The sequence below is a fragment of the Arvicola amphibius genome, chromosome 10, assembly GCF_903992535.2.
Source record: "Arvicola amphibius chromosome 10, mArvAmp1.2, whole genome shotgun sequence".
NCBI lineage: Eukaryota > Metazoa > Chordata > Mammalia > Rodentia > Cricetidae > Arvicola > Arvicola amphibius.
Genome location: NC_052056.1, coordinates 70,142,039 through 70,286,217, shown reverse-complemented (window position 1 = coordinate 70,286,217; position 144,179 = coordinate 70,142,039). Strand labels below are relative to the sequence as shown.

The 144,179-nt window shown below is 45.5% G+C and overlaps 1 protein-coding gene and 1 long non-coding RNA gene across 5 annotated transcripts; one reads left to right on the top strand and one right to left on the bottom strand.

Moving 5' to 3' along the window:
- Window positions 1-46,635: 46,635 nt before the first annotated feature.
- On the top strand, window positions 46,636-95,976 carry St6gal1 (ST6 beta-galactoside alpha-2,6-sialyltransferase 1). Of its 4 annotated transcripts, none has more exons than XM_038344623.2 (7): window positions 46,636-46,789; window positions 52,707-52,842; window positions 56,470-57,100; window positions 62,566-62,663; window positions 89,376-89,474; window positions 90,751-90,925; window positions 93,085-95,976. In XM_038344623.2, the coding sequence occupies exons 3-7, from the start codon at window positions 56,518-56,520 to the stop codon at window positions 93,324-93,326; spliced, it is 1,197 nt and encodes a 398-aa protein (XP_038200551.1). In that variant the 5' UTR covers window positions 46,636-46,789; window positions 52,707-52,842; window positions 56,470-56,517; the 3' UTR covers window positions 93,327-95,976. The 4 variants fall into 4 exon arrangements, with proteins under 4 accessions (XP_038200551.1, XP_038200552.1, XP_038200549.1 ...); XM_038344621.2 differs by having other exon boundaries at window positions 46,642-46,793; XM_038344624.2 differs by lacking the exon at window positions 56,470-57,100 and having other exon boundaries at window positions 46,637-46,789.
- On the bottom strand, window positions 59,830-70,565 carry LOC119824484. The gene is made up of 3 exons (XR_005287100.1): window positions 70,449-70,565; window positions 62,536-63,001; window positions 59,830-61,505 (listed from the first exon to the last, which is right to left on the bottom strand). It is a non-coding gene; the product is annotated as an uncharacterized LOC119824484 (long non-coding RNA).
- Window positions 95,977-144,179: the final 48,203 nt, after the last annotated feature.

The following is a 144,179-nucleotide window of genomic DNA, read 5'->3' as shown; positions in this document are numbered from 1 at the left end:
TCCAAACAATAGACAAGAATATTTTTATTTTGCATATGATCGGGACTGTGCTTCCAGCATGAAGATCTCGTTAATTAATTAATTCAACTATTTATTGAGAGCCTGCTGAAGACCACAGTTAGGCTAGGTGCAAAAAGGGAATAAAGAGATAAACAGATGCTGGTGGCTGTTTTTCTGCAGCTTGCTGACTTCTTGCTAAAGACAAGTTTAACCTTGACCTGGCTCTCTTGCTAAAGACAAGTTTAACCCTGACCCGGCTCTCTTGCTAAAGACAAGTTTAACCCTGACCTGGCTCTCTTGCTAAAGACAAGTTTAACCATGACCTGGCTCTCTTGCTAAAGACAAGTTTAACCATGACCTGGCTCTCTGGCACTCTGGTGTGGGGCTGGTGTTTGCCTTCTGCTACATGATTCTAGCAAGTAGAGACCTTGCTTTTGCAACCCCATGTCGTGTACTTGTTCAGTCCCTGAAGACAGTGGTAACTGGGAGGGCGCTGATGATCCGTGACAAAGTTTTGGCCTGCTAAGCACTAATGTCTTACAGCTGAGCTGCTTTAGGAGGCTTCCAAAGTCCAGATCACAGATTAGATCCAACTAATAGCAAGACCCCTCCCCCAGGAGCTACAGCCAGGTGTTTTGTACCCCGTTCACCTCCCTACAGTCGTGTGCACGCACCCCCACCCCCCCAACTGATGCTAGACGCGATTGACAGTTGGGGTCTGCTTTGTATCTGAAGCAGAGAAGTCCATCATGGGGTGCCTGCTGTTTCTGTTCATCACTTCAGGGCGATGTATGATGTTCTACATCACATTTATAAAAGAACTTTTAAACCTGTGTGGCGCCATCCCATTTTCCTGATGAGGAGACTGAGGCCGAGAACAAGCGAAGGGCTGGTTTCAGTGTGTGTCACTACTGCTGTGGACGCAAAGCTACGGTTTTCTTCCCGTGCACCGCATCCTACTTCAGTTATTGGTACTCGCTGAGTGCCTTAACCATCTTGGGTGCAGAGACCTTATGGATAAAGGGCATGCAAGTCCTGTTGTCTGTTACCCTGGGATGGCTTTCTTTTGGTCCACCAACCGACTCCCAAATCATGACACAGAGACTTCTTATTAGTCATGAGTGCTCAGCCTTAGCTCAGGCTCATTTCTGTCTAGTTCTTATAACTTCACCTCTATTTCTTCATGGATATTTTGCCTGAGGCTTTTCCCTTTCTTTTCCTTTATTTCTTTTGTTCTACTTTCCCGCTTCTCATCTGGCTAGCAGCTGACTGGTTTCTGGCCCAGGGCATCCCCCTTTCTTTCTCCCCCTTTCTCTGCTCATCCCTCCCTGTCCTATTTATCTCTCTGCCCACCAGTCCCGCTTATCCCTCTCCTGCCTAGCTATTGGCCAGTCAGCTTTTAATTAGACCAATCAGGTGCCTTAGGCCTACAAAGTGAAACAACACACTCTTACATAATTAAACAAAGGCGGCATAAACAAATGTAACACACCTTTACACAGTTATGTTCTGCAACATAAACAAATGTAGCACGTGTTCACACAGTTAGGAAGGTTCCACAACACTCCCCCATGTCTCCTGTCTCAGGCAATTGTGCTGCTGTAGTTTGCTATTGCTAAGAGGAAATCCATGGTTCTGTTTACCACTGGGGCCCTAAGTCACAGGGCTGTATCCTCTTGCTTCTGGTTTTTTTTTCCCCACTTGCTAATAGTATAGTTTAATTTTTTTTCACATTTTTTTTGATGTTTATTGAGCTCTACATTTTTCTCTGCTCCCCTCCCCGCCTCTCCCCTTCCCTTCAACCCTCCCCAAGGTCACCATGCTCCCAATTTACTCAGGAGATCTAGTCTTTTTCTACTTCCCATGTAGATTAGATCTATGTACGTCTCTCTTAGAGTCCGCATTGTTGTCTAGGTTCTCTGGGGTTGTGATTTGTAGTTGCTTCTGGCTTCTATAGCATTCCCTGGAAAGCTCTCCTAATGGGCCCCTCCCTCTGAGCCCTAGCCATTTCCTTTAGCCTCACCCAGATAACTAAGTTCCTCCTGATAAAGGTGAGTTCCTCCGGCCACCCCGCCCTGAGTCCCAGGGAGAATTTGGACGCAGTGTTTCCACTTGTCATTTCAGACGGTTTGCCAGAGTTTGCGGAAAAAGGCCTGTATTATTAATGCCCTCACTGGGAACAGCTGCGCCTGCCAGACTGTCATGTGAGACCCAGAACTCTCCTGAACCCACCAGGTCAGGGGGAAACTTGATCCTGCCAAGGTGGAGAGCAGCAGGGGAGGCAGAAAGCATTTGGAAGCATTCTTCTGTCTCCCATAGAGACCGAGCAGGGCTGCACCTCTGGGCAACTGACTCCACCTGCTCCCTGTGGGGCCCTTTGAAGCCTCAGCAAGATAAAAACAAAGATATTAGTAATTAGTTAGGCAACCGAGAGGCACTGCGGCTTACAGCACTCTGAAAGAAATTAGCTTTAGTGCTCAGAACTAGGCTATGGGGGCCCAGCAAGCGCATGCGTGTATGTGTGTATGTGTGTTCCTTTCAAAAATGAGAAGACAGGTTTTGGTGGTTTTTTTGTTTTGTTTTTTGAGACAGGGTTTCTCTGCGTAACAGCCCTGGCTGTCCTGGAACTCAATTTGTAGACCACGCTGGCCTCAAACTCACAGAGATCCGCCTGCCTCTGCCTCCCAAGTGCTGGGATTAGAGGTGTGCGCCACCACTGCTCAGCAAGAAGACAGTTTCTTATTCAAGCTTGTGCAGGTAGTAAAGAGCAGCCTAGGGATGAAAGCCAGGTGTGGGTTGTTCAGGTTCCTTTCAGGACTTCATGCCTGGAGACATAACAGTGTTTCTCAGGCTGTCCCTGCTCTTGGTCCTGTTACTGAGGCGAGCTCCTGAGCCCCAACAGCCTGGAAAAAGAGACAAAGGTCCAGCGGCTTCTTCTCCCCCAGTCCATCTTTGGGATCGAGGATGCCGCTAAGGCTTAAAACAGTTGTCAAGCAGTGTGTGTACTAAGCAATCCTGGGCAAGATGTGAGTTCCACCTGCTGTTTCCTTAGCCCCAAATGTTCTTTTAAAATGTCCTCCTTCCTCTCAGGGCAGGTACAGTGTCCTTTGTAGCTTACCTCTGTCCCCACGACTAAACCTGGCGTTCACATGCGGACCCGACTGAGTTCCACACCAGCTGGTCAGTGTGATTGAGGTGCTGGTGGGAGTCGATGGGCCACACCTCGCCTGCTCTCTGTTGGAATGCTCTGTCTTTGGCTCTTAACATTCCACCAAAGCTCATCCCAGTTAAGAGCAGTGGTTCTCAACCTTCCTAATGCTGCGGTCCTTTAATACAGTTCCTCGTGTTGTGGTACCCCCCCACGATAAAATGATTTTCGTTGCTACTTCATAACTGTAATTTTGTTACCATTATGAATTGTAATGTGGTGTGTGTGTGTGTGTGTGTGTGTGTATGTGTATAATTGGAAATAGAGGGTTGCTGAAGGGGTCTTGACCCACAAGTTGAGAACCGCTGATTTCAAGGAAAGACATATCATGATGTCCCAGGCTTGGAGTGGAGCCAGCCCTTCAGTCCTTACTGATGCCTCCCGGTACTGATCATGGAGCTTCCTATTCTCCCGCCTTCCCCAGCCCTGAGCACAACAGGCCCATTTCATGACCCAGTTTGGCCTTGCTGCCCTCAGCTGGGCTTTGCCTTGCTCTTTCTGGTAAACACTTATTCATCCTTCAAGACGGGATGAGCCGTTCCTTTTCTGACTTCCTCTCGCAAGGCTGACAGCACCCCACCCCAGCCTTCAGTTCCTAATGCTTCATACGGTTTCTCAACCGTCAGGTCTTTTCCTTTCCCGAAGGCCTAAGCGGCAGAAGGTGGAGGCTATTTGTTCCTGAATCACCTGGACGGGGACTTATCTATGTGCGAAACGAAGTGCAGTGTGGGACTCCCAGCCTCGGGCCAGTCTTGTCTTCCAGGAGAGGGGCCTCATGAGGCAGGGCTGAGTACAGCTTTGGAGGAAGAGTGGGAGTTCTGACTATTCCCCAAGGGAGTTGGGGGGAAGCCATGCAGGGTGGGGATAAAAGCAGGGGCTGGAGGAAGCCTAAGGCCAGCCTCCCTTCCTCCCTGCGGTGATTAGGGGCACCTTGCTGGCTGCTGCCACTCCCTAAAGGCAGCTCCCGAGGAAGCAACATGAATGGTGTCCAAGTCTCCACTCGGAGCCAAGACTGCTCATATGGGCCGTTCTAGCTGACTGGCGCTTTGCCCATCTACATCCGCCTACTTCTGAGGCCGATGGGAAGTTCCTGGTGTCAGGGCTTCGTCTTCTGCACATGGTCAGATCCGAGTTTGAGGCCTGGTCTTAGACACTCTAATGGCTCATTGTGCTGCTTTGAGAAGGGTAGAGGAACCTTGTTTGCTAAGGCCCCGGGCTGCTGCTGGTTCTAAGGAGAGTTTTTCTGAGCTGGCTATTGTGCAGGGTGTTGCACATGACCGTTGCCTTCTTGATGCCTCTAGATCCCCCAAAAGTCACTGCTGGTGACATTGCGACATCGTAGACGCACACTTACACTTCAGCACAGTTAAGCTGCCCAAAGTAATATGAGCAAATGATGGTTGCTATGCCGTGGACCAGGTGTGCGGCTCCTTAACTACCATGCCCTTGCTTGTCAAGGCTAAGTGACCCTAAGACTCCCTGGGTCTTCTGTTAAAAATGAGCCCATCTGGGAAAGACGGCACCCCGGTAATCACAGGATCCCAAGTTTTAGAAACATGGTATGGTAACTTTTTGCCTGTTAAGGTATGGCTTGTGGTGGGCTCTCTTGTCAGCTAGTGTGTTATGATTGAAAAGAAACTTGACTGTGAACAGGTATTTATCTTTAAAAAAATTCATTAGTCCTAGGACTTGATCTTAAAGAAGATATAGATTCTGGCTTAGTGAGTAGCCACTCTGAAAGTCTAAACCCATCACCGTTTGTGAGTAGAACGAGCTGCCTTCCATTAACTCTTTCACTTGCCATTGGGCTACCTGGATCTGGGGGTGATGATCGGGAGGCTAATGTGCAGCCCATATTCTGCGTATGTAAAGTAGGCCTTTTCCCCATGGATGCTCCGTATGCAACTGCACTCCAGAGTGGTGGAGCAGTGTGCTAAGTACGGGCGAATTGGCATCTCTACGAGAGAAAGAGTGTCAGACATTCAAAACAAAATGAACGTGATAGCCACTGGGCAGCACTAGAGCCAGAGAAGGCCGGTGGGGTTTCATGGACTGCTCAGGAGTGAGACAACCAAGCAAATCTGAAAGGTCGGGGCAGAGGACCCTTTGTGAAGGCCAGCAGGAGGCGTGCGATTGGTGATATCTCTGTTTGCAGTCCAGCGTTGGCACTGAGCTGGCTTTTGGTTTGCTTACACAAGAGCTCCAGTTACAGAAATAATAGCAGGTTTCTGGCCTCTTGGCGTTGACAGAAGTATGGCAGAGGCTGCAGTGAGTGGGTCACATCCTGCCGTCGCCCATTGCTTCAGGTCCTCGGAGCCTGCCCTGATGGGTATAGGTTCTGAACCTCTTGGAGTTGAAGCCAGGCCGCTGGCAAGCACTGTGTTCTCCTCAGTGATTCGGATGGATGGTGCCTCTCTAATCCACCATTGTTTTAGTTCTCAAGGCCCACCTTGTGTGTTATTAAGTACAGAAGATAGTCAGGGGAGTTTCCCCATCAGAGTCCCGCGAGAGGTTCCATCTCTTATCCGAGACCACTTTATGTTTCCAACAGCAGACAAGACAGCTCAGCAAAGGCTTTCTATAGGATAGGAGCGCCAGGAAAGGTGCTGTTATAGAGGAAAGGACCCTGGGGAAAGAACATCCTCAGATATTTCCCAAAGAGCCAGGGTTACCTGGGAGTTGGGGTCCATTAGGACTACTGCTTTGATGGTGGCCTGGGCTCTTTCTCATTTTTTCCTTATACTAACTCTCTAATCCTGATTGTAGGATTACTGTTTTACAAACAAGGAAGCAGAGACCCACAGACTGACCTTGGTTGCCCTAGGTGACAGTGTCACCAATGGCGCTGGACTTTACACTGAGGCCACTGTGGCTCACAGGCGAGACTGTCATCCGCCCATGTCATTTACTGGAATACGTCATGTCTCGTTCCCTTGAGTAAGGAGGAAACTGGGGATTAGTTGCTCTGATTCATATGTGAGAGTGAAGATCTGAACAGACTGCATATGTTTGCACTGGAAGTCATTCCCGCGTTTGAAACGTGGATGCGATGGTTGCGGCAGAGATGGAATGCTGGCATCTGGTTCCCAGGGAGCCTCCATTAACGTTAATAATGATGCCTTTGGTGGTTTGAGTAAGAACAGCCCCCATAGGTCCATATGTTTGAATTCGTGGGCCATAGTTAGTAGAACTGTTTGGGAAGACTTGGGAGGTGTCGCCTTGGAGGAGGTTTGTCACTGGGGCGCGTGGTCTTTGAGCTTTCAAAAACCCACTCCAGGCCAAGTCTTGCATTCTCTCTCTCTTCCTCTGCCTGCTGCCTGTGGATCAGATATGAGCTCTCAACATGCCTACTGGGGGTGAGGGGGTGGGAGGGGTGGGCTGCCATGCCTACTAGGCAGCTGCCATGCCTACTGAGCTACTGCCATGCCTGCATGCTCCTCACCCGGATGACTGTGGACTCACCCTCTGAAACTGTAAGAACCTCCCAGTTAAATGCTTCCTTCTCAAAGATGCCTTGGCCACGGTGTCTCCTCACGGCAAGGGAGCAGTCTAAGACAGTGTCCAGCTATCGAGGAACGTGTGCCTGCCACTGGGCTCTATAGTAAAGATAAAGAGGGCTAAGGTGTGGACTGCCCTTCAGGAGTGATGGCAGCTGAGAGGAGGAAGGAGAAGGGACCAGTTTGTCTTGGAACCAAAGTCACGGTTCTCAGGAGCTCATCTGAGTGCCCATCTCTGTTTACGCAAGCTCAAGGCATCCAGTGTGTAGATCCTGCCGCAGCTGTGAAAGGAGTCCGCTTGTGAGTATACTCCATGAGTCCGAGACAGGCTCACTAAACCTCGCAGCGCAGAGAATCCTCGAGTTGCTGAGTAACTCCCTCCTCGCTTTCTGAGTACCTGGGATTACAATCATATGCACGTGGCCCTTCTAGGTTCTCATTCTAGTTAAAGTGATGTTCATATGATTAGGATAGTTGAGTTTGGGCTTGGTGGCACACCCTTGAAATCCCAGTTCCGGAGGCTAGTTCAAGAAGATAATGAGTTCAAGGCCAGCCTGGGTTTCACAGTTAGACCCTGTGTGTGTGTGTGTGTGTGTGTGTGTGTGTGTGTGTGTGTGTGTGTATGTGAGATTTAAGCAATATGTCAGTAATGAGAAAAGAAAGACATGGTAGGCAAATTTCCAAAATATGTTTAGATCAGAAATAATACTTTCTGATCCATTGCTATGGACTCCATACCTTTTCTGGGTTTCCTGTAAAACCATTAAGTATTGAAATGGCCATGGTAAGCTAGGAGCACTCCAGGTCAGGATGATTGGGAGCACTCTGGGTCAGGATGACCGGGAGCACTCTGGGTCAGGATGACTGGGAGCACTCTGGGTCAGGATGACCGGGAGCACTCTGGGTCAGGATGGCCGGGAGCACTCGGGGTCAGGATGATCAGGAGCACTCTGGGTAAGGATGATCGGGAACACTCTGAGTCAGGATGATCAGGAGCACTGTGGGTAAGGATGACTTGAATACAAGGTCAGAAAGAAGAGTTTAGATCCCATGTTTGGGAAAATACAGTGAGAAGTGAGAAAAGTGAGGATGGTTGATCATGTGCTCATTCCAGTGTGCAGGGTGGCAAATGCAAAGGGCTTCGGTCTTTTCACGATTGCCCTAGGAGGTGGGTGCACTTACATTCTCAGGAGTTGTTGAGCACCCCCAAGACCACATAACTATTAAGTAGTAATCTCTGTTTGAACTCAGGAAATCAGAGAAAACACTTGTGTAGCCTGTGGAGAAAACCATAACCACCTGGTCAAGAATGCCCCAAGGGCCTTTATATCACTAACACACACATCCCACCTAATGTTCCTCCTGACCTGAAGACTTCCAGGACTTCAGTCTGCCTGCTCTATTTGACAGACTGACCTGGGCCTGGAAATTTCCCAAGTTGAACTTGCAGTGGATGACCCAGAGCTGCTTTTCTCTGGCCCCTCATTTTCCACTGAAAGCGGGACCACCCTTATCGTCGGGGAGTGCCGATCTTGAAGTCATTCTGACTGTCTAGTTTGCGACCGCATGCTTTCAAAGCACATCTAATATACATCCACTCCTTACCCGCTGCACTGCAGACAGCCTAGTCTAAGCGACAAGTGCTGCTGTGCATCTTCCTGTCCCTGCCCCACACAGTGACTTACTTGAGTGGTTCTGGTGGCTTTAGGTCAGAGAGGGCTCTGCCTGTGCTTACTGCCGTGCTGTGACCACAGGATGCCCTCGGAGGATGCACTTGATATTCTGCTCCTTGTCCTCACCATTGAGCAGGCCTCTCCCGACTCCTCTGGCTTTGTGGTCTCCATCACCTTCCATCCCTTCTACCAGACACACTCTCAGGGCTTTACACACACCCTTCCTCTCTGTTTCAGGTGCTCTGCTTCAGACGATCTGTGTCTTTCTGTGCGTCAGCTATCCCTTTCCCACCGAGGCACTTCTGACTTGTTTTGTGTTTCCCACTGCTGAATTACAGCGTTGTCAGGGCAGTGGCTGCCATATTATGTATTCTGTGTTCTAGTCTAAGCACTAAGAATTGTGCCTGGCACATAGTAAATAGTTAATATGTATAAAGTGTGTGCGTGTCTGTGTGGTGTGTACATATGTGTGTGTATGTGTATGTAGTATATATGCATGGTATTGTCTCTGTGTGTGGTATGTATGTATGTGTGGCATGTGGTGTGTATGTGTGTGTGCGCACTTGTGTGTTTTGTGTATGTGTGTAATGTGGGTGTGGTGTGTGTATGCAAGTGTGTATGTATGTGTGTTTAAAAATGAGTAAATAAAAAACATAACATTCCTGTATGGGTTTCCAGTTTGGACATTTTTAGAGGACTCTGTGGGCAATGCCAGGGCTCTGAATACAGGAATCTTCATGAAAGAGGTAGTGTGAAGTAAACATTTCTGGGTCAACAGGTTGCTGGTCAGCATGCATGCAGTGATGGTAAGGAGCTGGTCAGCGTGGATGCAGTAGCAGCAGGGAGCTGGTCAGCGTGGATGCAGTAGCAGCAGGGAGCTGGTCAGCATGGATGCAGTGGTGGGTGGGAGCTGGTCAGCATGGATGCAGTGGTGGGTGGGAGCTGGCCAGCGTGGATGCAGTGGTGGTAGGGAGCTGGTCAGCGTGGATGCAGTGGCAGCAGGGAGCTGGTCAGCGTGGATGCAGTGGCAGCAGGGAGCTGGTCAGCGTGGATGCAGTGGTAGACGGGAGCTGGTCAGCATGGATGCAGTGGCTGCAGGGAGCTGGTCAGCGTGGATGCAGTGGTGGGTGGGAGCTGGTCAGCGTGGACGCAGTGGTAGACGGGAGCTGGTCAGCGTGCATGCAGTGGTGGTAGGGAGCTGGTCAGCGTGGATGCAGTGGCGGTAGGGAGCTGGTCAGCGTGGACGCAGTGGTAGACGGGAGCTGGTCAGTGTGGATGCAGTGGTGGTAGGGAGCTGGTCAGTGTGGATGCAGTGGTGGGTGGGAGCTGGTCAGCGTGGATGCAGTGGTGGTAGGGAGCTGGTCAGCATGCATGCAGTGGTGGTAGGGAGCTGGTCAGTGTGGATGCAGTGGTGGGTGGGAGCTGGTCAGCGTGGATGCAGTGATAGACAGGGAGCTGGTCTGAGTAGGGACAGTGGCAGGGAAGGGAAATGTGGAGGATGCCCCAAAGAATTGGAGGGATTCGGAAGGTGGCCCTTCAAGGCTTGACTGAAATAAGACATGGAAGGGGGCGGTCTCTAGATTTTGCTATTAGGGAAGTAATCTCAGTGGAACCATATGAGTTAACTTCAATTATTTGTGGGAAATGGGGAAGTGTGAACAATTTAGAACACCCTGCCACAGAAAAGGCATCTTTTCTTTAGCTTTGAGGAAGTCAATGGGGAAGAGCATTCCGTAAACAGATGACATGTTGACTGACTTCTGCAATATCAGCCAATTGTGCCTGGAAATTTGCTCTACGTCGAATGGTTGCTGCTCCGGTCAAGGCTGCATCACCGTGCTTGTCATAAAGTAAGTCTGTGAGGAAAGGTGTTGAGTCCATTAAACACTGTAGAAGTAGACGCAGGCCACTGTATCAGCACCAACAAAACGTGTCTAATGGCTCTAGGTGTTTTAGCATCATACCTCTTGGTGCCTTGAGCATCCATATGTGACTTTGTTAGCTTCCTTTGTACTGCACAGTGGTTATGATTTTGACAGATAAATCTCCAGGCAGCTCACTTGCATGACTAGAATAATGCTTTATCCTTCATGAATGCAAGAGAATGTGACAGTCAATGTGGAGAAGCCAAGGGGATGAGAGTTTCCCAAACGTGGCAGGGTGACCTTGGGACTCAGGTCGGAGGCTGGCATCAAACCAGCTCCATCTTGCAAGAAGTTGAGCCACTCCTCTGAAAGGTAGACTTGATTGATCTCAGGTAATTTGTTTGCGGTTTGATGAAAAGAATAGTGGGAGGAAAGGAATGGGGGCGGGAATTGAGAGGAACCATGACTTGCAAAACACATGAGACTCTCAGCCCCCTCCCCCTTTAAGGAAGCACCGTGCTGAGGATGCAGGATCTAGTTCCCCAGTGGGAGCAGATGATGCAGCTTTGGCAGACATCCTGCAGGAAAGCAGAACTGTTCAGCTTCTCTTTGAATCTCATCGTCTCTGAAAAGAGACACATTATCAGACTGCACGAGAAAGAGTGAGAGAAAGGAAAGATCAGAACCAAACCACAGGATGATTATGTATCTTGTGTCTCCAGACCTGGGCTAGGCACATGCGCAGCTTACAGCCATCCTTGTGGGCGAGGGATAGGGTGTCAGTGTTTGCAGCGGCCTCCTCAATGCAGGTGACAAACGGTAGGGAGAGGGAAGGACATGCCACAAGGAGAGACGATGGAGGAGCGAATCTAAGCGACGTAGGTGCTAAAAGCCAGCTGATTCCCCAGCAGCTAGCACAATGCCGCATCCTTAGGAGAATCTTGAGAAATAGTTATTGATTGAAGGGATTATCAGGTCCTGGAGAAGACTGCTGGGCTTTTATTATGTGTTCATTCATTTTTGCTGAGGTATAGTGGAAGTACGCTGGGTCTTGTGGAGAGTGGAAGAATAAGGGGGAGAAGAGAATACATTTTTCAAAAGAAAATTATAAACGAGTAATATCAAGCAGAGAGTTAAGAGGGCCCATGTCTAGTGCACAGCATGTGGCGGTATCCAATACCAGTCAGTATCAGCAATATTGATAACTCTGAGGTTTACATAAATGCATGCCCTCTGACTTTCCTCACACCCAGACGTGATGCTGAGAGGCGAGCGATGGGAAGTGCTACAGCTTTTCTCGGGTTAAAATATCTTTTTATAGGGTCAGGGGTGGTGGCACAAACCTTTAATCCCAGCACTCGGCAGGTAGAGGCAGGTAGATCTCTGTAAGTTCGAGGTCACTCTCATCTACACGGTGAGTTCTAGGGCAGCCAGGGCTGTGTAGAGAGACCCTGTCTCAAAAAGCAAGCAAGCAAACAAACAAAAACAACAACAAAACCCTGAACCTCAGAGAAATTTGCATGAAGTCCCATAACCCATTCTTCACAGATAATGCCAGCTATCCCAAACCACTTTTTTACCCCCACTCCTCCCCCAATGGGGTTTCTCTGAGTAGCCCAAGTTGTCCTAGAACTCACTTTGTAGACCAGGCTGGCCTCAAACTCAGAGATTCGCTTGCCTCTGCCTCAGGAGTGCTGGTATTAAAGGCGTGCACCACCACCACCTCTCATCTCCTGCCAACCCAACCACTTTTTAAACACAGAAACCTAGGGAAACTTTATGTTTTAAGATGGTGCTGACTTGGAATATTTTTCAGTGTTAGGGATTGTAGGTTGGCTTGCTAGGCACCCACTCTACCACTGAGCTAACCTTGAGTTCCTTATGTAGTCCAGACTGGTTTGGTACCCAAGATCTTCCTGCCTCAGCCTCCTGAGTGCTACAATTATAGGTGTGTGACATCATGCTTTGTGCTCAAAAGGTTCTTCTGTGAGACATGATTGTCTCCGTGTAGTAACTCAAGGCACACTTGTTTGTTTTGTTTTGGTTTGGTTTTTTTGAGACAGGGTTTCTTTGTGTAGCAGTCCTGGCTGTCCCGGGACTTGCTTTGTAGACCAGGCTAGCCTCGAACTCACTGAGAACTGCCTGCCTCTGCCTCCTGAGTGCTGGGGTTAAAGGCGTGCGCCACCATTTTTACCTACAAGATGGAAGATGTGGACTGGGAGGTGATTTTATTTGTTTATAAATGTAGCACATGAGTAGCATGTGCCCGTGACCTTAAAGGACGCACGTGGAGATACCGCCTTCGCTCACCTTTAACCAGTGACTTAGATGAATGTATAGGGGGCGTCTTGATCACATTCCGGGAGATGCAAAGCCAGGAGGACTTAGCACATGCTGTGTATGCCGGGGTCCACATTCTCTGTATACATAGGCTGGAAGAAAAGAACTATGGGAAGAAAGGAGACACTGAGGTGGATACGAGGGTCTGCCTGTGGGCTCGGTGAGTCACTTTTCTCTTGCTCTCATCAAACACTGTGACCGAGGGAACTTACACAAGGGAGGGTTTATTTGACTTACAGCTCCAAAGGTGTACAGGTCCGTCATGGCAGCTAGTGACAGGCATGGCAACAGAAACAGGATGTTGAGAGCTCTCGGTTTGAATGGCAAACATGAAGCAGGACGAGCACATTGGAGATGACGTTGGAGCCTTTAAACTCTCAAAACCACCTCTAGAGACACACTTCCTCCAACAAGGCCACACTACCTAAGCCTCTCCAAACATGAGATTAGGAGGGTGGGGAGAGGGAGGGTGGTGTTTCTCATTCAAAGCACCACAGGCTCCAGCCACCAATAGCCAAGAGAGACAAAGGGGGCGATTTGGCTGAAGAGCAGGACTTGGAAGAAAAACCAGTGAGTCTGAGATACTTAAATGAGAGTCTGTCAAGTGAACCCAATAAAAATTAGTCAGAAACTTAACAGTTGGCAGGAAAGGTGCTACCACCCTTTCTGTACTCGGTCACACCTGGGGACTGTGTTTGGGTCCTTAAAGACAGGCGTAGATCAATGGAACAAGGCCAGGGAGATCAAGGAGTTCAGAAACTATGAGGAACACTTGAAAAACTGAGAAAGGAAAGGTTTCTCAGATATTTCACTTGAGAAAGGAAAGGTTCTGGGCACATAGCATTGCCTTAAGAAGCATTCATTTCCATCTGGAGGGCAGAGTTAGAACCAACAGTGGGAGCTGAAGTCTCCTTTATTCCCATAGTTCTTCCAGCCTACGTATACAGAGGATGTGGACCCGGCATACACAGCATGTGATAAGTCCTCCTGGCTTTCCATCACCCGGAATGTGATCAAGACGCTCCTTATACATTCATCTAAGTCACCATGGAGGAGTTCAGACTCGTGCCAGTAAAATGTGTTTCATAAGTGGATGTGGCTCTCTGTGGTTTAGAGGCCGTCATTATTCTAGGCATTAAGTTGGAGTAAGCTGCCCTCTTCCTTCCCTCCCTTCCTCACTTCCTCCCTTTCTCCCTTCCTTCTTTTTTTTCAATTGAGTGGAACTGTGTTTACTTCTTGAAGAGTGGCCAGATTGTCTTCTATAGTCTTTTTTAACCACCATTGTAATAATGCCCTCTGTCAGAGTCCATGGTCTCAGTTGCCACATGCAATCCAGGAAGGGACTGCTGGCAGGCAGGGTGGTGGTGGTGGTGGTGGTGGTGGTGGTGGTTTAGTGGGGAAGAGAGAGGGAGAAGGAGGGAGGAGGAGAGAGGAGTCATGACATAGTGCAGAAGGTGTGAGATGTAGAACTAGTGATCCAAATCTACACGCATTGGCCTTGCTTTCAGCATAGTCTAGCACACCACGCTTTCAGCATAGAGAATTGACTGATTTGAGTATAGCAAAGCGCTCATGAGTTAGTTTTTAGTATTTGAAAACACCAGCTAACTCTTGGGCATTTGCCTTTGAGTGTCTCCTTTTAGGGAACCTCAGGGATGCTCAGCACCTTCTGGGTATCTGTCGGTCAGCACTGTTTTAGCCACGTCCAGGCCCAATCCCCACTATATCACAGGAAACCTTCCTTGTGGGAATGGCCTGTCTTCAGTGTGCTCTAGGTACGGGTTTGGGTCTCAGTTATACATTAATTACATAGTCTCAAGGGATGAAAGAATCTAACCTCTATAAAACCCACAGGCTTTGTTTTTACCCTGTAGGTTCTGTAAGATAGAAAGAGATAGACGTCCTGGAAGAATAGCAAGGACATGTTCACCAATCAGTGGTGGTGATGGTTGACTGACATCAGACCTAACTTCCAGGATATAGCTACCTGCTGGGAATGAGTTCCCTGTGATGAGCATTGCTGGAGATGAGCTGAAGTTTGACAGAAGGGTCTTGTTTTTCAAATCATTACAACCCTTTCCCATGTGATATCTTTCCTGATTTCCTCTTAGAAGAAAATGTGGACAAATCATATTGTTGTTCTTCTGTATCTGGAGGGTTGTCAGCCATGGATTCAGTCAACTCTGGACAGAGAATATTTGGAAAAAAAATTTTGTCTGTATTGGTAGTATGCAGTCGAATGACTATTTATACTGCATATACACCATGTTAGATATTATTAACCATCACTAGCGATAACTTTAGAGTACGTGGAAAGATGTGTATGATGGTATGTAACTACGTTGTTGTGTATAAGGGACTGAGTTATCTGTAAGTTTTGGTGTCGGAGGGTGCTGGGACCTAATTCTCTAAGGATGTCTCCCCAGGGATGACTGTATGAGCCAGATTCTGGCTTTATTCCTAAGCAGCTAGCTTTGATATTTGTTCCAGTGGGTACTCCACCACTAGCTACTGGCCTCGCTTTATAGCCCGGCCTCCACCCTGCAAATAGTGGCCAGTTTCACAGAACAGGCATGAGTCACCTCCTTTGTTATTGTTAGTAACTAAGCTGTTGGAGTAGTCAGGACCTCACATTGAAGCTTTCCATTTCTAACAGGGAAGAAGCAGATGGTGCCTGCCCACTGCCGCTTCCTGTCCTTGCCGTGATTGGGCTCTTCAGCTAGGCCTGGATTTTAGGAAGTGAAGTGTGATTGATTTGCTGGTGGGCAACTTACTTGTTAACATTCATTCCAGGTGTGCAAAAGCCACATCATGGGATGCAGCCTGTGCTGAGAAGTGCGCTAAGTGCCTGAGCCTCAAAGAAGGCTCAGAAGGTTCCTCCTTTCTGAAAATCCACACTTGGTCAAGTAGATGAGCAGAGAGACTGTGGGAGAGGTGTGCATCCTGGCTTAAGCTAGGATGTGTGAGCATACAGGGCAGGGCCTCCTCACCCAGCATGTGTGAGCATACAGGGCCTCCTCACCCAGCATGTGTGAGCATACAGGGCCTCTTCAGCCAGCATGTGTGAGCATACAGGGCAGGGGCTCCTCATACAGGGAATGGCCTCTGAATTTCCCCGTATTCAACAAACTATAGGCAAAGACCCACCGATTCTTTTCACATAACAAGTCAAAAGGCACTTACAGCTCTTGTGTGTGTGTGTGTGTGTGTGTGTGTGTTTGTGTGTGGGGGAGTCTATATAGTCTTTCAGTTTCTTCATCGAAGGGATCATTTCCTTCATCTTTCAGGACTCATGGATAAATATAATCTGTAATTTTTGAAGCATGGACCCCTCAGGTGATGGCTTCATCCCATACTGAGCATGGATGTCAGCTGTTTCAGACATTCTGTGATGGTCCCTAGCCAGTCATCATGCTTTTTTTGCTCCCATAACGCCCGTGCTGTATCTGGATCTATCGGACATGTAGACAGTTGGGAGCACACTTGACTCTGCTTGCCTTCTTTCATAGTTATGTTTATGTTCCTCTGATAAAATATCCTGGCCAAAAAATGCTTAAGGGAGGATGTGTGTATTTTAGCTTAAAGTTCCAGAGGGGATGTGCTCCATCCTGGTGGGAAGGCATAGCAGCAGGGTCATGTGACCTACCTATCAGGTTGTGTTGGCAGTCCTGAAGCAGAAAGGGAGAGAGGGAAAGAGGGATGGAGAGAAGAAGGAGGGAGGGGGACAGGGAATGAGCACATAGACAGTAGGACCTGGCTGGAAAACCTCAAAGCCTATGCCCATTGCCATACTTCTTCCAGCCAGGCTCCAGCCTCTCAAGGTCCCACAACATCCCAAACATCACCATCAGCTGGGGACCAACTGTTCTAGCCCAAAAGCTGATGGGGGACATTTCACGTAGAAACCATAGCAGTATCCTATAACAGCAGCTGGAGTAGGCTTCCTCTCCGGGTCCTTCTCAAAGGTGACAGGACTGCAGTCTTCAGGGATGCCCATGCTTTAGATGATTTGAGAGCCTCTGGGTACCATCCTGGCACTTCCCATCTCATCTCCAGCACTTCCCAACTTACGCGTATGATGTTGTGGGTCCTACTCCCCCATCACCCCACCCCAATGTCAAACTGAATCTTTCAAACTGCCGTGGCACCTGAGACTAGTTTCAGTATTTGACTAAAAGTGTCTTTAAAGGTTCTAAACATAGGACATGACCATAGTTAAAGTAAGCGGTTAGCAATTTTTTTTTGGGGGGGGGGCACTCTTTAGGGGACTACAAATACACAGTGGATATGGCCCCCGTGACACTCAGAAGCTAGTGTCATGGCTCCCATGAATCTGTTTCTGCCCCCCACTGCAGCCTATCTTCTTGGGTCTTCCTGGGGTAACAATGCTGTATCCTCACGGAGAGGATAGCATCCCCGAGTTCTGAGAGCTGGACCTCACTGTCAGCGGGCTCTCTCACTTGAGACGGATGCCCCACTGTCCAGCTGGGGTGGAGGTTGCCTTCACCTCAGGGAAGACTCCCAGGAACAGTTCACAAAGGAATCAGCAGTTCAAATGCCTTGGAGATTCTGTGGTCACTGCTTGACTGGGCTTCGGTTGGAACACATCTTTTGTGGATCTCTCTTGTGAACAGCCAAGCCGATTCAATTACCAAGGGGTCATAATAATTCATAATAATGGGATTGAAATTTAAAGAAATTTTTATTTTTTTACTCTCCCTTCCACTTTTAATCCTAGCTCTGTTACCTGTACTTTTTTCAGTTGAAATGGAGTCTAAAGAAAGCAGGTCAGCAGAACTGAAGGAAGGCCTTCAACACGCTGTAAGAACATCAGCAGCACAGTTTTACAAAATTATAGACCCCATCCCGTGGGTACCACAGACTGGGGATGGTCTGTGCATCTTAGACAGCTCAACGGGGTGTGTGTTATTGTTTTAGAAGATGACATCTGAGCGACCTCAAAGGCCCGCTCTCCACCTTGTAGCACGCCAAGGAGAGGGCTGGGGTTGAGAATGAGAAGGGACTCTTCTGCCATTCTCCTGGGTGGCCTTTGGGAAAATCACTCACTGTCTATGAGCTCCTGTTTCCTCAGAGGTAGAATAATTTGCCTGCAGGCTTCTAATAAAATGCCCAGCAGAGTCCTTCGTGTAAATGCTACCTGCAACAATGGTAATGGCCCCATAATGCTAAGGACAGAATGATAGTGGCTGATTCTCTCCTCCCATGGGTAGTCCGAGCTGTGTCACCAAAGCCCGTCGGCATGCCTCTTCTCTTCTGCATCTTTCTACGTGGTCCTCTGACTGTCCTCGCCACTCACTATTGACTCTAATTCTAGAGGCTGAGGGTAGCTGCCCTGCCCCAACCTCTTCCTATTTTTAGTTTAGTTTTTTTTTTTTTCTTCTATTTTGAAACAGGGTTTTGCTGTGCAGCCCAGGCTGGCTTTTAAATAAACCTGTTTCCCCAGCAGTGAGTAGCTTGAGTGGGGAGGGGGGTTCCAGGTGGCGCCACACCTGGCAGGAACAGGATGTTTTGAGACTGGCACCCCTACACTCACCAGTTTCTCTGTGAAAATAGCTGAGGTTTGCACAGATGTCACAAGTGGCCTTCAAGCTTACCACATACATCCCCGAGTGGGGTGTGGGGTGAACTGGGGGAGGCTGGAGCAGCACAGGCAGAGAAGCCATAACTTCCCATCCACAGAGAGGACCTGCGGCCCGACGCCGCTCACCATACAATTCCCACTGTATCCCACACACTGGGCAAATGCTGTGGATTCTGGGCTTGCTCAGACCTTTGCATCATCTCCTTTGTCCAAGGGTGTGGCCTAGAGTCCTCTGTGTTGTCTGGTTATGGCACTCCTCAGTCCTCTGGGCTGACCACTCCATCACAAGCACTACCTACCAATACTGCCATTTTGCTGTGAGGCTGTTTCTCCTGGAGCTCCTTTAGGCCTGCCTCCTCAGGAACTGTGTCAGGGTTCGAGGGGCTTCTGCTTGCAGCACTGACTGTGTTGTGGGGAGGGCAGGCAGGAAGGAGGCGACATATTCCTGAGGAAATTCGTTTCTGGAGGATGCAAAACATCGAAAGTAGTGTGATCCCGCAAGTGACACTTCTTAATCCTGCCTAGAGTCCTTGGCGGTTTACCATGCACCGCATGTATAGTCCCGCATTCAAGGAATAAGGGCTCTTGACACTTGGTTTTGTTGATGGCAGGGCTGTGCCTCAAAAACGTAGCATTAGGTTGAAAGTTGGTAACAGCGGTAGAGAGCTGGGGCATTGTCTTCTGAGTTTTGCTCTAATTTTCTTTCTGTTTTCCTTCATGGCTCTCTTAGTGGTAGCCTGGTACACACACTCAATCTGACACACACTCAGTAGAGAGGAGGAAGCCTCAGTTGAAGAAACGTCTTCATGAGATGCAGCTGTAAGGCATTCTCTCAACTAGTGACCAACAGCGTTGGGGGGGGGTGGCGGTGGCAGTGGCAGGGTTGGGGGGACAGGCCATGGCGGTGGTGCCATCCTTGGGCTGGTGATCTTGGGTTCTATAAGAAAGCAGGCTGAGCAGCCGGGCGGTGGTGGCGCACGCCTTTAATCCCAGCACTCGGGAGGCAGAGGCAGGCGGATCTCTGTGAGTTCGAGACCAGCCTGGTCTACAAGAGCTAGTTCCAGGACAGGCTCCAAAGCCACAGAGAAACCCTGTCTCGAAAAACCAAAAAAAAAAAAAAAAAAAAAAAAAAAAAAAGCAGGCTGAGCAAGCCAGGGGAGCAAGCCAGTAAGCAGCACCCTTCCATGGCCTCTGCATCAGCTCCTGCCTCCAGGATCCTACCCTGCTTGGGTTCCTGTCCTCCCTGCCTCCAATGATGGACTGTAATTTGGAAGTGTCAGCCAGATAAACCCTTTCCTCCTCAACTTGCTTTTTGGTCATGATGTGTGGTCACAGCAATGGAACCTCGAAGTAGGACACCTGGGTCTGGAAAGGAGAACCCCTCACCCAGCGCTGCTGTGGTAACTAAGGCCTGCACAAGTGCCGAAAATGCCAAGCCGGTCACGTGGCCGACAAGCAGGAGGGAGAAACAGAGAGGGGACTAACACTGAGGCCGTCACTCCCTCCCAACCAGTGCTGTCTGATGGCAACAGTAAGCCACAGATGTCAGCTGTGTCCATGTTTCCAAATTGGAAGAGCTTCATAAAAAGTAAGAAACGGCAGGAAAAAGTAACGTAGGTAATGTTTTACTCAAACATGTTCGGAATGTTACTCTATCAAGCCATCAGTGTAAATATCTACTGGGCATTTTAGATTTTTCTTTCCACATGAAATCCAGGAATTTCGGGTGAGAAAATTTCCCCTGCTAGCATGTCTCTGTTTGAAAGGCCACGTGTGGCCAGGGACTACAGCATTGTAAATTCTCCGCATTTGACATGGATTATTTCATATACCTCAGTACCATGTGCAGAACCGAATTACCTAGTCGCTTAGGGAGTGAAGCCCGGTGAGGCAAGGTCAGCTGCTGTCAGTCACCAAGTGAAGCTGAAAAGGGCCAAAGGCGGCCATTGTTTTCCCTCTCTTCGGACTGCAAATCATGGAGGTTTGGTCTAGCTCCAGAAGAATGGAGAGGGCAGAACAGGGGGAAGCGAGCAGAGGCCACAGTGTCACCATACTGTCTCTGAGGGATAAAGTTGCTGGTGATCCTACAGTGTACAAGAGGGAGGAGGCCCATTGGTGAAGCAGGGGGAGCCAGCCACCCAGCTGCCCTTCATCCTATTGTTGGCGGGTCAGAAGACGCAAGGGGAGCCTTGCCGTCAAGGTCATGTGACAATGGTAAAGGAGACCTTTGACTAGTCACGACTCCTCTCTAAGGGACCTGGGCCCTCATAACAGCTTTCCTTTTAGACGTTAGATGACCTGCAAGGCCGTTACAGCTCAGCCGTGCCAGGCCAGGCTGTTGATGGTGCTGAATTCCCATTGCGGCCTGTGAGTTCTGACTATGGACCCTCCAGAAGAGGCCTGCAGAGTTCTTTCAAGGAAGACCACAACAGGTTTGTTGAGAAACAGATTAGGAGGGCACATGCCAGTTCTGTGGGTGACCCCTGTGGTTCTGCTTCGGTTCCTAAACATTTCAATGCTAAGTTGTAAGGCAAAGGTAGAGTTTGGAATCCTGACACCCCGATACACTGTTGTCGTTATAGTGTTTCCCTGCCCCCAGTGACCACTGGCAGAAGTGTGTCTAATGACGATATATGCCTTTACTCTTGATGAAAAGTTCATTTTTCTTCATTTGTCATAAACATTTCCCAGTCATGTAGTGCTTGTAATAATAGGCTAGCAACTTCATAGGATGACTTTGAATTCTGTATTATAATTTGCTTCTTTCTGTAGATAATATTAAGGGTGCTTCGATATTTGATAGCACATTTGATGGTGTGGTAGGCAACCACCCACTCAACATCCCTTTTGACCTTTAAACCGTATATTGTAATTAACACACAGCCTTTGTATTTAGCACCTAGAGAGTGCTCAGTGTTTGTAGACGTTAGTGGGGTGTATCTTATGCTTTCTACTTCTGTGTGACACTCAGGGGCCCCAGTTTTGCTAGTTTACTAGCCCTAGGTATGAAAATTTACTCTGAGTTGTGTTCAGTTTTGGTGAAGGAAATGTGTTTTGCCTTTGGGGGTCTTTTCCCACAAGTCTTGTACAGAATCACTTGACTAGCTGAAGGCTGGGACAGCTGAGGCCACAACCAGCCGGGGAATGACCTTTTCACCAGAATGTTGATTAGATGCCCTCACTTTGCAGGCTGGCCATAAGGGTCTTCGGGTCGGCAATAGCATGTGTCTAAGAGCTGCCCGGAAGAGGGAGGAGCTTCATTCCTAATGATACATAGCTGTAGGAAAGGGGTGACCTGCCTATTTCCGTAGCCCCGATGCATAAGGCTGTGACACAGGCTCTCAAGGCAGAGATGTATGTCCTTGGATAGGTTATTTACTCTGTTTTTATCTCCTCCCCCTCCCAAATAGAGAAAAGAGCAGGTGTGGTAGTTCATGCCTCTGATGCGAGAACTTGGATGCTGAGGTGTTAAATTTGAGGTCAGTCTGGAATGTATGAGAAGATTGTGTCTCAAAATAAAATAGAGATGACAGCCGTGTCTCTGTATACAGCCTTGCTGGAAGGATTATACTGTTATACGGAAAATCCTAGCACAGTGTTCAGTACACACGGGTACAGGTTTGCCTCTTCTCTGACACTTTGCGGAGGCTGCCCTTAGACCGCCTTCTGCAAGTGAAATTGTGGTACTCGTGTTCTCGGAGGTGTGTGAGTGATGTCACGTACTCAGAGCACCTCATGCCACATCCTGCATGCCCAGGGCATGCAGGTGCAGCACCGAAAGAACACTCATTCTCGGTTTTATGTTGTTCTTTATAAAAAGATGTTCCCACCTTACACAGTGTAAGCGGCGGTCATGTTGATTTTGGTGGTATTTGTTTTTTATGAGTCCACATTGTAGGTGTATTCCACAAATCAAAATGGGTAGCAGATCAAGATTTTTTCTTTTTCATCTTTGAACCAAGTCTCATTGAGGTAACCAATGCAAAATTTCATAGACAGAGCATTTTACTTGCTATGTTCCTTAGTTTAGTGACTTTCTCTATGGGCAGCTTCTAAAGAAATTCTCAGGCTTATGGAAAATGTCATGTGTTTAGCTCAGGAACACTTATCAAAGATGTCTACAGGAGAAGGGAAAAGTCATATTCTCGAAGCAGCACAAAGAAATGACGGAAGAGCTTCTATGCCTTCCCCATCTGCCCGGCAGCCTCTTCTTTATATCTGGGCTGAGCTGAGCATCCCAAAGAACATCTAGGCCCGGCTGTAGCCCCTCCAAATGTAGACCACCTTGCAGTGTTAAGTTTCTCCCTCTTCGCTCCTCTCCCCTGGGAGCTGAACCACTGGGGAATGCTGTAATGTTTGGGGTAGGCACATGGTCATGAGTGTTTTTTGGCTTTGCTGATGAACTTGGAAGTATTTGTTTGAGATGCTGGAAGTGGGGTAATCGTGACAAGTGGCTCTGCAAAGCGAGGCTAGGGCTAGGTAAGTGGCAATATCCGTTCACACTATGGAAAAGCTGTGATTATGCCCAGAAATGCCAAGGACTTTCCCCTTGCCCAGATGGCCTTGTCCTCTGTGAATCATTAGCTAATCATTATTCCAGCTCATTCACAAGCTTACGTAGCTCCTTGCTCTCAGCACCCACCTCAGCCACCTCTCTATATAAGTGTCCCTTGCCAGGGAAAGTTCTGGGTGGGTCTGCCTCTGTTATGTGGCTCAAAGCTGACTTTGGGCATTTCCTAAAAGGTAAGACTGTTTCCTTCTTCAGCCTTCATGCTATGCAGATCCTAGGACAGTTTTCTCTTGTATCCGGCACTAGGTAGCACAGGCATGTGATGGTTAATCTTGATGGTCAGTTGGGTTGGATGAAGAAACACCTAGGGATTTGTGAAGTGCTTGTCTGGGGTTTCTCTGTTCCAGAGCCAGACCAAGAGGGCTCAGTCTGACCAATAAGTTCATCCCTTGATGGGTTCATAAATGACAGCATTGGAGGAAGGTGTTGAAAGATACAGACAGGTAGGGCCTGGTTGGAGGAAGTACTTGACCATGGCTATATCCTTGGAGCTATTTCTTGCCCTGGTCCTTACCCATACTCCCCTTCTGTTTTCTGCTCTTCTTAGACATGAAAAGCAACCTCTGCTATATATCCAGCCACCGTGGCTTTCTGACCACATGGGGCCATGTGATCATGGACTGAAATCTTGAGCCAAAGGAAATCCTCCTTCTTGAGTTGTTTCTGTTAGGGATCTGGTCACAGCAAAGAGAAAAGGGACCAACTGGGGATCCACCTCAAATTTATATTCTGTTTGTAGAGCAGTTGGGGATAATCTGTTTCTGTTTAGCTGTCTAGACTTACCAGAACTATTTTTATTTATTTATTTTTCAGAACTATTTATTAAGAAGTCCTTTTTTCTTTCTCCATGGAACTCCATTGGTTCCTGTAAATGAATATAGGTGTGAGGTTCTCTTTCTAGATCTGTTTTTTTTCTTTTAATTAATTTATTTATTGTTGGCTTTTAAAGACAGGGTTTTTCTGTGTAGCTTTGGAGCCTGTCCTGGAACTCACTCTGCAGACCAGGCTGGCCTCAAACTCACAGACATCCTCCTGCCTCTGCCTTCCAAGTGCTGGCATTAAAGGCGTGCACCACAACCGCCCAACTAGAATCTGTTCTTTTGTGGGTCTGTTAGTGTTCTTTTCTGTTTGGTTATGGTAGGTTTCGTGAGAAGTCCCATAAAACCCTTCCATTGTTCTCTGAAGACTGCCACTTTGGATTTTAAAATGCCTTTGTCTTAGTTTAGAATTGGCTTGTTGATTTCCACCAATGAGGAGCTAGGATTTTGGTGAGAGTGTATTGAAGCTGATTGACTGTTTGAGAGTGTACTGACGCTGATTGATTGATTGATTGTGTACTGACGCTGATTGAGAGTGTACTGGACCTGATGGATTGAAAGGGTGCTGAAGCTGCTGACCAAAGTAGTAAACTGGAAACAGAAACAGCTGTGCTCACCACATGGGTTTATGCTCTTGAGGAGGCAGGAAAGTCTCCAGATCTGCAGCTGCCACGCCAGAGACATAAGAGAGCTCAAGGTGCTGCGATGGCCTATACAGGGTCTGAGAACTGGCAGTGATGATCATGTCTCTCAATCGAAGGCTGGAAGGCAGAAAACCCAGGAAGAGATGATGTTTCAGGCCAGAAAAACCCTCAGTGGCCCAGCCCAAGGCCGGAGGAATTGCATTCTGCTTGTGGGCCGGTCAGCCTTTTCGCTCTGTGTATGCCTTTGACTGACTGAGTGAGGAGGCCCTCCTTCTGGGAAAGGGAAATTCTCTGTGCTCTGACTACTGATATAAATAGTAATCTCATCCAAACCCCGCAGACATATCCATACTAATGTTTGACTGGATATCTGGCCACATGTGGAGTGATTAAGCTGATATAAAACTAACCCTCACAACCAATGGGGGGTGGGGGCAAACTGTTTTAAAACCAAACCTTCAAAACCACGAACATAAATAAATACTCATTTATTTTTGATAGCGACGCCCAGGATGTTCTGTGGTTTTCAGGAAGATGATACCCATCTTTCATTAAACCGCTTCTTCAGTTTGAGACTCCAGAATTGGACATGGCTCTTGCACCACTGAAAGTGCAACGGAAACTGTATTTCCCAAGCATCTGTGAACTGACACGTTTAAGGACTTACATGCAGAGTCTTTAGAAGAATGACTGTCAGGCTGGGCAGTGGTGGCGCACGCCTTTAGTCTCAGCACTTGGGAGGCAGAGGCAGGTGGATCCCTGTGTTTGAGGCCAGCCTGGCCCTTACAGAGCAAGTTCTAGGACAGCCAGGGCTACACAGAGAAACCCTGTCTCAAAAACAAACAAACAAACATACCCAACAACAACAAGAACAAATGAAGGGTAATTGTCAGCCATCTGAGTACTAGTGAAGTAGGTGCAGCCTTGCAGGGTGTAACCATGAGTCATTTTTGGAGTGCTCTTTACACCTGTACCCTAATTTGTCACTGCCAAAACATCTTCTTCCTTTGGTCCTGACAAGGGCTCTTTTAGAGGGACAATTCAGGCAGAAAAATGACACTAAGGGTGTGATCTAGGAGTGACTTAGAAAGGAACAAAATCAGCCGTAGGATCCAGATGTTTCCTGAGAGCGGCCCTCCTCCTGTAGCAAAGTCACTCTCCATGGAGACGACTCTGACTGTTACTGAGCACAAGGGCTTCATCTTGGTGGAGACTCTCCAGCTTGGGCCTTCACAGACAATGCTGGAGGGAGAGAAGGAGGTAGTGGAGAGGGAAAGAACAGTCAAGGGTTATCTATTAAGTCCTAGAAAAGGGAGGGAAGCCAGGGACACTGTTGGCCTACTGGGCAGTGAGTCAGGCAGGGACAAATGCTTTTATGTGGTGAGCAGAGCTGTAAGCAATGTCAAGTGTCGCACGCACCCCAGAGGTTAGCCATTAGGTACCGAAACCTTAGCTATCCAGAAGTTTGTTGAGGTTGAGAAACATGAGCTGGTGCTTGCTTTTGAGAAATTTATTAATAGCACTTTCAAAGTGGTTCGAAGCTAAAAGAGAAGAGCTGATTTTTCTTCTCCTTTACGACTTCTACCACTCTCCTCCCCTTCCCTCCAGTAGTCCGGGTAGTCACGTGGACACAGACATAGGCGAACTGTACGTCCACAAACAATAAGCAACATCGTTGGTTTTTAAAAAGTTTTTTGTTTTGTTTTGTTTTTTGAGACAGGTTCTTTCTGTGTAGCCCTGGCTGTCCTGGAGCTCACTCTGTAGACCAAGCTGGCTTCAAACTCATATAAATTCACCTGCCCCTGCCTCCCAAGTGCTGGGAGAAGGGCATGCTCCACCACACCCAACAAAAGCTTTGTTTTTAAAGACATACACAGTAAAAGTATCTGTGAATGGAATAACTCATGAGATTTGTTTAAAAATAATCTAGATGACTCACATAGACAGGACTGCACACAAGAATGTCCATGAGTTGTTCATTGACTGTGGTCCATGGGCGTTCTCTAAGTATCATCCATGCATTGCCATCTTTTTCATTATCTACAGGAGACAAAGTTTCATGAAACACTGCTTGTCCTTATATTTGGTGGATTCTGATATTTAATCATATAGCTTCTTTTTTAAAAAAATTGAACCGGTTATTATACTATAACTTCGACTCTGAGATCAGGTGTATCAGGATGGTGTGGCCATGTACTCCAGCTTAACTTTGAGACAGTAAAACGGTACCTGTTTTGGAAAATGCTGGTATAGGCATAGAGACAAAAGTTCATGGACCAGGTGATTCCATCCACTGTAAAGTGACCCCGGGCTGTGTACCATGGGCTGTACAGAACCACCCACACTGTAAAGTGACTGTGGACTGTGTACCGAGGGTTATATAGAACCACCCACACTGTAAAGTGACCCTGGGCTTTGTACCGTGGGCTGTACAGAACCACCCACACTGTAAAGTGACCCTGGGCTGTGTACCGTGGGCTGTACAGAACCACCACACTGTAAAGTGACTGTGGACTGTGTACCGTGGGCTGTACAGAACCACCCACACTGTAAAGTGACCATGGACTGTGTACCGTGGGCTGTACAGAACCACCCACACAGTAAAGTGACCCCGGGCTGTGTACCGTGGGCTGTACAGTACCACCCACACTATAAAGTGATCCTGGACTGTGGAAGTATTGGGGCAGGAGGGTCACTTTCTCTGGGAAAGTCTTAGAAGCTCCCTTACGGGAAGGGAGACACATGGAAAGCTGATGAGAAGATAGCCATTTGAGCTCAGTGAAGAGGGAAGCAGGTAGGTTGACCTTAGTTCAGCATGGCTGGAAAGCGAGGGTTAAGAGAATGACCTTAGGGAATGAGGGCACAAATAAAAGGAGCAAAAGTCACATTAAGTCCGATGAGACAACTTAGATTTAGGTTTTTTTTCCCTCTCTGTTTAGGGTTTTAGGGTAAATGGAGAAATGACCCTGCCCCACTGGACTTTAAAGGTCACTGTCAGTTATGTGCATGTAGAGTGCGCTGTCTGTGTGTGGACTTAGAGCAGACAGTTCAGACCAAGGAGGACCATGCCAGACCACAGATCTCTTGATCTGCCTTATATAATTGCCCTCCTCCTCTCTGCCACGGGGACTTTTCAGAAGATCAACCGTGTGGGCTTTTTCAAAACAAAAGTCACTTTCACTTTCAGCAAACTGGCAGAAGTGAGAATGAATGACTCTTTGCATGTTCTTGCCCCTTTCTCTTCACAGGGCTCCCTCTTTCGCAGGGTCAACTGTGGTGACCTCTGAGACCCTGAGGATATATACACGGAGTACTTTTCTAGGTCCTTTCTGAGGATTAGAGAATAACTTATCTAATATTCCCCCTCAGAAACTCTGGGAAGTATTACCACCATCCTTATTTGTATTTTATAGAAACTAAACTTTGTAGAAGTAGTTGCCTTGCCTGAGGTCACAGATCCTCCAGTTAGCAGAGCTGGGATTCAGGCAGCCTGACTCCGCAGTCTCTTCCCCACTATTATGCGTCTTCACTAGATGTCTAGTCAGTAAGTGTACAGGTGGTTAAGAAGGTTGAGGGATCCGATGCTCTCTTCAGGCTGACGGCTGTCAGAGTGAACTGAATTAAGGGACATTTCACTGGCGTCTGTGGTAGAACTGCTCGTGTTGGCTGCAGGGAAATCTGCGCAGCATTTCGATGATGAAAAAGACAAGAAGAAACTGGGAGCTTTGGTTTTCTGCCGTAGCTTATTAAAAATCAGTCACATGAGAAACGCTGGAAAACAACAGACAGGATGGGGTCCTGGAGTCAGAACATGAACTTATGACAACCCCATCTCTAAAAATTACACCATGGAAGGCTGGACTTCAGTGACACCACAACTGTCATTTTAGCTCTGGGGACCTGGAAAAGAAGCCACTGGAAACCAGCAAGTGTTGAGGACCGCCTGAGAAGAGAGACGGTGAAGGAAGCTTGCTAACGTAACCTCTGCATGGAGTCAGAGAGTTCCTGGGCACTGTAGGGATGGGCATGGAGTCAGAGAGGTCCTGGGCACTGTAGGGATGTGCCTTCTTGGAGCAGATCTAAAGGTGGACTGTAGAAGTTTTGATGATACAATTGTGGTATTAACCACTACCAAGTCCTAGACAGCTTCCTGATATGCAAATATGAACAGTGTAGCCAAGGTTTTGAAATCTGAACTGATGTCAGCTGCCACTCGTAAAAGGGGAAGGGGCAGTGTCAACTGCTTAATTGCCTGCCAAAACAAAACAGAACCCATATTACTCAGGGGATTTCAACAGGACCCAGCATCTCATAATACAGTGTTCAAGTGTCCAGGTTATAATTCAGCTTGCGTTTACTCAATATTAAAAAAAAAACAGACAAAGTCCAACTGTATTGAAAGAAAAAGATAATTAAGCAGAACCGATTCTGGGATGACTCAGAGCATGTTGGGGCAGTCCTTGTATCCATTCTCCAGTCTTGAGATATATGGAAAAACCACCCAATTCCACAGCAGAGAAACAAAACCAGTGCAGAACAACTAGATGGGCATTTTAAACGAAAATAATGACCTTGGAAGCAACTCATTCACTGGGTCAGCTTAGCTACAGAATGAAGATGACAGATAAAGGAATGAGTGAGCTGGAAGGTAGATGGATAGAAACCTTATCATATGGAAAGCAGGAAAAATAAAGTTGGAAAAAAACAGTATTTCATAGAAACAATATTGGAGAAACAGAATTTCATAGGATAATATCAAGAGGTTGGAAATTCATGTTGTTGGAGTCCCTTCTAAAAGTTGAATATAAAGATATTGGTGTAGGGAAAGTACTTGAAGAAGGGCTAAAAATGTCCCAAGTGCAGAGAAAGAAATTTACAGACTGTAGACTCTGTCAGTAATTTCAAAGAGGGCGAAGTCAATGAGCTACTTTATAATTAAGGCTGCTCATTGGCTTCTGCTTCTTCCAGGTGGCTGGCCTGGCCTGAGGTTCTTCTTTGCCACTTGGCTCCTACAAAGAGAGTGACTCTTCAGCAGTCTGTACTGTTTACTCTTGGGAGGGAAGAACCTAGGAAATCTGGTCAGTTTCAGGAACTTCCTGAGCCTGTTCTAAGTTGTTTACCTTCTGTCCAAAGGCACTTCTGTGAAGAATGGAATGCTTCAGTCCTCCCATTTTGGAAGAAACTGCTACCCAGCTCCAAGGCCCTGTTGTCAGTCTGCCTGATCCTAATTGAATTCTATAAGTTCTTTAGTACAAAGGGGAGTGCTGGGAAGTTTGAACTCATGGAACAAAAAGAGAAACATAACAATACTATAGCTGATATGTTCCCTAGTAAACACATATAAAAATAAGCAAAATGCCTGTGACCTTACGTACACAATGACCACAGAGAAGTGTCAGTATTTCTGGGTGCATTTTGATTCATTTTTCTCAATGAGTAGACACATCTGTCTGCCTCTTGGGTGTTTGATCCATTCGTTTCTTTCTTCCTGTATTCCTTGTCTGCTTTCTTTCCCTTCCTCTCACTATTTCTTCCCTTTAAAAATCAATCTATTGATCCTATCTCTCTCTCTGTATCTCTCTCATTTATCTATGTGTATGCTTGTCTATCTGTGCAGAACATGTGTACGGTGCCAGCAGACGCCAGAGGGAGCATGGCATCCAGTGGTAGTTATGATATACCTGATATAGGTAGTTATGATATACCTGATATAGGTAGTTATGATATACCTGATATAGGTAGGAGCTGCAACTAGGTCATCTGCAACAGCAATGCTCTCAGCTGAGGACCCATCTTCCTGACCTCTTTCTTCCTTTTTTATTTCCTTTCAAGTAAGATTTCAAGTAAGGGTTTGTGAGTCTATTTCATTAATTTACATTACATTCTGGGCATTTTCTTGTTTTGTAAAACAGCAAACGACAACAAAAAAACAACTAAAAAACAAAGATTTTTAATGCATTCAAACTTTTAAGCTTGAGAATGGCACTTTATTATATGTTTAAAGGAGGCCTTCTGACATTTGTGGGTGTGATGACACTGCCAGGATCAGCTCAGCTTGCCTGGGGTGGGCAGTGCTGAGGGACAAGGGTACCCATGAGCAATTGCCAGTAGGTTGCTGCTTTATACATGTGTACATGTGGCCTTTTCATTAAAGGAAACTTGAACGATTCTTCATAAATGTCGGTTCTAATTGTTTGATTATATTCCACCTGTGGATATCCCACGTCTTCAATGATTCTTCTTTGGTTGGGTCAGGTTTGTTGCAGGTTTTAAATGAACTGAGGTGAAATTCGAGGCTCAGAGACCTTCTCACTTTGTTCCTCCATTGTACAGCAGAATTCTATATGAATTCATAGGGAGTAAGCCTGGTTGCCAGTGAGCAGAATGGAAATGGTAGCTGTATTGTCCTTGCTGCCGGAGCCTCAGGGTCAACAATGCATCTCATACAAGAGCAAGCCACCATAGCTGCCTGAGTACTGGTCCCCTTTTCGCAGGGAAGGCTCCTGCAGGAATCACTAGTGGTATTCGGAGTACTGCCTCTTTGCCACTCTTTCTTCACCACCTGGCTGTCCGAGGTCCTTCATTCCCCCTGGGCATGGAGGTGGGGAAATCCATCTTGGTCTATTAGATGATCTGGTGTAGTGGGGAGCAGCGGGCTGTGTTCTTGCCGCCCAGCTCCCAGCTGCCTGGCTAGCTTATGCCCCAAAATAACAACACACAAATTGTATTCTTTTAAACACTGCCTGGCCCATTAGTTCCAGCCTCTTATTGTCTAATTCTCACATCTTGATTAACCCATTCTAATAATCTGTGTAGCACCACAAAATGGTGGCTTACCAGGAAAGATTCAGCATGTCTGACCTGGTGGCTGGCTCCATCTCGTCTGACCCAGAGAGGAGAGGCATGGCGATTGCCCAGAGAGGAGAGGCATGACAATTGACTAACTTCCCTTCTTCCCAGCATTCTGTTCTGTCTACTCCACCCACCTAAGGGCTGGCCTATCAAATGGGCCAAAGCAGTTTCTTTATTAACCAATGAAATCAACTCAAACAGAAGACCCTCCCACATCAGTCTGGGAACTAATTCTGATCACTGATGGTTCTTACAATTAGTAGGAACACCCTTCACAGCGATTGGTGTGGAGAAGTTCAGTGCAGGATTTCAGGTGAGTTTGTGAGACAGTGCCTTGCCTTATGTACTAGAGCAAAGTTCAGCCCTGGACCATAGTCTTTACAGGACAACTCCGCCAAGCTAAAGGCCCTACTTCAGTTGATGAGCTTCCTCCCGCCTCGCTCTTCTCTGCCCAGACTCAGTGTTTCAGACGTGAACATGCTTTTGTTAAAGGTACACACGAACACCAGAAACAAAATGGGGCTGTAACTCTTAACTTGCCTGCTTGCAAACCAAGAGAGACCTCTTGGTGGGGATGTGGGCATCACTAAGGGTAATAAGTATCATTGAGATTATCTGGACGGAAAATGAGTGGTGGAGCCAACAACCTTACAACCCTGCCCTGAACTCTCCTGGAGTTAGGACTAAGAGGTCTTGGGCTTCTTGGTTTCTCCCTGGGTCAGCTCACTGATGCCTGGTGTCTTTCCTGGACACGTTTCTGGGCAGGAGCTTGAAGGAAGTGGGGATGGTGGAGGTGTGGCTGTCCTGGTTTCTAAGCTAAGAAGAAATCCAGAGTGCGTTGAATGGTTCTGCTCTGAGAAGTTGGGTACACAATTACACAGTATTTTTCTGTTGCAAGTGGGCTATACCCTCTGTTCCATGCCGTGATGTGAGCAAACAAACAGCGTAAAAGAGGTTGCACTCTCTTATGTGAGTGACTCTTATGGTAGAGAAGTGACTCTGCCAGCAGTGTTTGCCCCAGTTCACAATTACCCAGTGTGTTAATTAATGCAAAGAGCCCTCCAGTGCTGTGGAAGGAGCCTCCAGTGCTCTGTCTCCTGGATGGACCAGTTTGAAACTGGATAGAACTTTGTCTATATTTTGTTGTCTGTGGCTTCATGGAAAGGATAAGGTAATAGCACTGACTGCAAAAATTTAAAGTAAGACAACTTTCATATGTCAGTCTGATAAACTCTGATGTCTATTATTTCCTTTGTGTTTCATTCGATTCTGTGAATAGGGAGTATTATTACTATTTTGGTTTTATGCATGCGCGCACACACATGTGAGACAAAGAGTGAGGGGGAGAGGCAGAGAGACAGAGACTCACTACATAAGCCAGGGGTGGCTTTGAACTCATGACTCTCTTACCTAGTTCCTTAGTGCTGGAATTACAGGCCTAAGACATGGGTCTCAGTTTGTGGCAGGCTTGCCTTGAGTTCCTGGGCTTCAGGGACTCAGCTTCCTGAGTACCACTCTTAGCCGTGAGATAAGGGCTTTTTCATCTTTCCAAGTAGACACAGAAGGTGGGTGACTTCTAAGGAGCTTGTGGAGACTGTGATTTGATTCAGGAGCAAACACAGCCTACATATGTGTCCAGTATGGGGGTTTTCTATTGTTCAGTTTTCTTGGCTTCAACATTATCTACTCTGTCTCCGGTTCTCCTAAGAGTTGTGTTCTGTTTCCTCTGTCACGGGGCAGTTTTTGAAACAGAAGAAATGTTAAGGGGGGGGCAAATATTGGTTTTGTTGAGATGAACACTTAGGTCCTGGGTTAAGCCAAAGGCAAATATTGACTCATGGCACTCCCAGAAATGCCATCTCATCTCAGAAAGGAAGACTTCCCACCCCACAGCAGCTGGGCCAGGTTCTGGGCTCCTGTCACTCCTGCCTACTTGCTGGGGCTCCACATGTTTATATCTTACAGCAGAGAAAATAAATCTTGGGGTGTTCTGATGTGGGAGGTGATGTATGTTGTGAATATGTTTTATTGCTATTGGTTAATTGTACTGTCCATACTACTATGTGTATTATGGTACTATGCCGGTAGTGCGGAGCTTGCACTACAGGACCATTCACGAGCTGGGCAAGGGCCTGGAGATTTAAACAAACACAAACACACAGACAGAGACATGGGTCATCCTTGAAACAAGAATGCCCTTTTATTGTGTACCAAAGCTCTTATATAAAGATCCTTAACTGATAGCCACACCCCAGCCAAACACACCAGAAACCACTCCCCTGCCATCAGGAACTCCTGAGGGTCTCATGCTCAAAGTAGCTACAAACACAGGAAAACAAGTTGTTTTTCTCAGAGCAGCTGCAAGCATAACAAGTTGTTTACAGGAAATTCAGGGTCTGGGCCCACAGTCCCCAACAGTTAATAAAGAAGCTGCTTTCAGCCAGTGGCTTAACAGAATATAGCCAGGCTGGAAAAGATATATAGAGAGAGTAGGTGGGGTCAAATACAAGCCATGTAGACCCTCCAGCGACAGACACCAGATGCCTGACAGAACTTTACCCAGTAAGCCACAGCCACATGGTGATACACAGATTAATGGAGATAGGTTAGTTTAGGATATATGAGCTAACTAAAAATACACTTAAGATATTGACCAAATTACAGTATTGCAAATAATATAATTTCTGAGAGATTGTTTTGGGTCTGAAACTAAACAAAAGCCGAAAATGAATGAGCAGCCTCCCCCAACAGAATGGCGCCCAACATGGGGCTGACTACATCCACATAAAAAAGCCTGAGAGAGCTTATAAAGAAATTTTAGATGCACACACACAGAAAACAGAGTTTAGCACAACTTTCTGGTAGCAACAACTTCTCTGATGGGCTCTGTTTCTTAGAAGTAAGCGGAGATGAGATTCTTTCGAGAGAAGGCTTCCTGACTCAGCAGTAGCAGCAAAAACTGTATGGCTCCTTTAAGAAGGCTTCCTGGTTCGTGATAGTTGAATGAACAACTCTGGTTCCTCCAGGAGGCCAAGCACTTAAATGGGGTCTGTGAGCAAGCTGTTAAAATTGCTTAATGGTGACACAGATCCGCTGCAACCCTGGATCTGGGGCAGAAAGAGTGGCTTTCAGAGGCAGCGAACATGCCTCTGCCATGTTGGACTGGGTGGAGTAAGCAGGCAGGACTGCAGAGTTGGTCCTAGCCACGCCCGCTTAACATTAAAAAAAAAAAACAACAACAAACTTCTCAGGTCAGGCTCACCCAATGACCATGATGTCTGCTATGTAGAGCCTTTGGCGAACTGTTCCAGCTGCCTGATAACAAGTCCTGCACACAGCTCTCCAGCACCTTACGTCTTCTTTCTATGCAGTCAGGTCTATCCAAACACCCACACGAGTCTTCTCCCTCACGGAGTCCATAAATGCAGGCTTATAGGAATGTCTCTATCTGTTGAATGAGACTTATCCCAAGTACAAAAATCCTTAGCATACCCTAGCTGTTGGGTTTCCTTGGGAGTCATGGGTTACAAGCAGTTACTTTTCACTTCAGGCTGCACTGAGGTTACGGAGAACTTGAAAAACTGGGTCCTGGTCTGACAGTGTGAACTCCCTATCCGCTGAGCTGGGGCTTTGTACTGGCTCGCTAGTTTTTAATGTCAGCCTAACACAAGCCGAGTCTGCAGTACATTTTCTTGATTAGTGATTGATGTGGGAGGGCCTAGCCCATGGTGGGTGGTGCCACCTGTGGATGGTGGTCCTGGGTTCTATAAGAAAGCAGGCTGAGCAAACCATGAGGAGCAAGCCAGAAAGCAGTGCTCCTCCATTACCTCTGTATCAGTTCTTGCCTCGAGTTCCTGCCCTGACTTCCCTCAGTGATGGGGTGTGACCTGAGAGTTGAAGCTGAAATAAATCCTTTCCTCCCCTAACTGCTTTTGGTCATGGTGTTTCATCACAGAAATAGACATCCTAACTAAGACAGAAACTAGTACCAGGTCTTGAGGAATTGTGACAGACCTGACTGCGTGTTTTGGGAGAACTGTAGTTTCATTTAAACTTTGGGTGGGAAAAGCTATTGGGTCCATTGAGCTTAGTGGACAGTTTTGTGGAAGTCTGAAAGGTAAGCGTGCTGAGAGATATGATGGGACCTGGGTCTCTGTGGAAAGTTTGGGAATCCCTTAAAGACTATCTATCCAGGCCATTGCTACCTTGGATTAAATATCTGATGGCTGTGATTAGTAAGAGACCAGTGAAACTGAAATCTTTGCTTTGTTGGGACAATGAATGCTGGTCAGCTGGGGCTGAGCAATCGGCTACAGTAGAGAATAGACCAGCATCCCTGAGGTGAAACCTGGGAGATGTTTCCTCATTCAGCACACAGAAATTGTGTCCAGAGGTGGCCAAGGTTGTACCTCATGCTGACAGCCAAGCTTGGTAGGGCAAGAGTCACCCAGGTGGTACCAGTTTTGACAGTGGGAAGGGGTCCTAGAGAGCAGCTGAGGCTTGACACTGTGTAGCCAGGCTGGAGTCCCTGGGGAGAGGCCATTGGTGAAGTTGTAATCCTAGCTGTAGTCGAAGCCCCAGGTTTGAAGGTGTCTTGGAGAGATGTTGAGGTTTGGCACCGTGTGGCAGGGTCAGAGTCCTTGAAAAGAGCCCAGGAGAAGCTATTGGAGTATTTTGAAGATGCCCAGACCATTAGATGACTGCCAAGGACAGCCAGCCTGAGCCTACGAGACAAACTGTGTGTGCTGTGGATGGCAGAGCCAGAGATGTCTGGCTTGCTCTGGAACCCAGAAGGTTGTGAGTGACTCTCATACACTGGACACTGAGTTATTTACCCTTACAGTTTGGCTTTGCCTTGTTCAGATTGTAACTGTGCCCTGGCTCTTCCTTCTTGGGGTGAAATTATTTAATTTAGTTTTGATTTTACAGAAGTCCTCAGTTAAGAGACTGGGGGATTTTTTTTTTTTTAGACTGGATATTTTAGAGAAAATTTGCATGGTTGAGACTGAGCTGTTAAAGTGTTTGAAGTAAAACTATTAGGTACCCCCACCACTCAATCAAGAAAGGAGCTAATGAATTAAATAGATAGTTCTCAAAAGAAGAAAAAAGAGTGAACGACCAGTAATAGCTATTATGAAGACAGCAATCAACCGATGCCGACAAATGTGGGAAAGAAGCCCTTCTTCACTGCTGGTGGGGGTGTACATTGGTTCAGACACTACAGAAATGAATATGGCAGTTCCTGAAAAGGTCACAAATAGAACTCCCATATGACTCAGCTGGGCCACACCTGGGTGCAGAGCTAGCAAATGGGAAGTCGGCACGCTGCAGCGGTGCTAGCACGTCTGTGTGTAGTCCTGCATTGTTTGTTGTAACCAAGACATGGAACCGGCCTAAACATCCGTCAGCCAACTAGTGGACAAAGAAAATGAGATACCTCGATGCTGAGGACTTTGATTCAGCTGTAAAGAATTGTGACAGGGCAGCAAAGTGGAACCGACAGTCACTGGTCACTGTGTTGAAAGAAATAAGCCAGGCTCAGACAAACTTCATTTTTCTCTTATATACAGGTTCTAAGTGTGTGTGTGTGTGTGTGTGTGTGTGTGTGTGTGTGTGTGTCAGATGAAAGCAGGAAGGGGCAGGGCAGTGTGGTGCATGCTTTTAATCCCAGCACTAGGGAGGCAGAGGCAGGTGGATCTCTGTGAGTTCTAGGTGAACTTGGTCTACAGATCTAGTTCCAGGAGAGCTAGGGCTTTTACACAGAGAAGCTCTGTCTCAAAAAACTAAAGAAAGAAAGGAAGGAAGGAAGGAAGGAAGGAAGGAAGGAAGGAAGGAAGGAAGGAAAAAAAGGAAGGGAGGAAAAAAGGAAGGAAGGAAAAAAGGAAGGAAGGAAGGAAGGAAGGGAGCCAGGAGAGCAGGAGAGGAAGAGATCTAAATGGGGGTAAAAAAAGAGAAGGCAATGGGATTTATGTATCATGGGAGGTAGGGTGAGGGGGGGGCAAAACCCATTTATTTATATGCTAACTTCCAAGATCATACAAAGAATAAATATAAAATGCTAAATTAAATAAAACAACTTTACAAAAATAGTATTAAATTATTGAAAGAATTTGAAAAAAATTAATGTGACTCAAAATCACATGAAAATGGCAGCTAATAAAATAGTTCAATATGAGCACAAATACACACACAGAGTCTTTGAGTTCAGAAGATCCTGGGTTCACGTGTTGGCTCCGCCCTTTACCAGCAGAAGCCCTTCAAGGACCTTCTGACCCGTGGAACAGGCTGGAAAGAACAACTTTGCAGTTCTGTGGTGAGGACGGAGTGTAGATTTTGAAGCAGCGGCCTCCATTGTGTCTGGATGCCCTGAGTCAATGACACGAAGTCCAGAAAGCTGGACTGTTACGTGGATCTGGCAGGAAAGCGTTTGGAAGAGTCTGTACTCAACCATGTCCCATCTAGGGCTGGGCTGGTATTGCTGTTGCTCGTGCTCCTCTCAGGAAAGGTGTGGCCTCATCCCATCTGCGAAGGGCACACTATTGTAGGCTGTAACACGCTTTACTGCCTATGGGTTCTGATCGGTTCAGTCAGAATCCACGGAGAGTAATGTTGACACCAGTGTTAACACTGCTGCCCAGATACTGTGAGCAGACTTGAGCAAGCCTTTCTTCCTCCAATTTACTTCCCCTTTCTCCATGCACGGTGCTCTGTGTGGGCTTAGCCTGGTCCTAGGGAAGATACTAGTTTACCAAGATGAGAGCTCAAAGCACTTCTTAGGCTGGTAAACATAAGGTGAGGTTAGCTGTATTCAGTGATTGAGGCATCTAGGAAATGTCCACTGGAGGTGTGGTTTCGAGGTTAAAGCCATGGATTCCTCCTCCAGACGACCCTGGGTTCCATTTCCGACATCCACAACTCAAAACTGCCCGTAACACTAGTCCCAAGAGATCCATAGCCTTCTAGATGCCCACTTCTGACCACCGTAGGCACCAGGCATGCCCATGATTCTTAGATATACATGCAGTCAAAACACCCATACACTCGAAACAATTTAACACAAGACCAGGGAATTCTGGCCTTGATTTCCCTTTGCACAGACGGGCAAGGACACAATAGAAGGCAAGAACAGCCCTTGACATGACCCCTGCACGTGGACGTTCTGGGTGAAATGATGCCTAAGACAGCACTCACAGGGTGAACGTTCTCACAAAAGACACAGTTAGACTCAGGTTCCAAGGGAGAAATTTATGACCTCAGGTTTAGGAGAAAACTCTGATTTTGAGACAGGGCCTTGCTCTGTGGTACGCAGGGTGGCATTGACCTCACCGTGCAGCCCTGGCTGGTCTCCCCCTCTCTCCCTCTTACCTCTGCCTCTTTCTGCCTCTGGGATTGCTTTGTATACCGTCAGCCATGTCCAGGATTTAAGAGAAAATTCTTAGTGTTTGACTTCCTTCCTTCTTTCTTTTTTCTTTTTCTTTTTTTTTAAACTTTGCAGATGTAGCATATGGGACTTGTCGGCAGCCCATTCCCCTGCTTGTTATAACTACACTGCTGACTCTCCAGAGCAGAGGCCTCTCAGATCCAAAGGGCATCCTCTCCCCAGTAAAAGGACCCACCCACTGACTCATCCCAAATAGAATCTCTGACCCAGCTCAATCTGACCTATAGGAGGCTTTCTGGCAGTTAAATAATTTCTCAGGAACTAGTGAAGCTGTTTGCCATTTGCCAAAAGGAGTCTGTTCCCTTACTTCTGGCAAGTGATACATGGCTCTCAAAATATCACATAGCTGTGACTCCTATCAATATGTCGAAGTCAATGCTGGCCTCCAAGCCCCCTACTCACAAGTACTTGTTCTACATTTCAAAGCCCATTCTAGGATCCTGGTCCTTTTCATCTCCTCCTTTAGCCTAAACTCTGTCAGGCTCAGGGGCTTCCCTTCCCACAGCTACTCAGCCTTCTTATAACCCGTCTATTCTTTTCTCACTGTTCTTAACCCCCCCTCCCCCCGTTCTCACCGTGCTCTCTCTCTCTGTTCTCTCCCCGCTACTTCTCCCCACTCCTGCAGGTAGCCCTGACCATGTCCTGTCTTCTGCCGCGTTCAGCCTACTTCTTTCTCTCTCTGCTCTGAACTCTCCCAGATGCCTCTGGCTGTTTTCTCCCCCTTATCTACAGTAAAAACCTTCCCCTTAACCAGTCCTGTTGGGCAATGTCTTTACCGCAACCCCCTTTGCATAGATCTGGTGCTGAAACTCTCCCACACAAGGCCTCTTTTTGGTATAGGTGCTCCTTGCAAGGCATTTGCCCGCTGAGTGCTGAGCTGGGGAGGGAGGCTCATGTCTGATCAGGCAGTCGCTAAAATCCTGGTTTTACACTGATGCTCTGATTTCTAAGCACTCACTCTGTTTCTTCTGGATAAACTTAGAATGAATTACCCCTGCCAAGTGAGGGGCAGTTGGGGGTATTTAAGTGCCTGCCTGAGCCAACTAGGGAAACCTGCTCTTTGGGAGGTGGGCTGATGTCCACTGCGGGGCCTGGAAATTATCATTACATAAGGCGAAACTGGGTGCATTCAAGGTGCTGTGGTCCTAGATAAGAGAGTGGTGGTAAAGTTCACGTGACTATGAAAACCACTATTCCTTGAACAAGGTCTCTTGGGAACCAGTATTTCAAGAAACATGGTGGGGCCTGTATTCCACAGTAAATCTGCATAGCAAGGAAGCTGGGTTTCTGTGTGTCGCGCTGAACTTTTATCAGCGATTTGTTAACGATGACCGTCTCCTTGGCAGACCTCTTACGGGAGGAGCGACGTCTGCTTATTTAATAGCATCCAAGAACTGAGATTCCTAGTTAACAACAGCTGTCAAACTCTAGTGATTGTAGCAGGCTAAAACGAGATACAAAAGGTATGTGGCGTGAATTGGTTTAGGAGCCATTGGCTCTGTCTAAATGGAGCTATTGTTAACGTGTGGTTCTAGTGAGATGCTGCATGCGAGGCAGAAGGATGAAGAGTCGATCAGTAGTTGAACAGTCGGATCAGGTTCTTAGGTCAGTAGCAACAAACCTCCAGGCTGTTTCTGCTGGGTGGCTCTCAGGGTAATGCTTGTTGCTACAAGCTAACAAGACAACGAGGTCTGTACAACAGATTTCTAAATCACCCTGACCCAGAAGTGACCAGTTTTGTTTTATATAGCATTTGATGATAACTAGTATAATGACTAAGGAGACAAATCAGGACAAGGCAGTAGCCAGCAGCAGTCATGACTTGGTTGCCCAATGACAGGCACGCATGGGAACACAGCTAGTTTGTGTGTTAGAATAATGTGGTTTACTTCATTTGGGCTAGTATAGAGTTGTATGAGAGACTTTTGGATTTTTTTATTGTTTTTTGGGGTTTTTTTTTTTTTTTTTTTTTTTTTTTTTTTTTGAGGCAGGGTTTCTCTGTGTAGCCCTGACTGTCCTGGAACTTTCTCTGTAGACCAGGCTGCCCTTGAACTCACAGATATCAATCTGCCTTGGCCTCCAGAATGTTGGGATTAAAGGCCTGCGCCACCACCACCTGGTGAGAGAGAGAGAGAGAGAGAGAGAGAGAGAGAGAGCACGCAGAGAGCGTGAGCCTTTTTCTGGAGAGGCATAGTGCACACGAATCTATTCACTTCAGAAAGAGGGCCCACAACAGACCAAAGGGACGCTTGTACCAAAGTCCAACTTTAGAGTTTTTATTAGGATTACTAACTGGAGTTTGGGGGAGGGGCTTCTTACAGGAGCAAGGATGACTCACATGTAGCTGTGTCACTGAAAAGGTCTGCCTGGCAACTCAAGACCTCCCAATGGTCTTTCTGTAGTCCCAGGGAGTGGGACATCTCAGATATGTTTATCTCCTGAGCCTCCCCCTTCCTCCTGGGGTTGGAGTGGGGGGGGAGTTATAATGTTTCAATTTGGAGGAAACTGCTATATAATATAGAAAGACATCTTAAAATGATGGTGTAAACTCTGAACCTCATTTCTTCACTAAAGAAAACCCTGACCTTTTGTCAATACCCTTGCTCCTAGGCTGATAAGATCAATTTTGATAGCATAAAAAGCTAACACACAGTAGGACCTCAGTAAAGAAGTCTATGTGTCTTCTTTGAGCTACAGTCTATGAGCTGCAATGGTAGCTCCTCCTCCCCTTCCCCACCCTCATCTTTAACAATACTACCACCACCACCACCTTCACCACCACAACCACCACCACCACCACCATCATAACCACCACAACCACCACTACCACCATAACCACCACAACCTGCATTACCACCAACACAATCGCCACCACCTCCATTGTCACCACCACCACCGCCACCACCATCGCCACCACCATTGCCACCACCACCTCCATCACCACCACCATCACCACCACCACCTCCATCACCACCACCATTGCCACCACCACCACCATTACCACCTCCATCACCACCTTCTTTGTTTTGTTTTTTGAGAGAGGATCTCACACTGTTTCCCAGGCTGGACTTAAGCTTTCAAGCCCCTGCCTAAGCTTCTACACTGAGAGTTGAGGTTGTAGGAATGAATCACTAGATTCAGCTACTGTTGGAGGAACTTCTTGGGATGCCTTCCTTTTGTACTTTCTCCAGCCTGCTGCCTACTGTAGCAGATTCTCAGTACCATAGCTGGAATGAGCTTTCTCAAACACATTAACCAGGGAAAGCCAAAATTCTTATGTTAGTTTAAAACCCCACAGGATCTGACATCTCTCAGGACCCAGCTCTCTGCTCCAGGCTTTGTATTGTTGTGGAGGTATGACAGGCTTGTTCCTGTCTGCGAATCCTTCCTTCCGTGTAAAACCGTCTTCTCTGAGAAGACTGCATGCCCCCCTCCTTGCACCTCCTGCCAGTCTGTGAAGATGCCCTTTTGTCGGGGGGAGGGAGCTTTTACAAACCCAGTTTATTGTCCACTCAACCAATTTCCGTCTCTTTGCCCACTCTAGTTGCCTGCAGAAAAGTGTTATCTTGTCCCAAAGTTCTACCTGCATATGTATTTGCTTGTTTTTTTTTTTTTTTATTTTTTTTATTTTCCCCTAACTACAGGGAGAATGTTAGGCATGGGAATCTCTGGCTTTTAGGATTTCCCTCCTCTCCATCTTTCTTGGTTGAACGTGCCTACTGTGAGCACTGGGTGTATGTTTCCTCCACACTTTGAGACCACGACAAAGTAGAAGAAGCTTCTATGCTCCTAGATGGTAGGACTTAAATCTTTTAGACGTAAAACCAGAACAACAATGAGAAAAACCACAAGAACTGCTGAACTTAAAATAATTGGGTATCAGTTCAAGGTCTGAAATCTGGCACTCACTTTTGAGGATTTCAGAGCAGGAAGAATGTGAGTAGTGCCAGGGAGAGCCATCTTTAAGAAGTTAATACGTTCTAGATCTCTGTTATAATATGACCTTACATATTATAAACAAAGAATGTTTAGGGCTATTTGGACTCAGTCTCCTCATAGAACCCCAGGCAAGAAAACCTGTAGGGGTTGGGGAACTGATATGAAACCTTAAGGCACTTGAGAAGAAGAAAAATATATCCATACATACATGTATACACACACACACACAGTGGCGGCAGTAAAGATTAGAAGGAAGTGAAACAGTTCCTCTTCCTGGTGTGAAGACAGACCAGAATTTTCGATCTCCCTGCAGCTTAGGGGTGTGGTGTGGTGTAGGGGAGGAGTGGAGGAAAAGAAGTGGATGTGTTAGCAGTATGGTGTTTGCTCAGTTTTCTTTATGGGCTCTTTCTGTGCCGTCCTCCTCTGCTTATCCCTTTGATTATGGAGCGGAATGCAGCTTGGTCTTTGGTGTGGTAAGACTGGGGGAGATGCCCTCTGGGGGGAATGGCATCTACTGCTGGCCCTGGGGAGTGGGTGATATGCCTTCTGTAGCAGGAGGGCTAATGGGGCGCGAAGGGCAGCTTTTCATCAAGAACCTGTGCAACAGACTGGCAAACATTCGCCTGCGGGTACGAGGCTGAAGGCAGCAAATGGCCAGGAGGTGTTTTATCAGTTCAGATTAACTGGCTTTGGTCAGGGACTACAGGTACGGGGTCAGTGCCCTTCTCCCACGAGTTCTGTTTGCTAGGCTGTCAGACAACCTCTGTGGGAATAGACCCCGGTGTTTCTGAAGACTCTGGCATCTTTTCCGTCTTTGTCCGCCAGGCTAGAGAAACATCAGATCTCTGGTAAGAGAATCCTTTAGAAGCCTGTACCTTTTAGAAAGCTCTTTTTTTTTTTTCTCAAAGTTTTGATCTTGGCAGGATTTTCCCACCCCATCCCCATTTAGCCTTATTATGCTTGGCTTTGAGTAAACATTACAAAGGCTGCTGCCCCCCCCCCCCCCCCCCCCGCAAATGGCTCAGAACTAAACTCATTTTTCCAACTGCCCAGCTACCACTCACTTTCCTGCGGCTTATCATGTGCCTTTGCTAGCAAAATAGTGACTTCTCCAAAGTGTTTCGGGGGAAGGTCTTAATCTTGACCCATGCGGGCTTACCACTTCAGAAGTTTTAATCTTGACCCATGTGGGTTTCCAACTTTAGGAGCTTGGGTGTTGGAATCGGACAGCCGAAGTATGTTCCCAGGTGCTGATTGTATTCCTTCAGTCACTCCTGTGGTTGCGGTTCTAACGTGAGCCTCCCCCCCCACATCACAGGTACACAGAGTGCACACAGACAACACTCAAATATCATTATCTGGAGAATATGAGACAGTATGGTAAAAACATGTCATTGAATTGTTACCATACCTGGTGCGGGTGACTTCGAAGTATAACTTGTGTCTTGCAGATGAAGTGCAAGGCTTACCGAACTTGGTTCTCGAAACTGTCAGGTAGAAAAGCCAGCATTTAAGTCTGGAGTTTTGAGACCGTAGCTCCAGCTAATGCTTTCGCCAAAGTCAGGCATCTCTATTTATTTGTGATAAAGTACTATTAGCACCCCCATTTCTCATGTATCAGAGTTTTTTTAAACATAGCTTATAGAGTAAATATACAAAGAAAGGATATTCAGAATATTAGCCCCATTTTTCAAAGTCTTATTGTATAAGTCAGCTACAAAATGGTTTTTGTTAAATTACTGTAAACATTGTTGCTTCTTGTGCTTTTTTCCCTCCTGCGGTTTGAAAGCCTTCCCAGGCTGTTGCTTCTTTCCACACCTCGCTTTGATTAGTGTTGGTTGCCCTAGCATCTTCCCTCTCAGAGCCTGGGCATAATATAGGTCCGTGGCAGGGGCAGGAGGTCCTGGGTTTGAGTCCTAGGACACAAAGCAACAAAAGAGCACCCATGGTGCTTCTTAAACACACGCTTCTCATCCCCAGCACGGACTCTTTAGATCCGAATGATCATGAGAGAAGGTAGGAGCTCCATTTTGACAGGACATTTTGTGAACTTCCTGGAGACTCCTAGTTCTCTGCAGTATTGCGTCCATGGGTAATGGATGAAAAGGTCGAGAGAAGCTGCCACAGTTGGTTCCTGTCCCCCTGTGGCCACCCCGAGCTCTTTTTCTCATATCCCCCTCTACCTCTCTCCACCAGAACTTGCTTTGATGTATTTTAGTGAACATGTTTGGGGCGCCAACTGCCTTTTGGTAGAGGGAGATCAGCCTATGAGATGCTTAGAGCTAATGGAGACTGCGTTCATAACCTAGGGGCATTTCCGAGCGTAGAGATGGGGGAGATGAGGAGGAGCCAGCTACAGACTGCTGGTTGGGCAGCAGAGTGGGGGGACCAATAAGGTAGAGAAAACCCAGGGGTTGAAGGCTGTGTGGCAAGGAGGAGGATGTACAGATGCGCAGAGCATGTTGATTGGCGAGCGAGCGAAAGGAAGACGGAGTGCAGACTGCCTGGCTGGCAACGTGGAGGTCATGGTGCCGCTAACAAGAGCAGGTTCATGAAGTCGGGGGGAGGGGGGGGGAGTGGATGAAGTGAGAACGGGAAGATGGGAATCGGGGAACAGAGAGTTTGACTACAGAGGATCAGAGGGCCAGGGTTAGGAAGTGCAATAGGGTTGAGAGGTGGAGGGAGAGGGGGCATGCACCGAATTTATTTAGAACCGTATAGTGGGCTTTTGTAAAAAGTTGTATCTGACTTTACAGTGAGTTCCTTCAGCAAAAGAGAAACTGTTACCTGTTATAACCTTTCAGGTTTTACTCTTTCCACTCCCAAATCATAGCCATTAGTCAAGAGTTTACAGGCCAGTCTTGTTCCTTATATAACGTAATGCAAGTACATTTGAAAAATATTTTCCCCATGTATGCTTTATCCATGGTTTGGTTTTGTCTGAAACCTTTTAAAGCAAAAAACACTCACCACATATGCGTATACATATACAAGTAATCCCATTTCTCCTCAAATTTTTTTTTGTCCAAATTAAGGTTCAAACACAGTCTAATTGTATATTATCATATATTTAAAGATATTTAGTTTTCATATGTCTATTGATAAAACCAGTTCGGTTGTGATATAGAAATCTTATTTTCTGAATTAGTAGATAAGAAATGTCCTTGAACTTCCCTATTTACTATTTTAAGTCCCCCTCCCACTCCAATTTCCTAATAACTGGAGTTGTATTTGAAGCCCTGACAATGTATAGATTAAACATTTGTGGTCAGGGTGTTCATAGGTGGTGAATGTTCTCTGTGTTGTCTTATACTGGGGGCAAGTATTTGCCCTACTCTTAGTAATGTCAAGACTCCACTGTTTCCTGGGGCTTCCTGAATCATGCATAGAGATGACTTGTGTTTAGTTTAGGATTTTTTTTTTGATAGGAGAATAATAGTGCAATTATCTAAAGATGGAGTCACCTTTGAGAAAGGGACACTTAGTAGTGTGGAAGAAAAGGGGAGGACTTCATGAAACCATTTCCTTAAGTAGGCAGGAATATATAGTATAAGCGTTACAGCTCAAAAGGAAAGGTATCCTGGCAGCTAGGAGCCAAGGAATACCACAAGTCACAACACACAGCAAACCTCACACAAGAGATTCATTGGGAGGGTGGAAAACTAGGGGGTGGCTGCCTCTACTTGGGCTAGAAACAGCAGCAAATTGAACAGAGTACAAGACTTACACAGAGTTTCTTGGGAAGGGCTAGAACTTTCCACCGTGGAGCTTTCCAGGAAGGAGGGGATTTCGTGTCCAGGGATTTGGACTTTTTACTATGTATGGTAGGGGCAGAGTCCAGAAGTTAGGGCAGTTAGAGTGATCTGTGGGTAGTATAGAGGAAAAGGGCCAGCCAAAGAAACATACGCTGATCTTAAGACTAGAGACAATTCACTGACCCTGAAACCAGAGCCAAGAAACTCTGCCCTTGACCAACTCAGCACAAAAACCAGCCAATCCCTGAGCAGAAAAACCAACCAATCCCTAAACCCAAAACCAACCAATGCCTGAGCATGAAATCCAGCCAATCTCTGAGGTTGTCCAAACTCAACTGAAATCTAGCCAATCCCTACCCTGAAAAATCTTCACCCTGGAAAAACTCCACCCCTAAGAAGCCTTTTATAAGCCCTGTGCCTGTTCAATTGTTGGGATGCCCTTTTCAATGCTGGCAGAGACAGCCACCCTCCTGGACTCTTCCCTTCCAATAAATCTCTTGAATGAGGTTTGGGCGCAACCTTTTTTTCTCTGAAGCTGAGCAGAGAAGTAACAATTTTCATCAGAGCCAGGAGCGGAGCAGATCTGTAGGTAACCCTTTTGGTGGGGAAACTTTCCCCTAGCGGAACAGAGTTATTACACTGGGGTTCCCTGGAGCAGGGCTGTAAGCTGCTGTGCTAATAATCCAAGCTGCAATGCTTACAGGTGAAACCTGGTAGTTAAGAGTTTCTCGGGGGAGGGGTCTGGCCACTTATGTGGCTTGAGGGGTTTAAATATAGAATCTAGTGGATAAGTCGTAGTCACTGTAAATGTCAGACTGGGCCAGTTCGTTTGAAATAACAAGAGGAATGTGGGTGAAGTCAGATAATGTGGGCTGTGACTGCAGGGAGCAAGTTCTGTACTGGAACATTCTGCTTTTTTTTAGCAAACAAGCAGCAAGTTCATCAGAATGGAGTGAGACTAGCAAGGGTGATCAAGCAGAACTCTACCAGAGTGGGAGATGAGTATACTGGGAAAAGACTATCATTGCCCTACAGCTTGAGCACAGACTGGCCGTCAGTGAGCAAGAACGTGAAACGAAATCAGTGAATGAATCCCCCCTCCCCCCCCCCCCCCCCGTGTGTGTGTGTGTGTGTATGTCTCTCGTCCGTTCAGCTGCATGACTGCTGGGGTGGACTAGGAGAGTTTGATTTAGCCAGGATTGGAATTTAACAAACCGTGTGTAATGAAAGTCAGTAGGAAAGACATCCTAGGGTTGACCCTATTATTTAAGGTGGCCAGGAGGACATGAGAACTAGAGGGGAGAGGGAGGACATCCAGAGACTATCGTTGGGGTTGGGGTGATAATTAGAGTAAGCTCCAAAGACTGGAGTGGTGATTGGAAGGAGGATGTCTTAAACAGAGGTTATTGGTTAGGTAGATTTCTTTGGAAATAATGAGACCAGAGTTTTGCCCTTGAGTGGGAGTGGCTGAGCTCTAAATCAACTCTAGTAGAGTAGCCTGAAGAACTGTGAGGGCCTGGGGACTAGAACACGTTCAGATAGTGAAGCATATCACTGAGCGTCGAGACAGGCGAAGTGCTGGAGAAAGTGACAGTGAGCCAGTAGAAACAAGTTTTCCCCATTGAAAAGGAGCATCTTTTTCTGGATTAGAGAGGAGATGCCAACAGTAAGCAGGATGCAGAAGTCAACGGCATAGACCATGCAGAGTATTTGCTGCAAGGATGCTATGAAAGGGTTCTTACCACAGCCTTCAGGTCCATGGGCTGAACAGGTGTCAGTGGCTGTCATTCTGAGCCCACATGGCTCAGAGAGCAGAGCTTAAGCCACTAGGTGGATTTTTACTGGGAAGGTGATTTTTTTCTTTCATGTTCAAGTCTTTCTGCTTGCACAGCCATGTGCCACTAGAGGTGGAAATCTTCCTGTCACCTTGAATAACCCACAGACTAAAAGCACATCTGCAAAATGCTTGAAAGGGAATTCTAGCAATCTAGATAATTCTGATCTAAAGAGTCTGAGCTGGGGAAGAGCAGTATGCATTTACAAAGCACTGTGGGTGCTCTTTTGTTGCATTGTGTCCTGAGACTCAAACCCAGGGCCTCTTGCCCCTGCCACCGACCTATATACTACACAAGGACTCAGCTGGTCAGGCTATGCCCAGACTCTGAGAAGGAAGCTGCTAGGGCAACACTAATCAAAGCGAGGTGTGGAAAGAAGCAACAGCCTGGGAAGGGTTGATGGGGCTGTGCTAAAGGCAATTTATTCTTTCATTAAAAATGACTGAACCTTTCTTAGTTACGGGCTAGGTGAAGGGAGGCAGAGATGTCTGAAAGGAAGAAATTGTCTATGTGGCTGGAACAGATCTGCAATCAGGGAGCTGTCCCATAGTTCGAAGAGGACCGGAATAGGCACATTAGAGTCATTGGTCTCTATGGGAATGAGGAGCCGGGTGGTGGTGGTGCACGCCTTTAATTCTAGCACTCAGGAGGTAGAAGCAGGTGGATCTCTATGAATTCAAGGCCAGCCTGGTCTACAGAGCAAGTTCCAGGACAGCCGAGGCTACCCAGAGAAACCCTGACTCAAAAACAAATAAACAAAACCGAGAAGGAAAACTTAAAAGATAGGAGTTGGTGTTAGAAGGTGAAGTAGGCGTGGCCCACATGAAAGACAGTCCAACAGAAGGAAAGTTGAAGGTCAAAGGGGCCTGGAACATTGAGAGTTCTCCTTGAGTTCTCTAGATAAATTGTTATTATTATTATTATTATTATTATTATGTCTGTTCCCCCGTTTGTAACACTGGGATAGTATTGGCTTCTACAGAGTAGGAGCTGGTGACGTCAGTGGGCTGGTGTGCACACACTTATCACTGTGGCTGTTGCCGTCCCTAGGGGGCTCTCATTTTACTTGGTTTTTAAAATAAGCCTGGGATATAGGATCAGTCACCATCCTCACTTTACCGTGTGCTAGCCAAGTCTAGGGGCTTGAGTCAACCAAGATCACTGGACTGGTGAGGGGCAGAGCATGGAGTCTTTCCCCAGATCACACCGATAACAAAGAATGTGCTCTGAACTGTAAAGTCAGGTCAGTGCTCAGCATGTACCCAATGCTAAATGAATCGTCACTGCCCTTATCACAGTGGTTGGTTTGTCGTTCACAGAGTTGGTTTGTCCTGGTCTGGCTTTTGCAGTTGGCTGAAGATCACCAAACTCCAGCCATCTCATTAGTGGCAGTGACTCTTTTGGAAGCCCCTTCTTGACCCATGTTAGATCTGGACAGATGTCCTCAACTGGTTTACTTTTGGGATCAAGTTAGGCTTGGTTTTTAATCATTTTAGGAGGCAAGGCTTTCTGAGGAAATGCAGTTGACATGGCGAAGGAAGAACTGGGGTAGGTGGCTACTTCTGATGTCTGAGGGTGTTACCCAATCAGAAATCATGTCCCAACAGCTTGTGTGTTAAGATTGGCAGGGAACTTTCATCTGCAGGCAAGAGGTTCATCCAAGGGTCAGTGCTCTCTGAGAGGGTTATGAAAGAGCCTCTTCCGTCCACAATGCCTGGAGTACGCAAATCTTTTGGAAGACCTGCTTCATCCAGCAGACACTTGCTGAGCTCCTACTATGTGCTCAACACCCCCCAAGTGTCTGGAGTTACTCATTAACAATAATAGCATTAAAGAGAAGGCCGACAAGGTCTCTTATAGCTGTAGTGGAAAGAGGAAGCCATCAATTAATATGAATGCACATACAGTGGTAAATATTGACACCACAAAGGAACTTATGAATGGAAGGGGAACTGTCAGAGACATTGTCTGATTCTTCCAGGAGACTGCTCCACATCCAGTTATTCTCTCAATTGGTAAAGAAAGCCCTCAACTTTTTTTTTTCTCCCCCTGAGCTGAGGATTGAACCCAGGGCTTTGGACTTACTAAGCAAGCACCCTACCACTGAGCTAAATAAATCCCCAACCCCAGTCCTGAACTCTTTTGTGGTGATATTTTGTTTGTGCTTTAACAAATACCGATTTCTTGAAGATCAGAGTGTGGAGCTAATCATGCTAGTTAGCCATTGAAGTCAGGCACTGGTGGCACACATTTTTAATCCCAGCACTTGGGAGACAGACAGAGGTAGATGGATCTCACAGAGATCCATCTCTGGGCTACAAAAGGTTGAATCAGTCTAAAAGAGAAACAGAATCAAGTGGTGGTGGCTCACACCTTTAATCCCAGATATGGAGGTGGAGACAGGAAGTGATATGGCTGGACAGAGAGAGGAATATAAGGTGGGAGGAGACAGGAGCTCAGGATTCAGTCTGAGGATTTGTAGAGACAGGATACCCTATGCAGTTTGAGGATTTTGTAGAGGTAAGAACTAATGGTGGCAGCTCTGCTCCTCTGATCTTCAGGCAAGCTTTATTTGTTAAAGCACAAATAAAATACCACCACACTCTTTGGTAAAGGACAAAATGGCTTCTTCCACATGTGCTCCTGCCATGCCTAGAGCTTGCCTTCTGTCTTGCTCCTGCTCATGACAGTAACATCTTCTGACGGCCAGAGCCCGTGGTCTTCAACAGAGCATCTTCTCCATTTTGCTGACAACGTTGGTTGTAAGGGTACCGAGGTTAACCCTGTGGGTGTGGCTAGTCCTCTGTGATAGGATCTCTTCTGGGTTCCATTTTACAGGAAAACTAGCTAAGTCTTAGGAGACTCCTTAGTCCAAGGTTATAGTCTACAATGCTAGATCTCCTGAAATAGGCTTCTAGGCCAGCTCAGAATTATGCAGCCAATTGAAGCACAGGATGAAGTGTATTTTCAATATTGTCCCCAAGAGTTACCCAACAGAGTCAGAAGAAGAAAGAATACCAGCTCTTCACCAACTTTCCAGGCCCGACCCTTGAACATGCATGACCTATAACTGAGATCATGTGTGTACGGATAGCATGTTCTGTTTGTTTCCATTAAAATACTTTAAGTGTTTTCTTCTCTATAGTTACAAAACGTGGATATAACTTTAAGGGGTGTTTAGAAGTTAAGTCAATAGGTTTTCACCATTATAAATAGGTTTGAGATTAAAACCCTCTTCTTTTTATACACTTATGGCTTTAGAGCGTTCACATTCTTTCCTTGTTAATCCTCTTTCAAGCCCCACAGGGGAGGAGGTGGGAACTCATTTCACACTTGAGGAGACTGAAAAGCAGATTTCCTCTTTTCTTGTTTTTTTTTGTTTTTTGTTTTTTTTTCAGCCCTAGATTTGTGGCAGTTTGATCAATAGTCACTAGATCTTAAAGCCTGAGTACTTTCTAGAAGGGTTAAGCTACGTACTCCTCTTTCAGTGGCCTGACAACTTTACTGTGGCTTGCCCAGGAGTGCATACGACAGTTTTCAAGACCGCCAAGTGCTGTCAAGTTCATAAACCATTATTTTAATGCTCCTCCTAGGGCTCATTTAAGAACAACTTTAACTATCATGTGCTTCTCAACTGTTGTTTTTAATTTATGATTTATCTCTCCTAGTTGCTCTCCTCTTCCTTTTAAGAGGCTTTTTTTTAAACCATATTAGCCCTTTTTTTTTTCAAATTTTTTTTTTTTTTTTTTTTTTTTTTTTTTTCGAGACAAGGTTTCTCTGTAGCTTTGGAGCCTGTCCTGGAACTAGCTCTTGTAGACCAGGCTGGTCTCGAACTCACAGAGATCCGCCTGCCTCTGCCTCCCGAGTGCTGGGATTAAAATTAAATTCATTTAGAATCCCTGGTGTGTGTGTGTGTGTAGCAATAAATATAGGGTGAGTTCTGTTTTTAGCTTTAAAAATGTTATATATGTTATGCTCACCATATACAACTTGGATTTTATCTTTTGATACAACGGGGATCAAGCCCAGAACTGTAAGTTTACCATACAGATACTCTACCACTTAGCTTTATTCCTTGGCTCATTCTTTTTCTTAAAGAGTAATTCATCTCTATTTTAGATATTCGTGAATGCACACAAAACATCAAAGATGGAAATGTCCCTTATTCCACAATCCTAGGCACCACTCTTTCCTGGTGCTAGATTTTTCTTTTTAAAGTATTATTTCTGAACTTGAATAGTGTTCACAGTTCCATAACCCATGTTACAAATACATGAATTGAACTTCCCCATATCGTTAAATATTCTGTACAAATAAAGAATTTTATAAAAATCTATCCAAAGTATTTTGGCGGGGGGGGGGGTTGAACCTTTTTGCTATTTATTCTTAAGGCGGTATTAATCACAGGCTTCTTTTCAGATGGCTTTGTAGTGCCCATTTTATCTTTCTAAAGCATCCCTATCTGGCACGATTCATTTTCTAGGTTCTCTGCACCGTCCACGGATGTCGAGTGTTGCCTCTGTAATCTGTCTTTACCTTTCCTGCGCGCTCGGCTTCCTGGAATATGCCGTACCCCACAGCTACAGAAGTGCCATCCATCCTGTTAATATTTAACACTACCCTGCTAGAAAAATCACTCTAACCCCCCCTTTTTGTTTGCATTTAAGATGGTTTTTGATCATCCTGAGAAAAATGAGCCCTGGCCTCCAGACCTAATCAAGTAAACCTCTTTCCAATGGAGAATAGTGCTGGCTCCTGAGGACCTGGAGGGCCTGCAGCCCCAGAGGGATTAGCCGGAAGCAGGTAAGATGCTCCCAGCAGCTTGAGAAAGTAGAGGGTGGCTTTCCTGGGTGGAACAACGTGGGCCCTGCTATGCTGGCAAACGACTCGGGTCTTCCTTGTCCCACCAAGCTTCACCGCTTTCCCTCTGTGTCTTCCTAGTCTCCTAAGCACTTGTTCAGTGAGGGCCAAGAAGGTAGCCATAACAGGCTCGCCCAATTCCAGAAGCTGCCGTTATAAAGTCTGTATTGTTCTATAATTGACGGCCTTTTATTGAGAGCGTTTATAGACCAAGCACTGCATATGACATTAAACATGTTTCAAGAAGTAGATGGGGCAGAAGTCTCTGCTTGCAGAGCTTATCTTTAGTGTTTATATTGGTCTCTGTAGGTGCTGATGTGTATGGCTGCAGTATTCTTTTTTCTAGAAGCCTCCTGTGGGTATAAGGGTTCATTGGATTCAGCTTTATCAGCTCACTAATTCCTCATTGAGCATGACTCTATTCTGTTGGCTGGGGTTTCTGTCCTATCCAGTCCCGCAGTCGTTCAGCCCCAAAGAAACACACAGAGGTCTACATTAATTATAAACTGGGTGGCTTAGTAGCTCAGGCTTCTTATAATTCTTTATAACTTTCATTAGCCCATAATTCTTGTCTATGTTAGCCACATGGCTTGGTACCTTTTTTTGGCAAGGCAGTAACATCTTGCTTCTTCTCTGTCTGGGTGACGGCAGCAGACTGACTTATTCCTCTTCCCAGAATTCTCCTGCTCTCATTGGTCACCCCACCTATACTTCCTACCTGACTACTGGCCAATCAGCATTTTATTTAAAAAGTATGAGAAACAAATGCTTACAGGGTAAAACCATTGTCCCACAGCACTGTTCCAGGGTCGGTTCTGGGGCCAATTCTTCAGACCAAATACCAGGAAGCGTTCTCCTCTGAATAAGGGCTAGGCTCAACACCCAAGTTTTGTAAACATGACTTCCTAACAAGTAGGGATTGTGCTGAAAATCAAAGGCAGAGAACTGATTGGCTGCAAAGCCTGGCAGCTTCCAGAATAAGTCTGGTGATAGAAAAAAATCAAGGCATACACTGGTTTTCAAAACTTTTTGGAGAAAAGCTCAGTCACTTCTCTTTTCCCTGAGGTAGGTGTTAGGCGAGGCCTTCTTCTGTGTCTGTCTTGCTCAAAGAGCTAGGCAAGTGAGAATGGACCCTTCAGTTCTGAATGGCCATACTGGAAATCCCAGCTGGCCTCAGGTGAAGACGATATGGAGAGACCACACAAGCACTGATGGAAGGCTCCAGATGAGTGTGGTAAGGCCATGAAAGCCCAGGCCAGCTGAGGGCTCTGAGACGGCCATCTGTGGGAAGTCCTTTTTCCTAAGCATCCCGGGAAAGGCAACGGCAGCCTCCATTGAGACTCCATTCTTAGAATAGTGAAGAGGGGCCCTCTCTGCCTTCACCCCTTGCTTAGGATTGTAAGTCACATTCCAGCTCACCATTCCTACACCATTCACACGAGTTCAGAATTGCTTTCCCAGCCTACACATGGAGCCCATGGGAGCACCACCCTGAATATTATAACACTTAATTCGTATGAAAGAGCTCCAGTAAATGGAGCCCACCAATGGAGCCTGATAGAGGACGCTTTGCTCTGAGAGTTTCATCCTTGGGCACTCTAGCTTCTGGTCAACACTTACTGTTCACTGATCCTGACTGAAGATTTCTGTCCTTCAGTGTAAAGACTGTCAACCAGTGGTTCTCAGTCTTTCAAAAGCTGTGACCCTTTAATGCAGTTCCTCGTGTTGTGGTGATCCCCCAACCATAAAATGATTTTGTTGCTACTTCATAACTGTGAATTTGCTAGTGTTATGAATCCTAATGTAAGTAGCAGATACTCTGCGTATCTGAATGTGACTCCCAAAGGGGTTTCCACCCACAGGTTGAGAACCGCTGCTATTCACCATTAGATACAGACTGGCCTGAACTGGAATCCTGGTTCTAGCAGTGTGGTGAGCTGCTGACACTGGAGAAGACTATTAAAGTCTTACTGTCTTCATTCACTCACAGAGTCGGAAAAATTTACTTTGTAGTGTGTGTTTGGTAAGACATTGCAGATACAGTGCCTGAGTAATAGGGTTTCTTTCTTCCTTCCTTTCTTTTATTATTTATTATTTATTTTATTTCAAGACAGGGTTTCTCTGTGTAGCCCTGGCTGTCTTGGAACTCACTCTGTAGACCAGGCTGGCCTTGAACTCGGTGGTCCACCTGCCTCCACCTCCCTAGTGCTGGGATTAAAGGTGTGCGCCACCACTCACTGCCAAGTTGTAGTAGGGTTTCTTAAATGTGATCTCTCCTCTAGTGACTCTTGAGCTGTCATATGGTCACGTGGTTAGACCTAGTACATGTCTGGAGAAATTTAATTTTTTTTCCAAAGGTGTGACAAGCCTTTGGTCTCTCACGTCCTAAGATTGCATCTGAAGTCTTCTCCCTCTAAGCACATTCTAATGGCTTCTAAAATATGCCCCATTCTACCCTCACTCAGCCCATTGCTGTCCACCTGGCCCTCTTGGCCAATGGCTGCTCTCCCTTCTCTACTCAGTGCCTCTCTAGCCTTTGCTCTTTGTAGTTTCAGCTGGTTAGCACACCCTTTAACACTGCCCACACACCACAGAGGAGATGGGCAGATGTGACTATTCCGTAGATGCTCGGGGCAGAGGTGTTGATGTGGTCAAGGTCCCTAAGAAAGGAATCGAGAGCCCAGGTTTTGTGAATTTCCCGTCTAGTAGTTCTACTGCCTTATCGCAAGCATCCTTAGGAACAAGCTTGGTGGGAAAGGATGTCAGACTCCCAGTACAAGCAAAGCCCCTGGGGCAATGGCTTTGACTCAGCACAGGGCGTAAACTCAGGAGAAGAAAGAATTTAGTGTTTTCCAAAGGGTACAGACCTTGTTTGAGTTCAAAGTGCTCCCATCTTCCATTTAGTTACACAGTGGATTTTGAGAAAACAAAGTAACCCTTTACCCAGATAGAAAGGGAACTCTCTCTTCTATCTTATCAAGATTTCCTATCCTCTGCAATAAAAATGATCTAGCTACTTGGGTACACGGAGTGTTGGCCTGTGAGGCTAACTCTTGTCTAGAAGTCCCAGATCCTAGGTCTTCCGGAAGTGTATTGCAAGTGCATGGGGGATTTCTCTGGCTCTTTTAACTGATGTAGGACTTCCGAGAGGCTGGGTCTTGTGTACAGTCTGCTCTCTTGTTACTGTTGCTTTCAAGCATTTGTGTCTTTGTTTCACAGAGCATGGGCTGTAGGAGTGGAATGATACGAGAGTCTGGTTTAAGCTTTGTGAGTGAGCTAGAGCAGAATACCAGAGGTCCAGAGTCACGGTGCACAGACTAAATGGGGCAGGGGAAGATGCGTAAATGTTCAGGGCTCAGGGAAGCGTTCAGAGGAATGCTGTCTACTGTCTACAATTCAGAGCCTCGCCCACCCCCCAGCTTGTTCAAGGATGCATCATTGGTGGGAGGCCGTCGGAGCTGGACTTCAAGTCCATTTGTGCGAGATCCTTTGCTTGGCTCATCACCCCCCTGCATGCTGCTTTGGATATCCTCTCCATCATCGCTCTCCCCCTTGTTCTACTTTTCTTAGGCTTGGCTCCCGCTCAGAACGGTGGCCTTCCTGGCTCTATCTTCCATTATGATTCACACCAACCTGAAGAAAAAATTCAGCTACATCGTCCTGGTGTTTCTCCTGTTTGCAGTCATCTGTGTGTGGAGGAAAGGGAGCTATGAGGCTTTTAAGTTGCAAGCCAAGGAATTTCAGGTGTCGAAACTGGCCATGGGATCTCGTTTCCAGTCTATGTCTGCAAGCAGCAAACAAGACCCTAAGCAGGACAGTCACATCCTCCGTCATCTCAGGGGCACGGCCAACGTCAAATCATCACCTTCCTACCAGGTGTGGGACAAGGACTCCTCAGCCAAAAACCTGAACCCCAGGCTGCAAAAGATCCTGAAGAATTATCTGAACATGAACAAGTATAAAGTGTCATACAAGGGGCCAGGGCCCGGAGTCAAGCTCAGTGCAGAGGCCCTGCGCTGCCACCTTCGAGACCACGTGAATGTATCCATGGTAGAGGCCACAGATTTTCCCTTCAACACTAGTGAATGGAAGGGTTACCTGCCCAAAGAGAACATTCGGACCAAGGCTGGGCCGTGGCACAGGTGTGCCGTGGTCTCCTCCGCGGGATCGCTGAAGTCCTCCCAGCTGGGCAAAGAGATTGGTATGTCAAGTGTCCTCTGAGTGGCTGATGCTCTGGGACTGGTTAGGGCATTTCAGAGCACTAGAGCAAGAACCTGTGCATAGCTCAGAGGACTGGCAGAGTTGTCCCAGGACAGCGTTTTCAGCCGTCTTTCTTGGAATGAAAAACGTCCCCAAAGATCTATCGGAAAAGAAAGGGACCAAGGCTTAAGTACTGTTTCTTTTAATATAATTTTAAGAATTGCTTCTTTGAGAATTTCCCACACGTACGCAGTCTTTTAACTATATTCAATCCACTCCCTCCTTCTCCCTTTCCCTAGATTCCCCACCACATCCCCTTCCTACCTCCGTCTTCCCTTTCTCCCCCTTGTCTTTTATAACCTGAGTCAGATGAGTGTGCCCATAGGCACATGGGTGTGGTCCTCCGCTATAGCATGAGCAACCTACCAGCTTCCATACCGCTGAAGAAAACCGAGTCCTTCACCCCGAAGCCATCAGCTGTTGATACTTCCCCACCTAGGGGTGGGCTCTCAGGTGTCCCTCCCCCACCCATGCTGACTTGAGGTTACTGAGCTTACGTAGGTCTTGGGTAGGGCAACTGCAGCCGCCATGAGCGGGCAGTGCAATGATTCTGTCATATCTGGAAGCCACTGTTTTGCCCCAGTCCTCCCTGGACTCTGGCACTTACAGTCTCTCTATCCCCTCTTCCCTGACATCACTTGAAGGTCTCCTGTATCTTTCTCCGTTAGAATATTTTTTTTCTCTGTTTCAAAAACTGGTGCTCTATGGAATATTCCATTAAAAAAAAAGTTGTAGCGTTGCCTAAAAGCGAAGATCCTACAGCTGACCCTCAAAAATACTTAAGGCATAGAACTCAACTTTGCTTTCAGTATTTAAGCTCATGTCTGTCTCTTTAAAACCCTGTGGAGAGTGGGCAGCCACGTACCACAGAGGTTAGCCTCAGGCTTTGGCCGTCCCCTTCCACCTTGTTTTAGACAGGGTCTTTTCATGGTTTGCCACTGCTGGGTACCCCAGGCTAGCTGGCCCGTGAGCTACTGGAGATTCTCCTGTCTCTGTGTCTGGCTTCAGGTGGGTCCTGAGAGCTTGGCCTCCTGTCTACACGCTTTCATTTTACCCCCTGAGCTGTCTAAGTCGCGAGTCTGCTATGCGGTAAATTCCTTTAAATCTCACCGGGCTAATTTTCACCTTTTCTCTTAAAAAGAAAAAAAAGGAAAAATATATATTAATTCAGCAGCAATTTGTGTGCACGCGCACGTGCACGCACATATGCACACACGTGTGTGTCTGTACTGGGTGTGGGCATGGAGGTCAGGAGACAACCTCATGGAGTTAGTTCTTTCCTGCCACCTTGATGTGTGTTCTACAGATCAAACTCAGGTTCCCATGCTTGGGCAGTGAGTGCCTTCAGCTGATGAGCCCTTGTAGACCTTCCAGCAGGAACTCCTAAGGTGGGGTGGGGGTCGGGGGTTATAGGCTAACACCAGATGTTTCATGACTTTTGAAAGTTGCAGGCAAAGCTACCCAGGGGTTAGGTGTTTGCAAGTCTGCCTGCCATTTCCTAATTGTGTGCCTGATTCTCAGAGGGCTCTGTGATGGAAAGAGAACCCCAGGTCAAAATACACTGGCTTGCTCCTCATGAACCCCTAGCAGCTAATAAAGAGCCAAAGTCTGTTCATATTGGCAGACCTGCAACTGAGAGCTAACCAATTTGTGCAAGCCATTTATTTATGTTATTCTGAGAGAACTCTAGCTATAGAGAAAGTCTCACCATCAGGCTGGGGTCCTGGAGAAGGTGAGGTCATTTACTTCTTTTAATTTCCTTTTGGTGACTGCCAGGGAGAACGGCCCGAAGCCAGGCATAAACTTGCAAAGAAGGAATGCAGACCCAAACTGGATTCTCTAGAGCAGGAGGTGAAATCACATTTTCTCCCAGTCTGTAGTGGTTCTAATGAGATCCCTAAAATGACCAGCCCCACCCTAACTTTAGCTTTTGCCCTTTTGGTTTCTTTGGACTTCCTTCTAGAAACAAAATGTGATTGATTTCTGTCATGTTGTGACCCCCAGCAGGGTCACATATTAGATAGCCTGCAGATCAGATATTTACATTATAATTCATAATAGCAGAAAAATTATAGTTATGAAGTAGTAATGAAAATAATTTTATGGTCGGAGTCATCACATCATGAGCTTTGGTGGTTCTCTTTTCATCCATGACAAAATTGTTCACTAGAGAGACTCCTCAATGCCTTGGCCTCCAGTACTTTCACAAATTAGACTATGGTGGCTCCATAATCATTGGATCCTTTTGTTATTATTATTATTGTTATTATTATTTATTTTTTATTATTTATTAATAGTGTACTAATGTGTATAAGCTATGTAGGTAAGTTGAGGATTTTATTTCAAATAATAGCATATTTTTTAGCATACTATCACCAGTAGAAATAATACATTGTGTACTTTCTGTGTGCTTGGCATACCTGCTTTTATCGTCTTTTTAAATTTAGTTTTGTGTCCGGGTGTTTTGCCCACATGTATGTCTATGTACTATGTACACGACTAGTACCCATGGAGGCTATCAGATCCCTGGTCCTGGAGTTACACACAGTGGTGGACAGCCATGTGGATGCTGGAAACAGGACCTGGATCCTCTGGAAGGGCATTCAGTGTTCTTCACTGCCGAGTCATCTCTCCAACCCCTCAGTTTCAAAAATATATTTTTGTTCATGCTTTGAGAATTTCGTATATGCACATAGTTTATTTTGAACATAGTCACTCCCCACCCTCCCCTGCTAGATCCATCCCTGTCTGCTCCTAACTTCTAGAGCTCTTCTTGTTTTAATAACTCGCTGCATTCCAGTTTGTATTGCTCACATGCTCATGGGCTTGGGGCCGGCCATCCACTGCAGCTTGGTCTGCCCACTAGGGGCTACACCCTTAAAGGAAACTGATTCGTTCTCCTCTAGAAGCTATGAGCTCTTCACGGGTTTTCGGCTAGGGACACACCCCCCACCCCCATCCCTGCAAGCTGGGCCGTGGACTGGCTATGCCTTGTGCAGTACCTGTTGCACCCCTAGCAGTTCCTAGGAGTTAACTGTGGAGGCCCGAGAGATTTGCACAACTTGCTTGTCAACAGAGTAGGGGTTGAAAGTGGTCACATGACCCAAAGATAACCTTGCTTGGTTCTCTGACGTCTCATAACGATATTGACCTCCAGTGAATTTGGCTGGGTTAATCTCTTCTTGCTTCCCCAGTGGAAAGAAAAACAACAGTCTGAGGCAAAATCAAGAAATGAAAGCTGCAGGGAGAACGATAGGGTGTGCTGGGATTGTGGGGGCCAGTGGGTGGAGAAGGGGGAGGGGTTAGGCCAGAAAGAGCTCCAGGAATCACAGGAATCAGTGGCGAGAAGTGACGACTCAATAAGGACTTTGGAACTTTGGATTTTAGTCTTTTTTTTTTTAAAATATAGACTTTATGCCCCTGTCCTGTGCTCTTCTGTGCTGACCTGTGCATCTTTCTTCTTCTCTTCATTTTCCTGTCCCCAGCCCAGTGGTTCTCAACTTATGAGTTGTCACCCCTTTGTCGGGCGGGGGAGGGAATGAGCCTTTCACAGGGGTCACCTAAGACCATCAGAAAACACAAATATTTATAGTACGATTTGTAGCAGCAGCAAAACTACAGTTATGAAGTAGCCACAAAAATAATACCAGTTGCAATTTTGAACTGTGCCAGTTGCTTGTCTGGAACCAGCGCAGGGGAGCACTGGCTTGTATCTGGGAAAGAGGAAGGTGGGACTCAGCTCAGGGTCACTTAGCGCCCCCACAATGACCTCTGCCTGTTGTTTCCTGGGATCAGAAAGTCTCAGCTCCTGTCAGGTGGGACTTTCCAGCTCTGCTTTTGATTTCATTTCCCTCCAGTCCTGTGAGATCAGGGGAAGAAGCAGAGGAGAGGAGATAATTCCCAAGGTGGCTGGATGTTAGCAGAAGGGTGCTCTTCTCCTGCAGGGTACAACTGGTGACAGTGACCTTCCTCAGCTCCTCCTGCTGTGGTATGCCTTGGGGTAGAAACAGCTGCAGGCAGCCCTGGGTGTTAGTTTGGTTTCCTCAAACTCAGCCTTGTAAACAGCACTTGCCTTCCTCCTGGGAACTGACTGGGAAAGCTGCGTAGTTTCTCACAGGTCTGCTTTTCCTGCGGGTTCTACTGCTGACTTTCGACCCCGTGCCTGGTTCTGAGGAACTTATCTGGACTGTGTTGTGTAAGGTGGACCTGCGCCCTCCCGGCAGAGCACTGCCTGAAAGCTGATAAGATTTGGACTGTGTTCATCCCGTATCATTTCCAGACCATTCCGAAGGCATGTTGTCTAGGAACCGAGTTCTGCTGTTCTCGTGAATAAGGTGTCTGGATTCCTGAGGGTTAGAAAAAAAAGAGGAACTGCAATAAAGATAAGGACTTGCGTTGCTTAATTCTGGAGACATCCTCCTTCCCAGGTCATTTCCGATAGAGCTGAATGCCTTTTGTTCTTCTCAATCTGACCTGTGTAGATATTGAGCAGCCCTAACCAAATCCTCAAACAATGGATGGTCTCCAGTCTGGTGCAGGTTTTACTAGCCAACCCCAAACCTGTTTGAGAAAGTGAGGCTGGGGTGAGCTCCCATAGGATCGCAGAGGCTAGGGATGGGGATGGTACCAAAAAACCATCGCTTGTCACCTCCATCAGATGAGTCAAATGTTAGATTCAGAGACTTGTGCAAACATTGCCAATTGTGCTTAAAGAAGGCAGGGACCAGTGAGTAACTGTGTGTTTTTGAGATGGTCTGTCTGACCCTGACTAGAGTTAATGAAGTATATGATTTCTAGCAAAGCGCTTAATTAAAGAGCAAAGCACAACCCTGCAGTTTGGGAATTTAAGTGGTACTATGACCTGTCCCATTTCCACCACACCAGACTTGTGGGCCTCAGGTTCCTAAATGGAACAGATATTTCAGGGCTGCCTTGGGGGACATAATGAATCCCTTCTAGGTGCTAAGCATTGTACACTTTTCAGAGTGCGAGGATTACATCGCACATACGATACAGAATCAACATAATCTGGCAGGGCTAGAAACACCATCTACTGGTGATGCCCGAGGGTGTGTGTAGTCTGGTCTTTTGGCAATTGAGAAAGGAGTCTGCGATGAGTATAGCACGTTGGCCTTGTTCATTTTTCTGTCGTGTCCCAGCCCACTGGGTGCTAGTGAAAGATCTTCATAATTAGTGGCCGGACGTTGTTGCTCCTGCAGTGACTGGCAGTCAGGTGATCCTCTTGGTGAGCATCGCTGAGTACCGCACTCACCATTCTAACCTCCTCTGTGCACCATGAGATAGACGGTCTATATTTGGATCTCCCCTATGCCTCCCTTCCCCTTCTCTCTCTTCCTACATATTGCCAGCACTCACCCCCCTATTTCCGTTTCCTGTGGTTTACAGATAATCATGATGCAGTCCTGAGGTTTAATGGGGCACCTATAGCCAATTTCCAACAGGATGTGGGCACGAAAACCACCATTCGCCTGATGAATTCTCAGGTAAGAGTTCTTTTCTGCAGATAGTGCACCTCAGGTAAGAGTTCTTTCCTCCATAGTGCGTGAGACGAAAACAGTTACAGTGTGAGCCCCAATGCCGAGGGTATCCACATCAAAGCTGTCAGTTTGATTAAGTTTCTTGACTTCCTGGGTCACAGATATGTCACCAAAGATGGGACCATGATCCCATGACCAGCCTTGTGATGCATCCTGAAGATCGTCTCCACTCTGATAGTGTGCGTTGATGGAGCCGCCTCGGGTCTAGGGAAATGGGGTTCGGGTTTTTCTTGTAACCAGGGAATCATGCCTGTAGTTCTGGACAGGAGACAGCGGAGCACAGGCTGTCCAGGGGAGAAGGAAGGAGAAGGAAGAAGGCTGTGAAAAGTACACAGAGCTGGGCTATAAAACACCGCTCAGCATAGACACAGCACCAGGGCCCCAGGAGTCTTAGGCTGTGGACCAGAATCCACACATTACTTCATAAGTTTCCTAAGTCCTTCCCCAAAGTATTTCTGAATAGTAGACATGCTTCTTTCTCAACGCCAGCAGGAACTTTAGACATGTTCTTGCCAAAAGTTCTGTTACTAAATATAGTGACAAAAGCTGAATTCTACACAGCCCATAGCCAGGCACAGTGCTATGCGCATGTGGTCCCAGCCACCCAGGAGATTTGAGACAGGATTAAGACGCCATCTCTAAATAAATAAATTCTGTGCTGGGACCTCCAGTCTTAGCAGTGAGGTTTGCTCTTCCCTGAGCAAACGCGGGGCCCTTAGCTGTTCCTCTGTATGTGTTTAATCTCTGTTTGCCTCCTAGCACTCCAGGGCCTGGATAGCATCAGAAAAGCCCCTCCGGCACTTTGCTGGCATGGAACCTGCTTTCTTTCCTGCAGCAGGGCCCCAGTGCTGAGTGTGTCCACATCAAAGCTGCCAGCTTGATCAGTTTCTTGATCTCCTGGGTCCCAGATATGTCACTGAAGAAGAGATAGCCCTTGGCCAGCCTTGTGATGTGTCCATAGCAAAGGAAAGAAGCGTACCTCTCTCTCTTTGCTTTCTGACTTACAGGACCATCCAGCTGGCCCTGCACCACTTCCTGTGTAGCGTTCTTTCTATTTGAGGCCCACAGCTGAAAGAAAGGGGGCCAAGGAACAGAACTGCTGTGCATGCAAACTTATTTCTTGGGGTTTTTTTTGTTTTTTGTTTTTCCCTGTAAAATTATTTTGGGGGACAGTATCTTGCTATGCTGTCCAGCCTAACCTTGAACTCTCAATTCTCCTCTCTCTAGTGCAGAGAGTTATCTGCTTGAATTACAATGCCTAGTTTAAACCCTTTGTGTTATTATCTTTTTAATTGAAAAACAGCCATCACTTTCTGTTCTGGCAGCTGTCTCCAGTGTCCTGGTACTTTCAGTGTCTCCGTGTTCTTCCTAGGAGTTTTTCTTTTATTTTTCTGAGACAGATCTTTCACAGGGACCCAGGGATGCAAATTAACTGCACTTGTTGACTCACAAACCCCAGGGTTCTCTCTATGCCTCCCCTGCACTGTCTTTTCTCGTGGGTGCTAGGAATGAAACGTATGTCTTTGTGCACACCCAGCGAGCACTTTACCATCTCCCTAGCCCTACATTTTGGGGTTTTTATATCACTTTATTTAAACAATGAAAGAGATAAATGTTAAAGAAATGGTTTTGTTAACAAGATTCTCTGAACTTAACTCCAAAAGCGGCTGGATTTGAAAAAAAATATCAACAGGGAGGCCTGCCTGAAGGAGGGATTGACAGGGCAGAGATACACAGGAAATGAGAGATTCTTCGAGTTTGGGCTGGCCTGAAGGAAGAGGGTGACGGGTTTCTTATTGCCTGGTAGAGGGGGATGAGCTTGGGCTTCCCAGCTACTCGGATTAACACATCTGGAAATTCTGGTATGGAGTTAAGGTTCCCTTATATTTCTTCTCCTGTCCCGAGCTGGGAGCACCTTATGGAGCACTGATATCTGTCCTCTGCTTCCATGTGAGATGGACTAAAAACTGTGCGTACGTGCATCCGTCCATCTAGCATGTGATACAGACATGCATCCATTCACCCAGCATGTGACACAGGCATGCATCCGTTCACCCAGCACATGATGCAGGTGTGCATCCATTCATCCAGCACATGATGTAGGCGTGCATCCGTTCACCCAGCATGCGATGCAGGCATGCATGCATCCATCCATCCAGCACGTGATGCAGGCATGCATCCATTCACCCAGCAGTGATGCATACATGCATCTGTTCACCCAGCATGCGATGCAGGCATGCATCTGTTCACCCAGCACGCAATGCAGGCGTGCATCCATTCTTTCAGCAAGTGGTTAGAGTATTAGGTATGTGGTAGCAGTCAGTTCTTGGCCTCTGCAGTTAACTTGCCTGAGGGATGAGGGCAGCTCTATATTTCACTAGCAGAATCGCCATGCCTAAGGTCTCTATGAAAAGAATAACAGTATTTTCCTTGTAAAGTCCTTGTGAAATACAGATGAAAAAAGGTGGGAGGTAGTGTTAGGGTTTTGTTAGGTAGGTAGTGTTGCTATGCAACAGATCTCACGTGAGAGAGGGGCATGCATGAAAGGCTGCCTCTGAGCTGGGGAGGGGAGGACGACAAGAGACAGAGACAGAGAGAGGGCCATGATGGCGTGGACTGATGGCGACAGAGTAAATGTGTTGCATTTGGTGGCTGCTGGTGCTGGGTCACTGAAGGCAGGCTGAGGGGGGCCTCACCTGGCTCTGGAGTGTGGGCAGTTCCAAACACTTCTGACTGTATTTGTCATGTAGGTCTCTAATTGTCAGCTGCTTTTACTATTTGTGTCTGCGGACATGGAGCTGGGAGTGAAGGGTGCAGACTTGAGCAGAAGTCTCCCCCCCCTTCTCTGGCAACCTATAAAACCAAGTACTCACACCAAGAAGCCTAAAGTTGCAATAGAGAACTTCAGAACTGTGGGGGAGGGACCGAAGGAGGGAGGAGCATGGAGCTGGGAAAGCCCTGTCAAGGAGGTCCCTGCACTCCAGGGAAGTCTGGAAGGCTTCCTGGGGGAGGTGATACTCAGTTGTGGATTCAGGGGAGGAGTAAATAATGATGAGATGGTTGTGGAAACAGCTTGGGTGAAATCTTGTATGAGAGCCTGCCGAGGACATGGAAGGGCTTGTGAAGAGTCTGGTGGCAGTAGGCTGTGGGAGAGACTACTGAACGGTTCTGCCATGGTCCCATGTGCAAATGTAACTGATGGTCGTTCATTTGGTCCGAGGGACACAGTTAGGAGGGTCCTGCTGCCTGTAAAAGGGTGTGCACTACAGTAGAGAATGCATTCGAGAGCTGCTGGGGGGAGAGCTGGTGGGTTCAGTAGATTCAAGAATTCTTTTAAGTACAACAGTGTGAGATGTGGGATTCCCCTCTGTATGCTGGGAATATGTTTTATTACCATTGGTTAATAAAGAAGCTGCTTCAGCCTATGGCAGTGCAGAATAAACCCAGGTGGGCAATCCGAACAGAGATATAGAGAGAGAGTAAGTGGAGTCAAGCAGACACCCATGTTACTGCCAGAGGAGAAGGACGCCAGAACCTTACTGGTTGGCCACACCCTCATGGTGATACACAGATTAATAGAAATGGGTTAATTTAAGATATAAGAGCTAACTAGGAATATACCTAAGCCATTGGCCAAACAGTGTTGTAGTAATATAGTTTCTGTGTGTTTATTTGGATCTGGACAGCTGGGAAATAAATGAGCAGTCTCTGTTTACACAGTGTTATTTCCTTTCACATAGTTGCTGTTCAGGGTCATCTTGCCTTCCTGGCAGAATTTTGTTTTTCTCAAGAAGAGAACTGCTTCCTTGAGCTGCCTGTTAGAGGCATGGCCTTTGGTATGAGGATAGGCCTAATGGACGGTTGTTCGGTCAGTGCCGTGTCGGGTGGCCAGTCAAGCCCGATAAACAGCATTCACATCTTTGCATCCTAAATTTTGCTCTGACGGGCCTCTTTAGCATCCTGCTTGTACAGGCTGTATCTTGGAGGGGATGCTCCCTTAGCTGAATTCTACTTTGTGTGTGTCTGTTGCTGTGAAGGGACACGATGACCCCAGCAACATTAAAGCTGGCTTACAGTTCAGAGGTCTAGTCCATTATCGTCACGGTGGGAAGCATGGTGGCACACAGGCAGACATGGTGCTGGAGAAAGAGTGGAGAGTTCTACATCTTGATCTTCAGGAAGCGGAAAATGAACTTTGTGTCTCTGAGCCTGGACTTGAGCATCCAAGACCTCAGATCCCAGGCCGTGTCTTGAGTAATTCTTTCTGCAAGTTTTTGTACCTGATTTTTTTTTTCTTTAATTGAATTGCCACTGTCAGATGAAAACAGCACACTTCCCTAACTTCCCGGCATCATTGTTGGTGCATTACCAATAGGAAATTAATAGCAGCCCTGTTAATTAGTATAGCCTTTTGTTCTGTGGGGGTATAGTTTAAACCATTAGCTATTTGACAGGTTGCCCAGCTGTTGTATACATCCTTGTTATTGTAGAGAGCCAGACTGGGGAGACCTATTGCAGAGAGGGCACCTCCATGAATTTCAAGAGATAACGTCGTTTAGATGTTAGCATTATCCTTGTTTGCAATCTGTACTGAAATCCACATTGTAGAAAAGCAGCTAACAGATGCCTGTAAAGCAGCGGGAGTAGACTCGAGCCTAGCAGCAAAAGCTAGGACTTGGGGTTAAAAAGCATGAATATTCTTTTCTCTGTCCAGAGGGCTGGATAGATAGATTGGACACAGATGCTTTTAGCCCAATAAACAGTGCTTCTAAGTCTATACTTAGTCAACAACCAAAGGAAATTTGAAGTCTTGAACTTGTGACTGAAAATAGCATAGCAGGCAGTGCTGTACCAACGTATCAGAACCCCACTGATCAATGTTAAAGCTCCGACTTTTGGGCATCCTAGTATAATAATAGCATAGTGGAAAGGAAAGAAATCTGAAGCTCTTCTCATTTTTTTTACATCCCTTAAATAACTTCCTTAGACCGGCAGAACTTACTACTTAAGCTTCCACATCCTCAGAAATCCTGTTCTTAGACCCTTGTAACTTTAAACCCCTCTCTCTCCATCTCATCATTTACCAGGTCCACGAGTCGCTATCGCTAGCGCAAGCTCTTTTGCGTAAGAAGTTTAGTGGGCAACAATGAGGACTCTAAGAGAGACATACAAAGACCTAGTCTACACGGGAAGTAGAAAAAGACAAGATCTCCTGAGTAAATTGGGAGCATGGGGTCCTTGGGGGAGGGTTGAAGGGGAGGGGAGAGGAAGGGTGGGGAGCAGAGAAAAATGTAGAGCTCAATAAAAATCAATAAAAAAGTTTATTGGGGGACTCGGGGAGGAAGAGTGAAAAAAATGGAAGGCCATCTCAGAGTGGGGGCACGAGAGAGGCAGGCAGGCAGGCAGACAGACACAAGAGACAAGAAAAAGAAAGAGAGAGAGAGCACTGTGCCTGGCAGACACTTTTGGGGTGCACATGGCAACATGTGATGATGTAACTAACTTCCTCGGTGGCTGAGGCAGGTGGCTGCCATGGCAGGAACTAACGTTCCTCCCTTTTGTTTATTATTAAAAGGTGAGGAACTAGGAACTGGGGTAGCCAGTGAGGTGGGAATGGAGGCACTGCATTCTCTAGACTGTGGGAATGGAGTTACTGTGTTCTCTAGACTGCTTCCTGTTGTTTGGGGGCATCAGCATCTTTGGGGACTTGAGATAGCTGGAGTGCTGGCCAAGTCCTGGGATAGCTGGCTGTTTCACTCACTCCAGGCTCTGTGGGACAGTCTGGCGCTAGGGAAGTGTGGGCCTAGGTGAAGCAGTCTGTGAGACTGGACCACTTGGGGGTAGCCATTTCAAAGCTGTCTGGGATGCAGGTTTTGAGGGGACCTGGCAGGATGCTAGTGGAGCAGAAGATAAAGTTAGGTGTTTTAGGAAGAATTTTTTTCTTTAGGTCCTGGTAATTGAGGGAGGGGAGTCTCAAGACCAGGGAAAGTTTGGGGAGATCCAACCCTCTGGACAGGCAATAGATAGGGAAACTTAGACTGTTGATTGACAGTACTTATCTGGGATCCATTGGACCAAGTCTACTCCCTGGATCTTATAAGAATATTTTTGTATTTATAAAAAGAAATAAGTTTTAGACACATTAGCATTCCCACTGTTTGTAATCTGTACTGAAATTCACATTGTAAAAGAGGCAATAAACTCATAGATACCTTTGAGTCATAGAGACCCAAAAATGATTCTGATTAAAAATATTAACATTCTTTCTTCTATCCAGAAGACTGGATGTGTACAGATTATACAGATGTTTTTAGCACAATGATATTCTGTTGTTTTGGCTCTTTTGGCTTTTCTGGGGGCCCCATCACCCAGCTCTCAAATAAATCACACACAGAAGCTTATTCTTAGTTATGAATGCCTGGCCTTGGCTTGGCTTGTTTCTTGCCAGCTTTTCTTAAATTATCCTGACTACCTTTTACCTCTGGACTTTTATCTTTCTCTTTTTCTGTCTACCTTTCTTTATTTCTTACTCTGTGACTGGCTGGGTGGCTGGCGCCTGATATCCTCCTCTCCTTGTTCTCTTTCTCCTCATTCTCTCTCCTCCCAGATTTCTCCTTCTGTTTATCCCCTCTGCCTGCTAACCCCACCTGTCCTCGCTCCTGCCTCACTATCGGCCGTTCATCTCTTTATTGGGCCATCATTTGTTTCAGACAGGCAAAGGCTTACAGCCTCACAGTTAATCAAATGCAGCGTAAACAAAAGTCACACACCTCAAAATAGTATTCCCCAACAGAATGAGGAACACTTTTAAGTCTATACTTAGAAAACAACCCAACGAAATTGGAAATCTTGGGCTTGTGACTTGGCGAACAGTAGTGGGGCTCTGCCAGAGCGAGATTAATAATGTATCAGAACGCCTTTGACTAAAGTTAAAATTGAACGTTTGAAGTCTTAATTTCACAGTAGCGTGGTGACTGGAAGAAATCTGAAACAAGCTTCGTTCTTTTAGGGACCTGAAATCACTTTCTTTTCACCATTTAAGCTTACACGTCCTCGGATCTTTATGACTTGCACCTACACACCTTTAAAGTCACTTTCTCACCTCCAGTTAAGCTTTCATGTCCTCTCAAACGTCACACCTTAAAACACCTTCCTTCTGTCTAATCAGTCACCGGGAGACCCAGGTGGTTGACTGCGGAGGGGAGTCATTGTAGAGTGAGTTCTTTGAATCCCGTTTCTGTGTCTGGTAATGCGGTAAGCTGTGTCTTGGCCTAGTAGTAGCTCTAGGAGGGTGAGGCCTGTGGCTTGGACTTTGCACAAAAAGACCTGAGAAGGCAGCGGACGCCTTGGTTGCTGCTGTGAAACAGACAAAAGCTATCACTGGCCTAGTTATCGGATACCGTTTGAGTTCGGAGGGTAGATTCCACCCGAGTGAGCACAAGTGCAGACCAAGCAGCTCAAACCTGTTAAAAATGACAGGGACTGGCTGCGTAGACAGCGACACCAGGTTCCTCCGTGGTCGCTGGGGCCAGAGGTCTCAGTCTTTGTCTGTAGGGCCAGAAGAGCCTACAGACTTTCCTGTGGAGTAGTAACTTGTGTGTGTGCGTGTGTGTGTGTGTGTGCGCGCACACACATGTGCGTGCATGTGCGTGTGCGTGTGTGCGTGTGTGTGTGTGTGTGTGTGTGTGTGTGTGTGGAGGAGGGGGTTGGGGGAGGGAGATGACGACTTACCTTGTCTAGGTAAAGCGGCGCAGCCAACTCCCCGGTGTCCTGTTTGGTCTTGGCAGCATTTGAGGTGAAAGGCAGTTTTGTGTGTGTGTGTGGGGGGGTGTTTGTTTTGTTTTGGCTCAATGGCCAGCTTTGCCACATTTAAAGTAAGCTCCAGGTGGAGGTTCTTCTGTGCCTATCATCTTCTTTTGAAGAGATAGGTGTGCTGCCAGGAGCTGGCATGTCTCTCATGAAAGGCTTCTTTTTATTAAACATTATAAATGCCAAATTCTCAGATCTCTGCAGCATTTGAGGGCCATTATCTGTTACGTATATCTAAACTAGACAGACATGGTTTGTTGCTAGTTATTTCACGCTTAACTTAGAAAACATATATAAGATGCTAACTCTGGACATGTCAAAGAATTAGATCCTTTATGAGGTGACTGACTGTTCACTTGTATTCCTTAACAGTCTACAACAAGCAGCTTTTTAAAGACTGGGACTGTACATTCCATCCTGTTCAAGGTGACTGATTATTAACTTGCATTTTTAAAAATTATCCTTAACAGATTACAGTAAGTTTGTAGCTTTTATAAGAATAGGGCTTTACACTCCATTTTCCATCTCTGTTAGATTTAGCTTTAAAAAAAATGTCAAATTTTGAAGAATTTTTAGTATCAAAATAAAACTTTTAATCATCGATAATAGGCTCAGTAAAGAAACCAAAATAGCTGTTCTCTGGGTGAAAACAAGTTTGTTCCAAACTGCCAAGGCTGTCTCCTGAGAATGCAAGGAAAAGTGACATGGTAAAGACCCCCGGCGCCGGGTGGGACCTGGAGAAGAGGGGGCCTGTGAGGTGGGGTGGGGCTCATGAGCGAGCAGAGACTAAGGAAGCCCAGAGACCAGTGCCACCTGTGACGAGCCAGCAGGCACCACGGTCACACATTAATGGAAGGGCCCCACCAGATACAAGGAGAGTGACTCCTCTCCTAGGAACAGGAACTTTCCTCAAGCACTTGAGAGAATGGGGGGCCCTGTCCAAATGACCAACCCTGGGAAAAGGACCCTCTTGGGGACCAAACACTTCTTTATAGTTTGCATTTTTTGCATTACAGATTTTGCATTATATTGCAGTTTTTTTTTACATGGCTCAGTTTATCCAAACAGCTAAAGCTTAGAGCGAGCAAAGACAAAGCTAGACAGATGTTACTGTGGACCTGCGTGGACCTTAGGAGTCCACAGATCTATTTATCGACACATAATTTATCAGAATATGCTGCCACTTGTCTAAGTTCTCCAGAAGCTTGGTGTGGAGCACTTGGCAGAGACGTAAGTACTTAGGCGTAAAGCTCTAAGCCAACTTTGGTTGATCTGAATAGACTTTTATAACCTTACATTTTTATCGCCATGTGGAGTATATTCTAAACGACATACGTGGTATGCTGTAGCAAACATAACCTTATATGTCTATCACCATACAGAAGTCCTTACCAATCCAAAGTATTTGAGATTTGTGCTTCCTTGGTCTCAAAGGAGATGCGATGAATAGCGAGCTCATTAGGAATAAGAAGCGTCCTATGATGGGCGCTCTTTAACCACAGTAAAGATGGCTGACACCTGTATCCTGATGAGGTTGTCAGCCAAGATGGCATTTTATTGAGGACTTTGGAACAGTCCATGCGGTACACTGATCTAGCTTTCGTTCCTTCTGATGTCATTGCTGGTTGGACTAGGAGGGCAATGTTCACAGAATTGGTTAGAGTCTTTCTTCCTCTTCATTCTTTGGGAAAAACTTTTGAAAAAGAATGCGGTTGGCACTTTAATATTCACTGCTATAAAGCCATGGGGTCCTGGACTTTGTCTGGAATTAAAAAAAATATTCAGTTTTGTTACTAGTTTTAAGTACTGAAGGCTTTATGTTTCATTATGGTTCAGTTTTCTTAGGTTCTGTTTCTAGAAATTTGTTTATTTCATCTAGGCTGTGCTGTAACTGTTCATAGTATAGTTTTTTATAGTCTTTTTTAAAAGTTTCTGCAGAATTGTAGAAACGACTCCATTATAATTTCTGGTTTTAATAGTGGGAAGCTTCCTTCTTTTTACCTTTGTTCCTTGAGCTAAGATTTATCAATATTGTTGAATTTTGCAAAGAACCAACTTCTGGGTCCTGTTTTCCTTTACTGTTCTCTCTTCCTTCTGCTAGCTTCATATTTAGCTTGTATCTCTTCTTACGTTATAAAGTTATGTTAATTTGTGGTCTTCTCAGCTTTTAATGTAAGAAAGCAGAGGTAAAAATTTCCCTTTTCTGGTACTTTAACTGAATCTTGTAAGTTTTATATACTTCACTGTGTTTTAAATCATTTCTAAGTATCCTCTGATCTCCCTTGTTATGGGCTACTGAACTATAGTTATGCCATCTCATAAAAGAATTCCTAAGAATACTTTATGTGCTAAGTAAATCTTGGTAAAACTGGTCCCGGGACTAGCCCTAAATTCCTATGCAGTATGGCCCTGAGCTAAAGATTACCTACTGTCTCTCTGCTTCAGTAAACAAGGCTTGCTTGCTGTAGATGTCCACTCTGTACATGTCGCAATTGTGTGTTTTTTCAAAATGTTGAGCCAAATGGAAGTTAAGGCTGTGTCCCACTAACTTGTTTGGGAAAGTCCCACCAGTGGTTAAGATTCGGTTGAACTCGGCAGTTTTTCTCTGCAGGTACCACACAACACTTTCATGATTTCTTTTATCCATTAGAGTGTGGTTTCCAGAGCTGTAAAGGAATGTTAGAGATTTTAATGCTACCCTCTCAGTAAAGGACAGAACACAGAGAAGATGAGGACATGTGGAGAATCACACAGTAAGCTAGCTAGATGTAATAGGCATGTAGAGATGTTCTCCAACCAAGATATGTACATTCTTCCCAAGGGCAAATGGGATGTTTTCCTGGATAGATTGTAAGTTGTGTGACCTACTGGGAGGGCTGACGTTATGGTTTAAGTTTAAATTCCTGTGCTTAAGAAATCTATAGAACACAAATGCCTCTAACCTGGAAGTCCCACTTGCCCAAGGACAGATAACTTCCCGGGATGCTGGGGGTTGCTGTTCATGGAAGGTTACAAGTCATATGACTTTGCTTCTGTATAAACGCTTGCTTGCCACAACTGCACAAGACATGCTTGGTCACATGTACACAGGAGGTACATAGGCAGGAAGTATGTCAAGATGTGTGCTTGCCCATAATTGGATAAAGGAGAGAAGTATATAACCTTGTGGGTTGTGTGGGTTTTGCCTTTATAAGCCTCTGACTAATTGGCAGCCAAATACTGGGAACCTCAGGTGTGGATGTGGTTAGTGTCCATAGTCCTGGCCATTTCATAAAGCTTCAAATCTGATGAAGAGGGAACTGCTGTACTGAGAAAGAGATGGAGGAGAGTCACGTGGTCGCTATTTCAAACATGTTTTCCTAAACAAGAGTTGAACCACATATACACTAGTTGTAGCAAATATAATTTAAAATTTTTAACATCACACAAAAGTCCATCCTAATCCAAAATGACTTGGAGACCTGTCTTCGGTAGGCTCATCCCACCTGGTCACCTTTAGTCAAGATGGTGGTGAAGTCACAGGACATCTGTCTTCTCCAGCCCTAGCAAAGATGGCAACCAGCCCTGTGGTTGTCTAATGATGTCAGCAAGCCATGTGTTGCTGCTTATATCCCCAAATGGAATCATGCCACATAGTTCCTTTAAATTATCTATGCATATATTTTTCACTATCAACACCCTGTGTCTCAAGTTTTAAATTAAGCTTTTTTGTTATAGATTTGACAGATTTTTAACCAAAAACATGTCGTGGCTACCACCATTTATACATTCAACTGAGCCTGATCAAGTTCTGTCTAGGTTTCCATGTTTGCATACCAGAAAACACATACCCACCTGCATATGCAAAACAGACAGACAAAGCTTTATGACATTTAACTGGGCCTAACCAATTTCTGTCCTGGCTTCCAGTATCCAAACAATTAGAACCAAGGCGGGGGGGGGGGGGGCGCACTGTCTTGCTTTTTTGCCCTGGGCCGGAGGATGTTGGGTCCCATCAAACCCCTCCTCATCCCAGAATGGAATTCCAGCAGAACCAGATGTCATAGAAAATGACCATGACTTACATGGGAGGTCTTCGTAGACACTTGCTATTTTGCCAGCCTGGCAGTCCACTCTTAGTCTACAGAACTGAAAGCAAGCCTTGAAGCCTTGGACCGTCTCAAGGTGCACACCTCCCAAGGTGGCCCTTCAGCTCCAGAGTCCCAGAGAGAAGGCCTGGGATTTGGGTGGATGACCGGTCTGATCTTACTGAAGGCTGCCAGAAAATGTTAACCCCATTGGGTGAGAAGAGGACCTCAACCAAAATTTTTGAGCCAAATTTGAAGCAAGCTTTATTAAATGGCCAAAACTAGGGATTACAGCCATGACCAAGTGGAATTTGTTTCTGGGATGCAAGGATGGTTTGACATAAAGTGTTGATAACATAATAGGCTGAATGAATAGGGAAAATGATTATTTTAACTGGACAAAAGTGTCTGATAAAATTCAGTTCTTTTTCATGATTAGAAACGCTTACTAAACTATAAGTAGAAGGCAATCACTTAGCATAAGACGTGCCATTCATGTAAAACAGGCAAACACCACACTCAATAATGAAAGACCAAAAGTCTTCCGTTAAAATCAAGAACAAGACAAGGATACCTCTTTGTGCTTGTTGTATTTAAATATCACTGCAAGACCTGACCAGAACAATTAGGGAAGAAAAATGAAAAATGGATCTAAGTTGGAAAACAGGAAGTAAAAATTTCATCTGTTTACAAATATTATTTTATACATTAAAAGCTCTACATTTTACCCAGCCCTCCCACAAAGTTCCTTTAGAGCTAACAACTAGTTTGGTAAAATAACAGAGGCCAAATTCTACACATAGAAAACAGCTGAACTTTTATACAACATACGCCAACAATGAGTGTGGCTTGTTTTATGTCAAATTGAAACTAGCTAGAGCTATCTGAAGGGAGGGAATCTCAATTGAGAAATAACCTCTATAAGATCTGGCTACAGTGTATTTTCTTAATTACTGATTGCTGGGGGAGGATGCGGCCTATTGTGGGTGGTGCCACCTCTGGGCTGGTGGTCCTGGATTCTATAAGAGAGCAAGCTGAGCAAACCATGAGGAGCAAACCAGTAAGCAGCACCTCTCCATGGCCTCTGCATCAGTTCCTGCCTCTAGGTTGCTGCCCTACTTGAGTTCCTGTCCTGACTTCCTTCACTGATAGTCCATGATGTGGAAGTGTCAACCACTTTCTCCCCAGCTTGCTTTTAGTCATGGTGTTTCATCCCAGCAGTAGTAACCCTGACTAAGACAATGAGCAAACCCAATCCGGCCCTCCATGAAACTCACACCCTTTAAAAAAAAAACATCAAAATATAAAGCTGTGTAAGATTTGTTTTCCAACAGTGTAGTGTCTTTTTGGTACATCTAACACCCTATCACATGTGCCTTTAGTAGCCCTGTTCTGCTGGTATTTGTAATACCTTGGTGATACAGAATGGGGTTGGAAATTGACATTTAACTCTAAAGTGGGTTGTTCTTGTATAGTTCCTTTCTGTATGGGGCCAGTACTTTTCTTCAGTTGTCTCTGGTGCAGCTTGTATGACAAAATTGTTCTGTTACCCGAACATCACCTTGAAATTGCAAAGCAAACAAATAAACAAAATCTTAAGCAGCAGCGTCTCCAAAAACAAACCCAAAAGCTTAATGCACCTGCTCTGTTGACATTCTGAATGTTTCTAGATAAATTTAAAATAAAAAAAGGAAAGGAAGAAAACACTTGAAAAAGAAGAAGTGGGCTTGGTGGCATAACCCTAGCAGCCAATCGGAAAGCTCTCCAGCTTGAGAGCAAGGCAAGCTTGAGGCCACCCTGGGTCACACTGGGAAAAACCTTGCTTTTAAAAATAAAACAAAGTGGAAAAAAAAGAAAAAAAAGATGTGAGTGGAGGAGACGGCCGTAGTAGGATACCTACTGTGTGGTTGCTCTTAGCAGAGCAGATGTAGCGGTCACTGGTGAACCTGCTAAGTAGAAAGAGGGAAGGAGTGGGACTTACTGGTGAATGGGTACTGTGTTTCAGTTCGCAAAGAGTAAACAGTTCTGGAGGTGGATTGTTTTAATAAGTGCACAGAAACGTGATTGTTCTTGAGCTTGGGACATTAAAAGATGACCCAAATGCCACTGGGCTTGGTTATTTCAAAAATGGCTAACATGAGTTTATGCTATGCATATTTTCATCAAGTAAAAAGTGTTTTGTTTTGGTTCATTTTTCTCATTGGAGGAGAAACTATCTAATGGGGGAGACAAGGAATATACTGGAAAAAGGAGCAGACAAATGAGTACTGAGACAGAGACAGAGCTTGCCCAGTGGAGGACCACTAGCAGCAGCAGATGTTCCTAGGGAACCTGATGGGAAGATGCTGGGGCCTGAGAACAAGAAGGCGTCAGAAGAGGAGGCTGGGGGAAGGTCTGACAGCATCAGTGTGGAGGGTGGGGAACTGAGGATCTGGCAACTGTGAGAAACAGGGCGGGGTGCGCAGGCCATGTGGGGCAGTTCTCTTCAAAGCTGAGCCTGTGTTTGTTCAAGCTTCCTCCAGACCCACATCTTTGTGGCAGAGGCTAGCATTGGACACAGCTGGGTTGTGACAAAGCCACAGGAAACAAACTGAGGCCTTTCTCATTAAGAAAATGACTTTTTTTTTTTATAGGAAAGAGTGTCATACTTCAAAGTTTTGGTTCAGCTGATCCATTTTTGCCCCATGCCAGATGTGGTAAGATTCGTCAGGAAAGAGGTCTATTAAATATGGGTCCATACACAGACCCAGTTTTAACTCTCAGTGTGAGATGGTTTCTGTGAAACTCAACTGTGTACCTGTTGTGCACAGGGGACCTGAAAGAAGAGATGTCAGGACAAGAGAATATAGTGGCTTCTTTAGAAACATCTGGGACCCTAAGGAGAGAGCCTCGTTCCTGTTGTGAGGCGCAAGTCTGCTGACAGGTTCATCCAGGTCATCCCCAGATAATTATTGGGGCTGAGCCTAAGTAATAGCCCCATTTATTAAACATCACCCGAGGTGCTCCACATCTTGGCTCACCTGAGTTTTACGACATATGAAGCTTGATCATTGTGTTACCCAAGGTCGTTTAGGCTCAAGCTGTAAGAGTTACTCTGAGAGGCTCAGAATGTAAGCAGGATGGAGCAGAGGTGGGGTTGGATGTGGTCTTCCCCCACCCCCGACGCTACCTGAAACCCCAAAGCAGCTTTTGTGTTTTTGTTTATTAGTTAGTTTTACAGCATTGGGAGCAGATCTGAGGTTTCTTCCTGTGCCAAAAGGTGCCTATCGCAACCATCTCCCCGCCTCTGTGGCATTCTTTAAGTGCCAACTTTCTTTCCCAAGGTGTGGATAGACAGGTGTTGGTGGGGGCAGTGTGTGTGCATTTCCATCGTGTATAATCGAGCTAAGGTGAACATAAGGTGAGCGAGCTCTCTTTTCGCTTATTGTTGACATTTTTAGTCTTTCATTTATTTTACAAGGTAGTAGGTTTCCTTATGGACGTTTTGTAAATACCTTGTTGGGCCCTTCCCCATGCCTGCTCCGTCCCATGTCTCTATTTCCCACCCCTCCTCCTAAGCCCTTCTACCCCTGGCATTTCTTCTTCTCTTTCATACCCTATGTATTCTATTACCTTTCCCACCCCTTACCCTTTAAAAAGTTGGATGTCTCCTTCTTGTTAGCTCTTTTCTGGTTTCCCAGGCTCGGCATGTACTCACTCCCACAGAAATACACAGAGGGAAACATGACACGCTAGGATCACAGATGAAAGAATGCACATTTGTCTTTCTGAGCTGGGCCACCCCACCTAGTACAACATTTTCCAGTTCCGTCCACTTTCCTATAAATATCACATTTTTGCATCTGAATAAAGTTCCATGGTGTACAAATATCACATTTCATTGTCTGTTTACCAGTAGATAGACATGTAGATTGAATAAGAACAGAAAGTGGACAAGACATTCTTGTCTTGCTCCTGGTTTTAGTTCTAATTCATTGAGTTTTTCCCATTTTTTATGATGTTGGCGTGGACATGTGATATATAGCCTTGATTATGTTGAGATACATTCCTTCTGTGCTTGGTCAATGCACGAAACACTGCTTTCACCTCAAATGGAACAATACATAAGTTTTTTTCTGGAGCCAATATGAGGCGACCATGGGCCAGAAACAAATTTCCTACTGCAATGTGGGAACAGTTTCATGACGTCTGTATAGTAATAGAGCAAAGAAAGTCATAAACCAGCATGGCTTTCAACACATTGCTGTAATACCAGGTAGGCAGGTCACAACAAAAAGCAGAAAATTCTGCTATATGGTTCAGATGCCATCAGTTGGTGGGCATGAGGGTCCATTCATAAATTCCGAAAGATCTAACCAGTTGTCTCAAGGGTGTTGCTTCATACTCAAAGAGGGGCAGTGGAGGCCAAGGAAACCCAAGATTATTTGTAATAAGGCCCTGGATCTTCAACATTCAAGTCCCCATAATCACCGAAGTTCTGGAATGTTCAACACAGAGGTTTTTTCTTTCTGAGAACTTAAGTTCACACCTTTATCATGAGGAGGTATTGACTGATGCCTGTAATATAGTAAGTATTTGGCCTCATGATTTGGAAGTTAAGCCACTTGAGTACTGTGACTTCTATGGCTTCTTGATTCTGACCATCAGGTACATTCTGTGTCACTGCTGAGCCGAAGAGGGCCAAGACTTGAAAGTGAATTCAATCACCTTCTTACTCAAAAGCTCCAGCTAGAAGTTTGACCAGCTCTGTGTCCCCTCTTTCCTGCCTTGTCTGTCTGATGTGCAGCCAGCAGCCCCGGAATCTCTTTGGCCAGCTGAAGTCCTCTGCCAAGGTTGATGAAGAACACAATACAGTTTCTTCCCTATGGACTCTAGTGAAAGAAGAAAGCACTCCCCCATTGCATACATATGGAAAGCCTGTAGAAAGTATACACAAAACACAGTGTATCCGTGGAGCCAGGTAGACAAGGGAACAGCAGTTTGGGGCTCAGAGTTCTTTTTGTGAGGGCGCTATTGAATCCTATGTGATAATAAAAGCCTATAAATTAGAAGCTATCTCCTCTTATCTAACTCATGTTTCTTTCTAACTCAAACTCCGCCATAACCAGTACTTCCATTAAAATCTCATCTAACCCTAGAATGTTTCCACTGCGGGCAGTTTCCTAGGAAGTGTTGCCTCTGTGTGCATGTGGCGTATAGGATCATGGGTTGCCTTCTAGTAACATCTTTGTCTGGCATTTGGTGATGGAGTAAGGGCCATTCACAGAGGGAGGTGGGCCATGGTCTCCAATTTCCTGGAGAACTTTGTGTAGAATTAAGTATTGTTATTATTTTTTTTGTGGGAGTTTTATTGAGATAAAGGGAGGTGGGGAGTAAAGAGAAAGAAGAGGAAGAAGAGGCAAGGACCAGCCTGCCTCTTTAGAAGAACAGCAGGAAAAGAGAGAATGTTTTTGTTGTTGTTGGTATTTTTTTGGGGGGGTTCAAGACAGGGTTTCTCTGTAGTTTTGGAACTTGTCCTGGAACTTGCTCTGTAGACCAGGCTGGCCTCAAACTCAGAGATCCGCCTGCCTCTGTCTCCCAAGTACTGGTATTAAAGGCGTGTGCCCCCCCCCCAAGTATTATTTTGTTCTTTGTAGAAAGCTTTTCAGCAATAAAGTTGGTTTCTTTGATATGTGGCACATCTTGTCTGAGTATTGCTAGTTTGTATTTTTTTAAGGAATGTGCGTATTTCTTCTAAATTAGCTAATTTATTGGCATGAAGTTGTTCCTCATATTTCTTCACTGTGGTAAGTGCTCATGAAATCTCTAGAGATGGTAGTTCCTTTGAGATGATTCAAATGGTTATTGGAAATCACAGCTTTAAAAGACTCAGGAGGTAGAAAGCAGTTTCTTCATTTCAGAAGTTGCTACGGACCGCTTTCTCTGAGGCAGGTTGTGAGGGACACTGGAGCTCAGCGGCAAATGGCAGTCAGACAGAAATAGCAGCTCTCTACCCAGGCTTTTACCCAACCATTTCACTGTACAAATGAGGCCCAGAAGGAAGGGGGCGGGGAGTGTGTTGAAAGGAGAGCGGGGTCCCTTGTTCCGGCTGCCCGGCTAGCTTAACCCCCAAAATAACCATACAGAAACTGTATTCATTTAAACACTGCCTGGTCCATTAGCTCTAACTTCTTATTGACTAATTCTAACATCTTAATTTAACCCATTTCCATTAATCTGTGTATTGCTACCTGACTATGGCTTACCGGCAAGATTCTAACAGGGGTCTGTCCCAGGCAGGAGATCCATGGTGTCTGCCTGTCTGTCCTTCCCAGCATTCAGTTCTGTTTACTCCTCCTACCTAAGTTCTGCCCTATCAGGCCAAGCAGTTTCTTTATTAACTAGTGAAAGCAACACAAATACAGAAGGACCTCCTACACCAGGAGTGGGGGTAGGTGACCTGCACAGATTGCATTGAAGGTAGTAGCAAAGTCTGCATAGGACATAGCCCCTCTAACAGACAGCTGGTTCAGAACACTCCCCTGCTTTTCTAAAGACATCCTCAAGTCCTTTTCCCTCATTCTTTACCTTGTTTACCCATTTTCCTTATTTCTTCCCTCTTCCACTGTAAGGTAAGGTCTGTGAGAGGGATATTTGTCATTTTGTTCACTGTGATATCAAAGTGTCGATAATAACATTAGTTAGCCAGTCAGTGTGGGAAACACCAGTCAAGGTTGTATTTATTTGTTTCTGTTGTTCACATCACTATACTAGAAGGCAACTTAAAATGAGAGACTAAATTTTGTCTTGCAGTTCAGAGGAACATAGTCTGTCACCGTAGGGAAGGGATGGTGGCGGGAATAGCATGCTCTGTGGCAGTGGCCCAGAACCAAGGTAGGAGGTGCCCGTCCCCAGCAGCCTTTCTCCATTCCCCCCTTTTAATTCAGTCTGGTACTCATGACTCATGACAGCCTCATTTAGAGTGAGCTTCCTCTTAAGTTAAATATGTCTGGAAACCCCCTCACTGACAAAAGGAAACCGTGTACCTCTTTAATGCCCTGTTACTTTCCAAGACAAGTTATGGTGTTCACCACCACAGAAGTACTAACTGCTAGATACCCTTCTGTGATTGACGCTAGATTTCTTTTGCTTATTTTAACACTTCATCTGGAAATACTTCAAACCTTTCAAATATTACAAGACCATATCAGACAAACAAAGATTGTGTATGCTTTTATCCAGACTCAGTTATAAATAGCCTTTTATGATATTTGCTAGATAGTCTGCTCCTTTATATGTTTATTGAGGGACAGATGGATTCGATTTGATTTTTTTTCTTTTTCTGAGACAGAATCTTCCTGTGTGCATAGCCCCAGCTAACCACAAACTCACCTTCCTGCCACAAGCTTCCAAGTACTGATTATCAACATGCTGTACTTTGATAGACACCAGTCCCTAAGTACGTTGGTGTGCGATGCCCAAGCAGGAAAGCACCAGTTCATATTAATGCCATTCTTTCATGTTTCTGTCTCTTGGTTTTGTTAATCTTATGATATCTTTCCTTTACAGCACTAACTCAGAAACAGATACTTCAGTTTTGTCCTTTTAATCTCATTTAATGTGAATATATTCAAAGCCTCCCCTTTTGTATTCACTTATATTTTTGAAAACTGTGTTTCATTATCCTTTGTGCTTTTATTGATTCTTTGCCGATTTCACATCATGTATCCCAGTCCCACCCATCTCCCCCAACCAGTCCATCCTCCACCCTTGCAGTCTCCCTCCCAGAACAAAACGAAATTTAAAAGAAAAACCAAAGAAAGCAAACAAACAAAATATAAAACAAGAAAAAAGGAGACTCTTCTCATGGAAGCTGTAGTGTGCCCTGCAATTCACTCTTCAGTCCGTTCACCTGCACTTGTCAGTAAGTGCTCATGGCCACAAGTCATTGGTCTGGCTGGAGGTTCTGGCCTCTGAGTCATCACTGATAATGGGCTCTCGCTGGGGCTCCTCTTGGCAATCCTGTTGCTGTCCTGTGTTGTGGAGATCCTGCAGTTTTGCATCTGTAGGCTCGTCACCTTCACATGCTCCAACAGTTCATAGATGCAGAGAATATTGAGGGAGGCCAACCCGTAGCCCTTGTTCTGGGCCTGGCAGGTAGCTGGGTTGCTCAACCTGCCAGCTTTCTCCCATTGTCACCACCAGAGTGACAGCACTGCCTTTGTCAGCCCACCCATCTGCAGCCTGCAGCAAACAGTGGGTCCAGTTTCCTTGCTTTTGGGTCTTCAGGTCCAGCTCACTCATGATCACCCCACCAGAGCCAGTTCCACTGTCTTGTCCAGGCAAGGTATAGGACCCACTCTCCCTATTGCTGCAGGGAGCATATGAGGGGATCAGGGTCACCTCCCCTGCTTTCACACCCTCCCTCGGGGCTGACTCACCTGTGCCTGCCCCCCCCCCCCAAAAAAACAGGGTTAGCTCTAGTGTGCTCCCTAGGCGGGATTCAGGGTCTGCTCTCCTGTGTTCTGCAGCCGGTGAGGAGCTGGACATTGTTTTTGCTTTGCTTTATTTGTTTGTTTGTTTTTTAAATCCCCACAGTAATACGTGACCTCAGGTGAGGATATGATAGACAGGTTAAAAAGTGAGTTGTTACAGTACAAGCTAAACAGTTCCCTCCCTCCTTCCCTCCCTCCCTCCCTCCTTCCAACACTCCCTCCCTCCCTCCCTCCCTCCCCCCTCCCTCTCTTCCTCTCTCCCTCCCTCCCTCGATCCTCCCTCGCTCCCTCCGCCCTCCCTCCCTCCCTCCCTCCCCCCTCCCTCCCTCCCCCCTTCCCCCTTCCTCCCTCCCTCCCTCCCTCCATCTCTTCTTTCCTTCTTTTGGTAAGTAAGGAGTCACAGATTGTTACTTCTCAGTGGTTTATAATTCAATGCTGTTCTGAATTCCTTTTTATGCAAATTATTCTAGATCTGGCCCGTGGTGGTTCTTGTTCCTTGTGACATACACACCCTCACATTTTCTTCTTCCATGCCCCGGTCTCTCTTCATTCATTAACTCACTCACTCATTCATTCCTTCACTTTTAGCACTTTTGTACTTTCCGGAAGAGTGAAGTATTCCAGGATATTTGTTTGGCTTTAAATATTAAGTTGTTGTGAATGTGCCCATGAGATACACTTGATATCAGAGATAAGTTCCTTAGTAAATATTGTACAGTGAAGAATGACAGGCAGGTGTAAACACTTGGAGTTCCAGCTCCGTGGGAGATTGAGGCAGAAGAATCCCTTAAGCCTAGGAAGTCAAGGCCAGGGCAGGCAGCACAGAGTGACCTTGCCTCTAAAGAAAAAGTAAATAGATGAGTTGACCCTGTTTGCCTAAGTCAGTGTTGTTGAAGGTGATGTGACCAAAGTCTGGTCAGTTGTCCCTAATTACCAGCCAGCCATTGCCCCAGCAAGGACCTCCCGAAAGTGGTTTTGTTCTCCCTGTTTGTGAAAGCCAGGTGTGGCTGCCCCAAATTAGGCTTAATTAGGCTCCACACACTCATATATAAATAAGCCATTGGCAGTGAAGTTCACAGGCCTCTCTTGAAACGTAAAGACGGAAGAAAAGGCCTACTTCAGTCTTCTGGCCGCAGAGTGTATATACACACACCTATGTGTACTATGGGCTGTGACCTTTGGCCTCACAGGGACCAGTCAGGAAATGTACTGTCTGGACCAGAGCAGAGCCCTGAATTCAGAAAACAGCTAAAGATTTGATTCTCACATATGAAGAATTGGTGAAGATGGGGCTTTTTTCCAGAGTACTGAAATCCAGAAAGCTTTCTTTCCCTCTCTTGTCTTGGTTGCAGAGGGACTTCTGCTTTCTTCTAAGGCTCCTTTAATCTCACAGGTTCTCTTTATTGAAAAATGGTTCTGGTAACCCAGCTCCGACCCTGGTGTGCTCATTCCTGATGGAGTAGTGTTGATTCTCCATGCTTTGTGCAGGTAGAAACATATACATACATATACATCATATACATTAGATACACATATACACATGTTCATATATACATGTGTTTTCTATACATGAAAATATATAGTATATTCATATTTGCATGTGTTCGCATATATACACATAGGTGTGTGTATATACACCTGCATACACATGCTTGCCTTTATCTTTGAAAGCTTCAAGAACTTAGATTCCTTCTACGAAGTTCATATATATTTTTATATCTCACAATGCATACTAATAAGGACACACACATGCTCGTGTGTGTTGATGGCCGGCTTCTTGCTATGTCCTCCCTTCACCTTTCTTCCAGCACAAGCACAGAGACTCTGGTGCCTCTTTCTCTGTTAAGGTCGTCATATTTAGTGGATGAGAGCTCCACCCTATGGCCTCAGGTCCTCCCTAAAGGCCCTGTCTCTAAACACAGGCACACCATAAATCAGATTTTCATCATTTGAATGGGGCACAGCCCTACGTGGAGAGAAGGTGGTCTGGGAAGAAAAGAGCCACAGCCAGAACTAGGCAGAGGTAAGGTCTGAGCAGCCGAATCATGTGTAACCATAGATGAGTACACCATGCATACGTGCGTGCATGCGTGTGTGTTCTACACTTATTTTCTATACATTAGTATTTGTTACTTTGTGGTTGGCAAGGTTGCTTTTGAGGAGCAATGCCTATGTCCCGGAGTAGCCTTTTCTTGCTAGCTCTTCTTCTGAGCTCTGTTGCTATAGGGATGATTGAGTCTCTTCATGATCTCATCCCTTTCCCACCAGGATCCTTTGACAGTTCATACTGCCTTGTCACATAAGTACAGAAGCTTTGCTCTTTCCAGTATTGGCTGGTCCCTTAGGCACGGCCTCATAGGATGTGGTGTGTGTGAACAAACGTTTTAGACCTAAGTCTACCAAGACCACAGAGAGGAGGAGGAAGCAGACCAGGAATTCGCACTTCCAGCCCTCCATAGGTCTCAGGGACTCTTTCTTTGAGTTGATGTTTAAATGCCACCCAATAGAAACAGATGTCGATAAGTTCAGAACCATTTCACTTGAAGGGGTTGGGAAGGTAGGTACACTGATGCTTCATGACTTTCCCTTTTCCCTCCAGCAGAGCCCAGCCCTGGCCATTTGCTGCTCTCCTCTCCCTAAATGTGCCATTTATCGCCTCTCTCCAGTGTCTTGAAATGCCTTTCTGTTCATCTCAAGCAGCTCAGAGGACCAAGCAGTTGCCTGTGTACAAGGGGATGTGATGCTTTATTTAAATTCCTGGGGGGGGGGGGCTGTAAGAGTGTCCCCAGCTGGAGCAGGAAGACTGGAGGTCTCCTGCCCTTAAGCTTCTGTTCCGTCTCTGCCTCCAGCTCACAACCTCTGACAGTGCTGCCTCTTCCCTGGACTTCACTTTACTCATCTACAAAATGGTGCTTTAATCAATCCTTCTGGAATCTTCCGGGTGTGACATGCTAACCTCAGTCAGGAATCAGTATTTTCATGATATACTTTCAAGCTCCTCCCCTTAGACATCCCTCTCCAAGAGCCTGGAACCCATGTTGCATATGTGAGTCACTTTAGGGTTTGGTTAGAAGTCTGCCCTCTCGAGACGAGTAGGAGACTCATGGTCTGACTCGAACTAATAAGTTGCGTGACTTGGGCAAGTTCCTTGGCATTCCTGAGTTTAGTACAACTTTTATGAATCAGTGCCTCCTAGGACCATTGTGAATATTTTTACTACAATGAATAAACACTCAGTTGTAGCCATCAGTCAATGGCACATTATTATCATTTATAATAAAGGCGAAAGTTTGGTTTCTCTCTTGGGGTTTCTGAGGACAGTAAAGCCACAGATGCTGAGAAAGTTTACAGAAGCCAACAGAGGCTGGAAGTAGCCTCTTCCCTTACACATGAAGGAAACAGCTGGATTGGGGCATGTGTGTATGTGTACTTAGGAAGACTACCAGAAGCTGGTTCACCTTTGGGATACAGATGAGAAGGACCTACCACTTGGTTCCTGTCCATCTCCCTCTGTCTCTGTATTCTAACCACACTAAAAATTTATAGTCCCCAAACAGACACCTTCCATATATAATAGAAATTAGGTTTGGCTGTAGTGACAGGAACCACCTCATCACCCCCGCCCCCCGCCCTGAGACTTTCTTAATTAGGCCAAATGTATTCACTCTTCTGTCTTATGAAAGTTCAGGGTAGACATTTCTGACTTTCACATTGTCTGCTGTGACAAAGTTCCAGGTTCTTCTACTTTTTATATCACTGTTGTTGTCAGCCTACGACCTCATGATGACCCCTCAAGCTGCAGAGGTCACATCCACATTTCAGGCAACCAAAGGGGAAGGGTCACCTCTTGGAAGCCATATTCTTCACCCATTATTGGTTAGAATTAGTTACTTGGCCGTTTAGCTGCAAGAGAAGCTGACAAGTATTTACTTCAGATAGCCTCTTCTAGGTTGTCACTCGGTGAAATAAATATCTGAGGTTACCGAGGAAGGAAGAAAGAAGAGGCTCGTGTTGACAGTTCTCCATTTCCTGGACTCTCGCATCTTCTAGCATCAGGGATCTGCACTTGTTCTCTGTGTTTGGAACATTCTTGCTCCCTTGACCCCCATGATGTGGCATGTTCATATTTATCATGCCCTAATGATTAAACACCCCATTGTCATCCTTACCCTGTCTCTGGTGTCATACTATTGTATGTTTAGCCATTGTTTCATTGTTGACCTTCTCTATCAGGCTGTGACCACCTGAGGGGCAGGGTCTGTGTAACCCTTGGCTCTTTAGCAACTGATCTAATGATACAAATGCTGGCTGACGTGAGTTCACCACCATAACTCTTGTCTCACAGAAGAGCGTGCTCCGCACAAGATGATCTCTACAGGCTTGCAGGGGTCCTCCATCTATAGAAAGGGACAGGAAGTTCATGACATTGCTATTCTTTGTACCACACATAAATCTCCCTTAGTGTCGCTACCAGACACTGTAGCGATGCCGTGAGGTCTCTGCCCTAACACTGGTGACCGAGGTAAGAAGGGGTTGTTGTAATTTTGTTCCTCTCATTTTCAGCCCCTTCTCAATCTGGTTTTTACCATATGCACTGCTCACTTTTAACCTGGGAACCTCATGCCTGAGCTATTCTTTACAATGAGTGTTTGATAGCTATCTCATATTACGTGTGCTTACGAGTGCGTGCGTGCGTGAGTGTGTGTGTGTGTGTGTGTCTTTTAAAAGGATGTAGCTCTCCTCATTATTAAGCCTTTAGGGCTAATCTTTCCTCTTTACTTATATTCCACATTTGATTCTTAAAACAGCTCCTCTTTTGTGTTTATTTTTGAGATAATAATCTAATTATGACATTTCTCCCTTCCCTCCCTCTAAACCCTCTCATATACTCCTACTCACTCTCCTTCAAATTCATGATCTCTTTCTTCACTGTCTGTTATTGCATGTGTCTATGTATTTGTGTATTCACATATATTCCTCAATATCCAGTCGGTCCATATAATGTTACTTGTATGCATGTTTTCAGAGATTCTGTTTGGTGCTGGACAACCAACTGGAGTCCTCTTCCCTGCTCCCAGCTTTCTTCCATCGCCTGTTGTTCTTGTAGGGTTGAAGCCTGCTTGGCTTGTCCCTGTCCAAGCTGACAAGTCTGTTGTTGTCTTCCTTGTTCAGCTTACGTTTGGGCAGTCATGTGGGTGAGACGTCACAGGTGGAACTTCTGATGTTACTAGAAGACACACTCTCACAGTAGGTGGCAGATGAATATCTCTCAGGCTGCTGAGAACCTGCATCTGAAGTGTGCTTATTTTATTTTTGAAGTATACTTGTTCCCTTCGTGTGAGCTGCTGACTTCTATTGTTCAGCCATGTGACCGTGTCTTGGTAACAGAAAAACTATGATCTGTTTGGCCTCTATGAAAGATGATGTAATCAGACTAGACTAGACTCTGTGGGTGGTTAAAAGGATTTTTGTGGATCCTCAATTACATTTAATAAGGACTTAAAATCCACTCTGACTTCTCCTGTGAGGCACAAGGACCCTCGCTTCAGAATATGAGCATTGGAGACCCAGGGTGGCCGAAGCAAGGCAGTCAGTTTATTACTTTATGATTTTGCAAGGCTAGACATCAGCCCAGAGTGACGGGCACACTGACTGAGTTCAGAGAACAAACAGACTTAGAGCCCAGAGAGCCTGATTCGTCCTCCCTTTCCTCACTCGCTGAGCGATCCAGAGTGAGTGTCCACGTCATCTGGCTTGTCTTTCTCTCTGCTACTTATGTTTATCTATTTCTTACCAAAGATAGTGGGTAGGTTCATTGTTAAATTTGTTGACATTTATTGAGTGTTTATTTAAAACTTATCAGACATTTGACCTTGTCATGTCCCTGGTGCTTAGGCAAGCTTGGCTGTTAGTAATTTGTGCTGGGCCTGTAGCTGGACTGGCAGAGGCTAGCTGGGACCCAGTATTTTCAGTATATCTGTAAACTTGCCTGTGGCATCTTTGAAAATGGGCCATAATTTTTTTGTTTCTCTACTCCTGGCACTGTATAGCTATAGGACTAGGGTACGGTACCATTTTCACTGTAACCCTTTAGATTCAGGGTCCGAGCAGAACCCTTTCTACTCCATGGCTAACAGCTTGCTGTAAACTCAGTTCTCGCGAGCATCCTTCCTGTCTTTCCATTGAAGGGAAGCACTAAACCAGCTTGGGTCTCAGGCGGTACCAACTTGGTGATGTGTCAATTGTTATTATGAGCCAAATATTTACACACAGTGCTTATGTCACATCCTGTCTCTTTCTCCCTGCAGTTAATCACCACAGAAAAGCAGTTCCTGAAGAACAGCTTGTACAACGAAGGAATCCTCATTGTGTGGGACCCATCTTTGTACCATGCTGATATCCCAAGTGTAAGTGGACCTTCCATCTGCCCTTGGATTTGTTTTTATGTTTTTAAAGCCATACCTGACTGAGCCATTCCTGGCTGTTTGGGTTTTAGGCCGCCCTCTACACGGTTGTGGGGGTGAGGGCTAGCAAACTCAGAATCCCCCCTGTCCTAACCAGTCCCTCTGGGTGCCTTCCCTGGAAGGTCATTTGCATATTTTCTGGAGAAGATGCCTGTTAAGAGTGTTGGAGACTGGGCCAGTGGTCATCCGGAGTAAGAGCTGTTTATCAATGCTTGCTTACTGTGTTCATCAAGGCCACTTACTCCCGATGAATCCTGGTGAAGCAAGAACAATTACTGTTACTCCTATCAGTAATGTCACGTTTCTGCTCCTCACTTCTGACATCCAGAAGTCTTCTCATTGCACTCTTGTAACCCTATCCAGAAGTAGGTGGAAGTGTGGTGGCTCCCATTTTACAGCTGGGAAAGCTAAGCATAGAAAGGCGAAACCCGTGCCAGGACCGGATTTCCTAACTCAATGGCACAGATCTGCACTGTCCATTGTTTTAAGGTAGAAGATCGGAGCCATGGGCCTGCTGGCTTCTCAGGCTTTCTGTCCCCTCATTTTGTTTTATAGATGTAGGTTAGCCTCTCTTGTCATAGGCTGTTGTGGCCTCAAGAGAATGGCTTTCCAGAAGCAGGACAGCAAGCACTTCTCCTGGCACACTGAATCCTTAAATGCCCACCGATGGCTAGTCGGCTGTGATAGTCACCAGTGCCTTTGCTTCTGAAGTCTCTAGTTTTCCAGTGATCTCAGTTATAATCAAGTCTGCCTGATCGGGCAAAGGACGACTCTTGAACTCACAGATGCAACAACTTGGTCCCCAATTTTCTCTCCTTTAATAGTAAGAGTACCTTGGTATGCTGGTCCTAGCTACTGGGGAAGCTGAGGCAGGAGGATCACTTGAGACCAGGAACTCAGGACAGCCTTTTTGCAAAATTAGTGAGAACAGCTTAAAAACAAACAAACGAACAGCAAATAAAAGCTAGTTTAGATGGTGCAGAGACCCCCTTTCAGCTGATACCATTCCCAGTCTTGGTGGCTCTGAAACCTGAGGCCACCAGTCCAACAGTGCCGTGAGCATAGACTATGTCCTGGTCCCTACCCCACTACCCACTCATGCTGTGATTTGGAGAAGTCTGTGATCTGCTGCAAGACAAAGCTGATGCTCTGGCAAGAATGCTTATGCAAGGAGCACATTTCTTCATTGACCCAACCACTTCCTTTTTTTTCCTCCCAGTGGTATAAGAAGCCAGACTACAATTTCTTCGAAACGTATAAGAATTATCGCAAGCTGTACCCCAACCAGCCCTTTTATATGCTCAGGCCTCAGATGCCATGGGAACTGTGGGACATCATGCAGGAAATCTCTCCAGACTGGATTCAACCAAACCCGCCATCCTCCGGCATGCTGGGTGAGTCCGGGCCTGGAGAAGTCCTGCATTGTTTTCTAGAAGAGGTTGACTTTCTTCTTGGGTCTCATTCATTCACCAGAACAGTTGCTGAGCTTGTACACTGTACTAAGTTCTATCTCAAGTAAGATGTGATTTTTCTTCTTAGGATGTCTGCCGAGGGAGTTCAGTCAGGCATCTCAGGCCACACTGAGGAGTGGCCTTGCTATTGTCAGAGAGAAGAACCCTGCTAGCTACACAGTCGGAGATAGTTCTGTGGAGGAGAGAAGGAGGATTTAACATGGAGCAATAGTGTAAACAGATGCACAAGCAAAGAGAAAGTGAGAGAGTAGGGCCTTGGATGAAGTGAGACCCTGGGCTTAGGTTTACAATTTGGAGAGTATGCCAAAACTATGAATCAAGTAATATGATTAATCTTCTATTAAAACTAATAATCAAGATATTCAGTGTCTTCAAAATTCACAACGCTAAAAAGTACAAAGAACAAAATGTTACATACTTAAATATCGACAGAAGTAGAAAGACCACTCTGCAGAACGATGTTTGGAATCCGAGTCAATTGTATCTCTCTTGCTTTGTGGATGCCTTCGTCACAACCCTAAGAAAAGACAGGCAAGCTTGCCTGTGTGGGATTGTGTAGGACGTGGGGAGCTGACATGGGATGGCCTGGGCATTAGGGTCCTGAACTCTGGTCAAAGGCCCTCTTCTTGGGCTCTTCCCACGTCCTTTAGCTCTTACCACCCATCTATCCTTCCCTCCCTTTCTCTTTGGGCAGACCACTGGGACATTTCCATGAGTGTACAGGCTCTCCAGGCAGAGGGATGGACACTCTTTCCATGGGTACCTGTAGTGGAACACTTTGAGCCAGATGGTTCCAGGAACCCATCCCTGTGCATTATCTGTCTGCTTCCCATACTGTGGCACTAACTATGTTTTGCTTATCCTTGTGGGATTGGCATTGGTAAATATTCCTGGGGTAAATGAGTAACTTTTCTATTCGGGGCAGAGATGAAAAGAAATTTGGGCCCTTGCAGTATGGCATCCACTCTCTAACGTCTGCTTCAGCTATTATGTTGGTGCATCTGTGTTCTCCTTGGAGCCTTTAGAGCAGCCATAGTTGACATGCCGAGGAACACACTTCCTGTTACCCCATTGCCCTGCTGTTGACCGTGTTGTCCCGGCTGTGGCTGTTCTTCCTCCTATATACGCTGCCCCTTCACCCCACACCAGTGCTCTAAGGCCTTACTGAGGAGAAGTGTCCCTTCCTGACATTTCTAGGGGTGCTTCTGTAGTGCCTACATCCGTCACAGAGCTAACTTTTCTTCCTCATTGAGCCAGGAGCCATTGGCGGTCAGAAGTGTTTTTTCCAGCACATGATTCTTCCAGAACAGAGCTGTTGCCACAATCTGTAGCTTCACCCCCGATTTGGGAGCTGCTCCATTTTAAAGATGCCCTATATTACCAGTGACTGAAAAGGGCTCCTTCAGTTGCAGTCTTACTGAACCCTAACAGTAGCCTACACAGCAGAAGCATTGCATAGGCCTCCTTCTTGGAGCAGATGTGAGACACATAGAGACATGGCTTCCAGCACAAGACAACTCAGCCAGTCAGGGTCAAGTCTGGGTGGCCCTGTGCCTGGATGAGCTTGCAGCTCACTGCGCCGCCTCCCTGGACAGTACCAGTGTGGACCGTCGTTGGCTCTGCTTTCCTCTGGTCTCATCCCAGTGAAGGGGAGAAGTTTTCTGTCCTCAGAGCTGTGTCCTATGGATATTCTGAGTCTGTCTTCTTAACTGCTCTCCATGAGGCTTTGGCGGGGTGTAGTCACACTGGAAGAGCTGAGCACAAGTGTCAGCATTGTTTCATGGCTGTCTCCTAACCATTGGCGTACTATAGCTTACTCCACCGATAACTTCACCAAGGGAGCCCTTCAATCCTATAGAATGGCGGAAGATTTACACATACCAGACTGTAGCCTTGGTGCTTGGGACACAGAGCTATGAGATAGATCAGTCTGTTGGTCTCGACTTATCAGAAAAACCCAGGCTGGGAATCATAGGAATAGCTCAAATGCTGGGTGGCTGCTCACCAAATTCAAGGTACTGGGCAGAGTTCTGGGTTGCTTCCGGTTACTGGACATGACTCGCCTCTGCTTCCTTCTCTAGGTATCATGATCATGATGACATTGTGCGACCAGGTAGATATTTATGAGTTCCTTCCATCCAAGCGTAAGACCGACATGTGCTACTACCACCAGAGCTTCTTCGACAGCGCCTGCACAATGGGCGCCTACCACCCGCTCCTCTTTGAGAAGAACTTGGTGAAGCATCTCAACGAGGGGACAGATGAAGACATTTATTTGTTTGGGAAAGCCACGCTGTCTGGCTTCCGGAACATTAACTGTTGAACACATGTCTCTAGCCGGGCACTCTGATTCTTCTTAGGCTGTTTATATGGCTGGTCTCCTGGTTACCCCTGCTTGGAGGAGCGGTTTGTTTGTTTGTTTTCCCCAACAGGCCCGAGCCTGCTTCTTGTACTCTAGGGAATTTTGTTGGCAAGAACTCATGGGCTTCCACAGCCTGATGGCAAGGAGGCGGACCTGGTCTTCCCTGCAGCCACAGAGGATAGGAGCTCAGATTCCTGCCACACACATTCCTCCTAGATAGCACCCTCCTCCCCTTCAACACAGGCAGGGGAAAGAGCCACATTTCTCATCAGGCTTGTTAAAACCAGACTTTGTTTTTCCCAACTGAATGATGTCACCCTCACAAACCATCACCCCCCATACCCCACCCCCACCCTTGCCCCCGTGGCTTGAAATCTCTACATAGATAGTGATTTCACATCTCTAAGAAACTCTCCCAGGCTTGGTTTGTGCCAGATGCAGGGTGGTTCGGGGAAGTGAAAGCAAATCATTGGTACTGGAATCATGCTCAGTTACGCCAAAGCAAAATCGTCCCCAAGGGCACTTCCCTAGGGACAGTGTCCTATTGCCACCCTGTCTGGCTAGGCCAATCCTTAAGCCAGGGTGCTTCGGAGCAAAGGCTCTCGAGTGTCCCCTTTTCCCTCTCCATGTGGAGACCAAAGGTACAGAGACCTCCTGTCCCTGTCCTCAACCTGTTCACTGGTGAACAGAAGAGATGACACCCAACAGGTAGCTAGAATGCAAACATTCCCTGTGCTCAGGGGCACTGGGCTTTGGAAAGGAGGGGCCTGCTGTCCTTATGCCCAGGAGAAGCCAGAGCTGCCATGTTCTCGTAGAGCCGTGACATTGGGAAAGGGACACATGCCAAACAAGCAGATGTCACCCGAGTCAGAAGAGCTGTGTTGTTCTTTCTCCCGTTCTCATTATCTAAGGCCTGTTAGGACATGGGAGCTAAGATATTGTTGTTAGGAAGCCCCTTACCCACTTCGGCAGCGAGTGCTGCCCCACAGTGGACACCAGGGGAGTCAGAAAGACCGGGGCTCTCTTTCTCTCTCTCTCTCTCTCTCTCTCTCTCTCTCTCTCTCTCATATATATATATATATATATATATATATATTTTTTTTTTTTTTTTTTAATGTCGACTCTCTAACCTTCTGCCACCCTTCCTGTCCTGTAAAGCAGTCTCCCCCTCCCGGATTACTTTGAATCATTTTTCTGTTTGACAATTATCCTGACCCCCAACTTCTTTGACCTCATGGGCCCTCCATGGAAGGTCTCTCAGGGTGTGGGGACTACGTTTTCCAGGACTTTAGGTTAGCATCTTAATCATACTTGATTCTCACTAGGCGTGAGGTGTGTGGTTGACGATCGTCCTGCGCTCCACCAGCTCCCAGCAAAGGAGTGGCATTGGTCTCTGGGCAGGAAGTTTGACACGCATACTCTTGCAACAATTTTCTGACACCTGTCTACCTGGTGGGGAACCACAATGGCCCACTCAGGCCCCCGTGTGGAGCGGCTCAGTGACCTGTTTATGGCAAATGAAATAAAATGAATGTGAATGAAGCAAGGTCACTAAGACACAGTCCACTGGCCTCCCAAGCCTGGCCCTGTGTGCTCACAGGGCTCCCGTGTTTGAGCTTCAGACCCACGGTCCTTGAACTCAGACGCCTGTTTACTGCTGACCCCTTGCCTTACGTAAGCAGACAGTAGGAACCCTCAAGTGAAAGGCCCTGGGTTTTCAGGTTGACCCCGAGTGACTCACTGTGCCACTTCACACAAAGTCTCTTCCTCGGGCCTTTGTTTCCAGATCTGTACAATGGGGGTGACAATCCTACCTCACAGGGCCGTGTGGGGACCACAGGAAGGCTTGTGGCTGGACTGTGTCCACGGTGCATAGGAAGTAGGTACCCTGCTGTCCCTTGCTGCAAGGGAGCAGGGCAGTGAAGAGGAACATGGAGTCCATTCTATTGTGAGGCAACTGTCTCATTTGCAACACCCAGGAGCCTGCCCCTCCTTGCTGTCCGCACCTCAGGTCTGTTTCCGCTCGAGTGTGCACCGGAGCGTTGGGCTGCTTGGCGGCTGTGTGGGGTGAGGCAAGGGCATCCCTGGCTTCCTTGGGGTTCTGCTCTCACATGCCCATTCTAACTCATGAGGACCGGGGGTGGAGTGCCCAGGAGGCTGATATCCTGTCAGCAGGAGGTACATGTCGACGTGGGGTTGGAGACAACACTGGGTAGATTCTAGTTTTTTTTAACTGTTCTTAATGTGAGGGAATAAATTAATTTATGTGTAATATGATTTTGGCATCTGTAAAACTTTCTCTGTGCTCCGTAAATGTGGAGGCCTGAGTAAAGTAGACCATGGCGTGGATGTGGGTGGTGGTGGAAGTTTGCTGATATGTTTAATATTTGAGACAGGCAGTTTCAAGATGTGTGATTTTGAGAGCCTCTGTCTCCCTGGGCATTGACTTTAGTAGTCATCTGTGCATCCTAAGTCATAGGACCCTTCTGCCAATCAGATCTGCTGTGGCTCTTGGTTCGGGGTATGAGAGAGTATCAGAGACTTTAACTGCATTCCTGTTGATTCTAAATTATCCAAAGATCATACACATTTTAAAATAAATATTTTTTTTTCAAAAATCTGCCTCTTCTCTTCATACCTGCTAAAGGGGATGAGCAGTCATCCACGCTTGTGTCCCAAGAAGACCCATCTTCCTCCCGGAGTCGCTGGCCTTGATCTCCCTTCACCACACCAGGAAAAGCTGTACAGGCTACGCATGTATTGCGAAGGATGGAATCTTGGAACTGTTGATGGTTTATTGATTTTCCCCCCTGTTCACTCTTGCTAGGCACAGCATCCACTCCCCCTACACCTTAGAGGATGGCTTGGAATGGGAGGAGAAACCCCTGCTCTGGATTCTAGAACCCTTCCATCCTTAGGGCAGTCACGTTTCAAGGGAATCGCCAAGAGTGCTCAGAGAAAAATATTGAAGAGGAGCCGTGGTTTTGGAGAAGATTTCTTTTTTTTCTGAACCGCCTCCTTACAAGAGAAGGGCGTCTCCTCAAAGCCTTCATATTGAATTCCTAACCCCAGGACTTAGAATGGCCCTCTGTGGAAATGGATCAAGGCAGATTTAATTATTTAAGATGAGGTCATGCAGCAGCAGGGTGGGCCCCTCCTCCAGTCTGACTAGTGTCCTCATAAAAAACGAGAAATCTAGAGACAGGCGCGCACAGAGAAAACACCATGTAATGATGAAGGCTGAGGTCAGGGTGATGTGTAAGCCATGGAATGCCGAAGATTGCCAGAAACCCGGCAGAAGCTGGGGAAGCCGCCTGGAACAGATTTCTGCCCCCACAGTCCTCAGAGGGACTCCCCTCGATCTGGGAGTTCTGGCTTCTAGAAGTTTGAGACAATACACTTGTGTTGTCAAAGCCACACACTTTGAGGTGCTTTACACATTATAGCCCTTAACAAATCAAGCCTAATGCCTCTTCCCTCCACACCCCCCGCCTTTGTGACTCCCAGCTGCGGCTTCCTGGGCTGGGATGGGAAAGAACCCACAGGCTGTCGTTCAAGGGTGGTGCCTGCTATCCAGCCAGGACTCTGGGGAATACAGCCATAGCTGCTGAGGCAGTGGGTCTTCTACTTCAGGAAGACAGGCCTCTCAGCAGCCACCCAAGTCCTCCTGGTCGGTCAGAGAACGCTGAAGTGTATCCCTGACACTGAATCCAGTGATTTGGCTTTGTCAGCTCCTTGGCCTCGTTCTTCTCCGTAATGATAGGGAAGCATTGTTTAGATGGGAGTTGGAAGCAGAAGTTACAGAAAAATATTTCTCTTTGGCCCAATGTCCAGTGGCCGTGTGCCTGAGGACCATCCCGCTGGGCTGCGAGCTGGCGGGTGGGTCTCCCTCTGTCTGGAGGCTGCTTTCTCTTCTTCCTCTCTCTCGGATCCCATTTTTCTACTTTTCAGATATACATGTTAATGATTGGGGGTGTGGAAATTCCGGCCTCAGTTCCTTGGTTAATTGTAGGAAGGAAGAAGCATGCCTCCATGAGAGAGAGGCTTACCTGGATCTCCGTGCCCACCCCACCCATAGGGCTCTCTCCACTGACAGCCCAGCACTCAGCGTCTTAGAGAATGTTCTGTGTCATCTCACAAACTGTTAGTGCCCTGAACTCAGACTGAAATCTGGCCCCTAGCCAAAAGCCAGGAATCAGGGGAAGGGCTTGCCAGGTCTCAGGGACTGTCACTACCTTATTCTTAGCTCCTTGTCCTCCATGAGGTGTTGTGGCTCTCAGCACGGCGTCTAGCATGTGCTGCCATGCGCTGTATGGCTCTAGGCTGGGTGTCCCCTCTCTTGGGAGGCAAGAGTCCCATAGGCTGGAGCTTGGCATCAGTTCAGGAGAGGAGAAAGGACGCTCACATGCTCATGTTCAGTCTTCCTCGGGATTAATTGGCAAACAAATTTTTGTTGCTGTTGTTTTTCGAGACAGGGTTTCTCTGTGTAGCCTTGGCTGTCCTGGAACCCAATCTGCAGACCAGGCTGGCCTCAAACTCAGAGATTCCCCATGCCTCCACCTCCCAAGTGCTGGGATTAAAGGCGTGAGCCATCACTGCCCAGGGGGAAGCAAGTTTCAATGGACAGAGAAATGTGATTCAGTCTAGTGAGCACATGGGCACCAGCTGTGTGCCTGGCATGGGCAGATAATGCTGTATCTCATGGCTTCTGCCCTCCGAGGAGCAGAAGTCTGGAAAGACAGGCCTGCCCGGCTGGGGTATAACTATTTTCAGCAATGGTAACCTGGACAACAGTGCTGTGCTCTTGAGCACACATTCATAACTGCCCCGGAGAAAACACGTGCGCATGCCAAGTGCAGCGCAAACACGGCAGTGCAGGTGAAGTTCCAAGAGGAGGCTGGAGAGCAGAGGGACTCTCGTCAGTGGGGAATGGGGAAGCCCTGGTGGACGCCTGTTTTGAAACACAGCAGGATTTCTCCTTTCTTTTTCCGTTCCTCTTTCTCTTCTCTCTTTCTTTCCCTCTGGTCTTCCTCTTTTCCTCCATTTTCTCTCCCCCTCGTTTTCTCCCCCCTCCACTGGTGGGCCGCTGGAATTACAGGTGTGATCATTCCTTCCTCTTGTTGCCTATCTTCAGGGAGGCAGAGACTGTCTTGTGTACAGGCCACATCACGTACACCAGGCTAGCCGGCCCAGGAACTTCCCGTCCCGCTATAGGAATTCTGAGGCTACAGATATGTGCCACCTAATCCAGCCTTTGATGTGAATTTCTGACATTGAACACTTGTAAGTCAGGCTTAGACAACTAGCTCTTCACCCACAAAGTCACCTCCCAGCACTCTTTGCGCGTATCTGAATGTATAATTTCAAATATTCTCTCCTTACATCGGCTGATACTTTTTCTGTTTGACTAGTCTGTGGCTGATGTTTTCTACTAAAATATTTAGCTCAGTTATTGCATTCTGTACTTCTAGGGGCTCTAATTTTCTTATCTCTATCACTTTAATTTTATATTTCTAGTGAATTAAAAACATGTTATCCTTTTATTAGATGTGGATAAAATGTTTCTTAAAGATAAATAGCCTTTCATTTTGAAAACTCTCAACAAATTAGATACAGAAAACTACATCCCACATAATAAAGGCTTTTTCAGAAGAAGCCTACAGCTAACACTTTTCTCGGTGGCAGATAATTAAAGTCTTTCCTTTAAGATTCAGAATCAGAAGAAAATAGCATGGTTGGCACTTCTTTTCAGCACAGAGTTGGACATCTTTGATCAAAATGGAAATACTAGGCCATTCAATAACAATTCAGTATCCTTACATGATTAAAAAATTTCAACAAATCGGCTATTCCAAATTCATTGTTGGTCGTTTCATGCATTTCCATTTCTTCAGAGTTTATCTTTTAGAACTTGACTATTTCTTTCTGCGGTGTTCTGTTTCCTGTCTCTCGTGTTCTGTCAGAAGCACCTGTGCGCTGAAACAAACAGCAACCCCTTCTAGCCTCCACTGGGCCCTTTGATCCTGGTAGGCCTCCACTGTTTGGTCTCGCCTTCGGTTTCTGCTGTGCTAGTTGGTGGCCCACAACCTAGCTATTGTGGACTTCACTACTGTGTTCTCCCAGTTGAGCTGGGCTGTAACCTACAGTATGAGGCTGACTTCAACTACAGGCTATGCTCTGTAGTTTAGTGAGGCTCCCTTTGTGAATAAAGATCAGCTTGGCCCTATCTATCCCTGGCCTGGGAGGTTCCAAGGTGAGCATTAAGGCTATATGTGGAAGCCAGGCAGGTGTGAGCCACGGAGACCACTGACCGCTTCTTAAAGTGTGCTGCTGTTGCTGCTGCTGTTGCTGCTGCTGTTGCTGCTGGCTAATCTCCCTGCTATACGAATGCAAAACAACTGCCAAGATTGGCAAGCTGGTTTCCACCAGCCCACCCTACTCTTTGTCTCCAGCTGAGCCTTGGCATCCATGAGGCCAGACCATGCGACTCAGAAAGGGTCCAAGAATGGTAGAGAACCGAGGTCTGCCTCTAATTCTCTCCTCGCCCTGTAATAACCAAGGTACCCAGGAATTGTCTGTGTGTGGGAGTGTACCAGCTTGGGAGAGAGGCACCCCAGTAAAAATGGTATGGCTCCTTTTATCCTTTGTTTGTGGATATTTTAATCTTTGAGTCAAAGCGGGAGTCTTTGCCTTGTTTGGGGGTTTTGGCTATTATCTTCTATGGTGGTTTGAAGGAGAATGGCCCTCGTAGACTCATATGTTTGAATATTTGGTCCCGAGGTACTGTTTGGGATTAGGCGGTGAGGCCTGTCTGGAGGAGGACTGTCACTGGGGTTTCAAAAGATTTAACACCGTTCCCATTATGTCTCTTCCCTCCACCTTCTCTCTCTTGTCTCCTGCTTGTGGATCAAATGTGAGCTCTCAGCTGTTCCTGCTGCCATGCCTATAGTGTTCCGTTATGGACTCTAATACTCTACAATGGTGTGCTTACATTAAACCTATTCCTTTATATGTTATCTCTGTCATGGTGTCTTAGCATAGCAATTGAAAAGTAACCAAGACATTTCCTCAAAGATTTTCGAATTCTCCGTTCCCCTTGTGGGACAGTCACATGCACAGCGCCCTCAGGCTCTCCCGTCACCCAGTCGTTCTTTCTGCTTTCACTTGTCTCTCCTTCCGCTTCTCACTGGGTAGTTTGTAGAATCTGTGTCGTTCGTCTTTTTCCCCCACAGTATCAAACATACCGTTGGTCCTAGGTTGAGTACTTTTCATTTGGGCTACTGAGGATTTCATCTTTTCTTTGGCTTCTTGAACATTTAAAACACAGTTTTAGCAACTTAAAAAAAAAACATTTTTTGACTGCAAATTTTATCAAGTGTGTCTTTTTTTAGTCAACTTAAAGTGATTTTTCTCCTCGTTGTGGAAAATATTTTCTGGTTTCTCAGCACATGTGATAAATTCTAACTTCCAGGAACTTCCATAGTGTGCGTTCATGGTGCGTGGTGCTGTGCTCTAGAAGGATATTTTCTTACAGGTGTATATTTATTACATATCTCCACCTCCTTCCTGCCCCCCCCCCCACCTCCCTGTCAGTCCCTTTGTCTCCTAGACGGTCTTACCTCTACTCCCAGGTCACATATACACGCATGACTTTATGTATCTACATGAAATCTAAGAACCAAGAATGAGAGAAAAGCACAATATTTTTCTTCCTGAAATTGGTTTAATTCACTTATGGTAACCATCTCCAGCTGTATTCTCTTTCCTGGAAAGAACATAACTTTATTCTTTATGTGTCTGCCTGGTAAGTTTTGACTGGATGCCAGGCACTGTAAACATTTTCTTTTTGCCTACTATGTACTTTTGGATTCTGATAAATATCTTCAGCTTTGTTCTAGGATTACAGCTAAGCCTCTTGGCAATCATTTGCTGTCTCTAGAACCTGATTCCAGGCCTTCTAGTTTTCAAAGATCATTGTTATTTTACCTGGCTTTGGGTGTCTGACCAGCGTGTTTCCTTCAGCAAAGTTAGGCCTCTGAATGTCTTCGTTTGAAACTGAAGTGCATAATTTCGTTACAGGCGGTGTTCTTCAGTGGAATTGGTTCTTTCAGCCATTTGGATCTGTAGCAGAGACAGAAAGGAAGGATCCTTTGGGCATCTGTTTGTCTAATAGGTAGGGAACTTAGCCATTTGCCCAGAAGGGGCCTGCAAAGTTGAGTCAAACCCGCCAGGCTCAATTTTAAGAGACTATAGAATGGGAAGTGGGGAGATGACAGGTAGTCATATTGGGTCTCTCCATCCTGAGAATGGAGCAAACAGAAGGTCTGTAAATTCTAATTCTTCAGACTGGTGGGATTTGAAATCCTAGCATGGCATGACCAGTCTAACAGCACCAATAACAGAATATGGTAGCATGGAGAAGAAACAAAAGTGTCTGGTGTCTAGCATTAGTGTTAATAAAACAAACAAACAAAACCCGAGGAACACAATGGCTGCCACGAAGGCAAAGCCTCTGCAGAGCCTTGCTCTTGGCCCCATTTGAGTCAAAATTTGAGAGGACTGGATTTCCAGCCATAGGAGCAAGACCTTGGGGAGTAAAAATGGCTCCTCACGGAGAAGTGCATAGAGTTTCCTTGTGTTCGCATGCAAATAGGTCAGTCAGGATGGGGACAGGATGCGGGGTGGGCGCTGGACCACAAGTTGGTGTGGTTGGTTTGAATAAGTGAATTTTAAGTTTTTAGTTCTTCCTGGATGTTATGTCTAAGCTGCTTCTCTGTGGTGATGAGGACTTGTTTTGTTTCTAGCCATATTTTGGCTCTGTGGAAAGCCACAACTCAGCAGAATAAATTGGGACCAGGAGTAAAAGCCTAAGGCCTGGCATTGCCAGAGGTTCTCAATGGTGCCTCCTCAGAGGTCCCTTTTAAACTTTTGCCAAAGGGGGCTTGTGAAAGCCTTAAAGCAGGTGGGGAAAGGCTACATGAAATTCTTCAGGAAGCTCTGAAAACCACTTGGCTACGCTGCCTGTTGGAAAAGAAGCAGTCTTCATGCACTGGCATATGGCTCAGAAGTTGGCAGGATATTGGTCAACCCCAAGAGCCCAGGCTAAGAGAAAGGCTATAGCAACTTTGTGACTCTGTCGAAGGAGTCAACAGAAAAACACCTTCAAAGCTGTACTGAGGACCCCAATGCCAGCATGAAGTTCCTGACTCCCGGAACATACTGCCCAGGAGAAGCGATGTTCTAAAGTGGCATTCAACAGGAGTCCTAGCCAAAACAGCCCACAGGGAACCCCCGCACAGCCCCTTTTCTAATGAGATAATCCAGCCAAGCTTGGATGCAGCACCCCAAGCAATGCCAAAGAAAAGCAAGTTGCAGGCTTTGGGAACCAATCTGACCCCAGTAGAAATACTTCATTTATCAGATAGTGGTAAATGCCATCAGAAGCCACGCTGCTTGCCCTATTTCACATTTACCAGCTAAAAGAACAACAGTCCTGCTTCCCAAGAGCTATGCTGGCTTTCCAAATCTGCCCTCACATGGGAACCTTTACTGTTGCCTACCTCAGTGACTTACAACTCTAATTAAAGTCAGAAGTGCACTTTAAATTCTTATAATGGCATCCGCACCACTGCCAGATACCTTCCCATCCTTTTCCTTTAGAGCTTTAAAGGCTGTATAATTGATTAGTATTGATGGATGGCACATATCAATGGGGATCAGGTCCGTATTTCAGTACATGCATACAGTACACATGGAACTAATCTAATTCCCTCCCTTCCTGGCCTCTAGCTAAGACTAATCTTATATCCGGGCCAATTTTCTTTATCTACCATGGATGGGAGATAAACACAGCACTTGTCTCTTTGGGTCTGGATTATTTCAGTTGACATTGTGTTTTCCTGTTCCATCTATGTGGCTGCAAACAAGAGTGCATTCTTTCTTATAAGTACGCAGTATTCCAGTGTGTGTATATAGACCACATCTTTTTTCTGTTCTTTGGAAATGTCATACATGTAAATGATGTTTATAGATAATATCCACCACCCTGTCTCTTGCTCTAACTTTTCTTGAACTGAACCACCCCTCTCAATGTCTTAAATATATATTAACAAAATTGGGGGATTGGAGAGATGATTCAATGGTTAAACAAACTGGATGCTCTTCCAGAGGACCCAGGTTCGATTCCAGTACTCACATGGCAGCTCACACCTGTCTCCAAATCCAGCTTCAGGTGATCCCAACGCCCTCCTCTGACCTCAATGGGCCCTTATGCACGAGGTACACAGACATATATTCAGGCAAAATACCCATACACATAAAATAATAAAATAAAACATTTTAAAAATAATTAAAAACAAATCATTAACTTTTACAACCCTCTGAGTCCAATTAGTGCTTCCCATATATGTGTAGGTGTAGGACCGTTTCACTGAAGCATGACCAATTTGCCTTACCCCTCAAGGAAACAGACTCCCCCATCCCACAGCCATCTGCCAAGGTCTCCTCAGCTAAAGGTGGAGCCTCCTATGTCCCTCCACTACCCTGCTGGAATGCTGACTGGCTTGGCCTGCAGCATCTTGCAGGAGGTAGTTCTGGAAACCTGACTGGGGTTACATGGGACTGGAGACACAACACACGCTGACAGACACACATACAGAACAGCTGGCAACAGGTGAGTTGCATGCTAATGGAAGCCACCTACTATGTACTAAATGTGTACTCAGCGCATTACTTAGGTACAGCCTGAGAAGGAAGGGCTAGCTGTCCTGGTGCGAGGTCTCTGTCAGCATCTAGAAGGAGGATGCTGGGGAACACGCTTTCTGTACACGTGTTCTACATTTGTTCTTGGACCAGGGGAAGGCTTTGGTGTTCCCAAGGCTCTGAAGCATGGAGAGCTTGACATAGCCATGTTTGTATCAATAACACACGCACTCACTCAGGACTTCCTCTACTCCCTACAACGATCGTGTGCAGGGAGGGAGACAGCTGCTGAGAGCTCCTAAGTGCATCAGCCCTGCGGTATCTGGAGGACATTGTTTCTCAGCAGTTCCTCACTCCCTCTGGCTCTTACAGCCTTGCTGCCCTTCTTCCTCAGTGCTTCCTGAGCTGTGTGGGAAGGGAGGGTGATACAGATGTCTCATTTAGGAATGAGGAAGCCAATTGTGATTCTCCATTATCCATCCCTTACTACAGAAAGAAGCGTCTTTAATGGGGGAAGCTGCAATAACCTTCGGGCATCAGGGTGAGTATTTAGAAGGTGCTCCAATACTGTGTCCTTTGAACAGAATGGTAGTCATAGTTTCTCCTCTAGGGTCTGTGATCTCCCCAAATACAGGCTCTTGGTCAAGTATGAAGTACCAGGGATGACTTCTTGCCAATGCAACACAGGCCTTAAGTCTGTTTAGAAAGCCGATGGCTGTCCATCAATATTCAGACCACTATTATGCCAATGAGTGTCTCTTGCTGGCTCATCATTATATGTCGCAGGATTTGTGGCTGGATGAGCCAGCTGATGACTTATCTTCCACGGTAGCCTATATAACACCTTCCAGCACTCTGAAAGCTAGCTAGAAAGAGGGACGCTTCCAGGTCAGTAGCAGCTTGATTTCTCTACTTTCTGTGATCCGAATATGTGATAGTCTTACCATTAAATTCTGGTGGTCCATAAAGAACAATGTTGGTGGCTTCCATTGTATTGGGGATTTCTGCTCCATTGACCAGCAAGGCAAGGGAGCTATCCCACACATGGCACTGGGTCTTTTGTTTAAGAACCTATAGTTATAGCTTCTGGGAGGACCATTATCCCACTATATATCATATTTTCATTATCTACTCATTTTTCGATGGCCATCTAGAAGGACTCCACATTTTTCTGTTATGAAACATGGAAGTGAAGCTAGCTCTTTGGCATGGAACATTTTTCAGTATTAAATGTGTTCACCTATTCATCCACCCACCCATGAATCTTTCTGTCTATTCGTTTATTCAACCAGCAAATATTAGTCTACATATATTGTGCTCAGACCTGGTACCCCAAGATAATTGCAAAAGTATCAGTGGCAACATCCGTGACAGGATCTAAAATGGGACTTGCCGGCAACTATTGAGAAGCTGGTGAGCTTATCATAAGTTATTAAACTTCATGAGAAGACAATGTCATCATTGGGCAGACAAAAAGACCAATTAGTTAGACATCAAAGGCATTCACAGAATAGTCAGATGGCCAACACTATGTACAGTGAGGTTCACACAGTCAGGTTCAAGTATCAACTCAAACCTGAAAAATGAATGACATAGGATGATTTCAAGTGGAGCAAAGGAATTTATCTTAGGTGCTTTCAAAAGTCAATACTAAGGAGCTGGGTGGTTGCAACTGATTGAAGAAGTACCCTCCAAAACAGCTTGTCCAACCTGCAGCCTGTTGGACTGTACATGTCCCAGGAAAGTTATTAATGTGTCCCAGTACATTTGTAGATTAGAATGTCATGCCTCAAGGCAAAAAGGTTGGGCACCTATGCAAAGGGATCAATAAGAATTGGGTGCATGCTGGGTGTGGTGGTGCATGGCTTTAATCCCAGCACTTGCAGGCGGATCTGTGTGAGTTCTAGGCCAGCCTGGCCTACAGAATGAGTTCCAGAATAGCTAGCATTGTTACACAGAGAAACCCTATCTCAAAAAAACAAAACAAAACAAAATCCCCCCAACATCCCCCACCAACAACAAAAGAATTGGATGCCTGATAGAGACCCAAATTGCTAGCAAAGGGGCACCCTCAGATGAGATTCCAGTCTTAACCTGAGCCTAAGGAGAATACAGGAGTGGAAATTGTACCTTAACCTGTCCAGAAGCAAGGAAACAGGTTTTGAATCCTTGTCAGCCAGTAACTGGCACAAGGACCCTTGTGTTTGTGGAGGTGTGAAATCCCCAGGTACTTTGGGTACGGCAATCCAGTGATGGGACAGGCCTATGATGTTCTGTGTTTGTCAGGGCTGTCTAGAGAAACAGGATCAATACATTACAGGGGCGATTATTGGGCTGGCTTACATAATGTGGACTGGGCAGTCCAACAATGGCTAGCAGTGTGCTGGAGACACTGAGAATCCAGGAGCTGCTCAATTTACAGGCTGGAGACCTTAGCAGTCCCAGTCTGGCACTGAAGGCCTGAAGGATTCCTGGAGAGACGCTGGTCTTCAGTCAATACTGGCAGGCCAAAGATGCTTGGTGCTGATGCTAGCGGAGGACGGTGGCTACGGTAGGATGGACTCACTCACTAGGAAAAAGTGAAGGCAGATAAGCAGGCAACGTCACTTTCCTTTCTGATCTCTTTATACCTGGACCACCGCATTGCCCACTCTGAATGGGGGTCTGCCCCTTCAGTTGATCCTTTTCAGAGTAACCTTCACAGGTCCTCCCAGAAGCCCATCTCCTAGTTGTCTCCAGATCCAATTGACTTGACCACCAAGATCAACCATCACAAGTTCCTATGCCTACAGATCAATCCTGTTACTATCTTAAGTCAGACATGCAGAGTTGCAGTGTGGATACACAGAACTGAAGACGGAGTAGTGTGAGGGTCTGGAGACACACCAAGGGTCCTGTGGTGGTTCGCTGGTTTGTCTTGTATCTCCCACACAAGTTGGTTTCTCCCCATCCTCAGTCCATTCGACTTTTGTACAGCTTTCCAAAATTCTGGTTGGGTAAAGATTGAGAAGAGACACTTACAAGGATTACGTTACTAGTGTAAACCATGGACCTCACCATTACAGTTGATCTTTGATTGGTATTTAATTGTCATTTCCTCCTCTGTTACCCCCCCCCCATGCCTATTTCAGACTTCTCCTTGTCCTTAGCTACTAGTGGTGGATCTGATGGTGTTAGAACGGGGAGTTCTGACGCTGTGGTTGCCATGTTTTTCCAGCCCATGGCTGCTGTAGTCACCCATTTATACTTGATGTTAGCCATGAGAAGTTCCCAGCGAACTGTCTGATCCCTAAACACACTTCTTCCCGCTTTTGTTATGCAGCACAGCTCTATGCTATGATGCTGAGAGTCACTGACTATTGGTGTGGCTGTCTGCATCTCTTGGTCTACAGGTAGTAACCACTTAACTACCAAGCTTGATGTTTACTGTGATTCTTGATGTATCTTCAGATGGAATTATTATATCTTCTAGGGAATAGGGCTTTAGACCCACTGAGCATGAGTTTGAGGGGTAAGAGGTACACATTCCATAAGTGGGAAATGACAGTAACTTTTTTGTTGAATAATTGTATTCTTTGACCATTTCATACCTTATATAATGTATTCTGGTCACCTTTCCCCTGGCTTCTTCTCTCCCTTCCATCCCTACCAATGCCCCTATCACTACAAAGTCTATTGTTTGAGTAGTGATTTTGACCACAGTGGATTGGAGCTTTGCATGATTCAGTATTTCCCAGATTTGGATTCACATAGAGGATAACATCCAAAACATAATCATTACAAATCACTGTTCGCCGTGTTGACAGAAGAGGGCACCACTAATCCAAGAATACTGTAACTCATTCCAGCTCCACAAAGAATTGGGTAGAAAATAAGTCATTGCAAGACCAGAAGGAGCCGGCAACTCAATGCACCCCAAGCAAGGAACAGAGACAAAATAAGTATATGAAGCCAGGAAAGCAAACAAGGCTTGAATCAAGTAACTTCAAACACATATTTGGAAATACAGGAAGCTACTTTTAATCAGAAATTAAATAATAAATGATTTAGGGGAAATAGAATGAAATTAAGAATGCTGCTTGAAGTCAGGATGAAAATAAAAAAGAAAAATCTTCTAAAATTAAAAGCTAAATTAAAAGAACAAACACCCCCCCCACACACACACACACATCTCTAAGCCTCTTTTCAATAACTGCAGTGGGGTGGTGCCAGAGCGGCTCTGGATGGAGTCGTGAACAAAAAGATAAGACCAGGAGCCACTGGGGCACACAAAGGGTTGGGACGTGTCTTTTTGCTCTCGGTGGGTTTTCAGGTGAGATTCCTGGAACACTGCAGGTCTACAGCTGGGAAGGGAGAAGGAGCTTAAGCCCGTGGCACAAACCTTCCTCACATGCTGTTAGAATGGCAAACGCATTAGGTCTTGAAAGATGGCTGAGCTTATACTTAACTTGTAGATTTAGGAGCGAGAGCCCACAGACTATTAAAGAACTTATGACAGTTATATGCTGATACTGTGACCAAAAAAAATAGTGTGCGGTTGTAATTGTGGGTACATATACATTTGCAGTGTCAAAAAGAACATTATAAAGGGTGACGAGATGGCTCAGTCAGGGAAGTGCTTGCCATGGAAGCACAGGACCTGGGTCAGATCCATGTCTAAAAAGCTGTGCATAGTGGCACATGCTTCTAATCATGCAAATAGGATGTTCTGAACAGCAAAAGGAACCATTAGCAGTGTGGACAGAAAGACTCTGTCTCAAGCACTAATGTGGAGAATGATCAATGAAGATACTTTTGGTCTTACACACACACATAAACACACGCATACACACACAGTCATGTACATACACTAAAACAACACACAGTAAATTAAAAATTAAAATAATTAAAAATAATTGAAGTGTGGTATGACTACTGAATTTTCTTTTTATTTATTTATTATTTATTTTTGTTATTTATAATGTGCACAGCTTATTCTTCATTTTTGAACTAGTATTCAAAGTAGCAAGTTTCTTTTTGGATTTTTTTTTTCTATATGCCTAGTATTGGTCAATCTCCCACACCTGCTCCTGCCCATGTCTCCATCCCCATCTGGCCAGTTTCCCCTCCCACATTCATATCACGTGTATTAGTACAATCCTCAACCTTCTCTCGTAGAGCTTCTCCCCCCTTCTAGTTTCCCGACCTCTGTCCATACCCATCTCATAACCGCACATATAAAAATTATATGTTAGGATCCATATGTGAGAGTTAATGGAGGCAATGGTCCTTCTGAACCTAAATTTTCTTTTAATACAATGTTTTTCCAGTTTCACCTACTTTCTTGAAAATTTATTAATAAATTTCTAGTGTGTGTGTGTGTGTGTGTGTGTGTGTGTGCGCGCGCGCGCGCGCGTGCACACACCATAGTTTCATAACCCGCTAATCTGTTAATGGACATCTAGGCTGGTTCCAGTTCCTCATAGTTGTGAAGAGAACAGCAATAAACATGGTGTACAAACAAGTACCTCTGAGGCAGGATGCAAAGCTCTTTGGGTGCACGTCCTGGATGGGAATAGCAGGGTGATGTAGCTGTAGTTCTGTTTTCAGTTTTCAGAGAAACTTCCATACTGGGTTCCAAAGCGGCCACACCAGTTTACAGTGCCATCAGCAGGAAGGATTCCTCTTTCTCCACGTCATCGTGGGCATTTGCTGGCATGGGTTTTCTTGACGATCGCCTTCCTGCCTTGAGTGAGGTATGATCTCAAAGTTAGTTTTCATTCTCATTTTAAGAATATTGATCAGTTCTTAAAATATTTTTGGCCATTTGTATTTCTTCTCAAGAGAATCATTGGCCCATTTATTGGTAGGTGGTTTTAGGGTGCTTGGTGTTTATTTTTTTGCAGTTCTTTATATATTCTAGATAATAATCTTTTTGGCTGAAGTATAGCAAAGGTTTTCTTCCATTCAGTAGGCTGTCTGCTCATACTGCTGAGAGCGCCTTCTGCTATGTGGAAGATTTTAAAATATTAATCGTATTTGCAGGGATATTTGTTGTGTTGTTGGGATTCTAGTCAGATGCTCTTCCCAATATTTACATTCTGGAGTGTTCATTTCCCTGTCTGATCCTCTCCTATCCATTTGTCCTTCTATTTTTTGTGAGCGCCTACTGTTGGAATTAGGGCTTACCAAGATCACCTAGGGTAGTGGTTCTCAACCTTCCTAATGCTGAGACCCTTTAATATAGTTCCTCATGCTGTGTTGACCCCCAACAATAAAATTCTTTTCATTGCTACTTCATAACTGTAATTTTGCTACTATTTTGAATTATAATGTAAATGTCTGATATCCAGATGGTCTTAGGAGACCCCTGTGAAAGGTCATTTGACCCCCAAAGAGGTTGCAACCTATAGGTCGAGAACCACTGACCTAGGGTAATCTTATTTCAAGACCTACAAAATGGGTCCTGTTCATAGACTTGTTATTTTTTTTCTTTGGACAGAGGTCATCGTTCAACACACTGTAGTTTCCCGTGGGAGAATAGTCCTGTGAAATCTTAGTAAAGAGTAACAAAGATGAGTTCTCTGCATCCCGTTTGCATAGCACACTAGAGCTGACACCAAGGTGAGCCAGCCCTGATGGCATGAAAGTAGGAGAGCTGATCGCCTCACTCTGCAACCCACATTCCCCCACCCCACAACCCACATCCCCCCTATAGCAATTGGGAGAGAGGCCCTGCACCTCACCTGGGCAAAACAGGAGAGCTGGCCCTGTTACCATGAGTGTGGGTGTCCCGAATCTGAGGACCCGAGAGCAGGAGAACTGGCCCCGCTCTTTGCTGCAGGCTGCATTTGGTAAGCTAGCTAAGGCAGTGTTGGAGAGTCTGCCTGGGTGGTGACAATGGGGAAAAGCTAGTGAGCTGACCAGCCCAGGGCTATGAGTTGGTCCACCCCAACACCCTCCAAATCTATGAATTGTTGGAGCCTGTGAAGGAGACAAACCTACCTATAGATCCAAAACAGCAGGATCTCCACGACACGGGACAACAACAGGATATCCAAGAGGAGTCCCAGTGAGAGCCAATTACGGTGGTGTAGCAGAAGCCGGAGGCCTTGAGCCAGACCAGTGATGACTCATGGCAGTGAACACTTACAAGCAAAGATGAATGAACTAAAGGGTAAACCATGTGACATGACAGGACACACTACAGCTTCCATGACAAGATTCTTATCCTATTTTTGTTCTGTTTATTTTGTTTAGTTTTTTTTTAATTCTGAATTTGGGGGGGGGGGTGCTGCAAGGGCAGAGGTTGATGTGAGGGGATAGGGAGATAAGTGGGATGGGAATGCATGATGTGAGATCCACAGAGTCAATAAAAGTATATTAAAAAAGGATGAGCAAACACCAAGAGAATTTAATGAAATAATATCATGAAAAAAAGTCATGGATAAAATAACTGACATGGAAGAGAGTCAAAGACACATGTGGAAGTTTGAATGTAATTGGGCCCTATAATCTCATAGGGAGTAGCACTACTAGGAGGTGCGGCTTTGTTGGAGCAGGAAGTGTGTCACCATGGGGGCGGGGCTTTAGGTTTCCTATACTGCGGCTACCAACAAGTGTCTCAGTAAACTTCCTGTTCCTGCAAGATGTAGGCTTCTCAGCTACTCCAGCATCATGTCTTCCTGCACACTGCCATTGATGTGTGCTGTGATTACCATTAATGAATGAAGAAAACTGCCTTGGCCTGTTGATAGGGCAGAACAGAGCTATACAGGGAAAACTAAGCTGAATGCTGGGAGGAAGAAGGGTAGAGTCAGAAAAACTATGGAGCTGCTGGAGACAGACATGCTAAAACTTTGCTGGTAGACCACGACCTTGTGGTGATGCACAGATTACTAGAAATGGGTTAAATTAAGATATGAGTTAGCCAATAAGAAGTTAGAGTTAATGGGCTAAGCAGTGTTTTAATTAATACAGCTTCTGTGTGGTTATTTCAGGGCTGAGCAGCCGGGAACAAATCAAGTGGCTTCCCGCAACATGCCATGCTCCCTGCCATGATGATAAAGGACCGAACCTCTGAAATTCTAAACAAGCCACCCCAGTGAAATGTAGTCTTTGTAAGAGTTGCTGTGGTCATAGTGTCTCTCCCCAGCAATGAAAGCCCAGAGTAAGACAACACATCTGTAGCAGGAGTTCTTGAAAGGAACTCTACAGACAATGGAGAATTGTTTGTTCTCTGTTCTTTTCTTGATGAAGCCATTGTGACTAGGGTGAGTTGGTATCGAGTTAGAGTTTGCAGCTCCCTGGTGGCTAATGACAGTGGACATGTTTTTCATGTCTGTTGGCCATTGGTATTTATTTGTTTTTTACAAGTATCTGTTCCGATCAAGTCCACATTGTAAAATTATATAACTACTTATTAGGAAATCTTTTGAGGTCTCTATGTATCTGAGTTTAATCCTTTGTGAGATGATCGCTGGCAGACATTTCTTCCCATTTGTAGGTTGTTTTTACACTGTCTTTTTTTGCCCAAACTATTTAGTTTTATGTAATCCCATTGTCCATTTTTTCTTTTGTTTTTGTGCCCTTAAGATGCCATGAAGAATATCACTGACCTCGGTGTTTCTCAAAGTATATGGCAGCCTCCTACCTTTATAACCTCCATAATTTGGAAACAGTTGAAAGCCTGTCCCTTGGGGACTCATATAAAATTGCAGAGAGTATCTGGCATGATTAATACCTGTTTCCCATCCAAGCGCGGCAGCTGGAAAAATGGACTGCCATGATTATACAGGCCTTGATTATGAGATAGGTGTGTGTGTGTGTGTGTGTGTGTTTTACTAGGGATAGGAACCAGAACCTCACATGTTAGGCTAGTGTTTCCACTGAACTACATCCTCAGACCCAAGATACTCTAATGAGAAGTACCTAGAATTACAGACTGGACCAACAGCAGTTTCCCTGAGGAAAATAAGTATTACTGTAAGGAAGAAATTAATAATGGAGAGGTGGCAGTTTTTCATCATATTACAGGTTCATATTTCCTAACCTTCCTGATGGTCTCTCATTCTGAGCTCTTAGCTGGCCGTCAAAGGGGGGGATTATGTGATACAGTCCTGGCAGGGGTTTTCAACTGTCTTTAATCTACCCTTTCGATGTAGGCTTTAGGGATGATGAGCACAGGGAAAAGGATACTCATGATGTTTAGTACAAACTTAAAGACATCATTCGTGAGCATGGTGTTTTATCACATCAATAGAAACCCCAACAAAGTCAGATATTGGCACCAGGTTGTGGGGTACAGCTGTGACAGAGCTGGCCATGTGTTTTGGAGAGGCCTTTGGGCTGGAAAATTCAGAGAAGGCTTAGAGTTCAGGCGGCCATTCTGTGGGAACTTGGGAAGTAAGTCTGCCAAGAGCAAGGCAGATGGTGGAGGCCTGGCTTGCAAAGTTTCAGAGAGAAGTTTTGAGAGTCCCTTAAACACATTATCAGGCTCATTAAATGTTTTGAATTAAGACTCTGTGGCTCTGGTCAGCTGGGACCGATGACTTAGCTGTGATAACAGGAAGCCAGAACCACTAAAACAAAACTTTTGCTTTGCTGGGACAATTAGTGTTGGTTAGCTGGAGCTGAGAAATTAGAGATGGCTAAGAAGAAACCAGCTCCACAGAGATGAAATCTTCTGGGAGAATGTTTTCCCAGAAACTCTGGTCCAGAGAAGACCAAGGCTGCATCTCATGATGACAGCTGAACTTGGGAATGGATAAGAGTCTCCCAGGTGGTATTTGTTTTGTAGGCACAAACGAGTCGTGGAGAACAGCCAAAGCTTGGCATTGAGAGAGGCCAGGAGAGACCACTGGTGAAAGTCAAACCTCAGCACCTCAGACCCTTCAGGACTGAAGGGGTCATGGAGAGAAGCTGAGGCCTGACACCACATGGCAGGGTCAGAGTCCCTAAGAGAGACCAGGAGACGCTCTCAGTCAATAGAGATGCCAACATTTTGGAGATGCCAGTGCCTTGGGATGACCACCAGGGACAGCAACAGCTGTGGAGTCAGGCTGGCCGGAGCCTAGGAGACAAGATACATGTGCTCTGAATGGCAGAGAGAAAAATGCGACTGTCCAAATCTATGTGCCCCGTTGGATGCTGAATTATTTACACAGTTGGAGTTTGGTTTTTGTGATTGTGTCTGTGTCCTGGTTCTTTCTTCTTGAAATAAGAAAGTAACTTAAAAAAAAAACAAAACAGGAGCACAGTTAAGATACTTTGGAAATTTATAAAGACAGGGTGTCTCAGAGAAATTGGGTATTTTATAGAAACTTTAAAGAGACCTTGGATGTTTTATGAGATTGAACTTTTAAAGTATTTGAAGTTGTAGACTGTGGGACTTTTAAAAGTTGGAATATTTTATATTGTGACATTAATATTGACAAGTCATTTCAGGGACAAAGGAAAGGACAAGAAAGGAAAGGTTCTAGCTGAACAGTGATGTGTGTGTTAATGAGGGGCCAGTTGTGCTGGCGGGTTGTGTGTCAATTTGATTCAAACTGGAATCATTTGAAAGGGAGAAACCTTGGTTAAGAAAGTGCCCCCATCTGATTGGCCTGCGGGCAAACCCATGGCTTAGATTCTTCATTGATGGTTGATGTGGGAGAGCTCAGCTTACTGTGGGAAGGAGGGCATCCCTGGGCTGTTGGGTGCTGTGGTGCTTGGAATGAAAATGTCCCCATAGACACATAGGGAGTGGTGTTAACTGAAAGGATTAGGACACGTAGTCTTGTTGGATTAGGTGTGGCCTTGTTGGAGGAAGTATGTCACCGAGACTGGGCTTTGGGGTTTTAAATGTCCAAGCCAGGCCCAGTGACTCTTTCTTTTCCTGCTGCTGCCAATCCAGATATAGAACTCCCAGCTCCTTCTTTAGAACTGTCTCCCCACACATCGCTATGCTTCTTACCATGATGACAATAGGCTAAACCTGTAAGTCAGCCCCAATGAAATGTTTTTCTTGTAAGAGTTGCTGTGGTCATGGCATCTCTCACAGCAATGGAAACTGTAAGACAGTGCCTATTCTATCAGTGTTCCGTCTGGGAGGCTTTTCTATGTCAGAGTTCAAGACCATCCCCATTTCTCTCTGCTGTTGGATTCAGGGTGTCTCTCTGGCCTTATGTTGACGTCTTTGATTCATTTGGAGTTAAGGTTTTTGGAGGGTAGTAAATATGGATCTATCTGGATTTTTTTAGATGCAGCCATCCAGTTTGACCAGCACCATTTGTTGAAGATGCTTTCTTTTTTTTTCTATTTATTGCTGGTCCTTTTTTAAATTAAAAAAAAAACACATGTCCATAGATGTGTGAACTTTCAATTTGATTACATTAATCAATATATCTGTCTTATGCCAATACCATGCTGTTTGTATTATAGCTTTGAAATAAAATTTTATTGATTTCAGTCCCAATTTTGATTATTTTCTGCTGTGCACTCTTTTTTGGGGTATTCTTTTTTTCTTTCTTTCTTTCTTTCTCTCTCTCTCTCTCTCTTTCTTTCTTTCTAGAGTTTTCAGGTGTGATGTTAAGTTATTAATATGAGACCTCCATTTTTTTCATATAGGTCCAACAAGTGCTATGAAGTTGCTTCTTGGAGCCACCGTGTGTCCCATAAGTTTTGGTATGCTGTTTTTTCATTTTCACTCAATTCTAGGAAGTAATTTCTTTCCTAATTTCTGTCTTGACTCACTTTTCACTCAGTAGTGTGTTTTTCAGTTTCCATGAGTTTGTAGGCTTTCTGTTGTTGACATCCAGCTTTAATCTGTGGTGGGCTGACACAATGCAAGTGTCATCTCAAATTTTCTTATAGCTGTTTAGTCTTACATTTTCTGAGTATGTGATCAGTTTTAGAAAAAGTTCCATGAGGCGTTGAGAACAAGGTATATCCTTTTGTGTTTGACTGAAATGTCCTATAAATATCTGCTAGGTCCATTTGGTTTTTTGATGTCAGTTAGCTATTGGTTTATGTCCATTTGGTTTATGATGTTAGTCTATCATTTCTCTGTTTCTTTCTCATCTGGATGACTTGTCTCCTGGTGAGATCGGGTATTGAAGTCTCCCACTAGCCCTCTGTGAAGGTCAATATGTGACTTTAGCTGTAGTGTTTCCTTTACAAATGTGGGTGCCCTTGTGTTTGGTACATAGATGTTTAGGAATGCACTATCTTCTTGATGGATTTTTCATTTGATAAGTATGCACTTTCCTTCCCTATCTTTTCTTATTAGTTTTGACTTGACATCTATTTTGTCAGATGTTAAAGCGGTCACACTGGCTGGCTTCTTAGGTCTGTTTGCTAGGAATATCTTTTTTCCATCCTTTCACCTTGGGATAATAACTATCCTAGATGTTAAGGTGTATTTCTTGGATACAGCAGAAGGATAGATCCTGTTTTCAAATCCAGTCTGTTAGTCTGTAGCTTCTTATTGGGAATTGAGACTGTTAATGTTGAGAGTTACCAATGAACAGTATTTGCTGATTCCTGTTATTTTGTTGTGGTGGTATGCCCCCTTTTTGATTTTCTGCTTCTGGAGTTATTTATTTCTAGTGTTTTCTCTGGGGTAGTTAACCTTTTCTGATTGAATTTTTTTCTAGTACTTTCTGTAGAGCTGGTTTTGTAGATAGATACTTCTAAAATTATTTTCATTTTACTGTGGAGTGTTTTTCTTTTACCATCTTTGTAGCTACAAAGAGTTGTAGCCACAAGTATTCTCCATTCTGCTGGTCCCCCTGGACCGGTTTCTCTCCACTCACTGGGTCCTGCTCAACAGCTCCCACAGCTACTTATGAAATAACCAATCTGAGTCTTAATATTAATTACATACTCTTTGGCCTGTTAACTCAGGCTTCTTGTTAACTAACTCCTACACCTTAAGTTAGCCCATTTCTATTATTTTATATTTTACCACGAGGCTCATGGTTTGTTACCTCTTGCTTTTTGGGCAACTACATGGTGTCTGCCTGATTCTGCCTTCTTTCCTCCTCTATCTCTGCATGGATTTCCCGCCTTGCTATATTCTGCTCTGCCATAGGCCAAAGCATCTTCTTTATTAGCCAGTGGTAATAAAACATATTCACAGCATACAGAGGAGAATCCCACATCACAATCTATTATGATTTAAAGTTTGCTGGGTACCGTAGTCTGGGCTGGCACATGTGGTCTCTTAGAGTTTGTAGAACATCTGTCCATTTCCTTCTGGCTTTTAGAATCTACCTTGAAAAGTCAGGTGTGATTCTAATGAGTCTACCTTTTTATGTTACTTGAACTTTTCCCCTTGCAATTTGTAGAAAGTAGCTGCGGGCTGCAGGCTGTGGTCCGGCTCCCAGCTAGCTTTACCTGAAATAATTACCCGGAAACTGTATTCATTTAAACACCGCCTGACCCATTAGTTTCAGCCTCTTATTGGCTAATTCTCACATCTTGCTTTAACCCATATTTAGTAATCTGTGTAGCACCACGAGGTGGTGGCTTACCAGGAGAGATCTTAACCTGCGTCTGTCTCGGAGAGGGGAGGCATGGCGACTGCCTGAGGCATCTGCCTGACTCTGTTTTCTTTCTCCCACAATTCTGTTCTGTCTACTCTGCCTACCTAATTTTCTGTCTTATTAAAGGGCCAAGGCAATTTCTTTATTAACCAATGAAATCAACACAAAACAGAAGACCCTCCTCCATCAGCAATTTTTATTTTTGCCTTCATTGTATACATTTAAAGCTTTGATTATTATGTGTCATGAAAAATTTCTCTTTTGGTTCAGACTATTTGGTGTTCTGTATGCTTCTTGTACCTTGGTAGGCATTTCTTTCTTTAGATTAGGGAAATTGTCTTCTATGATTTTGTTGAAAATACTTTCTGTGCCTTTGACCTGGGTTTCTTCTCCTTCCTCTACTCCTATAATTTGTAGATTTGGTCTTTTCATAATGTCCCAGATTTCCTAGATGTTTGTACCTGGATTTTTTTTTTTTTTGGATTTAACATTTTCTTTAACTGTGGTATCCACTTCTATCTTGTCTTTAATGCCTGAAATTCTTTCTTTCATCTCTTTTATTCTGTTGATGAAGTTTGCTTCACATTCCTTTTTGAGTTCTTTACTTTTTTGTTTCCAGTTTTACCTCATTTTGCATTTTTTTTTATTGTTTCTATTTCTGCCTGTAAGTCTTTAACTGTTTTCTTCATTTCATTACACTGTGTTTTCACAGATCTCTTTAACAGATTTATTCATTTCTTCTTTTAGGACTTCCAACATATTTGTGTGTGTGTGTGTGTGTGTGTGTGTGTGTGTCTTATTTCTTTATTTAAAAAATCATACAGGATTATGCAGGGCATTTTCATGCAAGTATATAATGTGCTTTAAAACCATTTCCCCATATTCTCCTCACCTCTGACCCCTGCTTATCCTATACTTGTCCCTACTTTGACATTTGTACATATAAGATTTCCAACACATTCTTAAAAGCTGTTTTGAAGTCCTTGTCTGGTGCTTCAGCTGTATGACATTTCTCAGGGCTTACTGTAGTAGGGTTGTTGGGCTTTAGCAGAGACATCTTGTCCCTGATGTTATTGGTTATGATTTTATGTGGGTGTTTAGGTTCCTGGGTTTAGGATGGTTATAATTCTAGGTGCTGACATCTGGTCATGTCTTTGTTGGGTGCATATTCCTTTTCTTTGTTTCTGTTGCTTTCTTTGGTTCTTTCTTTCTTCCTCCTCCTTCTCCTCCTTCTTCTTCTTTTGGCTTTTCGAGACAGGGTGTTTCTCTGTAGTTTTGGAGCCTTCCTGGAACTAGTATTTGTAGACCAGGTTGGCCTCAAACTCACAGAGATCCACCTATCTCTGCTTCTGAAGTACTGGGATTAAAGACATGTGCCACCTGGCTGCCTTCTCTGGTTCTTTTTTTTTTTTTTTTTGGTTTTTCCGAGACAGGGTTTCTCTGCAACTTTTTTTAGAGCCTGTCCTGGAACTAGCTCTTGTAGACCAGGCTGGCCTCGAACTCACAGAGATCCGCCTGCCTCTGCCTCCCGAGTGCTGGGATTAAAGGCGTGCACCACCACTGCCCGGCAAAGATCACCACACACGCTTAACAGGCTGAGCTACCGCCCAACTTGCTCTTCTCAGGTTCTTAAGAGAGTGTGGTGGCTGTGGGTTGCCTGGTAGTGTGGCCATTAGGGTTTTGGTTAGAATGTGTCTCTTGGTGTTGGGGGCTGATACTTAGGGAGGGAGATGGATTAGAAAGGGGTATGGAGGACAAATCAGGGTGTTATACCAGGATCTGTTTAGTTCCCCAGGAATGGTGGCAGAGAATGAGAAGAAGCCATAGCTGGTGGTCTGCCACAGAGTTTGGGTTATGATTTGGGGTTTGAGTTTGGAGAAAAGTAGGAAGAGTGAAGGTCTATAGATCACCTATCTGGTTTGCTGGGAAACCCCACTGGTACATTCCCAGGAAATGCCTGTGGGAGCTGGAGGCTGAGATAAAATTGTGTGTGTGTGTGTGTGTGTGTATGAGAGAGAGAGAGAAAGAGAGAGAGAGACAGACAGAGACAGACAGAGACAGAGAGACAGACAGAGAGACAGAGAGAGAGAGACAGACAGAGACAGAGAGACAGAGACAGAGAGAGACAGACAGAGACAGAGAGACAGAGACAGAGAGAGACAGACAGAGACAGAGCACTAGTAGAAGATTTCTGTGATCTGCTGGAGATGGGAACAGAGAGGAAGAGGAGGTTGCAGCAGGAAGTCAGCTACAGAGCTGGGTGGGGATGAGACTGGGAGATTGGGTATAGAGAAGAGTGGTGCGGGAGAATTGTCTGTATTCTGTCAATCATGTTTTAAATAAATGCTGATTGGCCAGGCAGGAAGTATAGGCAGGTCAACCAGATAGGAAGTAGAGGCAGGGTGATGAGAACAGGAGAATTCTGGGAAGGGGAAAGCCCATTCTTCTTAGTCCTGCCCAGATCACTGAAGAAGCAGGATTTGACCTACCCTGCTGAAAAAGGTACCATGTGGCTAACATAGATAAGAATAATGGGTTAATATAAGTTATAAGAGTTAACAAGAAGCCTGAGCTAAGGGGCCAATCAGTTATAATTAGTGCAGAATCTCTGTGTCATTCTTTTGGGGCTAAATGGCTATCAGAACTGGGCAGGATAGAAACTCCAACTAGCAGGCCCCTCATGTTACAGAAGAGGAAGGTCTGAAGATTACCTACCTGCTAGCCTAGGTGGCATGGCTTCCCTAATGGATTTACTCATGTCCTCTATGAGGCCCTTGAGCATATTCATAATCGCTGTTTTGAAATCTTATCTCTTGATTCAGCCATATGGCATTTCTCATGGACTACTGTAGAGGGGCTGCTAGGACTGGTGGAGACACATTGTCTGGGTCTTAATGTTTGTGCTTTCTGCTGGTGTCTTTGTGTCTGGGTTTGGGATGATCAAGATTGTAGGTTTTGATATCTATTCTTGTCTTTATTGGGATGGTGTTCCATTCCTGGATTTTTGCTACCCTCTCTGGATCTCAGGAATGTGTGGTGACTGTGGGTTATTGGTAGGGAATGCAAGAGCCAGGTGTGTTCACTGAAAGTCCCAGGTGGATTGTGGTTCAAGGTATGGGATCTGACAGGAAGGAATGGGGATTGTCTAGATAGGGGTAATTCAGAGGGTCCATCACAAGATTTGACTGAGTCCCCAGGGATTGGAGTTAGGGTAGGAACAGGTCCCTGAAAGCAGTCCTCTATAGAGCTGGGGTTGATACTGTAGTGATTTGTATGACAAGAAGAGTGGTCGTCGCCTACCTGGGTATGGTGAGGCTACTGGCAATCCAAGGTGACAGTGTTTCTGGGTATTCATAGTTGCCACAAAAGAGGAGTCAGCTAGGAGGGGTGATTGAGATAGCCATCAGGAAGGAGGAAAACTGGGTCCATTGCAAAGTTTTCAACTGAGTCCCCAAGGAACATAGGACAGGTCCCTGTAAATGGTTTCCTACAGGGCTGCAGATGAGACCTGGGAACTGGCAGTGAAGGACGTGAAGGAGCGCGAAGTTACCAACATGATTTCTAGCCCACTGTGGCTCCTGGGTTCCCAGGTAGACAGTGTTTCTAGCTATTGGTGGTTGATACAAAGGAGCCAGAATGGGCTCACAGCGGGGGAGGGGACACCCTCTTGCCAGGACTGATAAGGACACAGGCTGTGACTCTAACTCTGGCAATACCCTCACCCTATGCTAAGCCATCTCAGTCACGAGAGAAGGTCATCCAGAGAAGCAGGCCGAGGAACAACCTACCTGTTAGAATGAGAAAGAAGGAATTTGGAGTAACGTCGGCATAGTGCTCACTGAAGGAAAGGTTCTAGAGGGCAAAGTGACAGCAGCATGGATGACCAGATGGGGGTCAGGGGAGGTTTCAACAGAGTCTAAAAACCGTATGTGTCAAGTGGAAATGTTAGAATCAGAAAACATGGTGGCAAGCAAACAGATCTACAGAAGTGATTCTTAACTGGGACAATTTTGAGTCAGAGGGGCATTTGCCAGTGTCTAGAAACATTCTGGTTGTCACGGTGATGGGGATGGCAGTAGGAACTGGGGTGTAGAGTTTCCCGTGTTTAGTCATAATGCCAGAAGGGATGGTGTAAGGCATAGGTAAACCATGTACACAAAGGAATTCCCAGTCCCCAAAGCTAAAGTTGCGAGGTGTCCACCAGAGAAGACTGCTCTGACGTGGGGCCAAGCCAGTAGAAAGTCTTTATTAGCAACTACACTGGGTATTTAAGACCTGAGAGCAGACCCGAGCCTTTCTCAAGGTGAGCTTTTAAGCCCCAAACCATATCCTGGGTTGACACACCTCAGTTAGACAGAAGCAGAACTTCGGAAGCCAAAAACCAAGTTAGCACATTTAGGAACTTTCCCAGAATGACAGACTTTGATGGATTAGGTCTCTGATCTCGTTTTGGCCTGTGTTGCTGCCTGTGTGCTGGTTTCCAAGGCCTGAATGGTACTTCCATTATGGTGTCAGTTGTGCTAAGGTCTGGGGGCCCTGTTACATTAATAGTGTCAATTGGTAAAATTGAAAATGACCAGTGTCTGGAACGAGAAGAGACAAAAGAGGCGTCAAGACACACACAAGCCAGGACAACATCAGAAACCAGTTTCCTTGACACGAGCAGCCAGACGGTCAGATGATGCAAGCCCTTCTGGGGCCACATCTGTGTGCCTTACTCAGTATCAGTGTGCTGGAAATGCCAGGGAGTCCAAGATCCAGGATGTTCCAAAGCCTAGTTGCACGCTCCTCAAGCTCTTCGTGCCTCCAGGGGTTCCTACATAGTTCACACTCTTCCATGCAGGCACCTCTGTCTCAAGTGCTAACTTGACCGGAGCAGAAGGTCCTTGAATATGCTGCTTTGGTTGTGGATTTTTACTCAGGAATTTGTATATGTGTCCCCGAGTAAGGTTGTATGACCATATGACGTCTCTCTTTCTTCCTTTTATTTCCCCCTTACCTCCCTGCCTCCATTCCATCTACCTTCCCACCCTTTCCATCTCTCCTCTGTTTTTTGTTGAAGGCAGTGGTTTCAAAATGGAAGTTCTTGGATCGCCTGTTTATTTTAGATTCAGAAACAGTCTCATGTGAAACTGTTTTGAAATAGCATTTTTGGGGGAAGACAGGCCTTTGTAAGGTCTTAAATAAGTTTGCGGTAACAACTGATCTATTTCAACTAATTTTGGTTGAGTTATATTTCAATAACATTAGCTTTATTGGAAAATTACTTATTTCATCACCGTTTTCAAATTTAGTTGCCTGGGTTTGCAAAAGCAGCTCGTGTGGTTCTGTCTGCAATGATTTCCTCTGTTGCAGTTTGGTTTATGTAACTGCGTTTTTAATTTTATGAAGTTAGGCCAACAGCAGACCAACTTTACAGCTTTCTTTATGGATCTCTGAAGAGCAAGCATTCGGGCTTTAAAATGCATACCAGCTTTTACAATATTTAAATTCATAACACCCCAGCATTTTCTTTTGAATTCTTTCCACTCACTTTCTATTTATTTTTTTTTCCTGATCTGAAAAGGTAACTGCTTCAGTTCTCATGGTCTCTCTTGCTGGCTTCCGCATTCCTTTCATTTTCTCCGAACACTATGGTTATAGCCCTGGGTTCTGGGTATAATAATTGGATAATTATTATTTGCTCTTATATGTTCTATAATTTGAGTTTTAAAATTGATTCAAGAATTGTTGTAAAGTTGAAAAGCTGAAATTTCCAAGTGATAAGGGAATCTTATTTAAAATTTAGTATAAATGTCATAGTTGTATTATTTATGATAAAGAAAGTAACCCAAATAAGGTTTCTCCATTTTAAAAAAATGTATTACTTGTCGGACAATGGTGGCACACACCTTTAATCCCAGTCCTCAGGAGGCAGAGGCTGGCGAATTTCTGAGTTCAAGGACAGCTTGGACTACACATTGAACTCCAGGACAACCTGATCTTCACTGGGACCCTGTCTTGAAAAACAAAACACAAACAAAAACAAATAAAAATTTACTATTTTCTTACAGTCTGATATGTGATTGGCTCCCATGACTGTCCTTTTGTGGCTTCTAGTAAAGAAGGTAAGGACCCTTCATAGGTGATCTAATTTTAAAAAAAGGATTGTGTTTTCTTGTTTTTCAGCGACTTGCTATATCTATCATCTGGGGCTTTTATATCGTTATTCATTTTTATTCACTTGGGATTTCTTGGCATGGAAGCGATAAAACATCTTTATCCATTTCTCCTTGCAATATCTAGCATTTTTGTTCATGAATATAGATATTGTATTGTTTGGTGCGTAGATTCTCTCAATTAGTATTCTGTACCTGGATGCGTTATTACTATGATGCAGTCTTTAAAACTACCCATTTAATATTGTTTTCTTCAGGTGTGTTTTCCTACCTCTGCCCCAGAACCCACAAGCCACCACCGTCAAACATTCAACTCCCATGTTGTGAGAGGATCCCTCGTAGACAGCCCCAAGTTGGTTTGGCTTTGCAGTCCAATGCAAGACCTCTCTCCTTATCTGAATTCTATTTATTGCTGTGTCAAAACCAGACCATAACTCATAAGAGATTAAAAAATGAAGTGTCTATTTCTTCTCAAATTGACATCAGCAATATCAGATCAGCAGCTTGATACTGGCCACGGCAGAAGTCTGTATACCTGGGACACCAACGAAGACACCAGACCTGGCTTTTGTTCAGTCCCCTAGTGCTCACTGTCTGGAAAGCAAGGCCATCATCAGGGCCTCTCAACTTGGCTTAGTTCTGTCAGATTATTCATGGATTTTTGTTGTAACTACCATGAAATATTTTGGTAGTTTTTTTTTTTAATGTGTATGCTTTCTTAATACTTTGGAGTATTGTTTTTAGTATAAAGACTACTATTATACCCATGATTTGAGTTGACATTTTTTTAACCTTTTAGTAGACTACTGACTCTATACCTTGAATATTCTCAAATTAGTCCATTTCCTTTTTCTTCCTTTTTATTCTTCTACCCAATGCAACGCTCTACTTTCTGAGCAGTCACCTTTGTCTTCCAAATAACTTTTCAATTATCTTGCTTGAGTTAGCATCTTCTAACAGTATCACTTAGATCCTTTCTCTATGGGACTCAGCATGCATGCCTATGAAGTTATTCTGCCAAGTATTTTCACAAGGTTTCCTTCTTCCCTGTTACTATGGCCCCTGAATTCCTCTAAGCCTTGGCATATCATCAAGTAGACTCAGTCTCAATGTGAGTTCTGCAGCTTTCTCGTCAGTCACTTGGCTGACTGAAGTTTGTCCGTGTTTTCTGTCAGAAGTGGGCTCCTCACATAGCCAAAGTTCGCGTGTCTTAGCACTGTCTCCCCAAGGACTTTGAGCCATTTCTGCACCATTTTCTGGATTGAAGTTTTACTCTGGGGAAATCTGAGGACAGCCTTTTTTTTTTTTTTCTTTTTCTTCTTTTAAGTGACAACATTTTTTCCATAGTCCCCCAAAGAGTTCTTTCTCTTTGAAGACTGCAGCTTTAATTATAGTATGCCTCTTTGTTCCTTTTCCTTGGGACATTGCATGTCATTTCCATTTTTAATCAAATCTCTTATTTTTGAAAACTACGTCTGCACACCCTTTTGCTTGCCCATCTCACATTTGACCATGGAGATGCCAATGCATACTGAGTTTTGTGTAGTGTCCTTACACAGTTTCTCCATGATCCTTCTGACCTTCATTTCCATTTAATTTGGGTTCATTTCCTTATTTTTTTCATGTCCATTGGTGACTTCCACAGTTTGTCCTTTCCTTGGGCTGTTCCCATGATATTTTTTTTCTTTCTGTGATGGTTCCATTTTTGTTTGTTCCCAGGCCCCTGTGAACTGTTCCAGGCTTTATAGTTCCCTGGGCAGTATGCGTGTGTGTATTCACAGATGTTAAAATTTAATGACAAAATAGTTAGCTGTTTCAGAATGGCCAAGTACACACTTTCTCCCTGATAAGTTCTATTCATTTGCTTGTCCCTTTTCTCATTGTTTTTATAATTGGTACACACTTTTTCTGTTTTTTTTGATGACCCCAGTATTAAAGAAAGCAAAGGTTCTACCAGATATTTACAGAGTTGCATGTGTAGTTTGAGATGCAGAGTTTTCTTTTTAAATTCTGAGATTTACTTATACCTTTATTCCCTATAATGGAAGAAGGCAACTGTGGGTCTCTTCTGTCAACAAGCCTCTCTTCTGCTTCCACAGAGGTGAATACGATCTTAAAGTAGGTGTGTGTGCCTATGCATTCAACTTGCCACCTTAACTTTTCATATCAAAGCACCCAATGGTTTTACAATGTCTTCCAAATACTTCTCTATCTTCATGCCCATAGATCCACAGTCCCTTCATAATGGACTGTAGTTAATGAGACTCACCAAACATCAAAGGACAGAGAATAAGGCTGTGAGGTGCTCAGACCTATTTGGAATGTGTATATCACTTCGTTCAAGGTTCAGAGCAAGTCGGAGTTTACAGTGAGGTTACTGCTGGAAAACAGTATCTACTGGACATGGCCCATGTGATGCACTCATGAATTCACTGCCTGTGGTGATTTGAATGTAACTGGTTCCCATAAGTTCATATAGGGGGTGCCACTATCAGGAGGTATGGCTTTGTTGGAGTAGGTGTGACCTTATTGGAGGAAGTGTGCCTCTGTGGGGGTGGCTTTGAGGTCTCATATATGCTCAAGCCATGCCTAGTATCTCAGTTTACTTCCTGTTGCCTGCCAGTCAAGATGTAGGACTTTTAGTTCCTGCACCATGTCTGCCTGCACGCTGCCATGTCCCACCATGATAATAATGGACTAAACTTCTGAAAGTGTAAATTACTCCATTAAGTACTTTCCATTGCCTTTGGGGCTGGAGAGATGGCTCAGTGGTTAAGAGCATTGCCTGCTCTTCCAAAGGTCCTTTGTTCAATTCCCGGCAACCACATAGTGGCTCACAACCATCTGTAATGAGGTCTGGTGCCCTCTTCTGGCATGCAGACATACACACAGACAGAATATTGTATGCATAATAAATAAATAAATATTTTAAAAAACATAAAATACTTACTCAAAAAATGAAAGAAAGAAAGAAAGGAAGGAAGGAAGGAAGAAAGAAAGAAAGAAAGAAAGAAAGAAAGAAAGAAAGAAAGAAAGAAAGTTGTCTTTGTCATGGTGTCTCTTCAGAGGAATAGAAACCCTAACTAAGACATGGCTGCTGTGGTTACTTGCACAAGACTGTTCCATCAGCATTTCAGCCTGAAATGGAGGAGGGCGCATGAGGCCCATCCTTTTCTGAGGAACTATTTACTGTCATGGTGCTTAGGAGAAAGACAAGACAGTCACTTTCTTCCATAGCGTAACCACTGTTAAGCTGCCCATGTTCCAGAAAAATAACACCCTATGAATGCTAATGCATGCAAACTTAAGCTCAAGGGATCCCATACATTCAAGACACACAGATCGAGGGGAGCTTGCTGGGAGGGAGGCTCCAACAGAAGGAGGGGGATGAGAGAGCAATAGGGGTGACAAGGATTAAAATTCGTCATCTATTCATGCGAAACTGTCAAAGAATAAAAATTAGACACAGCAAACAAAGGCAAACCATGTCCATGGAACCTGCCATTGCCCATTCACTGTATTCTCTCAGTTATAAGGGAAGGATGTGAGGGGTTTTGTAACTCTGAGGGTTTTAGCCATAGAAAGCATACTTTATGCACTTTGTCAGGCCAGCAGCCAGGGCACCCCGCACCCTACTCTCTCCCAGATTGTTCAAAGATGTCTACTGCTTTTCCTGTGCCCTGGAGTTTCAGCAATCTCCTACTTTCTTTGAAGAAAGAATTCCTATTATCCTGGGTGCTTTTAGTCTCCGGGAAGAGGTTGAAATGGAAATCCTATTGGGCAAAATTGTAGTCATTGCTGTTTCCAATTTGTTGTCGTTGGGTCCCTCTGAAGACACTTTTATCACGTGGGAACCTGATAAATTCACATAATACATTTCCAGTGTGTATTCAGACTTCTGTTAAAAAACAAGATCCAGTAGTTTGGGCAGTTTATAAACAAGAGAAACTTATTTTCCGTGCTTCTGGAAGCTGGAAAGTTCCAGACCAAGACCTTGACAGATTCTGTGTGTGGTGAGGACCACTTCTTAGTTCACTGATGGCACCTTCTACAGTGCTTCTGTATAGTAGAAAGGGTAAGTGAGCTCACTGGGCTCTGTTTCCTAAGAACACTGTACTAGCTACTCTCCTCATTGTTGTGGCAAAACACCCGACAGGACCAGCTAAATGCATTGCTTTTGACTCTTGGTTTCAGGGGTATCCATTAGTCATGGAGGGAACGCTGTGGTAGTTGAGCAGCTCTGTCCATGGTGGCAGGGAGCCTACAGCATGGCATGATCATGCCTAGGTGATCAGGAAGCAGAGAGTGGGCCTAGAAATAGGACCAGGAAATAATCCTTAAGGCCTGCATTCCTCCCACCCCACTGGCCAGTTAGTTCTCATGTGCAAATGTCCCAGAGCCTGCCAGCACAGCACCCCAAGTTGGGAAGCAAGTGTTCAAATATGCGAGCCTGTAGGGAACAGTTCACATACAACCCATAACAAGAATCCATTCAAGGGTGCCATCTCCTGATATCCTTACACAGGATTACATGCTAACACGAATTATGTGGCATGGGCCACAACAGAGTTATAATGAGATATTCCTCTTACTGGTCGTCTCCTTTTGAGTGTCTGTCGCAGCGTTATGATTTGTCACTGACCATTATCCTCGTAATGACCCTTCTTTGCAGGTCAGTGCTTCTGTTCCCTGAGATGATGCATTTGTTGTCTCGTTGCTTCCCATCGCATTGGGGACCACCTAAGAGCTCCCAGACACACTCTCACGTACTACAGGTCTATTTCCAAAAATGGACTTGAAACGTCTGAAGCAAAACCAGGAAATGACACTTTGGAAGGTGACCCTGGCAACAAATCCACAGACTCCCTGGCATGACACGATCTCTTCCCTGGGGGCACCCTTTGCTGTGTTTTTAAAAAGACGAAACAAAACAAAACAAAAACAAAAATAACCCCACTTTTTTCCATTTAAAAATTTTGCCTTGTACTAAACAAAAACCTCTTCAGGAGTGTTCAAGAGTCTTTGATCATCCTGAGTACTGTGACTCATAATAAGCTCTATCTATTGAGCATGAGTAGGCAGCAGAACTTCTGGGAGAGCGTCTCCCCCCCACCCCCCACCGTCTTCTAGAACACTTCAGCACGTTTTCAGAACTCCTGTAGGACTCCAAAAACTACAAGTCGAAAATGCCGCTCTGTGCCATGGCTTGTTCTTGGCCACTGGGTTCCTTGGGTAATGAAGAGCACTGAGAGGCTGAGTTTGGAAAACAGTCCAGTGGGAAAAAAAGGACCCCTTATTACCATCACACACCAAGTGTGAACCTTTAATCAAACAGTAACCAAGCAGAACCCCCTTCCCAAAGAGTCTCCCGAGGTCAGCATGACAAAGTGTGTCAGCTAGAAGGGGGATCAAAGGGCCTGTGCTTTGATCGGACCACACTTTCTATATCACAGGAAAACTGAACACATCACACGGAGCCTTCATCTTAGTAGTTAAGCAAGCGAAGCTTTCCCAATGGCCCTTCCTTCTGATTGGGCCTCTGGACCTTGTGGGAATTAGATGAGAGGAAACATTCTGTGTTGTGAAAGATGGGAGTCTCTGTCAGATCAGTCCAGGAAGCATCTTGGAGCTGTGTGGGGCTTGGCAAAGTCTCTTTGAGTCTTTTATTCCTCAGCCTTTAGATCTGAGTTCTCAACCTGTGGGTCACAGCCCCTTTGGGGTTCAACGACCCTTTCACAGTGGTCACCTAAGACCATCTGAAAACACAGATATTTACATTACGATTCCTAACTGTAGCAAAATTATAGCTATGAAGTAGCAACGAAAATAATTTAAGGTTGGGGGTCTTACCATGGCACAAAACTATATTTAAAGAATCACAGCATCAGGAAGGTCGAGAAACATTGCTTTAGATGGCTATAATTATATATCCACCATATAGGTATTATATCAGAATTCAATACTGAAATAAACACATGGGAGGCATTTAGCGGAATGCCTGCAACAGCCACCCACAGGGCACATCTGGTGTGATGTCTCTAGACTTCTGAACATCTGGCCTCACTGCTCACCTCTCAAGAATGAGTTCCTAGCAGAGCCTGCAATGATGGCTCTGCCATGCAACGTTGTTGTCTTCCCATCCCATCATCTGATCAGCTGCCCCTTGGCTGTCTCTGGCCTGCCCTGACTCCCTGGCTCGGCTTTGGTGGCTCCCTGAGGTTCTAAGGTGGTCTTATTCAGTTGTCTTTTCTTTCAGGCTCTCTCTTCACACGTGACAGCTGGTCAAGACTTTCTGCAGTCTCGTCCGGCCCACGTCATTTCCCCCACAAAGTGTCTTCACGTTCTTGCTCAACTGATACTACTATTGCCTTTGCTGTAGGTGTTGCAAATGATTGCTCAATTAAAAAGACAACTATGATTACTGTGTGTGCAGTGTGTGTGTGCAGCGTGTGTGTGGCAGGGGTGGTGTGCCATGGCGTGCATGTGGAGGGCAGAAGATACCTTTGCAGAGTCAATTCTCTCCTACCTTTTTGAACCCATGGTTCAGGTCTGGAAATCATCTTTATTTATTCGCCAAGCCTTCTTGCTGGCCTTGCCACACAATTTTTATAAAAATTGCTTAGTTATTTTTAGCATCGGGGCCCCTGCTTGCAAGGCAACCATCTTACCCTGGAATGGAATCCTCTGTCGTCTGCGCTCCATATTTTGCACCTTTAAAAAAATGTGTTTGTGACGTCTACACAGAAGAGGAGTCAAAACCACGGCATCCAAAACACATCGTGACAAGGACCCAGAAGGGGTAGTGAGACCTGCGATGCTGAAGTCTGAAGTGGACGCTCTCCTGGAGGCGGGGAGGCACATGCTCCCTGGCTGCCCTATCCCAGGGCTCCAAACAGCACAGGGGTCACACAGGCTTCCTTCCTTCCTTCCTTCTTTCCTTCCTTCCTTCCTTCCTTCCTTCCTTCCTTCCTTCCTTTCTCTGTCCTTCCGTCCGTCCCTCCCTCCCTCCCTCCCTCCCTCCCTTCCTCCCCCTCCTTCCCTCCCCCCTCCCTCCCCCCTCCCTCCACCCTCCCTTCCTTCCTCCCCCCTCCCTCCCTCCCCCCTCCCTTCCTTCCTCCCCCCTCCCTCCCTCCACTCTCCCTCCCTCCCTCCCTCTCTCCCTCCCTCCCTCCCTCCCTGCCTTCCTCCCTTCCTGCCAGCCCTTGCGTGCTTCAGCCCAAGTTCTGAGTTTTAGCTAGATTATTACAGTCCATGGAAAGAAAAGCGCCCCAAGACCAGTCCTCCAGGCTTGCTTTTGCTACAGTCTCTGTGTTAAGGAGGCACCGTTTGAATAGAGGAAAAAGGTAGAATTGGCAAAAAAGAAAATGATAGTCTGTTTAGGGCCCAAACTCCTGGCAACACTTAGGGCAGATGAGATAGTAGGCCTGGATGTGGTACCCAGGACCAGAGGAGGCAATCGACGTGCTCTTGCTTCACAGATCAGCACAGCTGTTAGCACCACAGTTCTGAATCAACCTGTTTCTCCGAGCAGAGGGATGGAGAATGCCCTAGCATATTTAACTGCTTTCCCAACATAGAGACCACGGCTGTCTTCATCAATCCAGGGCCCCCAACAAGTACATAGGAGTATATGCAGATGGGAGAGAGTCAGGCAAAGAGTGCACACGAGATGGACTTTATATAAAGCCTCCAAAAGGATGAAGAGTTGTGTCATCTTGAGTCTCTCATGTCTTGCAAGGGATGGGTTACCAATGTACATTGGCCCAGTTCCTGCCTGGTCTGTGTATAGCAGATCTGCTGCCGTTGAAGGGCTCAGAGCACCTTGGCTTCTAACTCTGGTGCACTTTTGCTTTCTAGTTAAAAAACCCACTGTAAAGCTGAATCTCTCTAGAGCTCAGGTCTCTGGTCTGGGTTTCTGCAAACTGGCCTAACATGCCCAAAGCAACTTCCATGGTTCTTCCCTTTCCTAGATTCCTCTCATCTTTCTCCTCACCTGTTATGTTATCAGGCCCATATCTAATTCTGTAAAACTTCAGTCACCAGCCCAGCCAGCCTGCTCCCAGTTGATAACCCAATAGAGCCTCACCAAGACAGCAGCCACATCAGGAGCATCAGTCTCCACCAACAGGATGGGAGGCACTGCAAGGTGTGATTCTGTGATAGCACAGTGGATTCGAACGGGGTCCCCCGGTACTGCTGTGGGGGAAGATGCTATTTGGGTACTGCCCTGGTCCTGGCCCCTTCAGCTCCAACCAGGAGGAGTTCAATGCTCTGCTTATCTGCTGCCTCTGTGGCCACTACTGCTGCATCCTTCCCTCTGCTTCGCTTTGGGGGGCTGGTGGGCCGGAAACCTGCAGCCCCACCCCACTTTCTGATCCCTGATTCCCTTGAAAATGATTGATGTAGTCCAATCGGTCAAACCTGACCTTACAAGAAGAGAAAGAGGAACAGCTTTGTTCAAGATGAAATCAGGTTTGTCAGGGGCCACAGTTGCCACCTTGGACAGTGTGGTGTGGGCTTGGTCTCTTAGCTGAGGGACTTTAGCACAAAGGGCTGAGCTTCTGATATTAACCAGAAGGGCAAAGTCATCACTGTGTGCATGGCCAGTAGGTAAACATCTGCTGTGGCCCATCTTCACGGGACCCTGTATAGCCAGGGGTTGTGTGTATGTGTGTGTGGGTGTCCTCACCTCAGCCAGAAAAGAAAACCAAATCCAGAAACAGAATTCCTAGCCATACCAGAGGCCATCTGGTTGACGAGGGAGGTAGCCATTACCACTGCAGAGGATTCTAGATCTAGAGATCAAGAGGACAGGCCCGCAGACTTGGCCACTCAGAGGTGACCCTAGAACAAGGCAGCCTCCCCAGATCTTGGTTACCTTGTCTGAACCTTCTCCAGAGCCCAAACCATACACAATGAAACTAAGTAGACAAGGAGGGAAGACACCAAAGAGACAAATGGGTAGCGGTTCTTGCCAGATGAGAGATCCATGCTCCTTGGTCTTAGCAGAAGACAAGTGGGGGCCAAACTCCACTAGACCACCCATCGGGGGGGGGCAAATAAAACTGCCAAGGTACTTGGGTCCAGATATTACAATAAATTTGGGTTGCCCCTTTCCCACAGTCTGACAGTGGCCCGGCATTCACAGCCAAAATTTTACTACATCTTGCAAAGGTCCTAAATGTTGATTGGAAGCTACACTGTGCTTTGAAGCTACAAGCTCAGAACAGGTAAACTAAATATGTTGGTGAGATTGGTAAAATATTGGGCCAAACTCCCACCTTTTGCCCCCCTAAAGGCCAGGTGCACCCCATATACAGAAGTTCATAAGACAGACATTGCTAACCATTCCTTCCTCAAGTCCTTACAGGCCCTGCCACAGACTCAGGGGGCTAGTTACCAGATGGTCTGAGAGGCCGCACCTTGCCCGTGTCTGAACCTGCCCACAAACTGCAGTTTGGCAACCTTGTGTGGGTAAAGAGAATCCAATCCAGAGCCTGAAACCAACATGGAAAGGCTCATTCCCTGTGGTCCTCACTTCCTCTACAGCAGTGAAGGTCACCAGTGTCACCCTGAGGATACACTACATCTAGCTGTAGGAGGCTACAGAAGAAAATGACAGATGGATCATCACTAGGTCTTCTGATCCCCTAAAGATAACACTGACATGGGTCCTATAACTGCTATCCTATTTTCTTTGATTCCCCATGGGAAAGGCCCCCAACCCTCATAAGCCAGGACCTTGGGTATGAAAATTAAGAAAAACTGGAACCGAAGAGTTCATAGAAACTCCATTGTAAATGGGACCAACCTATGTTCACCCCCTGCAATAGCCAAGGGAAGGGAGCCCAGTTAATGTCAACAAGATACCCTTAGATAGCTCCCCCATGCAGATTCCAGAAGATTAATCCCAGAAATGGTGGTCAAGTGTATTTCTAAGCCTTATAGACTAGCTGGTTTGCTCGCACTACAGCGTAACCATGTGTGCATCTCTGAATTGTTCGCACTGGAGGAGAGCCCACCCCTTTGCGTCCTCATGCATGCTATACCATAGGTGTTCGTCTCTAATGGAGGAGAGAGCAGGACCTGTCTAATCTAGATTCTGGGCTCCCCCATGCAGGGCAAACCATCCCACTCTCATTCCCTGTTGGTGGGGGCAGCATCACCGGCTCCACTGCAGTTGGGACTTCTGCCCTAGGATTGAGGTATAAAAACTTTAAGGAACTCACTGCTCCTCCAGACCCCCATCTCCCGGAGCCAGCATCTAGTTCTATAATAACTCAAACAGGCCTCTAATCGATCAGAGTCCCACACCAATTCCCAGGCTGTTGCAGCTGACCTGCCCACTTCCACCACAGCACAGCCCCTTATAACTAGCAGGACTCTCCCACTAGTTTTCCCATCTCCCTGCTTTCATAGCCCTGGCAATCGCCAATTTGCCGCTTTCCCCACTTTTTCTCTTTCCTCTCTCTTTCTCTAAGGTAGCCACTGCAGACTCTCCCTGATGCCTCTGGGTTCTCTCTCTCTCTCTCTCTCTCTCTCTCTCTCTCTCCCTCCCTCCCCCCTTCTCTCTCTTGGGCTTCTCTGTAGCTTTGGAGCCTGTCCTGGAACTAGCTCTTGTAGACCAGGTTGGCCTTGAACTCACAGAGATCCGCCTGCCTCTGCCTCCCAAATTCTGGGATTAAAGGCGTGCGCCACCACCACCCAGCCTTATTCTCTCATCTATAATAAAACCTCCCCCTAATAATGAAGCAGTCATGTTGGCATTTATTTATTGCAACCCTTTGAATACATATGCTACCGCCCACTAGTATTTTCTTCAGTTCTGTAACCTCTTATTTCCTTTTCCTGTTCTTGCAAGAAAACAAGTCATTGCAGCCCATAAAGCTGCAGCATCAGAAAAAAAAAAGATTAGAAAACAGTGATAAAGGGAGATTTATTTGTAGTCTTGCCAAGTGTGTGTGTGTGTTTGTGTGTGTGTGTGTGAGAGAGAGAGAAGAGAGAGAGAGAGAGAGAGAGAGAGAGAGAGAGAGAGAGAGAGAGAGAGAGAGAGACCTAGCTCTTCCCCTTCCTTTCTGTAGGGTTATAGTAGCACTGGAGACCCACTAAAGAATCATATAATGGAATCTGCCTCTGGGTGGAGACATGTTACTGTCTCCTAGTTACTGTCTCCCAGACTAAGAGTAATCCAGGTGGACAGGTCAATTACCTGGCCAAGAAATAATAATCCACCTTCAGCAGGAGGAACAATTATCTCTTTAATGAGGTAATGTATTTTTCCTTCCCCAAATCCCCCCTGCCAGCACAGCCTCCTTCAGAGTGTGACCAGGCCACCTATGTTTGTTTCCTCACTGTTCTGAATTCCTCACAGAAGAGTCACTTTGCTTTCCTTCCTATTTCTTTCTAAGTATGCCTCCCTAGCGTGCATGGCTTTACTTTTCCTCTAAAGTGCCCATCCCGGTCATGTGGCCTGACTTCCCTGTGGCTGCCTGACTTCCTTGTGGCTGACCTCCACGCCTGTTTAATTCAAACTGCATGGTTGCTGTCCCCTGCTCCATTCTCCTTTGGGCAAGAGTTATAGCTTGGGGGCTTCCTTTTAAAGTTTAATAAAATTGTCCGGGCACTTCTATCTGACTATTTTAAAATTCTTTTATTAAAGAGAATAAGACCCCCCCAAATGGGGACCCTAATTTCTCTTGTATTTGTAGGCAATGTTACAACTTTATGGAAAAGATGAAAGAAGAAAAGAGGAAGGAAGGAAGGAAGGAAGGAAGGAAGGAAGGAAGGAAGGAAAAATAGGCAAGTCCTAGAAAACACACACGTTAAGTTATAAGACCTGTGAGAACCCCTCTGGAATGGGAATCCCTCCCCTGACTTGTTTCAGCCCCTTCCTCGAACATGGAATTTCTGGGGAATTTTAGTTCTTTGGGTTCTTTGTTTCAATAGGGTGATGGTCAAAGGAAGGGCCAGGGTTTCTCTCCTCTGACTAGCTCCTCTGCTGCTGGGATTACAAAACCACCGGTGTAAAGTTTAACTCATTTGTATCAGCTGGGAACTTGTGTACCTTCTGCCAAGGTGAAGGGATTGAACACAGTAGGCCCCATTCACCAGCTGTGTCCCCTCCTGACCCTGGGTCCCCCCACTATGGCAAGCACACAGTGGAGACTCATTCCTTACTATTCCTCTGTTTCACTGTCTATGAGTATATCCTAGACAAGACAGTTAGTTTGGCCTATTTCTGAATATCATGTACACACACACACACACACACACACACACACACACACACATTTTGTGTCTGGCAGTGTTGTGAGAGTCTCCTATGTTGCTGCTTACGGCTGTAGTTCCTATTATACCTTTGGCTAATACAGTGCGATTTAGACAGTTCATTCAACGCCTAATTTTGGTTGTCAAAGTTCTTGTTTCAGATGTTTAAGGCAAGAGTGGAAAGTGCTGCCCCCTTGTGTTTCATGGTGGGTATAACAACCCTCGGTATGATTCCTTTCTCAAGTCTTCAGAGGCTATCAACTGTCTCCCAAGGTAGCTGGAGCTTCAGAATGCCTGCTTGCTCAAATTGCACCCGGAAGGTCAGAAGGCCACTTGATTCCATTGCAATGAACTTTCCTGTGAAACAATTTTTATTTCCAGGAGGAAGCTCAGCTCCACCTGACTGCTGAGTTTTCCCGTTACCCAGTCAGAAAGGAATTTGGCACAATTAGATTTGCAGACATGCAGTGGGCAGTGCTCAGGTACTCACTGGGGTGATCGCAGAGAAACTTAACCATGTGGTTAGGTTGTGTACCAAGACCTACTGTGAACTCAGAGTAGAGACGGTCATCATACATGCATGTTTGCATGCTCGTCTGTGGGTACACATGCATGTGCAGGTATGTGTGTACGTGTGCTCATGGTTGTGAGCTCTAGAGGTTGATGCTGGGTGTCTTACTCCTCCATCTTATCAATGAAGGCGGTGTCTCAATTGACCCCGAGCTCAGTGGATCTAGCTAGCCAGCTTGCCCAGGAATTCCATCTTCTACTCTTGAGCACTGTGGTTGCAGGCGGTCTTCTCTGCCTACCTGGCATTTATATGACTGTCAGGAATCTGAACTCAGGTCCTTCTGCTTGTCCAGCGAGTACTTCATCTACTGAGCCATCTCTCTAGCCTGTCACATTCATTTTACTGGGTCTTTTGTTCTTGAATTTACCTGGTATTATTGAGTGCCAAATGCTTCTGGCATAAGAATATAAAACTAGACAAACACAATACATACCTAGCGAATAACTACTGGAATCTACTTCTTTTATTTATTTATTTTATTAATTTTTCTTTTCTTCAAAATATATTTTTTTTTCACACAGTACATTCTGATGTCAGTTTCCCTTGCCCCCACACCTCCCAGTTCCTCCCCGCCTCTCTTCCCATCTGGATTGACACAGCTTTCTAAGAAATAATGTTACAATACAATACAGTATAATACAATAATATAAAACAAAACAAAACCACAATCTACTGCTAGGGGTACAAGAATGGCTTGTGGAAAACCTCTCAAAGACAATGACACTAGAAACACAAGTGAAATAGTGGAATAACAATACAAGTGGAGGGAAGGCCCTCAGGAGCGTATAGTACACGGCTTGAGCTGGAAAGGGACTGTGATGTTCTTAAAATGATGGAAAGATACTCAAGGGATCAGTAGGATTAGTAAAGCAAAAAAGGCCATCCTACAAAAAGCAGTCTAAGGATTCAATGCAATCCCTACCAAAATTACAACACAGTTTTTCCCAGAAATGGAAAGGATAATTTTTAGTTTATTAAGGAAACACAAAAAAACCCAGGAGGGCTATAGCATCGTGAATAATAAAAGAACTGCTGTAGGAATCGCCACTTCTGTCTTAGTAAGGGTTTCTATTACTGTGAAGAACGGTGCAGTTCTCCGAGGGGCAGCAGCTGGCCAAGAGGGGCAGCTGGTCCCACCACCTGAGGCCTCTGTGCATCCCCAGCAGGTGAGAGACCTGGGGGTGGGGGAGTTGGCAGGGCAGCCGGTCAAATGAGGAACCTTGGTGGGTGAGAGATGGATAGGCATGTCATGTAGAGACTGTGGGTATAGTTTATTTAGTGGGTTATGAATGGGAAGGAGAAAGGGGAGGAGGAGGAGGAGAGAGAGAGAGAGAGAGAGAGAGAGAGAGAGAGACAGAGACACAGAGAGGGAGACAGAGAGAGAGACAGAGAGAGAGACAGAGAAGAGAAAGGGGGAGAGAGAGACAGAGACAGAGACAGAGAGGGAGGGGGAGAGGAGAAGAGGCAGCGGTCACCTCATCTGAGAGATGGGACACAGAGAGAGCCAACTCAAACTGAAGATTGGAAGATCCATGGAAGGGGGAGTGGGCGGGGCTTGTCTCTTAAAGGGACAGGACAGACCATTACAGACACCATGACTGGGGCAACTCTTAGAACAAGAAACATTTAATTGAGGTGGTGGCTCACAGCTTCAGAGGTTTAGTGATTGCCTTCAGGATACTTGGTCTAGGGCATTTTTATTGCCTAAACAACAGAATGCTTAACTCAGGATATAGTTGCTTGATGTCTCAAGAACTTGGGAAAATAACTGTTCTGGTTGCCCTTTGTATCATGTTAAAGCAGTCTTTTGCCTTCCCTCCCCCTTTTGTATTAGGGTATAAAAGAATATGGAAAAATAAATGTGGGCAAACTCAGAACTCAGAATTCAGCATTCACCATTCAGTATTAGCTAAGTAGTCTTCCTAGTACTATCCTGTGTCTCTGTGATTCTTTTTTATTTCTGTTCTCCTACCGAACATTTCTAATCCCATACCCCCTACCCTGGAATGTATGACTCTGCCATGGCTATGATTGTGGCAGGAGTCACCCCAAAAAGGTAGTTCCTGACAATAGATCTAAACAGAATTCTCAAAAGAGGAAATTCAAATGGCTGAGAAACACTTAAAGAAAGGTTCAACAGGGCTAGAGAGGATAGCCCAGGGGTTAAGAGAGGTCCTAAATTCAATTCCCAGCACCCATATTGCAGCTCATAACTGTCTATAACTGTGATCCCATGGAATCCAATGCCCTTTTCTGGTGTGCACACAGACAAAACACCCATATACATAAATAAATCTGGGGGAGGGGACGGAAATGTTTAACATCCTTAGTCATCAGGGAAATGAAAATCAAAACTACCTTGAGATTTCATCTTAAACCTGTCAGAATGCAAGATCAATAAAACAAGTGACAGTTCATGCTGACGAGGAAGTAGAGTAAGAAGAACACTCATCCATTGTTGGTGGGAGTACAAACTTGTACAGCCACTATGGACATCAGTGTGAAAATATATCAGAAAGATGGGAATTGATCTACTTCAAGATCAGCTTTACCACCTGGGCATATACCCAAAAGGGCAGTCCATGTAACTACGTAGATACTTGGTTATCTAGGCTCATTGTTGTTCTATTCAACCAGAATCTGGAAACAGCCTGGATGTTCTTCAACAGATGAGTAGAGAAAGAAAATGTGATACATTTACACAATGGAGTATTACTCAGTCATTAAAAATAAAATTATTATGTAAATGGATAGAATCAGAAAAAATAATTTTGAGTGTGGTAAGCCAGACCCAGAAAGACAAATATGGTAAGTATATGCTTATATGCAGATATTAGCTGTTAAATCAATGATAGAATCCATGGAAGCACAAAGGTTAGGTATAGAGTAAGGGACTAGGTGGGGACAGATAGATCTCCCTAGAGAAAAGAAATATAATAGTTATGGATGGATGAGAGGATGGAGTGGGAGGATTAAGTGGGGAAGAGGAAGGAAGATGGAGATGAGAGAAGAGGGGGGTAGGGAGGGAATAGGGGAAAGACAGCCAAAATTAAGGGCCATTTTAGGGGTCATATGAAAACCCAATACAGTAGAAGCTTCCTAAAATATATACATATATAAAGGCAATACAAATGAAATTGTTAAAATCTTGTCACCAAATGAAGCTTCCATTATTGGGATTATGTTACATCTGACTGAGTTGTTAGGATACCCCAACATGGAAACCCCCAAATAATCTATGCTGTTGCGAAGACTCTAGATTGCTCTCCACAAACTGACAGCAAGGCTCTACTGCTGAAGACAATACCTACACAACTCATAGAGAAAGTTGAGCTGGTGCCCACATAGAGTTTTTACCCCTGTATTCTAGTGCCTTTGGTACAGGAAGGTACTTGGCATGCTACAAACACCAACCTAGCCACAAACTCTTTGATCTACATTGGTGTCCTGTCTGCAATAAAATGACTTCTAATGACATTCTACTATACTCATAGATAATTATTGTGTTGCTCAGCCATCATCAGAGATGTTTCCTCCTGTAACAAATGGGAACAAATACAGAGGCCCACAGTCAGACATTATGCAGAGTGAGAGACCTTGGAACACTTAGCCTTTAATGGGATGTCTCCACCAAGTCCCTCTTCTCAGGGCTCAAGGAACTCTGTGGAAGAAGAGCAGGAAGAGAGTAAGAGCCAGAGGGGATGACAACACCAAAGAATCAAGACGTTCTAGACACAAGGCTGGTGCATAGATGAACTCACAGAGACCAAGGAAGCATGGACAGGGCCTGCATGGCTCTGCACCAGACGGGGTCCTACAGCTGAAAGAAATGGACACACATGCCATCCCTAACCCAGATGCTATCTCCAATTGATAACTACTTGTAAAAGAAAAGGTCATTTTTTTTTCTCCGTGGGAGTCTCATAGGGGAAACAAACTACTCTTAAGGGCAGGTCACATGCGCAGCAATAGATGATCAACAGAAAATGAACTCAATGACACAGTGGCATCTTTGAAAGTTGTAGACAGAAGTTTCTGTACTGCCTGGTCCCACAGTCATTCAGTCCCAAATAAACATACAAAGGCTTATATTAATTATAAATTCTTCAGCGGATTAGCTCAGGATTATTAACTAGCTCTTACAACTTATATTAACTCATAATTTTTATCTATGTTTAACCACATAGCTGTGGTACCTTCTCTCATTGAGACATTCTCATCTTTCTTTCTCTGCATCTGGCTGGTGACTGAATCTCTGCCTTTCCTCTTCCCAGAATTTTCTAGTTAATAATCTGCCTGCTTCTGCCTCCCAAGTGCTGGGATTAAAGGCCTGTGCTGTCACCATGCAGTGCCTTTAAAAAATTATCTTTAAATATATATATATATATATTTTCTTGTATTGTTTTTTATAGGTCCTTTGCATATATATTATTATTTCCAGCTTTTATGGGATTCCTGAGTGTGCAAATGAATGGGTGTCTGACTTTATATATCTGGGTTTTTGTGTGTGTGTGTGTGTGTGTGTGTGTGTGTGTGTGTGTGTCATTTCTTGGGTCTTTTTCCTTCTGTTTGTTTTGTTCTAGTCCAATGTGTGAATTTTTGTTTTATCTTACTTTATTTTATTATTATCCCATAGAAACCTGTTTGTTTTCTCATGAGAGACAGGAAGGGAGTGAATCCATTTGGGAAGGGAGGGACTGGGAGGCGCAGATAGAGGGGAAAATGTAATCAGGAGAAATGTGAGAAAAGCAAAGGAAAGCTAGGAGCAGCAGGTTGAGACCGTGATTCACAGAGGGATCACACAGCATGGGAACAGCAGAAAGAAGAGCAAATGTCCATGAGTGGGACAGGCCAGGCTTCTTTAATGGGACTTAAGCCCATGAGGAAAAGGGAGCCGGCATTGATCAAAGAGTTGATCAGGCTCCAAAGGCTGCAGCAGCTCTTGTTTCTCTATGGTGTGTTGAGGCTGGGTAATTTTTCAATGAACAGCTATGGTTTCAAAATGTGTTTGCCTTGTGTCTACAAGTATCCCAGCTTTGAAGTTCATAGGCCAGTGGGTGGTTTACTTAACCCAGGAATGGCTGAGTTATTCACACAACTGTCAGTGGCATCTTGCTTAAACACTCTGGCCTATGGTGTGGCCTGACCTTATCATAGGGCTAGGGAGTGGGGTGCGTGAGCTACGGTTGAGGGTTCAAGGGCAAGGCACAAGAAACCCACTTTGCTGGTAACCGACTAGGCCATTTTGCCCTCTATTAGTCTTGGCCAAAGCATTTTGAAATATGATTCCTATGCAAAGCAGGGGAGTTCTAAGGGTTAAGGGTTAAGACTGCAAAGGGGAGAGACAGCATAAAAATAGAGATGAGTCTTTTAGCTCATTGTGTTTGGATCCTCAGCTATCTGTAGGTGCAAATGTAGAGTTAGTGTTTTAGAAAAAGCAGCTTTTATGCTTCCCAAAGTAACCTTAGCAACTGTTAATCAAAGGTCAGAAGCATGATCCATTATAGACCTAGAGGTTAGCTGACAGTTCACTGCCCAGTGCTGCGACCTCCAAAATTAGTGACTTACAGGGTAAGTAGTGGCAGATGAGGTCTGAGGCCTTCTTTAGATCTTCCCATGGTGGCCCTGGTTATTCACATCAGGGGAGAAGAGTTCCCTATGAAGGAACTGTGCTGGGACAGTCTGACGTCGAATGTGATCTGGTAGCTTAATAAGGGCATTTTATGCAATTAGGGTTTTGCCTTCTTAACCATTCCCACCAGGCCTTTGTTTACTCATTGGTCTTGAGGGTCTTAGGTTTTTTGTGTGGGCCTCTTGAGCCTTGTTCCTATTAACCATTCCAGCTCCAAGGGAGTCCCATGCTCTAAACACTTGGACTTTGTGGCCTACTTCTGTGTTTACAGCAAAGCTGTTGAGGGAATATGAGTATGAAGGGAAGGAAGCACACATTGTTTTTTTTTTTTTTAAATGAGTAGCTACTTAAGCCCAGAAACTCCTTACGATAATCTTTTTCCCAGAAAGATGGGTGGGGCCTTGTAGATGTGTTTGATTCAAAAGTTAGATTTCTGTAGTGAGCAATAGGAATCCTTTGGAAAGTCTGAGAAGGAGTGTGGTATGGTGTAGTTCAAGCCTTAAAGCTGCCTTTGTGGCTGCTAGCATATGTAGCGGCAGAAACAAGTAGTTTTGTTTGTTTGTTTGGTCTAATGGGAAATCATAGAGCTCAGAACTGGTTAAATGGTGGCAGGGTGCAGAGTTCTCACTTCAGGGTGTATTTTGAGGCAGTGTGGATAAGGAATGGAAGGATGGGGAAAGAGGCAAACACTTCAGGATGACCTTTGTATTTGGTGTTGAGTTCATGGGGGTCACGCAAAGGTGGGGACAGACCATCAAAGTCTAGTAAAGCAGAAACAAACTTTATTCCAGGAAAAAATAAAAAAATAAATCTCCATGGGCACAAAAAGCTTATCAGCTAGCTGAGACCACAACTAGAGATGGACTTGTAAGGCTGTGGCAAAGGACAGTTTCCAAATCCCCCCTTTTCATAGCAAGGAGAAACAAGCATTAGGCAACAACTATGGAATTTTTACAATCTTGAGGTGAAACTTAGACACAAATTGCCTTTTTTTATAATTTCCATTTACAGAGTTTTTCAGTTAAACTAGTGTTTGTGTTTAGTCAATGTTTGTATTTAGTCCTGAAGCTCCCTGATGGTATTTACCAAAGCTTTGCATGCCCCCTATTGCTGTTGGTTTCACAGAGCAGGGACAATGCATAACCAAAATGTCACGTACATCCCACGCTCTAAAGGTTAGCTCAGCTCACATCCGCTGTTAATCACAGGTGGCCAGGGTGCCATCTTACCGCTACCTCTCAGTTGCACAGGGTTGCAGTCTGTAAACAGAGCATCCAGGTGTAAAATGAAATAACCCACTGCTGATAATAGATCCTTAATCAGCTGAGAAAAATAACCCACCTCGGATAATTGATCCTTAAGCTCCTGAGAAGGCTGTTGGTAGTTTGTTTAGGTTTACAACTTTATACGTCTTTCTTTCTACATTCTAATTTCTGGTACCTATATTTCTATATTCTTATTCTAGTTTCTAGAGCCTTCATTTGGCTTCACTTCAGTTTGTCCTGAGAATTTGAATTAAGCCCCTTGATATCCTTGCAGAGGTTGATGTTGTTCTCTTGAGACATGTTTTATCTTTACACAATGATGTAGTTTTATGAACAGCAGCATTTCCCAATAGACTCTGATCGTTCTGTGTGCAAAAGCACCTTAGTCACAAAACATGCTTGTTGCTCTGTGCATGTGCTGAGATAGAGTTCAGCCAACATCTTTACAGTGTTGAAGGGACAGGCCTTTTGGTTCTTAGCCTGGTCATCGGGGTTGGTGCAGACACTTGAAACATTTGGTAAATCAAGTTAGGAAGGGGGCATTCTGGGTTTGTTTTGAGTGTGTTTGAGGATGGTTCCTTCCAGTAGCTCTTTAATGAGGACCCAGGGGAGAGGTTTTGCTCAGGCCTCAGCATTGGAATGGCACTGTATTTGAAGATCTATTTCTTTTCCTGTATAGGCACTGAGATCCTTCTTACTATACCTATTTCCT

Coding starts and splice junctions, on each gene's coding strand:
- St6gal1 (XM_038344623.2), top strand. CDS start 56,518: ATGATTCACACCAACCTGAAGAAAAAATTCAGCTACATCGTCCTGGTG. Junction 57,101..62,565: donor CCAGCTGGGCAAAGAGATTG/GTATGTCAAGTG, acceptor TGTGGTTTACAG/ATAATCATGATGCAGTCCTG. Junction 90,926..93,084: donor GCCATCCTCCGGCATGCTGG/GTGAGTCCGGGC, acceptor TTCCTTCTCTAG/GTATCATGATCATGATGACA.